Below are 121,896 nucleotides of genomic sequence, written 5' to 3' on the forward strand. Positions count from 1 at the left end.
GAGACCCCCAGCCCTACCACTTGTTATCTATATAATCTCAGGGAAGTCACTAAATATCTAAATATTTCCTCTTCTGTAAAGTTTGGGGATTGAACCACGGGACCTCTAAGTTCCCTGACAGCCTTAATTCTATGACCCCATGCATAAATGAACCCTGACTCAGCCATTGGTTACTTAAATGACCTTGGGCAAATTGCCTAGCTCATTTGAGGCACCATTTCCTCTCCTATAAAATGAGGGGAATTACACTAGATGACCTTGAAGATCACTGTAAGCTCTAAGTCTATGAGTGATCAGGCAGTTCTAGAAAGATGGGAATTTTCCCTTTAAAAAAGTAACACAAATACAGTTTTATAATTCATCCTCAATTAAAGTTGTCCTCCTTCGATTGTGGAAGTCAGCATGGATTCTCAAAAGTTCTGGCAGGTTCTGCCAAGTCAGGGAGACTCTGAATAAAGGCCAGGAAGATAAACTGGATGGCTGCCATCTAAGGACCAGCCAGTGAAGTTTCTAGAGGCTCATCAGCAGAGGGTTGGCCACTAGGTAATGATTTGGCTTGTTTTTTTTTTTCAGTCATAAAAACACAGAAGGCGATCCAGCAAGTCTGGATCTGAATGGACAAAGACAACACCCATATCAATAAAAACCAGACATTAAAGAGATGTACAAAAACATGGAAAAGAATTCCACTCTTTCTTACTATTTTTTTTTTGTTTTGGAAAATATAGTTACTCTTAAACAATTATTTAACATGCAATGTTTTTTTTTCCTTCCCCTCTCCCTCCCAGAACATGGGTAGTGTGGAAATTTGTTTTGAATGACTTCATATTTGTAATCAGTTTTGTATTTCTTGCCTTCTCAAGGGGTGACAGAGGGGATGGAAGGAGGGAGGGAATTTGGAACGGAAAGTAAAATGAAATGGAATTTTAAAATATTTGAAAATAACGTACAAGATGGGTTTATTATTGTTATTTTAAATGAATTACTTAGTATTCATTATTATCCCAGAAGTATTGAGATATTGTAATTCATTTGTTAGGGTAAGAGTCACCCCAAGTCCAGTTCACAGAGCCCATCTAAAGGATACATAATGGTCTGATACACTGTTTCTGCCTAGAAATTTGTTTAAATTCCACATGAACACAAGATAGCTTCAGAATACTCTCAGCACATGTCTGTAGGGCCTCTTCCACCTCCTTTCAGAGACTAATAGCAATAACAGTAACAAAAATTGGTATTTATGGGGCACCTTAATATCTGCAAAGCATTTAACATGCTCATCTCATTTGATCCTCATTTGAGCTCAGTGTTCAGGGGTCTTTCAGGTATGCCTGACTCTTCATGGCCCCATGTGGGGTTTTCTTGGCAAACATCCTGGAGTGGTTTGCCATTTCTTTCTCCAGCACGTTTTACAGATGAGGAAACTGAGGCAAACAGGGTTAAGTGACTTGCCCAGGGTCACACAGCTAGTAAGGGTCTGAGGTCACATTTGAACTCAGGAAGATGAGTCTTCCTTATTTCAGGCCCGGTGCTCTGTGCACTATGGCGCCACCTAACTGCCCCTGTGAGCTCAGTACAACAGGTGTCAATTATCTTCATTTTATAGGTGGCTACCATCTCTGAGGCTGAAAGAGCTTAAATGACTAGTTAGGATGACTCAGCTAATGTCTAATATCAATGAATTAAATGATTGAGTATTTATTAATCACCTGCTATGGGCCAGGCACCATGCTTTGGACAGTATTTGTATCCCCGGCACCTAGCACAGCACCTCACACATAGTAGGTGCTTAATAAATGCTTGTAAAGTAATTGTTTTGCTAGGCACTGAGATAGAAGTCAAACCTAGGTATTCTTAACTCCAGTGTTTTATCCATCATACCTTGCTGTACACACTGTGGCCTCCTTGCTGTTTCTGAACATGGTACACTATCTCTCCACTCCAGGCATTTTCACTGGCTGCTCCCAATGCCTAGAATGCCCCCTTTCCCCATCTGCCCCTTCTGCCTTCCCTGGTTTCCTTCCTTCAAGTCTAAGCTAAAGCTTTACCTTCCACACGAAGCCTTTTCTATCTAACGCTTGCCCTCTGGGGTTACCCCCCCAACTGATCCAGCATATATCTTTATTATGTAGCATTTCTACTCTATGTATCATATATGTCTAATATATCATTTTTAGTCTATGTAGCATATATGCCTTAGATACCATGTATATTATATGTAGCATGTATCTCAGATATTTATATTCTATGTATCATACATAGCTATCATTTATATTCTATGTCATTTATATTATATGTAGTATATATCTTAGATATTTACATTCTAGGTATCATGTATATCTAGCATTTATATTCTATGTAGTATAGATATCTTATGTCATTTATATTCTATATAGCAATCTTAGATGTCTAGATTACATATGTTACCTAGAACATAAATATATATATATATATATATATATATATATATATATATATCTTAGATATTTACATTCTATGCATCACATATGTCTGGAGGCAGATAGGTGCTTAATGGATAGAGCACTGGGCCTGGAGTCAGGAAGACTGGAGTTCAAATTCAGCCACAGACACCTACTAGTTGTGTGACCTGGATAAGTCACTTAATCTTTGCTTGCTTTAATCTACCAGAGAAGGAAATGATAAACTGCTCTAGTATCTTTGCCAAGAAAGCCCCATATGAAGGGGTCACGAAGAGTCAGATACAACTGAACTAAACAATAACATCATATGTGTCTGATATGTCATTTATATTATGTGTAGCATGTATCTTAGATACACTTATATAACATATAATATTATATCTCTTATGTATCACACACATTATGTGCATCGTATATATCTCACATATACGTAGCTGCTTGTATGTTGTCTCCTCCATTAGACCGTGAGCTCCTTCAGAGCAGAAACTTTGTTTTGTTTTAATTTTTGTCTTTATTTGTGTCCCTAGCACATAGCTGTTTCCCTCAGTTTCCTCAGCTGTAAAAGGGGAATAATAACAGCACCTGCCTGTGCTGTTACAAGGAAGCGTTCAATCTGGGGGAACGAAGGAAATAACTGCAAAGACAAAGGCATCAAGAAATGATTTGTTGTTGCTGCTGCTGCTGTTGTTGTTAATGAATGTGAAGGGTAAAAAGGCAACAAAACTAGACTAAGAAAGGTGGAACCTCATTCTCTTCCACGTATAGGTTGGAGAAGTAGGGCTTCAGAACTGGAGGTAGACCCCAAACTAAGTCTGGGAAGTCTCAAATCCCTGTGCAATCCAGGAGTTGGATGAGAGCATCAGACCAGGTCCTCTAGAGTTTAGCCTCAGATACTTACTAGCTGGGTGACTCTGGATAAGTGTAATGTGCAAAGTGGGACTTTTTGCTGTCTTTTTTTCTTTTGGAGTTAAGTTTCTGTAACAATTAAGTGCTTAATGTAAGGTTAATTTAATTAATTAACCATTAATCCAATTAAGTGCTGACCTCCAAGCTTCTCAGCACTAAGGCAATCAAGTACCTTTGATTGAGTCTTGCCTTTGACTGAACCAAGAGCCTTTGATTGGCAACAGTATACATTGCATTGCTTGGAGGGAGAGTAAAGAGAGAGGGAAGCAGAGCTGAGAGAAAGAAGAAAGCGTGAGTGGTCTAGAGGAACTTGCTGGTGGGAAGGCCTAACAGAAAGAATGTTTGTTATGCCGGCACTCTATGGATCTGTGTTAATTTCTCAGACAGAAGGCCTGTCTGTTGGTCTGTGTTAATTTCTCGGACAGAAGCCCTGTCTGTTGGTCTGTGTTAATTTCTCAGACAGTATGCATGAATTGAGATGATGGTGCTAGTAATGTAGCCCTGTTAAGCTTTGTTCTCCTAGAAACAGAAGCTTGGGGCAGGAGCCCCTGGAGCCTGCTGTCAGGCAAGAGCAAGAAGAGATTGGAGTGGAGCACTCCCCATGAGCTGAGACAAGGAGCAGGAGCAGAGAGCTGCCTGTGTGTGAACCCAGGCAAGAGCTGGGAGCAGTCAGCCCATGGAGGAAGGAAGTCATGGATTTGGAAGTCAATCTTGAGTCAAGATGAAAGAGGACTTTACTTGGACACTCTGTATTTATTGAGGAGATTGTAACTTACTGTGACCTAGGGGTGGATGGTGTTTGCATTTTCTGCTACAGCTTAAGGATGTGTTGGTGCTAGGGAAGACCCTGGCCTGGGACCTCCTGCTTGTGTGAACAAGTATTTTGGGGATGCAATGATATATGCTGTGTGACTATTCTGAGGAATTCTATAAGATACATTGAATGACATGTTTTGTTTAAGACTATGTGGCTACTACCTTAGTAAAAAGTTATGTTATGTTGTTGTGAATGTTATACTTTAGTTTCCTGAATAAGGTTTAGTTCTCAATAGAGTTCATTATACTCTGTGACTAGACACTTAAAGCTATTCACAGCAGCAGTCCTCAAGTGTGCTGCCATGATTGGCATTACAATAAGTCACTCCATCCTGTTTATCTCAGTTTCCTCATCTGTAAAATGAGCTGGAGAGGAAAGTGGCAAACCATTCTAGTATCTTTGCCAAGAACACTCCAGATGGGGTCATGGAGAGTTATATACAACTGAAATGACTGAACAAATCAAATCTCAAAGTTGTAAGGGACCTTTGAGGTCATCTGGCCTTCTCTGACTCTACTCCCCTTCCTGAACCTAAACCAGTTCCACCTTCTACGGCTAAGTAGAATCATTCTTGTCCCTCTTGTATAAGAGAGTTCAATCCTCTTCTGATATGGTTCTAGTCCCCTCACAATACTCATTGTACTTCTCTGAATGTACCCTTTCCCTTGACTATTTTAATAGCTTCTTAACCTTATTCTCCATCTAATACATCCACAAGGTGGGGGCAGTAGGGAGAGAAACAAGGGGAAGGGAATAAGCATTTATTAAGCACCTGCTATGTGCCAGACCTGTGCTAAGTGCTATACAAATATTATTTCATTTGATCCTCACAACAACCCTGGGAGGTACGTGCATTTATTAAGCACCAACTATATGTGCTAGGTAACCATCCAATAACATAATGTCAGATTAATCCTCCAAAACCTAAAATTAGATCATCTCACCTCAAAAATGTCAATGATTAACAAATAAAATTCAAATTACTGAGCTTGGAATAGGTAGCTATTGGGCAGCCAGGATTGTCTGCCATCTTGTAGACTGCCCAGCCTAGCTTGCTTTGGAAGGATCTAAGTTTGAACCATGTCTTGTGGTATGGAATGGCCAAGGATGGATAGCATCATAGATATAGAGTTAGAAGGGACCTCAAAAACCACCTAATCCAATCCCTTCACTTTACAGGTGAGGAAACTGAAGCTCATAGAGACAGAGATTTGCCCAAGGTCACACAGCTAGCATGGCAAATGTATTGTCAGATGGCTGGCCAGTAGAGATCCAGAGTTCTGTCTGTGGCCTTATATGGATTATTCATGCCACGGTATAAAAGGGGAAAGCCATCTTGTCTAGGTGGGTCATTGTGAGGCTGAAGCACAGTACCTGAAAGTAATTTGTGCTCTCCCTGGCCAGGGTACCCCCATCAGAGTGGGGCTCTGAAGAGCGACTGCACTATCATCATCCAAGTCCAACACTACCCAGAATGGGCAACCAATTGTAGTCCAAGTGGGCAGTGCCATTTCCCCCTCTCTCGGTGGGGAGGAAGAGAGGGATGGCGAGACATTGGAAAGGAAAGATTTTGCTTGGCAATTTCAGCAGCCATGTGATGGTGGGCTGTAGACTAGCAAAGAAAGAGAAAGATGCTTCATCAGGCCCTTTGGATGGCCACTACAGCTGGGATATTGAGGAAGCTTGAGCTCTCTCCCAACTCACTGTCTCTGACTCTTCCAACCCCTGAGCTGGTATATGTTTGGAATAGACTTATGAAGTGTTTATTCCTCCCATTCTTTGCCCCCTCCACTCTGCAGTCATTTACTATAATAAGAATTCTACCCTTTTGGTTATTCCTAATTTCTGATTTCTCATATTGCCTTAGAAACACTTTCCTCTTTCTTTGCCATGAAATTATAACCAGTGTAACTTTTTTGTGATTTTGTGTTTGTCCTTAATTATAAACAGTAGGAGTTTCAAGGGAGCAGGCTAGTGAATGGGCAAGATTAGCACAGAGAAAAAGATAGAAGTCCAACCTCCTTTGTCTAAAATAGCTAGGGTCTGTGTGTGTGTGTGTGTGTGTGTGTGTGTTCCATCCTAGCTTGGAGGCTCTAAGCTATGATAGATAATTGTGTTATTTTGATTATTAATAACTTTTGACAAATTCTCCAAATAGCAGAATTTAAACCTAACCTGGGGTTTTCCTTTTTCTTTTCAGGTTAAAATTGTGAGGCTAGGTGATTTGGTAAAGGAGACGAGTGCCCATGAGCCATGTTGCTTTTCCTTGAGCATGCTCAGCAGAGTAAGGACAGTGACTAAGGAGTAACTGGCCGCAGTGGGAGGAGGAAGGTAGAGTGTAGTACCATGCCCCAAAATTCCAAGGGTGGGGGCTAGAAGAGAGAGGAAGCACCTTTTGATTTTGCCTGCTTCTTCAAACTTCCAAACCTTGCCAGGCAGCGCCACCAAACAGTTACATGTAGAATGATGCAGTTGGACTAAATGCCCTCTAAGTTCTTGCCAGCTCTAGCATTCATCTTATTAAGAGATCTTCTTCTGAGCCTCCACAGAATTCCATTTATATCTTTGATGGCACTTTTACATGACTCATAATACAGATTCACCTGTGCACAGACCTTTACAATTTACAACATTGTCTTCAAGACAGCCCCGTAAGGTACTAGCTATCTCCAGCATCGCATTAGCCATTCCCTAGGGCCTGAAATGTACTCGCACTTTCATCTCTTTGTTGTCACTTTACCTGATCTGTAATCCGCTACCACCCCATTGTTAATATATTCTCCCCCCTTAAATTGGCCATTAGGTGGCATAGTGGATGGAGCATTGAACTTGGAGCCAGGAAGACCTAAGTTCAAATCCTGCCTCAGATACTACTAGCTGGGTGACCCTGGGCAAGTCACTTAACCTTTCTTAATCTGTATGGTGAAGATAAAAATAGCACCCACCTCTCAGAGTTGCTATGAGGACCAACCAAGAAAATATATGCGAAACTTGAAAGACTATGTAAAAATTAGCTTTTATTATTACCAAATTATTTTGTACATAATTATCTGCAAGTATGTTGTCTCTTTCCAGTCCAATGTTTCTGAAGGGCAGGACTATTCCTTTTCTTTCTTATTTCTTTTTGTCTTCGTATCTCTAATATTCAGCGAAGTACTCAACATACAGGCAGTGTTTAAGAATGTTAGCTGAATTGAATCTTCCTCCCTAAAGCTCAATTTTTCTATCAATAAATGGGGATAACAATACTAGCACTACCAACTTCCTAGGGTCGTTGTGAACAGAAGTACTTTGTGAATTCTAAGACTCTATACGCATGTGAAATTATTATTATTTTCACCAATAACCGTAATTTTTTTAGGGTAGATGATTGTGAAAATGGAATGTCAATGAACGAATAGGCATTTATTAAGTGCATGTCATGCATTAGACATTGTGCTAACCAAGCACTGAGGATACACATGCAAAAGGAAAATAGGCCCTGCCCTCAAGAAGCTTACATCCTGGTAGGGGCAGATAGCACACATCAGGGACTGGTGGCCAGGAAGGAATGTTTTGGTCTAAGAAGTCACAGGAAGGTTGAATGGGACCATAGGGCATTTGATTGGCATTAATTAATTGGTAGTATATCATAATTAGTTATATATAATATCTAATAAATGATATAATAAAATAATTTAATTAAATATTTGTATATTAGAAAAATAAATAAAAATAAAATAATAATAAATAATAAACCAGTTAATTAATTAATTAATGCATTAATTGGTGCTTGTGAACTGGTCAGAGTTGATGCTGTTCTGTATTTCATTGGGCTTGTGTAATTTTTAAACAAAAATGGAGGAATCTTTCATTTTCTTATAGCATAAGGGATAGATGTCACTTTTAAGGCATGTGAAATACTGCTAATTTAAAATTAAGCAAATGCAAAACTCTTCCATTACATTTTATTACTATTTTCCTATTATATGGTATAGCCATTATATCTTTTAATGTCTATAGTTAATATCCCTGATGGAATTGGGCATGAAGAAAGTACCTACTCAAAGTTCTCCTTATGAAAATCACTTATGGTTTGATAGATGGACACAGGTGTGACAACTGGTATAGACATGGCTTTGTGGTGCTGCCAAAGCGCTCATCCACCCCTGGCTTGTTCCCTGACTTTCTGCAATCTACATAGGAGCAGGCTGTCAATTAATTAGTTAGTTAATGCATTACCAACTAGAGAAGGTAGTATATACTCCGGCCACCAGATAGTGCTACCTCCAGGCTACCAACCCAATGGCTGTCAAAGGTGACCCCAAGGGTCCCACATGTGCACTTTTAGGATTTCCTACTCCTCACTAGGGGGCACACATGAGTAACACTCTCCCCTCTCCAACTGTCCAGAACTCTCTTAAGCTTGCAGGCAGCATGGTTGACTCCAAATTCTATGCAGATTTAGGAGTGTGACTTAACACATACTCAAAAATGACCAAAGTAGGAAATCTCTTCTTTAAGCCCCCATCCCATCATTTGGCATCTCCCTTCCTCATTCACAACTGAGCAAATTCACTTATAAGACTTAGATACTTTACTTTTTAATGGCAGTGTGATTTATTGAAATACAATAAAGTGGGGCAGCTAAGTGGCTCAGTGGATAGAGCACTAGCCCTGAAGTCAGGAGGACCTGAGTTCAAATCTAGCCTCAGACACTTATCAGTTGTGTGACCCTGGGCAAATCACTTAACCTCAATTGCCTCAAAAAAAAAAAAAGAAAGAAAGAAACACAATAAAGTAAATGAGTTCTAGATTGCCTTCTGATATTCCCCTCCTTTATCTTCCGTCTGCCTGGAATCAGGAAGAGAAGAATCAGGGAAGGGATCATGAGTTTGAGGCTCACTGAAACCGGCTGGGCAAGCTCTTGAAGAAACAGGGGAAAGTACCAGAGGTTGGCGCTACCCTCTAACTGTTTTCCTCACTGCTCAAGTCTTGTCTACCTCCTCTGATCTGGTCCCAGCTCCATTCCACCTGTCATTGCTTTTGCACACCTGCCATGGCCACCACTAATCTCTAGGATTTGTCTCAGTTCTTCCTTCATTCCACCCCCCTTAGGTAACAGTAGCAGCAGCACAATGGGAGTGAGGGGGTGGGATTTGCAGGGACACCTTGCCGGGTAAGGGCTCCCAGTCTCTCAGAATCTTCCCCTACCCCAGTCCCGTTGAAGGAAAAGCAACAAATGACCAAATCGGGCAGATGAAACAGAAGGGTTAGTCTCATGGAAGAAGCTTGCATCAAATTGTAGATACTTTCAAGTGAAGCCCATGAATAATTTGAGGGGCTTGTGCTCCCCAAAGCAAAATCTTCCCCTATCTTCTCTAAAGCCTCATGCTTGCCTGAAACTAATAGTAAGACAAAGGGAAATTCACCTTGTTGTACAGGTACTATTAGCTAACTCCACAAAGCAAGGTTGGAAATACATAATAGATTTAGGGGTAGATGGGGCATTGGAGGCCAATGAGTCCAACTGCCCTCCCTTTTACAGATGGGGAAATCAAGTCACAGAAAGATTAAGTGACTTGCCACTCACACAGAGAGTGAAGAGCATGATGTTCTTAAAGTCAGAAATCTTGAGCTCAAATTCCAGTTTTGCCACCTGCCAGCTAAATGACCTTGAACAAGCTATTTAACTTCTCTGGCCCTCCATTTCCTTAACTATCAAATGAGGATAATAATCCTAGTCTCCTATCTACTTTGCAGGGTTGTTGTGAGCAAAGTGAAACCACATGGAAGTGAGACTTAATACTGTTATGTGAGACTTTATATGTACCAAGTCCACTACACCCCAAGGCTCAGGGTCCTCTCACAAGGGTCTCTGGGCTCATTCAGATCCAAGATCATCCTTGAAGGTCCTGACCCCAGCAGGGTCAGATTCTTCCTCTGGCTTTGCCCCTATCCAAGTGTAAAATGTCAGAGAAATCTTACAGGATTAGGTTTCCTCAGATGTGAATACAGGGGTTCCTCTCACAAAGGTCCTCTATGTACAATATAGATAATAGGTATGGAACAACTTTTTATTTGTTCCTTCACCAAAAAGGCATAAGATACAAAGGACTCATAGACATGAATGAACAAATATAGGCCACATAAAACACTCAAATGGCCCATTATACTCATTATTCTCCCCAGAAGGTAATGATTCTTTGTGGAACTGCTGAATGGATATTTTGAATTCACCCTGAACCTGCACTGTCTGAGCAATTCACAGTAATTATGGGGGAGAATTTGGCAAAGTCCAGATCTCCTGTTGTCCTCCAGTTGCTGGTCATGCTGGTGACCTTATCCTCTCCTCCTTCGCAAAGTATGCTGCTGAGAAAATTATCTCCATCTGTGCAGGTAGCACCTGACTCAGAATCTAAGGAATTCTTAAAACTAAGGAACATCCATGGAGTAATTGGCAAGACCATAAATATAGATTTCTTAGGATTGCTAGTCACTGACCTATACTCAGGAAAAGAAACAAGATGGAAAATGGTAGCCAGAAATTATAGATTCAAAAAGCTCCAGTCTCAGACTGTCCCGGATAAGTACATAGATCCCAATACCGAGTGCTTCTGCTGCATTATCCTCCCACTGGTAGGTAAGTTTTGTGTAAGATTTCCTTGGTATTTTATACTTGGCAAGGGGCAAAGCCAGAGAAAGAATCTGACCCTGCTGGGGTCAAGACCTTCAAGATTGATCTTGGGTCTGAATGAGCCCAGAGGCCCTTGTGAGGGGACCCTGAGCCTCAAGAGATAGTAGACTTGGTGCATACAAAGTCTTACATAACAACATTAGCATATTGGCATAGAGTTTCTAAGTGAATACACAACCTGCTGGGATCCTTATAGATATTAGATGCTGTTGAGCAAGAGTGAAGCAAGGATGCCCATCATCACCACTATTATTCAATGTTGTATTAGAAAATGCTAGCTATAACAATAAGAGAAGTAAAAGAAATAGAAGGAATTAGAATAGGCAATGAGGAAACAAAATTGTCACTCTTAGATGATATGATGGTATACTTGGAGAATCCTAGAGAATCAACTAAAAAATTCATTGAGTTAATTAACAACTTTAGCAAAGTTGCATGATAGAAAATAAACCTGCATAAATCATCAGCATTTCTGTATAATACCAATGAAGTCCAGCAGCAAGAGGTAAAAGGAGAAATTCCATTTAAATAATTGTAGACAATATAAAATACTTGAGAGTCCACCTCCCAAGACAAACCGAGAAACTATAGAAACACAACTACAAAACACTTTTCACACAAGTCAGATCTAAACAACTGGAGAAATATTAATTGCTCATGGGTTGGCCAAGCCAATATAATAAAAATGAAAATTCTACTTAAATTAATTAATTTACTTATTCAGTGTCATACTAATTGAATTACCAAAAAATTTATTTTGCAGAGGTAGAAAAATGATAGTAAAAATTCACCTGGAAGAACAAAAGGTCAAGAATATCAATGGAATCAATGAAAAAAAAATGTGAAAGGTGGCCTAGCTGTACCATACCTCAAACTGTATAATAAAGTGGTAATCAACAAAACAGTCTGGTACTGACTGCAAAATAGAATGGTAGATCAATGGACTAGATTGAGTATATAATACACAGTAGTAAATGACCATAGTAATCTAGTATTTGATAAACCCAAAGGCTCAAGCTTTTGGGACAAGAACTCATTATTTGACAGAAATTCCTGGGAAAAATTGGAAAGCAATTTGATAGAAACTAGGTATAAACTGACATTTCACACTGTACACCAAGATAAGGTCAAAATAGGTACATGATTTAGACATAAAGCAAATTAGAGGAGCATGGAACAGTTTACCTGTCAGATCTATGGAAAAGGGAAGAATTTAGGACCAAATAAGAGAAAAAGAGCCTTATGGGATAGAAAATGGATAGTCTTGATTACATTAAATTTAAAAATGTTTTGCACAAACAAAGCCAATGCAGCCAAGATTAGGAGGAAAGCAGAAAACTGGGGGAAAATTTCTTTTTACAGCACAATATCTCTAATAAAGACCTTATTTCTCAAATATAAAGAGAACTAAGTCAAATTTATAAGAATACACCATTCTTCAATTGATAAGTGGTCAAAGAATAGTTTTCAGACAAAGAAATCAAAGCTACCTATGGTAACATGAAAAAATGCTCTAAATCACTATTGATTAGAGAAATGCAAACTAAAACAACTCTGAGGTATCACCTTATACCTATCAGATTGGCTAATATGCCAGAAAATGAAAATGACAAAACTTGGAGGGGATGTGGAAGAACAGAGATACTAATGCATTGTTGGTGGAGTCGTTAACTGATCCAGCCGTTCTGGAGAGCAATTTGAATTATGCCCAAAGGGCTATAAAACTACACATACCCTTTGACCCAACAGTACCACTACTAGGTCTGTATCCCAAAGAAATTTTTAAAAAATAGGAAAAGGACCTCTATGTACAAAAATATTTATAGCAGCTTTTTTCGTGGTGGCAAGGAATTGGAAATTGAGGGAATGCCCATCGATCGGGGAATGGCTGAACAAGTTGTGGCATATGATTGTGATGGAATACTATGCTATAAGAAATGAGGAACAGGATGCTTTCAGAAAAGCCTGGAAAGACTTACATGAAGTGATGCAAGAAAGAAGTGAGCAGAACTACAAGAACATTGTACACAGTAACAGCAATATTGTATGATGATTAACTGTGAATGACTCAGCTATTCTCAGCAATACCATGATCTAAGACAATTGCAAAGGACTTATATGAAAAATGAGATCCATATCCAGAGAAAGAACTGATGGTGTCTGGATACAGACTGAAGAATACTTTCTTTTTAACTTTCTTTATTTTTCTTGGGTTGTTTTTTTTTCTTTTTTTTTTTTTGGTCTGTGTTTTCTTTCGCAACATGACTAACATGGAAATATATTTTGCATGACTGCACATGTATAACCTATAACAAACTGCTTGCTTACTCATTGGGAGGGGGGAGGGAGAGAGGGAGGAAGAGAATTTGGGATTCAAAAATTTTTTAAATGAATGTTTAAAATTGTTTTTACATGTAATTGGAAAATAAAATATTTGAAAATAAAAAAGAAGCCACTGAGTCCACCCTTCCTCCATTTTACAGATGGAGAAACCGAGGCACAGAGAGTTGAAGTAACTTGCCCTCTGGGTTCAGACCCTGGCTAGGACACCTAAGAGTTGCATGATTCTGGGCAATTTGCTTATCTTCCCTATGCTCTTCACCTATAAATGAGGGGGCTGGAGTTGATTGCCCATAAAATCTCTTCTAGCTCAATCTATGACCCTTTGGTCTTATGATCTCAAAAATCTCCTCAAAAAAAAAAAACAACCCTGAAATTTTCCATTGAGAGATGTTTTTTCCCCCCTGTTGTTCAGTAGTGCCCAGGCCCGGCATTCTATCCACTGCCACACCTACCTGCCCATAAAAACAAACAAAACTATTCTAATCAGTGCAATGTTGTTATTCAGTTGTTTTCAGTCACGTCTGACTCTCCATGACCTCATTTGGGGTTTTCTTGGCAGAGATACTGGAGTGGTTTGCCATTTCCTTCTCCAGCTCATTTTACAGATGAGGATATCGAGGCAACCAGGGTTAAGTGACTTGACCAGGAAGCTAGGAAGTGTCTGAGGCTAGATTTGAACTCAGGAAAATGAGTCTTCCTGACTCCAGGCCTGGCACTCTATCCACTGTGCCACCTAGCTGCCTGAGTTAATAGCTAAAAAACAAAATATTGCATTGCAATCTGTGATCTTGTCAATGTGGGTGTTCCCTCAGAAAATACAGACAGAAGTTCATCTATGCTTGCTCATCTATCCCATGAAACTCTTGTCCATGGTCCTCCATAAGTCCGGGACAAGGATTCCTTCCCTGCTTCCTCTGGCATAACAGTGGAGCAAACACAGGCTACCTCTAGGTTATCTACCCCTCACTCTTGGTGTGTGACTAGCTCATCTTCTTTCTTCAGTCCAACATTTCATTGATGACATCCTTTTTTCCAGTTCTTCCTAATTCCTTGCTTGTAATGCACACCCACCATGCACCTCTATTACCCTCTGGGTGATGATCATTTTCAGTTCATGACATCTTGCCGTCACGCAACAATCTATGAATGGCTTGGACAGCTTAAGACAGTGGTAAGCTGGTAAATGTTTTAACAACCAGCTCTCTGGAATGGCACAGACTTGTTAAGTTTACTTGGCAATGCTAACATTTTCTCCATCACTCTCACATCTCAGCTTAATAACTTAGTGTATTCATTCATTGAATGAATGAAGGATCTAACATGGACAAGGAACTGTGTGAGGCACCAGAGGCGGAGTGGGGAATATAAAGATTTATAAGATAGAGAACTTGCTCTTGCAGAGCTTCTACAAACACAAAGTCAGGGAAGGATTCTTGCAAAAGATGAAACTTGGACTAAGACCCGGAAGAAGCCAGAGAAGCCAGAGGTGGAAGCGAGCAGAGAGAAAATTCCAGATACGGAGGACAGCCAGTCCAAAGGCATCCAGGAGGGAGATGGGGTGTCCTATTCAAGGAATAACGAGGATGGTCAGCCTTGTCGGATCGTTGAGCACTTGGAAGGGAGGAAAGTGTAGGAAGAATGGAAAGGTAGGAAGGGACAAGATTGTTATGGGCTTTGAATACCAAATAGAGGATTTTATATATCTATATGTGGATGGGGGGAGGGGGCGCCCATGTAGGTTATGTGTGTCCACATGGAACTGTCCAGATGTGGTTCAAAGACAGGCATGAATAGATATCTCAAGGATATCCTCTGTCCACCCTTCTCCAAGGCAGACTTTGAAATCTGTAGATGTACAGATATAGAGATATGCATACACACACATAGATGTGTATATACATATTATTGTTAGTCTACGGAAATAATTTTTATATTCAAGCTATGCTCCTGATCACTATCCCTTAACAGAGATCCAAGCTATATATCCAAGGCTTGACACATTTCCCACAAAATGCCAGTTCCACAAAGACCATATATAGAAAATAGTAAAAAAGCCAGTTTATCCAGGCTCATAGCAAATAGGAATCAAAGTACACAGATGAGAATATGCCAGAAAATACACAGGATGAATGAGTTCTTGTGCTGGGAAAGACAGAGAGAGATAGAGAGAGAGGGAGGGAGGGAGGGAAGAAGGAAGGAAGGAATAAAGAAAGAAGGAAGGAAGGAAAGAAAGAAGTAAAGAAGCAAAGAAGGAAAGAAACAAAGAAACAAAGAAAGAAACAAAGAAACAAAGAAAGGAAGGAAGGAAGGAAGGAAGGAAGAAAGAAAGAAAGAAAGAAAGAAAGAAAGGAAGGAAGGAAGGAAGGAAGGAAGGAAGAAGGGAGGGAGGGAGGGAGGAAGGAAGGAATAAAGAAAGAAAGAAGGAAGGAAAGAAAGAAGTAAAGAAGCAAAGAAAGAAGTAAAAAAAGAAAGAAAGAAAGAAAGAAAGAAAGAAAGAAAGAAAGAAAGGAGAGAAGGAAGGAAGAAAGGAAGGAGGGAAGGAAGAAAGAAAAAAGAAAGGAGGGAAGGGAAAGGAAGGGAAGGGAAGGGAAGGGAAGGGAAGGGAAGGGAAGGGAAGGGAAGGGAAGGGAAGGGAAGGGAAGGGAAGGGAAGGGAAGGGAAGGGAAGGGAAGGGAAGGAAAAAAGAATTGCAGACATCAGCAAAGGGGAAATTCTCCCAAGTCTCTAGGTGTAGTGATCTGGGTATGGGTACAATGACTTATTAAGGGATCAGTTCCTCTACATCAGAGCTGTCAAATTACCAGATAACAGGAATAGAACCAGATTAAATTATAACTTGGAAATATTTAACAAAATAAATACAAATAGAACAAAACATAAGTAATGTTAAGTTGTGATTTTTCCTGGCATTTGACACCACTGCTCTATACATTGACTTCTTCCTAGAGCCTCTTTCCCTTCAGAGACTGAAGAGAAGCTGGTACCACATGTCTTCTGTCTTGAAGTTGGAAGTCAGAACACTAGGCACTCTCTTCTTCCAATGACTTCACCATCCATGAGGAGCACAAAAGAAAGCAGTCTCTACCAACAAATTGTAGGAAACCACTGGAGTTTATTGAAATGGGGATAAAGGGTGGTGGCGACATGGTCAGACCAATACTCAAAAATTAATTTGGCAGCTGAGTGGATGATAAACTGGGGAAGAGAGAGACGAGGCAGGGAGACCAACCAAAAGAATATTAATATAGCCAAGGCATGAAGTGATGACAGCTTGTACCAGGGTAGTTTTTGTGAGTGGAGAAAAGAGGATGTATAAGAGAAATGTTGTCAAGATAAAAAAAAAAACATATTGTGATCAGATCCAATGGGTAGAAAGGAATGGAGGGGGAAAGGAAGAAGGAGTGATGTGCCTTTTGCAGTAGCCCCAGTAATTGAACACCCACATTGTTCTCTTTTTCTCTTTGCTGAAAAAGCAAAAAGCTACAGATGTAAAAAGCTGGTGACAAGAGAATATGTAAGGGGTATGTATGTGTTGCCTGTGTGGGTTAAATGTGTCCTCATGGATCTATCTAGATTGGTCTAGAAAGGAGGCATGAATAGATAATGCTAGAGTCTCCTCCACCCACCCTTCTCCAAGAGAGACTTTGATTTCTGCCAGGAGGCAGAAGCTGGAGGTTGAGACCAGAGACTGGCTACTCTGTTCTCTTCAGAGAAAAGTACCAGGCTAGAATAATATCTATCTTCCTCCCTAAACATTGTTAGTCTAGGAGAGATAATTTTTAGATTCAAGCTGTACTTCGGATCTCAATCCCTTAACAGAGGAGTGACCCAAGCTTATATCTAAGGCTTGACCCCCTTCCCACCAAATGTCAGTTCCCCAATGACATCCATAGAAAGTAGCAAATAAACCCTTAGCCAAGCGGATAGCAAATCAAAATCAGAGAAGGTACACAGATGAGAATATACCAGAAAATACATAGAGTAAATGAACTCTTGCACTGGGAGTAAGATAATTCAGCTCAACCATTACATTGAGTCTCTCGACTCACTCAAAGGGAAATTCCTCAAAGTCTCACAAGCTGAGGATAGGGACATGATCAAGGCTTCAACCCTTCTACCTTACAGATTCTTCCCAGAGTCCTTTTCTCTCTTTAGGGACCTGAAAAAAAATCCAGAACTTGATGCCTTCTCTCTTGAAGCTGGAAGCCAGATGACCAGTATCTCTCTTCTGAGCAAGCTTTCCTAAGTCCACCCTTCATACATTGAGCCACTGAGTAATCAGTCTCCACCTGGGTGGACAGTCTTATGCAAATGAGCTTGGAGCCTCCAACTACAGAAATAAGAAATGCCTTCCTAGATTAGACCCAGGTGGTCCATTCTTCTCAGTATTCTGTCTGTAATGCTGGTACTTAAGGGTCATATTTGGAAAGGAAATATTCATCCTTTCTGACATCAGCTTTAAAAAAAAAATTGTTGGGGATTTTCTTCCCCTCCCCTCAGATTCCTCCCAAACATCCCAGTTTCCCTTATGACAACTAATTTTTTTATGCTGACCCTAAATTATGTTTATAATATGCAGAAAAGCCTTCCCTATAATCTGGAAATAATGATTATTAAATAGTCTAATGAAACTCTCCTGGAGACAAATGAGAATGTGGTGCCAGAAAATCTGCAACACTTATGGTGCATGTTTAATAGATTTCCATGGGGTGGGGAAGGAAAAGGCACATGGTTATTCCCAAAATGTATTTAATGACATAAATCATCAAAATTGGTGCTTCTGAAATTCAGTATTAGTAGATAAACCTGTGTATATCTCATCATTTTTAACTTCTGTGGTTAGCATATGATAATTTAAAATTGTAAGCTGTTGGCTAGAATTTTGCAAAATGGATGGAGGAAAATGATTAAGAAGAAGGAATTATTTAGTATGATGGAACCAAACAAGTACTGTGTGAAAGAAGGAGGAATTACCTAGTGTGATGGAACCATACAAGTACTGTTTGAAGGAAGAAGGAATTACTTAGTGTGATGGAACCATACAAGTATACTGGTGGTACAGTGGAGCTAGAGTTTTTGAATCAGAGGATGTGGGTTGAAATCCTGGCTTTGCTATTTCCTACCTATGTGACCTTGGACAAATGCCTTTACCTCTCAGGCCTCAAGTTTTTAATCTGAAAAATGAGGGGATGAAGTGACCTCTTAGGTCCTTTCCAGCTCTAAACCTAAAACAAAGGTCTATTATATTCCACAGAACTGTACCTAGGGCATCTTTCATCTATTAGGACCTTTTTTGTGTCATGCCTTTGGCAGTCTGATGAAGTCTATGAACCTCTTCTCAGAATAATGTTTCAAAATGCATGAAATAAACTACACAAGATTACAAAGGAAGCCAATTATATTGTAATATAGTTATCAAAATATTTTTAAAAACAAAACCCTAACCTAGAGTAAAAACAGTAATAGAGGAGCATGATGAAAGACATCATGACTACATGTATCACCATCATAGTAAATAATTATGATCACCATGGGGGAAAAGAGCATCTTCCCTAATATTAATGCCCTGGGTCAAAGCCCGATTCACCTCTTACTAATTTCATATGAAAGACACATACACATACATACACATGTAACAAGGGGCTATATTGGATTATGGGATTGTTTTGTACCATTTAAACCTGTAGATCTTATCACTGTTAAGTCATTACAATGATTTATGACTTTAGTTACCCAATGCCAGAAGGAACAAAGAAAACCATAATTCAGATCTGTTACATAAGACTGAATTTGACCTGACAGATTTCATTACAGTACACCCTATCCTGGCACTTGCTACATATGTGGGGCAATGGTAAGGAGCCAGATCACAGCCCTACCCCTAATACTGTTACTACTGTGACTCCATCTGCTCTCATTCGAACACTGGGGCTCCTAAGCTCTCTACTTGTCCTAGTACACACTAACTCATTCTCTCTAGTACCGAATATGACTACAGAAACCACCTTCACTTTAAACTCATTCCTTAAACACACTCTTGCTATTTAATCTCACTGCAATGAGCAATCCAGCTAACCAAAGATTCTTCTTCCAAACTACCAGGCTCATCATTCCCAGTCTCAACTCTGAAGGAAAACACTCACACCAGACTTGAGGCTACTTCCTTATGCTCCTGTGGAATTGGAGGCACCTGCTAGAGTATACCTGTTTCTCCTTTTTGCCCTGTACTACCCCAGGCTCCTAACACAGGCTTTCCTCTAGCACATTTTCATTTCAGTTGATTTTTGCGGTTTGGTGAGATCACATCACTTACCATCTTGCTTCTGTGAGCCTTCTCTGTAATATTTTACAGAATGAGCTATAATTCATAGCAGGTATTAAAGCAGAGAGTTTGGTCCTGGGCACAATGAGGCCAGACCATCCTGAAAGCATATGTAATCCTAATTCTCAAAGCTCACTGGTATGGGACTCTCTTCCTTGGTGGAGATGAACACCCTTTCTCTGCATTGTTGAGAGCAGGAGAGCTCCAGTCTCTTCAGTCTTGAGTCCCCAAGTCTCTTTGGATTTCAGATGCTTCTAGCTTCCAATTTTAAGAATGAAAATGTAAGAGGCCAACTTCAACTCAGATTGCTGAAGGAAAAGACTGGGGAAAAGCTGACATGAAAGGAACTAGTAGTCACCATCATGTCCCTATTCCCAGCTTGCTACATTAGGGACTTTGGGGAGTATCTCCTTGGATGAGATCCAGAATTCTCTCTACTGGTAGAGTGAGCTGTTACCTCACTAGCAATGGGAGAGCTCCTTCACTCTATATTGTCTGGTATATATTCTCATATGCATATTTTCTATGATTTTTGTTTTGCTATGATTTGGATAAATGGGTTCTGGGCTATTTTCATTATGTGTATTCATTGTAGAAATGTATTCAGTACAAAAGGGGTCAAAAAAGCTTGGGGTCCTGCTCTTCCCAATAGTGAACAATTACCAGAAGTTAGTTTGAGTCTGAAAATCATATCCCCTAGACTAATATTTAAGAGAGCAAATAGATATTCTAGACCAGTACTCCCTTTCTTTGAGGAGGGCAGAGAAGCCAAACAATCTGGCCCCAACTTCCTGCTTCCCTTTTTGGCAGGAATTAAAGTCTCCCTTGGAGAAGTAGGGAGAGGGAAGAGAAGAGGCTAGAGATGTTTCTTCTGCCTCCTTTTTTGAGCCACACAACACCCCCATGCTACATGTGTTAGGATATCCTCATAACGTGTGAGGCCTCACCACACATAGGAAGATGAAAGAGGACGGAAAAATATATATATAGATGTGAAATGGTACAGATCTGCTGGCCTTTCTGTGGCAATTTATTCTCGTCAGCATCCATAGGAGAACAACATTTGGTGTGCTATCAGAAGTAGTAATAGTATTTTAGAAGATGAAAACTGGAGTGCCTGAATCTGAACGCACATGTAAAAAAGAAGCAGAAGAAATCAAGGCCAGGAGTGACATAATTTTAAAGTGTCTCTTTTTTTATAGCTACATCATTTGATGTACTGGTTATTAACTCCAGGGCTTATCATTGACTCAGCTCTGTGATTTTACTAGGAAGGCCTTGTCCCTACATCTTGTATTTTCTTTTATAGCTTTGGGCTGTTTCTGCTTCAGTAGAGTCTTGAGCTCGGTCACTTGAGGAAGAATGTCTGGATGGGGGTGTGGGTAAGTACAGTCGAGGAAAGACACTAAAATGTCTAATTCTAATAAGAAGCTCTCACTCCCTTACCTGGATCTTGTGTAAAACAAAATTTCCCTTCAACAATCTCATTGACACTTGGCAGAGCTGCCATGTTCTGATCTATAGTTTAGAATACAAAAATGGCAACATAAACCAGAAATTATGTTCTGAATGTGCCAATATTTCTTTCAGAACAGAAATTTAAAATGACCATGGCAAAGTCATAGAAAGGCTCTTCCCATCTTTCCAGTCTTCCTACACTTTACTCCCCTCCTCCTACTCTGTGATCCAGAGACAATGGCCTTGCTGTTGTTACTTAAACTCAATGCTCAATCTCTCAACATTTTCACTGGCTACCCCCACACTCCCTTCTCATCTTTGCTCCCTGGTTGCCTTCAAGTCTCAGCTAAAGTCTCGCCTTCTGCAAAAAGTCTTTCCCATTACTCCTTAATTTTAGTGCCTTTCCTCTGAAACTATCCCCAATTTATTTTTTTAATAATTAGTTTAACATTCATTTAAAATTTTTTTGAGTTCCCAATTCTCTCCCTTCTTCCTGCCCTCCCCCCACCCATTGAGAAGGCAAGCAATATATCAGTTATACAGGCAAAGTCATGTAAAACTTATTTCCATATTATCCATGTTAAAAAAAAAAAAGAAAAGCAAGAAAAATAAAGAAAGCAAAAAAAGTATGTTTTAATCTGCACTCAGAGTTCATTGGTTCTCTCTCTAGATATATAGGGCATTTTTCTTAGGGAATCCTTTGGAATTGTCTGGGATCATTTTATTGATCAGAATAGCTAAGTCTTTCGTAGTTGATCATTGTTACAATGTTGTTATTGTATACAACGTTCTTCTCATTCTGTTTACTTTACTTTGCATCAGTTCATAAAAGTCTTTCCAAGTTTTTCTGAAAGCATCCTGCTCACTAGTTCTTATAGCACAATAATATTCCATTACAAATCATATACCAACATTTGTTCAGTCATTCCCCAATTGATGGGCATCCCCTTGACTTCCAATTCTTTGCTACCACAAAAAGAGCTGCTATAAATATTTTCATACAAATAGATCCTTTCCCTTTTACTTTAATCTTTTTGGCATACATAACTATTAGTGGTATTGCTGGGCCAAAGGGTATGTATAGTTTTATGCCCTTTGGGCATAGTTCCAAATTGTTCTCCACAATACTACTCCCCACCCTTTTTTCTGGATATATCTTATTTGTACATAGTTGTTTGCATGCTGTCTTCCTATTGGACTGTGAGCTCCTTGAGAGCTCTGTTTCCTGCAAAAGTTAATGCCATATTGTGAGTAGACGCAGGTCAGAACGGACTAGGATGCCAGGTCAATGAGGTGAAACTGTTATTAAGTCCTGAATTCAAAGCTGGTGTTAAACCAAAGAGAACAAAGACAAGGTTCACAGGTAACCCAGTCTAGTTAGGATAAAAGAAATGGACTGGGAATCAAGAGACTGAGTTCAAGTCCCAGCTCTGGCAGTATCTTATGCATATCAAGTCCTCCCTTTCCTCATCTGTAAAACAGACAATTTTCAAGGTCTTGGCCAACTCTAATAACCTATAAATCTATCAACAATCTATAAACCCAAGTTGATGGATCAGTCACTGTCCAGCTCAGTTGTTGTTTTGGACCTTCTTTTTCAAAGAGGACTAATGATATTACAGGTGATGTCTTGACTTGTTCCTGAATTGAATTTAAGTGAGACAGAGTTGAAGGGTTATAGACAGAAGTCTGCTCTGGGGTGTAAAGATAAAAGTATGGTATTCAAGCCAGGCATGAGAAATCATTGAATCTCCTAGTTGGAAGAAACCCCAGAAGTTATCTGTTTAAACACGAACCTAAAGATGAATCTTCTCTAGACATTACAACCAATCAGCAACCATTTATTAAATATCTACTATATGTCAAATGGGTAGCTAGATGGTGCAATGCCACCTAGGATAGAAGACCGGACCTGAAGTCAGGAAGACTCATCTTCCTGATTTCATATCGGGCCTCAGATACTTCCAACCTGTGAGACCTTGGGCAAGTCACTTAACCCTGTCTGCCTCAGTTTCCTCATCTGTAAAATGAGCTGGAGAAGGAAATGGCAAACCGCTCCAGTATCTTTGCCAAGAAAGCCCCAAATGGGGTCACAAAGAGTCAGACATGATTGAAATGACTGAACAACAAAAATGTGCAAAGCACTGGGGATGCAAATAAAAATGTAAGATGATCCCTGCCCTCAAGGAGTTTATATTCTAAATGGGGGAGACACCAAATATAGAAGGTTTCAGATGCAAGTCTGAAAGGTGAACAGGTCCCATGGTCATTAGGGGGAAACGACAAAGCAAAGAGGCCCTGCCTCTTCTTGAATGTCACTTCCACTGATAAAAGTTCTATTAGTTTCTTGGTATTTGACAGTGCCAAGGATTTTGGGGACAAGAATTTTCTTTTCTAGCTTCAATAGCTACGGCTTTACTGCCTACAGGAGCAGTTGCCAGGCTGCATCTCCACAAAGATTGCTTCCCAAGATGATGGTGGAAGGAACTGGGCACTTGTTATTCCCTGGGCTCTTGGGTTCAGGATCCAGACTATGTCCACCAGAGACTAAGGGGAGATGGCCATCCAGGGGAGGGTGGTAGGGAGTCTGACTTGCATGACGCCTCCCATCTTCCCCTTTGGGCATCATGCTCCTTCATCTAGGCTGGCTTTGGGAAGAGCTGTTGTTTGGCATTTGATGGGAAGGCCAGGCCCTCCTCCACAGGAGTTGCCTCCCCAGGTGATGGCTGTGAGACCTGGGCTGAAAGCAGGATCCATGGTCTGAGAGCTACTGTCAATTACAGGACTGGGTGCCTGACTATTGATAGAAGTTGTTACAAGTGGAGATGAGGAAGGTGAACTCCCTTCCAAATTGATTTCCTCATCTATGGAATACAGGAGTTGGACCAGATGACCTCTGGGGTCCACTCTGGTTCTAGATCTATGATGTAATGATCCTACTAAAGGTGCAGAGAACTTGTGCTCAGTAGGAGTGAAAGGAGCATTTGCCCAGTTAAAAGCCCATGTGCTTGAAATAGGGCTGTTGCTGCTGTTGTCCAGTTGTGTCTGACTCTTCATAACCTCATTTGGAATTTTCTTGGCAGATACTGGAGTGGTTTGTCATTTGAGTGGCTTGCCATTTCCTTCCCCAGCTCATTTACAGATGAGGAAACTGAGGCAAACAGGGTTCAGTGACTTGACCAGGGTCATACAGGTGTCTGAGTCTAGATTTGAACTCAGGAAGATGAGTCTTCCTGACTCCAGGCCTGGTGCTCTATCTGCTATACTACCTAGCTGACCAGAAATAGGGCAGATCTGGCTACTATACTCAAGTATTGAGGCCAACTGTTCACAATGTTATCTTTTGAAAAAATTAAAATTAAGAATGCTCACCACAGGAATAAACTTGAGGAATATGGAAAAGCATGGGAAGCTTATATGAATTGATGCCAAATGAAATAAGGACTTGAGGGAAAATAGATAAGACTACAATAATTCAAATGATACAATCCACCAATTAAAAACAAACAAACAAACAGAACTGAACACTCTGATATGACAACAAATAATCAAGCCTCGCTCCAAACAAGGGATGTGAGGTTGCTCCATGCTTGTTGGCAGAGGTGAGGAGGCTACTGGGGTGCAGCACTACGCATACCAGGAACGGAGAGCCCACAGCCTCGAGGCCACACGTGACCCTCTAGTTCCTCAAGTGTGGCCCTTTCACTGAATCCAAACTTCACAGAACACATCCCCTTAATACAAGGATTTGTTCTGTAAAACTTGGATTCAGTCAAAAGACCACACCCAAAGACTTAGAAGGCCATATGTGGCCTCGAGGCCACAGGTTCCCCACCCCTGGTGTATACCATCACTTAATTGACAAGTTAGTTAATTTTATGAAATTTCTTTTCTCTTTCCTTTTTTTTTTCTTCTTTGTTAAAAAGAAAGTTTCTCCGGGTGAGGGGCACATAGTATTTTGAGAGACAAAAGCGATGTGAAAACAAAAGATATCAAACAGAATTTTTTTTAAAGTATGCCAAAGGAATTTATTTCTTACAGTTTAAAAGATGAATTAATTTACATAAACTACTCAATACAATAGGTCTGATGTATAATCTTTTTAATCCTATTTTGATAGATTTTTTAAAAACTGTATTTAAATAACCTGATTTTGGCCAATGTGAAGAAAGTGACCAGTCAGGGATGCTCAAAAGTGAAATAGACCTACTTGTCTATTGCCAGGTCTTCAGGGTTTTCTTGACAAAGGTATTGGAGTAGTTTGGTCATTTCCTTCTCCAGCTCATTTTACAGATGAGGAAACTGAGGCAAACAAGGTTGAGTAACCTGCCCAGTGTCACACAGCTAGCAAATGTCTGAGGCCAGATTTGAACTAATGAAGATGAGTCTTCCTGATTCCGTGCTCAGGGCTCTATCCAAAGCACCACCTAACTGCCCCTTTGCACATAATAAATTCTCTTCATTCATTAAGGAAATTCAGCCCCAGACAGAAAGAGTGATTTACCTAAGGTCGCACTGGTAGTAGAAGTCAAGTCATGGGGCAGCTAGTTGGTGCAGTGAGTAGAGCACTGGCCCTGGAGTAAAGAGAACCTGAGTTCAAATCTGGCCTCAGACACTTGACACGCTTACTAGCTGTGTGACCTTGGGCAAGTCAATTAACCCCAATTGCCCTGCCGTCTCCACCCCCCGAAAAAAATAAAAATAAATAAAATCTTAAAAAAAAGTTGAGTCAGAATTTGCACTCATCTTCTGACTTTAATGATTCTGTCCATAAAAGCCATGACCTAGTGGCTGAGCCTTTGGTGATCGAGCTTCTTTATTTGTTGGGGCCTTAAATGACAGATCCACAGATCTACTGCCTGACTCCTAATTAGGCAGCTTTAGATTGATAACATCTTGTCAGGCCTTGCCCTCCACTGGTATAACTTTCAAGGATACAGGGTCACTTCTATACCATGAGGAGGTGTCAGAGGAGGATCCTTATTATAATGCAAAGAACTTCTTTTAGCTAAAGTTGGCACCCACCAGGCTGACAAATTGGTAAGACTAGTAAATACTGAGGCAGCTGTACAAAAACTTAATTAAACTTAATTAATCTGTGTAGACTCGTGCAAAAGTTTGCCACTACTAGCTCTGAACCACTTTCAGCTAATAACATTTTTTAAAAAGCATTAAAGTATACCATTTGTACCATTTCCTTCCTCTTCCTTGATAAGGCAGGGAGTAAATACTCAGAACCAGAAGCTCTAGAAAGGAACTCTTTCACCTGGGGGCAAAAATAATATTAGGGCTGGGAGGAGAATGGTGGCAGAGACCCAAAAGACTGGCCACTGGAGTATGAGGGAAAATGGTGGGGCAAGGATAAACCAAACTTGGGTACCGTTACCCTGGGGAAAGGGGTAGCTCATTGCCCAGAGAATCTGACCCTCACTCTCACAAAGATTAGTGGGGGGAGGCGGGGTCTGGGAGAGGGGCACCTTGACTAAGGGACTCTGGGACAGAAGCAGAAGACAGGGGGAGAAGAGCTCCTGAGGCAAAGCCTAATGGGCTTCTTAGGATAAATCAAGCTTCAAGCATTTATTAAGCACCTATTATACACCAGGTATTGGGGTAACAAATAAAAAAATGAAATAGTCCCTGCCCTCAAAGAGCTTCCATTTTATCAGGGGAGAAAATAGAGAGGGAGAATAGGCAGAGAAAGATAAAGAGAGATACATACACACTCACACACAGAATATATATATATGTATATACAAGAATAGATACAAAGTAATTGAATACAAGGTTCTTAGGGAGAGGAGGAGCACCCACTCACCCCATTGTTTAATGAACAAAGTCCAAATCCAGTAGTTTTAATGACCTAGGAAATACTTTCACATCTGTTCACTTTTCTTCATTCTTACTCCCATTTAGATCCCCGTTACCTTCTGTTTGAACTGTTAAAAATAGGCTTCTTAACCTAACTCTGCCCCTCCCTCAAGTCTCTCCTAAAACCTGATCAAAAATCTTCCATGGCTCCCTATAGTTTGCCAAATCAAATCTCAATTCTTTGGCCTTCCTTTTAAGGCTCCCCTAAATTTATTTCCTAATTATCTTTCTAACCTTCTCTTTATTTATCCTCACTGTGTTCCAGCCAAACTAGGCTGGTAGTTGTTGTTCAGTCATGTCCAACTCTTCACCACCCCAAAGCCCATTGTATGCTAGGCCCTTCTATCCTCCACTATCTCTCAGAGTCTCTCCAGCTTCATGTTCTTTGCTTCCATGACACTATCTATCTATCTCATTCTCTGCAGAACCCTTTTCCTTTTGCCTTCAATCTTTCGTAACATCATGGCCTTTTCCAATGAGTCCCATCTTCTCATTATGTAGCCAAAGTATTTAAACTTCAGCTTCAGTATTTGATCTTCCAATGAATATTCTGAATTAATTTCTTGAAGTACTGACTTATTTGACCTCCTTGCTGCTTAAAGGACTCTCAAGTCTTCTCCAGAGCCACAATTTTTGAAAGTGTTGATTCTGCAGTGCTCAGCTTTCCTCGTAGTCCAACTCTCAGAGCCATACATTGCTATTGGAAAAACCATAGGTTTGACTATATGGATCTATGTTGGCAAGCTTTTTGGTATGTTGTCCAGATTTGCCACTGCTTTCCTTCTAAGGAGCAAGTGTCTTTTAATTTCATGACTGTAGTGGCCATCTGCAGTGATCTTGGAGCCCAAGAATATAAAATCTGACACTGCTTGTTTCTTCTCCTTCTATTTGCCAGGAAGTGATGGGACCAATGGCCAAATATCTTATTTTCTTGGATGTTAAGCTTCAAGTCAGCTTTTATACTCTCCTCTTTCACCCTCATCAAGAGACTTCTTAATTCCTCTTCACTTTCTGCCATCAGAGTGTGTTGACATTTCTCCTGGCTTTTGGTTCATCCAGCCTGGCATTTCACATAATGTACTCCACGTATAAGTTAAAAAAATAAGGTGATAATATACAGCCTAATCATATTCCTTTCCCAATCTTAAACTAATCAGTTATTCCATGTTTGGTTCCATGGCTTTTTGGCCTGCATACAGGTTCCTCAGGAGACAAGTAAGATGATCTGATACTCTGTTCTCTTTGAGGACTTGCCACATTTTGTTGTGATCCACACAACGGCTTTAGTGTAGGCAATGAAACAGAAGTAGATGTTTGGAACTCCCTTGCTTTCTCCATAGTCCACTGAATGTTGGCAATTTGGTCTCGAGTTCTTTTGCCTCTATGAAAACCAACCTGCTCTTCTGGTAATTCTGAGTTCACATATTGCAGAAGCCTAGTTTTCATAACCTTGCTGGCATGTGAAATGAGCACAGTCGTTGGGTAATTTGAACATGCTTTGGCATTGCCCTTCTTTAGGACTGGGACATAGACTGATCTCTACCAATCCAGTGGCCATTGTTGAGTTTTCCAAATTTGCTGGCATAGTGAGCACAGCACTTTAACAGCATCATCTTTTAGGGTTTTAAATAGCTCCGCTGGAATTCTATCACCTCTGTTAACCTTACTATTAGCAGTGCTTTCTAAGGCCCACTTAACTTAATCTCCAGGATGTCTGGTTCTCAATCAGTAACCACACCATTGTGGTTATCAGTGATGTTAAGATGTTTTTTGTATAGTTCTTTGGGCTACTTTTGCCACTTCTTACTCTCTTTGGCTTCTTTTAAATTCCTACCATTTTTGTCTTTTATCATGCCCATATTTGCATGAAAGTTTTCCTTGATATCTCTAATTTTCTTGACAAGATTTCTTGTCTCTCCCAAATGGCTGCTAGTCAGTTATTGAACTCTTCCTGCCTTCTGCTCCTGTGCCTTGGCTCAACCTGTTCCCCATGAGGGAGTGCATTCTCCATCTGTCAATCAATCACGCTATAGGCATTTATTAAGTACCTACTATGTGCTTGTTGACTATCAGGATACTATCCATACTTCAAGGTCTAGATCAAATAATACGTCCTCCATCAAGCTTTCATCCAGAATCCATCTCTGTCGTCCTTTTAATTCCCATAACTTTTTATTCAATAGGAATATAGTTCCAAAAGGATCTTAGAGGGCATCTAGTCCAAACTGAGGCCCATAGATATTATGTGACTTGTTCAAGGCCATATAGGTAGTAAGTAGCATAGGTGGGACTTGAACCCAGGACTTCTGACTCTGTTCTTCCCACTGTACCCAGTCTCCTCTTCTCTATGACTTTGTAGTTTATTTGTGTACTTATGCTTCCCAGAGGTAGCTAGGTGGCTCGGTGAACAGAACACTAGACTTAGAGCCAATACTACCTGAGTTCAAATACTGCCTGTGACACTAGCTGTGTGAACCTGGCCATGTCATTTAACCCCATCTACCTCAGTTTCCCCAACTGTAAAACGGAGATTAATAATAGCATCTACCTTGAAGAGTTGTTGTGGGAATCAAATTGGATAATAATGGTAGAAGTACATAGCACATAGTAGGTGCTTCCCTTCCCTAATTAGAATGTAAGTACCCTTACAACAGGGTTTCATTCTTTGTATTTGTGTCCCCAGGAGCAAGAACAGTGACCGGCACATTATCAGTCACTTAATAAAATGATTATGGATTTACTTGACATTCCCTACTAGACAGCAAACTCCATGAGGGCATATATAATGACCTATTTTTCTCTTTCAGCTATTTGTTGCAGTGCCTTGTACATCGAAGGGATTCAATAACCATGGAACTGAATTTTCAAAGGGTCTTCCTTAACTTTCCTTTTTATTTTATTTTTGTTAACTTTCCTTTTTAAAAAAAAAAAAATCTCTGGACCTTTGGAAGGGTGAGACCAAGGTATCACTTAATGTAGGTAGAGAGTCAAAATAAAGATGCAAAGGATTAAGCCTGGTCTTGGAATTTTTATCAAGAGCTAAATACTAGGGTGTTTTTTTTTTAATCCACTTCTTAAATTGAAGACGTGGAAAGTAACATGATCTTTTCGTGCTGACTCAGTTATTACTGCTTTACAGTGACGCTTCAGGCTATTGAGTGGGAGCGCCAATGGTTCCACATCAATGGGCTGTGGAGTTGAGAAGTCCAGCTTTGAGAATTGGCGTCAGTTTCCACAGCCATCCACCCCGCCCACTTCTACTCAAGTGTTTGTTGTAACCTTAGGACACTCAACTAGATTCACTGTAATTTTATGTACAATTCAGAGACAGTAGGCTCGGGTCTAAAGGTGGAGTTAGGATCCTGGGAATCCCTTTCCTAAATGCTCAGTGGGGTAGTGGGGTGGTGGTGGTGGTGGTGGTGGGTGTGTGTGTGTGTGTGTGTGTGTGTGTGTGTGTGTGTGTATTTCTTTTTGCCACTTTCACTTTCTTGGCTGGGTTCCAGATGGTGGAAGACTGACCTGTGAGAGAAAAGTCATTATTCTCAGTCTTTCAGGCTAAAAGCATTTCAGAGTGTGAAATTGTTTCTGAGTAACTCATGTTTCTTTATATTGCCTTTAAAAAAAAAAAGTTGTTTAATGCTTTTAAATATTCAGATGGCAAAAGGGACTGATCCCTTCCGGAAGCAATAGATTTGCCATGAGGGAAGGAGAGAGGTGAAAATTGGGGAGACTAGTGGGTAAGGAACCCAGAGCATTTGTTAAAGAAAGCTAAAGGTTTATTGAGGTAAATGCAATTCTTAGATACTGGCTTCAAAGGATTGGAAGCTGGAAACAAAGGTCGGGTAGAAAACAATCTCAGGCTAGAGTCAGGAGGCCAATTTGGAGCACAAAAACTCACATTAAACCTTAAAAACACAAATGCCCCCAGGTACGCCTTTAATTTACTGGTGGGACCTATGGCCAGAAATCAGTCCAAGCTTCCTTTCCATAGAAGGTAACTTAGGGCTTAGCTCGGAGCCCCTTCTTCCTTGTTTGCACCTAAAAATAGCTTCCCTTAAGCGTCTAGGACTGAGGTTCCAAACCTTTTTGGCATCATGGACCCTTCTGGTAGTCTGATGAAGCCTATAGACCCTTCTCTAAGTAATGTTTTTAAATGTATAAAATTCATGGGATTACAAAAGAAAGCAATTCTATTTGAAATACTTATTTTAAAAACTTTTTTCAAAAATTCAAGGACTGCCCCCCCACCCAGGTTAAGAACCTCTATTCTCCAACCTACTGACTACTCTCAAAAAGGAGAACCCCAAACCTTAATCATAAAGGCAGGTCCCCTTTTGAAATGCTAATTGACTGCCTAGCTTTCCCCATTACCTGTAAGTCACACTTCCTAAACTAAGGTCAGAGGAACTTTTGCATATTTCCTGTGACTTATTCTAAACAAAGAGGACAATCTGAGATCCTGGCGTATTCCAACTTGTAAAAATGCACTGATTTCTGAAAGTGAAGAAATCACTGTACCCCCAAAACTAAGACTGAGAATTCTACTGATTAAAAAAAAAAGGAAGTCTCTTGTATACTTGTGCAAACTGTGCATGGGATCTCAGAGGCCACCAAGCCTAACCTATTTTCCTGATGAGAAAACTGAATTTATGAAAAGATTTGCCCAAGGCACCTACAAGAGGTAGGGGGAGGAGTCCTGTGCAGTTGAACACTATTGCTTATCCAAATCAATGAAGAAATTCACCCAGCTACTTTGGGGCAGAGCCTGGACTAGAATCCAGCTCTTCCTAGTCCAGTCTTTGTCCCACTTGACCATGAAAAGGGTGGGAAGTACAATGCAGCCATAGGCTAGGGAAGAATACCCATGCTTGGCCCCGAAATGACTGGATAAAGTTTACTTGTGGAAGCCGTGTGGCATAATGGACAGAGAGCTAACTCTGGAGGCAGGAAGATGATAGCTCCAGTCCTGTCTCTGATATAGTGACCATGGGTAAATTATTTTAACCCCAGTGCCCTTGGGTAACTCCCTCTGATTCTATAATACAGTTTAGTTGCGTTCGGTGCAGGGGGATTATCTATACCGAGAGTTCCTTGTACAGATGAAAACACATCTGCTTTCCTGAAAATTGTTTTTTTTTTCTTTTTCTAGTCATTATACAGTTATTTTTTATATCTATTATAAAGTTTTCCCAAAGCTTTTGGTTTTAGGACATTCACTAATCACCAAATCCTACAGTATTGAAGTTGGAAGAGACCTGGGAGATCATATAGTCCAACTCTCTATTATAGGTGAGTCAGTTAAGACCAGAAAAGGGAAAGGACATGTTAGTCAACTGTTTCTTTACCAACTGTTTGGTAAAGAAACCAATCTTTTGTTTCCTTATAAATACAAAGCTTTAAGTAATTCATCCCTCTGAGTATAATGGTTAATTACTTCTCATGTTCATTCAAGTAAATAGTTTATGTCTGTTCACCTATATATATATATATATTTAAGAACATATATGTACTTATCTGTTTACATGTTTTCCCTTAATAGAATTTTTGTTTTGTCTTTGTGCTCCCAGTACCCAGACTAGTGCCTACTATATAGTAGGTGTTTAATAAATCCATGTTGCATTGGATTCGATTGATAAAGATGGGCCTCTCTACCATGGGATGAAGAGCCAATCTTCTCGCCCATTCTTGGCACCCTTCAAGTCCTTGGTGGTCCAGTGGTTTCATGATGCCCTGTGCAATTCAGCATCCTACCCAGGGCCTACGATCTCTAATGTACTCGTCACTATTTTCATCCCATGCTCACATGAAAAGACACCTATTGTGTGGCTCATTCCTGAATGGATCTGGTCTTAGCTATGTGGCACTTTGAAAATAATCTGAAAACTAATTTACACTAGGATTTCAATGATTAAGATTATACTTTAAGTTGAAAATTTTATATCTTCATTTTAATAAGGAATAATGCTTTAGTCGGAAGAAATAAGTTTCAGTAGTAGAACTGCAAATATTTTTATTGTCATTCTCTGCTTCTCTTGGGTCAAAGAATGAATGAAAAACATACTTATGAAATGCTTACCATGTGCCAAGTGCACGAATTTGGGCGTATACTGCCCCCCCCCCCGCCCCCACAGAGCCCCATACCAGGCACCTAGGTGGCACAGTAGATAGGTCTGTAATCAGAAAGACCTGAGTTCAAATCCAGCCTCAGACACTTACTAGCTGTGTGACCCTGGAAAAGTCATTTAACCTGTGACTGCCTCAGTTTCTTCAGCTGTAAAAGGGGGATGATAGCAGGACCTCCCTTGCAGAGTTGTGAGGGATTTGTAAAAGTGCTTGGCACAGTGCCTAGCACATAGTAGGCCATTTATATAAGTGCTTATATTCTTATAAGTTGTTTTCTCCTTTCTCCTTCCTTCTTAAATATCTGTCAAAGCATTTTTACAACATGCTCCCAAAATCTAATTCCTGACAGTAATCTTCCTTCCTTTTCCCACTTTTTTGCTTTTCTACCTTTACTTTCAGCACTCCGGCTTCACTGCAGTATTCGAGAGGAGACCAGGTGAATGACTTCTAGCAGTGAAAATCAATGGTGACAATGGCTTTGGAGTTAAAGGACCTGTCTGTCATTACATGTACAATTTTGGGTTGATTAGACTTTTTGGTCCCCAGTTCCCTCATCTGTAAAATGAAGGGGCTGGGCTAGACGGCTTCTAAGGGGCCTTTCCCATCCAAATCTATGCACCTACGAATCTTGTTGACATAGCGCTTTAAGCTTTGTAAAGCTACAGAGAGATGTACACATATAGACATACATATATGTACGTGTGCGTGTGTGTGTGGGTGTATGTGTGTGTAAAATCTCACTCTTACTTCCTAACTCTGTCAGGTAGTGACTATGAGTATTCTCATTATTCCGTTTACAGATGAGGAAAAACAGACTCTCAGGGAAGCCTAGGCTCTTGCCCACCGTCACAGGGCTAGCAAACACCTGAGGCAGACAATCAATCTCCTTGGATCCAAGCCCTCCTAGACCAAAGGTGTCCCAACACACGGCCTGGCCTCAAGCAGCCCACAACAGTGGGCCCTAAAACAGAGTAACATGCCATTGAGAAACATTTAACAAAATAAATAAAAATAAAACACAGATAGCATTCCACTTTAAAATTAAGTCAATATGAAACCTCTGTGGCAGGGACTCTTATGTATGGTATAGTGACCCTGTTTCTGAGTCTAATATCAAAGGAGGAGACCACACTGCTTACTGAAAAATAAGTATACAACTCTTAACACCTGAGAATCCCCAGAGCTTTGATCTTGGAGGGGATGAGCCAAGGTCCCTGGGTTAGGTTCAGGCAGGACTGCCGATCGTTTCCCCCAGGGTCTTCCATCCAAACCAACACAGGGAACCTACCTATCTTGCTGGCTGGGAAAAATCAGAAAACAAGAACTAGCATTGAAAAACAAAAACAAAACCACCCTGGAGTGTCTTATCCCGGATCTTATTTTCTCCCTGTTTTGCCTCGATGCCCCCCTCAAGTCCACTCTCTGACACTGCTTTTGTTCAAGTACACACCATTCCTTGCCCAGGCTCGACAAACTTGCTGAGTCATCATTCTTCCTTCCTCTCTGAACCCACTCGGTTCGGCTTTTAAAGAACCGTGCGGCTGCTCTCCACATTTTCCTTCCTGCCACTGCAGCTCCAAGGCAAAACCCTCTTATCCACTCTATCCATAATCATTCTGTCTTACCTAGGAAAGCCTCCCAGCACTCCCTGTGAGCTTTCTCTAAGATATAACATCTAGCTGGTCAAAGAATACATTTTTTCTACCAAAAGTTTTGTTTTGGGGAAAAGGAACATTATGGTACACCATAGACTGTGTAAACTGGTTTCCTGAGCATATTATATATATTATATATAATATAATATAATATATATATATATAAACATTAGGGGCACTGATGGGTCAGAGAATCATAGATTTCAAGTTGGAGGTGACCTAGATAGCCTCCAAGCCCTACTAATCCCTTTTAGGGCAGCTAGCGGAATATAAGAAAAAAACGATTTTGGACCATTTCTTCGCATAAGATTGTTCCCATTTCCAACTGAACAATTCAGTAGACCTTTAAACTAAATTCTTAGAACCCAAAGATAAGGGAAAAGATATCAATACTTAAATAGTAAACCATTAATATAGGGTGGAGCTGTGCTAGTGAACACTTTTAATTGAGAAATTATTTCAAGGCCTGACCGCTTGTGAAAATATTTCCAATATAACCAAATTTCAGTGAACGATATCACCAGAGACCATGTTCTTGACTCTCTTTTTCTCTCTCTTACATATCTATGCAATCACTGTTCTCAAGGAGGGCAGCATTTCAAGGGAAATTGCTAAATACAATACGAATTTCCCATCAGTGGGAAAGAAGCATTATGGAATATGCATTACCTACAGAGAGAACAACATTATGCTTCAGCTGGCAAGAAGTCAGATAATTAGGGGCTCTGCAGCAAGACTTTGATAATCAATCTGTAAAGTGTTTCAAATCATGCTGAATAAAAGATACTATAAATTCAACATCTTCAAATTATTTAAATGAGAAATCTGTGATGATCAAATTGAGAACAGCAGATCAAAGATGCTGGCGAGCTCATTTTTTAACTAAAATGAGGGGCAGGTGAAAGGTACTAGAGAGACAGAAATGAGACTCAAATGCACATTGGGCTGGTCACAAATGACAGGTTAACCAGAATGTTTTAGGCCTTTCATACTTCAAACTGTACCTTGTCACAAAGCGTGTCATTTCTAAAGACCATTTTTGGTCAATGTGACTGCATCGTTTATCATTCTAGATAATATGACTGGACCGAAAAGTTTTATTTCTGCTAATAATGGAGGAGGAGGTTAGGAAGCAGGTAGTGAAATTGACTAGGAGTCTAGGTCACTGCGCCAGATTTTAATGCCACCCAGAGTGGACCTTGCCAAAAAGATAAGCACTCTGTAGCCAACCTCTCCTCCTACTTAGCCCCTCCTCACTGAGCTAGGCCAGCCTTACAAAACAGGCTCAGAGTACCCTCGCTAGGCCTTTACAGCTTTAGAACTAGTCAGGGCTCACCCTCTCTTGGTCTAGCCTTTGATAACCCTGAGTTACTTTCATGCCAGCATGAGGCAATCAGGCACAGCTTCAGGGAAGGAACTAATTCCTTTAAACCAGAGGTTTTTACCTTCAAGTCTATAGGCAGATTTCAGGGGGTCCATGTACTTTTATGGGGAAAAGATTACATCTTTATTTTCAATAACCTCTAACTGCAATTTAGCATTTCTTTCAATTATTTAAAAACATTATTCTGAGAAGAGTTCCAGAGGCTTTACCTGACCACTAAAAGGGTCCACAGAACACCTGCTTTAAAGCCTGACCTACTCCTGGCACTCCTCCAAGAAGTTTTTAGGATTCCTGATCCCAACTTGGCAATGACCTTCCCCCTTTAACCTCCCATAGTGTCTTGTTTTATATAACTGATCTCTTTAATGAACTCTTCCTGTGTTATAGGGTATTAGTTTTAGTAGTTAGCTCTGGCTCATCACCCCAGAGCCAGGCAGGGTACATATGGACTTTAGGGTTTTAGGGTACCTTGATGCTGAGGGATTGGGGTGTCTCTTTTCTTTTGCCACTGGCTTGAGCCCCATTGGTTGTTTTTATTAAAAAATAAAGTTTTTTTTAATCTACCAAAAAGTCCAATAAAGGCAGCGCTCAGTGGCACAGTAGATAGAACCTGAAACTTGGAATAGGAAAGAGTTGAGTTCAAATCCAGCCTTAGACACTTTATTAGCTGTATGACCTTGGGCAAGTCACTTAACCTCTACTGTAAAGTAGGGGATAAGACCTATCACTCAGGGTTGCTATGAGGACCAAGTGAGAGAATATTTATAAAGTGCCTAGCATATAGCAGGCTCTCAATAAAGGCTCGTTTCCTCTTTGCAACTCCACGGAACCACAGCTCACCCTGCCTTTGTATCCTCCATTCTCTCTCAGAGTCTGCCCAAGTTCATGTTCAGTTTCCATGATACTATCTATTCGTCTCATCTTCTGCTGGCCCCCTTGCCTTTTGCCTTCAACTTTTCTCAACATCAGGGAAAGACTAGTGTTGTATCTCAATTCTGACGGCTGCTGGACTTAGAGCAAACCACCTGACTCCTTTGAGATTTGGTTTCCTTATTTCACTGAGTCGTTGGAAAAAACGTTTGCAAACAATACAGAATTATATAAATGTGAGCTATGATTATCCTAATTTGGTGGGATAGGAAGGCTAATACCGAAGTAATCATGGGGCTATGGTAGATAAAAAACTAAGAAAAATTATGGCAAGTATTCTAAATATATTTCATGTGTTATTTATAAAACTGTAGTATCATAGGATCCTGGAAAGGACCTCAGAAGCCATCTAGCTCAATCACACTTTACAGAGGCTCCGGAGGTTAAGTGACTTGTCCAAGGTCAAGTAGGTATCACAGGTTAGATCTGAACTCTTGCTTCTTGGATTTATACTTCCTTTATGTTCTAGTCTGAATCTTCGTTGTGGGGGGAGGCTATTTTGGATTCTCAAAGAACACAAGCTCTCAAACTAGAAAGGTTCCAAGTATGGACCAGACTGTACACAGACTGTAAGCGTGTGCTAGCTGAGAACTAGATGGGGTTAGTTTAAAGAAGCTCGTTACCAGCATGTTGGCCATAGGATGACTGATTTTTTTTTTTTGGCCGTAGCAGTTCAAGATAATATTGTGGTTGTGATTTACATCAACGGAGGGCACATGCATAATGGTGAACAGTACCTAAATATGAAAGCAGACATCTTGGCCCTTCTGCCACCAATGGGAAGAAATGGAGATCACCACAAAGGAGTGGCCAGCAGTCAGCCTTCCAAACAGTAAGGTCTTTCACACAGCTAGTATATCAAGTGTCTGAGGCCACATTTGAACTCAGGTCCTCCTGAGTCCAGGGCCAGCAAGCAGTACGGTCTTTACTTATCTTAGTTTAACTTTACTAAAGTGCCTTGCTTGTACTTCACCTGTCATTAGGAGCTTTTCTTTGGCTTGTTAACCAGAACTAGAAGGGTCAGGGGTTGATTAATCTACTAGTTAAGGCAGAAAGAAATGGAGAAGTGAATGGAAAAGGTAGCATAGGAAAGGCTGAGAGACAATGATTCAATTAAATTAATATTTCCTGATCATCAGCAAAGTAGTTTTAGGTACTGAAAGTAGTAAAGATAAAGACAGTCCTTACTATTCAAATTTGACATAATAGGAAAAATGAGATACGCACCATGAACAGAAATTAAAATTGAAACTAAAAAGCCAAATGCTTAGTAACTTCTGGTATGGAACAGGATAAGTCTTTGTGAAGTAGATAGACAGACATAGCCCTATCAATAAACATTAAACGTCTACCATGTGCCAGGCACCGTCCTATGTTCTGCTAGTTTTTTTCTCCTCGAAGCTTGATCAAGGATTAATAATGCAGCGTAGGATGAATTGGACTTTAGAGGCCACCTGGAGAAGGGTCCCAGATCTCCGACGGCCCCCTGACTAAAAAAACCCTCAAGTGACTTTTTATCTTCCTTAGGTTAAGTACTGATGAAAAGTGTGGAGCAATAAAGACTTCTGCTTTTTTCTCTTTGAGCATACCACCCCAGTTCTGGTCCCCTCCCTCTCACACCTAGATTATTACAATAGCCTCTTTACTCGTCTTCCCTCCCACAATCTCTAATTCATTTTCCAGACTGCCATTGGAATCTTTTAAGTCTTCATCACCTCACAATCTGTTAAAAAATGTTGCTTAATGGTCCTATTTCCTATAAAATAAGGATGAAAATCCACAAGACCTGGCCAGCCTTCCAAGTACTCGGCAATTCCTCTCTCATCTGGAAAATGAAGAGGATGTACTAGGTGATCTCTAACAAGAGCTGACACTTCTCTGGCATATTACGTTTTACAGAACACTTTTCATCCCTTATCTCATTTGATCCTGGCAACGATCCTATGAAGTATGTGCTATTCTCACCCCCCACTTTACAGATGACCAAACTGAGGTTCAGAGCCGGTAAGTGACCTATCCAAGGTCACACGTCTCCCTATCTTCTCGATTCCAGGTTCAAGGTGATATTTCACCAGGCTGCCTCACACTTATTAAATGCACAATTCATCCATGAAACCTTTGGGGGTAACTGGTTACACACCCCGATTTTTACACGAATTAATTTTTTCCCTTTTCTTTCTCATGCTGATAATGCCTTATTCCTGGCCCTTAGGATCTCTCACTTGGATTCTTACACGATCTTACTAACGGGGTGATCCTGCTTTTTTAGTCTCTCTCCAACCCATCCAACCACGGCTGTCAAAATCATCTTCCGGAAGCCTCTGCCCGACGAGGACACTACCTGCTCCAAAGTCCACTGTGGCTCTCAGTGGACCAAAGACAAGAGGGGTTCCCTAGCTTGGCGCCCCCAGACACCGCCACCTCCCCCTCGGGAGCATCCCGGACCGGGGCTCGGGCCGCGGTGCACGTGGCCCTGCTTGTCTGCACCTCTCAGGGTCAGGCTCGCCCGCTCTTCCTCCTCCAATTCTCCTGAATCGTGCTTAGTTCTAGACCCGGTGCCTTCCTCATCCTGTACTCGAAGCCCTTGCGCATGGGGCTGTCTTTATCCCCCCAGCGTCTACAAGGACCTGTGTCCGTAACCTCTGCGGAGGAGTGATTCCAGGAGCGTGATCACCGGGTTCTCTCTTTAGACCGCAATCGAGATTATAGGCTCATCTGTACCGTGCAAACCAACCATGGCCGTGATGGGTGCACGGGTTGTCCGAGCTTTTGCACAGGCCCCGGGCCCCCTCACTGCGGGTCAGCTACAAGACCGGCTTGAACCCGAGGCCTGGCATTATCCCTCAGGCCCAGAGCAAGCCCGCCCCCGGCTAATTCTGTCTTCATTTAGAGGTGGCTACATGGCTTCCCTCATGGAATACAAGGCCTTCTAGGGAAGCACAGCAGCTAGCACACAGTAGACGCTTCGTACTTGCTCACTTCCCACTTTGCATACTCTTGGTATCCGGTCATTGCTGCCCCTTAGGAAGAAGGCCACCGGAACAAGTCCCGAGCCTCGCTGCCCCGGCGGGTCGGTGTTTTCTGAGCCCTGCTAGGCACGCTTCATCTCCCATCTCCTACAGGCCTGGGGCGTAGGTGGGGAGGAGACGGCGGGAGGGGGGAGGGGGAGCGCCGCTAGCCCCCGCTCCGCAGCCCCGCCCCTCCATATAAGGGATGTGCCCAGGCTTTCCCCCCGTCCCCCCCCCCCCCCCCCGACCGCTAGACGCCTATTGTCCCTGGCCAGGCAGCTGCCTAGTTCGCCTGAAGGACCCGCGGCGGCCCGAAGGGCCGGATCGGCGCCGCCCGCTCCGCCGCCGCTGGCGGGGACCTCGCCGGGCTGAGGGCGCGGCGACGAAGCGGCGCGGGCCCGCGGGCCCGGGGCGGCGGCCGGGCGGGCACGCAGGCAGGCAGGCGTTCGCGGCGGGCAGGCCGCGGCGCCGCGCAGGCCCCCGGCTCGCTCCGCTCGTCGGCGCCCTCCCCTCCCTCCTGCCTCCCTCCCCTCCCCTCGCCGGGCTCCCCTCCCCCCGGGCTGGCTAAGTCCCTCCCGCTCGCCTCCCTCTGCCTCACTAGCGGCAGCTCTCGGTGCAGCAGCAGGGACGGGGCAGAGCGGCGCGGCGCGGCCTGAGCCCACCGGCAGACAGTACAATACAGCCCGGCACACAGCGCCACCCTCCCCCCCGTTCGGCCGCCCCACTCCGGATCCTTAGCGGCCTCCGCGCACGCACGGTGAGCCCGGCCCCGGCGCGGCGGCAGGGCCCGCGGCCTCGGCCTGGGGAGGGGGCGGCCTCCGGTCCACCCCCCCACCTCGGTCCGCCGGTCGCGTCCCCGCTCAGGAGGCGGTGGCGGAGGGCCGCCCCACCCCCCCTCCCCCCGCCCGGCGGGGACCGTTGCTCGGCGGCCGTTGGCGGCGGGCGCTGCGAGGCCCCGCCCCCGGCGCTAGCCGCGGGCCCCGGGGCGGCCAAGGCCGGGGGAAGAGGCTCGCGTGGGGGTGGGGGGGGCAGGGTCCGGCGAGCGGGCCCGGCGCGCGCCTCCCTCCCGGCCTGCGCGCGCGCGCTCGGCCTCCCTTAGGCGGCCTCGTGCTCGCTCCCTCGCGCGCGCGTCCGGCCCCGCATTTCCCTCCCCCAGTCCCGACCCCCGAGCGTCGTGCGCGCGCCCCCAGTAGGGCGGGCTCGGCGGCCCGCCCGGTGCGTCGCGTTTTGTCCCGCGCCTGCCCCCGTCCGCCCTCCGGTCGCTAGCTCTCTCGCTCTCCCTCCTAACCCGGCCCTCTTGTCTTCTCGCCCCTGTCGGTGTCCAAGATGCCCTCGGCCACCAACACCACCAGCAGCGGCAAAGCGTCCGGGCCACCGCCGGGCTCCTCCTCCTCCGGAGCTGAGGCGGCCGGCAGCGCCTCGGGGCCCGCGGGCGCGGCGGCGGCGGGGTCGCAGCAGCAGCAGGCCGCGAGCGGCGGCGGCACCAGCTCGGTGCAGACTGAGGCCATGAAGCAGATCCTGGGCGTGATCGACAAGAAGCTCCGCAACCTGGAGAAGAAAAAGGTGCCCGGAGGGGGGGGCGGGAAGGGGGAGGGGGCCCAACCGGCCGCGCCGCCCCTGTCCGGAGCCGGCCCCCAACTGCTGGGGCCCGCGGGCCGCCCCGCTCACCCCCACCCCCCCGGGCCTTTTGTCTGGGCCCCGCGACCCCCGGGCCGGCGTGGGGGCGCGGGGCGGGGGGGAGGGGCTGGCAGGGCACATGGAGGAGGAGGCGAACATGGCGGCTGCGGCCGGGAGGAAGGGAAGCGCTTCGGGGCCGCCGCATTGTGAGCACAAAGCGAAAGTGGGCCCGGAGGCCGGGGTGGGGGGGCCGGAGGGGGGGCGCACAGCCTCACCCGCCGAGGGGACCGGGGTCCTCGGCTCGGCCCTTTGTTTTCCGTTCGCCTTCGGTCCGAGCCCGGGGTGCAGCTGCGGGGAGGGGGCCCCCGGCCGGTGTGCCCCCCTAAGCTATGGACTGGAGGACTAGTCGGTGCAGCTGCTGTCAAGAGGCTCCGTGCTGAACGCTGTACTGTTATTATCTCGATCGAGTCTCACAACCACCTGGCAGGTAGGGCTATTATCATCCCCATTTTACAGGCGAGCCCACTGAGGCAGAACGGAAGTGACTTGCCCAGGGTCACACGACTAGCGGGGAGGGGGGTGGGGGGGGTCTTCCAGACTCCTCTCTACCCAGCACACTGAACCTAGGCAATTTAAATTTTTTATTTACTGATAGTTCCTTGAAAAACATTCACCTGGACAGTTGTTAACACCTTCAGAGAATTGCACTAAAAAAACCTCTTACACCGTGGGTCATTGGACAGTGACCATTTTATTAGGGCGTTCATAAGTACGGTAGCACAGATTCATGGAAATTCAGGCCTATTCCATCTCCTATGTTGAATTTATAGCAGTAAGCCCTTGTTTAGATTTTATTTTGGAGTGTTGTATCAAGATGGAAGTGTTCTGTAGTCAGAAGAGTACCCTTGGTTACACCTTGAGCAAGTCAGAGCCTCTGGGCTTCCTTTTCTTCATCTGTAACTGAACTGTGTTGAACAGGGTTGATCTCAAATGTCCCTTTTGTTGCTAAGGTTCTATACCCGCAAATACTTTAGATGAGTAGAATGCACGATTTTTATGTTTTGGTTGGGGTAGCGGAAAAAATTGACAATCCTTTTAATTCTCTTTTGGGCAAGGAAACCAACAGTTATTTTGGTACATCTTAATATTATAGTTGACATCTCTTAATTCAAGGAATAGCTGAACTTACCTGCGGTAACTATTGATGTACATGCATTGAAAAAAGCCACTGGGAATTAAGTGTATCTTTTGTGTTATCTGGTGAATTAAATTCCATCTTTCATCTTATAAAGTATCTTGAAATATTTTAAGGTCTAATTAAAAATCCAGTTATGCCATTATAACTGGTAAAGGGAAGTGTACAAAATAAAATTTATACAAGTAGTGGAAATTGATTAGCAAGCTAATGGTAGATTCTGATAATCCTTCCAATCTCTTAACTGCTTTCCCCTTAATAATTTACAGACTGTATGATTAGATCGTTTTTTGTTTAGAATTTGTTTGTAGTACACAGAGATTTGTATTCCCAACCTAGGGCTTGAGAAGCTGGGAGGTAAGGGGAAGAGGAACATCTGTCTGGGAAAAATCTAAACAGAAAACAAACACCTTTGATATACATTGGGTGTATTTGTTATTGGACCTATGAACCGTGTTTAGTGGCATTTCTGTACTAGTAAAGGTAGATATTTCCTTTCTATACAGGAATATTCCACTTAAAAGAAAAACTGATTAGAACCTGAAACAAACTCACAGTTTAAGTTAGGGTATGATTATTCTACATAGAATTGGCTCTGAAATTCCCTTAAAATTAGTGAGCACCACTCAGTTTGCACTCCAGTTTTTAGGAACATGTCCATTGTATCAAATGATACATATACCTTGATAATTTGCTATTGCTGTTGCAGTTTTTTTTTTCTGAAGTTTACTTGATATCCAAATGCTTGAGAACTCCATTGAATTATACCACTCATTGAACTTCTTGAGTGATATATTGTTTTTGTGTGTGGATTATATAATAAAAGTAACGTAGTGATACAAATTACACTGGAAAAAATGGCTAGTTGAAAATACTGTATCACTTTTAAATAAGTCATTGAAGATTGAGATGATGTATACAATAAGCTATTTAAAATAAAACAAGAATTAAGGTTATTAAAGTTAAAATTTTAATGATTTTAGTTGTGAGCAAAGCATTTGTTCTAACTTTTTGATCATTAAATGAATAGCATATTATGGAATGTTTTGAGACCATTAATAACTCAACAACTAGGTAAGCATTGTGCACAAATGACTCTATAATTTGAGTAAATGGAACATAAAACTCATTTTTTTTCCCCCTAAATTATCTGGCTGCAGTTAAAAATTCTTACTGGTTAACTTTCTCAGCTATCAGTTTGCTAGTGTGGGATTAGGAAAATTAATGAAATAAAGTTAGATGACTAGATGGAAATGTTGATGATTTTGATGTAAAATAAAGAACGAAAACATCTTTCTTGTAATTAAAACAATCAAACATTTTTACCATATTTAGATTCTTTTACTTTCACTATTAAACTCTGTGTAAAGGACTCTTCCACATGGAGGCCTAAGAACTTTTCCCTACATTTTGGTCAGACTCTTTGTTCCTGTGTAACTAGTTCCCATGGTGAACTTTTTTTAAGAGATCCTCTAGTTTCAGTCTTAGGAAAATTAAGAGTTTATTCAATAAAAGTTTCACCTGGTTGGATGAAAGAATTTTTTCCCTCTACATTGTTTATTTCTTAGGTATGACATAATTAAAGTTTGGCCTTAAAAAGACCTCTTTGTAAAAGAAAAATTTAAAAGTGAAAACTGAAACTGGAAGTTTTATTATTTTAAAGTTCTGACAGGCTCAGAGGTGAGGAGAAATAGAGCAAGTAACATTTTAAAATGTTTTGATGTTGAATTTGGGGGTACCACACACCAGTGTAACTTAGGGAGACTTGGCAGTGACTGTAGTAGGTAAAACATTAACCATTGTTACCTTTCTGGAATAGCAGAAACTGACAGCTTTGTAATGAAGATGAAGTCCTTTCTGAAAGTATAATTGGTGAGAATTTCATATTATGTTAAATATTTGTTATTGATGTCTTTTATAGTTAGCACTAATCGGGGGAAAGGTGGTCTAGTTGTAAGGTAGGCCCTTATGCCAGAATGTGATGGGGTGTTGCTAAGCACTATTCTTGCTGCATTTTTTTCTGGTGGAGCTCTCTGTCTGTTAGATGACACAAAATAAAATCGTGAATGTGCTTTTCTTTTTCCTTGTAGCCATATCATAGGATAATCGATTCTTGGGGCCAAGAGATGAAATTGTTTGCCCTTTTAAATCTCTGATTTCTCAACAGGTGCATTTAGTTAGTATAGCTTTTTCACTGCATTGCAGAGGACAAGGTGGCTTCATGCTTTGCATTCACCTTGGCAAAGAGGAAAGAATCTTTAATTCTGATTTTTTAAAGAAGTAGCCAAAGTTGTTCTTTATGAAATTGTTGACAGTGATGATGAGTTTTTAGTGTGGGAAATGATGCTTTTACATATTTGACCAAGGATTAAGATTATCTTTTAGTGATTCCTATCAACTTTATCATGGAAATAAATAATTAATGGCATTTATATTGGGCTTTAAGCTTTGCAAAGTGTACATTTTCATTGGTCCTCACAATCACCCTGTGAGGTAGATAGAAAGTAGAGGAAGCCACACCAAAGTGGTTAAAGACACTAAAGATCAGAGAGAGTGTTTGAATCCATCAGGTCATTTGGACTCCCAAGCCCATTCTTCTTTTCAGTATACCACACTATCTAATTAGAATACAATTTAAAACCACAGATGATGTATCTACTTTTTTTGCTTATTTAAACTATTCAAAAAGAATTTTAAAACTTGGTACACAAATTAATTATACCTGAAGCAAAGGATTGCCCTCGTATTTGGATCTACCAAGTGAGAGAGACAATAGGGAAAATAGAAAGGATATAGAAATTGTATTTTTGTACACGACTTCCTGGATCCCCCCCCCCAACCCCCCCGCCCCGCCTCCCTTCCCTTCTGTGAATGACTGTCAGTTGAGAAGGTTGGAGCTTGGAAACTGATTTTTTCCCAAAAGGCTATCCTGAAATGGAAAGTCTGACTTAATTTCAAGCCTTGGGATGTTTGAATCCTTCCCTGAATTATCAACAAGTAGCTAGTACCCTTTCTTTGGAAGGGAGTGGGCGTGGGAGTGATAGCAGCTCCCAGAGACTTGGGTTGGTAGAAGTATTTCTTTAGTCGTGGCAGCTGTCCTGGTTTTTCTCATGACAGTGACTCTTACATATAGCCCAGGACTCTAGACTCCAAATCCAGTTTTATGCAACACTGCTTGTGGCTAGTTTTATAATAGTCTTGAAGTTTGTAACTTTTAAAAGATATGATCAGAGTATGATGGATTTCTAAAATTTTAGAAATGGTGTGCCATCTGGTCTTAATGTTTTCTTTTTTCTGCTCAAGGATGGATTCTAAGCATCCATCTAGGCCTAAATTAAAGTTCCAGGATCTTTGGAGCTAATTCACTTCATTATGGAATGCAGGTACAGTGACATTACTGTCTACTGGCATGATGAATACACCACATAAAATCATATAGAAGTTGGAGAGTGCGGTAATCTGTTAGATTAAGGTGCATTGTTTGAAGTCAAATGTGGGGAACAAGGAGAGAAATTGTCCCATCTTCTTCAGAATCTTAGTGTGGAAGAGACCTCTAGAGGTCATCTTGCCCAAACCCCATGTGCAGAAGCCCATTTGCAGCCCCTTTGACAAGTGATGTACAGGGAAGGGAAACTCAGCTACCCTCCAGGGCAGCTCATTCCACTTGGAGATTGTTCCCTTTGCAATTTCCACTCCTTGCTCCACAGTTTTGCTTATCAGGGCTAAGCAGAAAGAGTCAGTGTCTTTTACATGTCTTCCCCAAGCCTTCCTTAAGCCAAACATCCCCAGTCACTTTGACTAATCCCCATATGGCGTGAATTATATAGGCCTTTGATTTTGCTTGCTCTCCTGAATTCCCTAGCTTACATCCTTCCTAATATGTGACTATTGATGATACCCCATATGTCTGGCCAGGGAGAGTACAGCAGTTTTCTAGCATCCTGAAACTGGAATACTCCACTTTGATGTGTTTTAAGATTATGATAGCTTATGGTTGCTGTATTTTGTTGATTCTTAAAAAATTATTCCAAATTTGTGAAACACAAACCTTTCTATACATAAAGAATAAAAAGGATTATGTATGAAAGTGAACAACTAAGTTTTTAAAGGGCATATTAAATTTTAATAATAGTAGCAACTGCTCCATTTGTGTGCCTTCTGAACTTGAAAATGTCTCTTGTGTATATTTAAAAGTTTTGCTGGGTTTTTTTTTTTTGATGTCGCTATCACCATTCTCCTTCCTCCTTCCTCACTATGTCTGAAAATCTAGGACTCATTTTGCACCTCTCCATCTTTTTCCTGAGGTCATAATTGGTCATTGCATTGTCAGAGTTGTTAAGTCTTTAAAAGTTTCTTTTAAAGTGTTGGAGGTAGTGTATTAATAATTCTCCTGGCTGTACTCACTTTGTATCGGTTCTTTCAGGTCTTCTTAAGGTTTCTGTGCTTCTGTCCTTCTGTGTCATTTCTTAGAGTGCAATAATCCATTGCATTCATATTTTGTCATTGTTTATCCATTTTCCAGTTTATGGTTGTTCACTTTGTTTCTGGTTACTTGTTACAACAAGAAAAAAAGATTTTACTTTTTAATCTACTTACAAGAACTTTTCTTTTGGTGTTACTGATCTCTTTGGGTTTTGTGCATAGTAGTATCACTGGGTCAAAGGGTATGCAGTTTAGTTAACTTTTTGGTACAGTTCCAAATTGCTTTCCAGAATGATTTCACCAATTCACAGCCCCATTAACATTACAGTAAGGTGCCTGTCTTCCCACAGTTCACTAAGCTTGCAGATCACTAAGACACCTATGTTTTTTTTTTTGAGAGGGGGGTGAGCTATCTAGACATGTCTCCCTCATGTGTACTTGTTTTCTGTATTTTGAAGCTAAGTGTAAGATTCACTTTACATTTCATTTTATATTTTGTCCATTGTTTTAGCATCTTGAGATATTTTTTGAGTCCTGATTCTGTCATCTAATTTGATAGCATGCCATCTGTACCTGTATCTAAGTTTAATTTAAAAAAAATGTTTTAAACAGTACTGGGCCAAGCATAGTTTCTTAGAGAACTTGACTAGAGTGCTCACTAGCAAAAAGTTCTTTGCATCTGGCCATTTAGCCAGTTCAGAATATACTTTATCTGTTTGTCAAGTTCCTATCTTTAATTCTGGCCCACAGGAATAGTATGAGAGACTTCACTAAAATCTAGGTAAACTATCTGTAGCATTACTCTTATTGAGCCAATCAAGCATCTCTTAAAAAAGGAAATAATGGCTAGTCTGCTTAGAGTTATTTTCAGTGAAATCATGTTGGCTGGCTGTTATCACTGTTTCCTTTTCTAAATATGCACTAACCATCCCTTTAATAATATGTTCTAAAAATTTGAAAAGAATCAAAGTCAAACAAACTTGGCCTATAATTTGCAGAATACTTTGTCTTCAAATTTGTTATTTTGTTAGGTTTACCAGAGAAAACTTCCAGAGTATAAGAATGCAGATAAAAGTTCATTGTTATAGCTATTTTTATAAAGAAAGGGATCTATAATGGAGGTTTTAAATCTTGATGATGATTTTATAACAGCTCAGTAAAATATCAGTGTCTTGTAATGAAATTGTTAGGAATGACAACTTTTTAAAGCTTTAAGTGGAAGCTTTCTTAGCACTGGGGCGGGCCTCAATAAATTATTTTTACATACTGGTATACAAGTGACAGAAAAGTGGGGGAAAGCATTGTGAGTTGGAGAGTATGGCGTGTGTGAATTTTCTCACCCCCTCAGCTTTGGATCTCTTGATTCATATTCTATTTTGGGAATTGTTTGGACTTTTTATATTTGCAGTGAATGGAGTATTTAAAGGGTTAAGGAGGCTGTTTGGTACAGCATTATAATGGTTCATCTCTTGCCTTTTAATTAAAAAAAAATTCCTCATTCCACTGTTTTTCTAAGTGTATTAGCTCAGGAAGAGGAAAAACACTTGCTTCCTTAGGTTTTCCAGGACTAATCTCTTCCCTGAGAAAGATTAAGCTTTTCATCCCACTATCTCAACTAGAATGATCTTCCCTTCTTTTACTTCTGTAGCAGTTCTACAACTCAGTTTAATACTTAGGCTAAGGATACAAAATAATGATTTCTTGCTGTGTTCTTCCCAAGTTTGTAATGTTTAGGTTAGGACAAGGGACCCTATCTCTGTATCCCCTACAGTGCCTTGCACATAGTAGTATTGAATAAATTGATTCATTGTGAAATTTCATTTTGATAATTGGATCAAGAAAGGATGTGGACTACTTCTGGGACAGCAGTGCTCTGTTGCAAGGAGCTGCTCCTCGTGGTATTTACTAGGATAGATTTAAATGTAATGGGTTTTTCTGTTGCAGTTTTTAGATTTGATTAGTAGTCCAATGGATCTTAAGAGTATAATAGTGTAATTTAAAGGTTAGCAGCAGAAAGGAATGAATAAGCTTTTATTTAGCACCTATTTGCCAGACACTGTGCCAAAGCTTCACAAATATTATCCCATTTGATCCTGGGAGATAGGTAGGTGCTGTTGTTATCCACATTTTATCATTGAAGAAACTGAGGCAAAACAGGTTAAGTGAATTGTCCCAGGGTCACACAATTAGTAAATATATTAGTTTAGATTTAGCTTCTGGTCTTCCTGACTCCAAAATTACCAGGGCTTACTACATGGGATCATGTGGAATTCTTACTGACATAAAAAGCATCTTAAATTGTTCTTAGAAACATTTTGGAAATTACATTCTGTGTTACTATTAAGGAAATGAATGGATCCAAATTTTGAAGCTGATTCAAGCTTTGCTAATTCTGAATTCAAGATTACCCTTTGTAAGATGCTTGGTCTCCATTTTTAATTATAGATCAAACCTTTTGATTTTCAAAAGGGCTGGTTAGATCCCTTTGATTTTCCTGGAATTTTATTGTAATGAACATTTCTCTACGAAAATACCCAAATAATTCAGAAGATATATTTATTCAGGTTATCTACCACAGTTGTACCTTTAAAAATGTAGAAAATGTTAACAGCTATTTCAGGACAGTAATCATTGTTAACTAAAGGGATTCAACATAATTTTTTATAATACCGTATCGGTTTCTTGCCAGAATCAGCTAGTTCCATTATTTTCAGTTGTTATCTAGTGCCAAGACAATGATACCTTTGCTGGAGTAGCTGGTGTTCTGTTTTACTTTCTAGGCTCACTGTGCCTCCATGGATGCATGTTTGAATTTTTCATTAACCTCATAAAGGAATCAATAAAGGATTTTTTTTTGTATGGGCAATAATCACCTGGGAATGCAAACTTTTATGTGTCTATGGAGCTGGAGACAAATCTCTGAATGCTTCTAGGCTCACTATCTAAAAACAGACTTTTATTGTTGCACAGCTCTAATGGCTCTAAATTTATTTCCTCACCTAAAATTTCCAAATTGACACCACTAATCTCTGGTTTAGAAAAGGGAAACAAGATAGACCTTGAATTTTTAGGTCTTTGTTCATTCTAGATTTCATTTCTTCTGACACTATTGTACATTTATATTATTATTCTGTAGCCACCCATACTTTCCTGCTTATTTTAGTTTTTGTTAATTAATGCACTTTTAAAATTAGACTCACTGGCAGATTTTGTGCTGCCATATTTTTTTCCCTTTCCTTTGAGATTCTTTTCTCTTTAAAATGGTTTATTGCTTGAATAACACATAATAATTTTATTAAGTAGTTACTATAAACAAGATGCAGGAAATTAAAAAAAATAATTCCTACCATCAAGGAGTGCACATTCTATTGAAGGGATACAATATTTGCACAATTCAGTAAAAAGATAATATAATGATAATATTACTAGTGTTTTAATAATTAGTGTTTAATTTTCTTTCAGCTTCAGGATTATGTTCAATTGTAGTCAGAAATAAAGGTTTATTTTTTTACTATCAATATTCTACCAGTATGTGGCTTTGTGATTCTTAGAATGGAAGATTTAAAAATAATTATCATTCAAAGGGGTATGAGCAAGGCAGACAACACATCAAATAAGGACAGAACTAGGAAGAAGAATTAGAGGAAAAAAATCTCATCAAACTTGTGAAAAAAGTGATCTGGTCACATGGGTAGAGTGAGGGAGAACTGTTGGACAGACAACGTCCTACACGTAATTCCGTGGTGGAAGATGTAGAGAAGGCCACGTAGCCTGGGCAGGGCAGGTAGGGTGGCTTGGAATCTGCCCTTGAAAGGAGTGTCCGGTCCATCAACAAGCGTTTAGGAACATAAAAGCAAAGCAAGTTGTGCCTTCAGGGAACTTAAATTTTTTTTTTTTTTTTTGGAACTTAAATTTTAACGGGGGGTACATGTGCATAAGAGCAGATGAAGGCATTAGCAAGTGGAGAGGGGATGGCAGAGGAAGAGATGGGACCAGGTGGACCAGAAAAGGCCTCCTCCCCTGGAGTTGAGTCTTCAAGGACAGAAGCTAGGGGTTTTAAGAGGTGGACATGAGGAGGGAGCATTCCAAGTGTGGGGGATAACAGTTGCAAAGTCATGGAGATGGAGTGTCCTCCTTGAGGAGCAAGAAGTATACTAATGTGGCTAGACCACAGACTGCACAAGTAGATGAAAGAAACAAAATCTGGCAATAGGTTGAATAGATTGGATGACAATGAGGTTGTGAACCTGGGTAACAGTGAGGATGGTAATGCTCTTGGCACTAATTGGGATGTTTGAAAGATGGATAGGATGGGGGGAAAGATAATGAGTTTCCTTTTGGACATACTGAGCTTGAGATGCCTGAGACACATCCAGTTTGAAGTATCCAACAGACAGTTGGTGATGTGGGATTGGATCTGGGAATCATCTGCATAGAAATTATAATTGAACCTGTGGGAGTTGATGAGAAAACCAAGTGAGAGTAGGACACAGGACAGAGCCTTGTGTAGCCTTCGCAGTTTGCCCGTGGTGATGTGGAGGAAGATCTTGCAGAAGAGCTGGGAGAAGAAATGAGAGAACAGTTAGGAAAACTCAGAAGAGCCAGAGTGAAGAAGGTGGTCAGCAATGTTAAACACCATGGAGATGTCAAGAAACATGAGGATTGATAAAAAGGCCATTAGATTTGCCAGTTTAGAGATCATTGGTAATATCTGCTGAAAATGTTTTATTTGATTTTCAATTCCAAATATACTTCCCCCTTTCTTCTCCCTCTCCGCCACCCGTTGAGAAGGCAAGAAAAATGAAACCCATTACAGATTGTATAATGAGCAAAACAAACTCTTGCATTAGCCATGTATAAAAAAAGAAGGAAGAAAATATGGTTTCGTCTTGTACTCTTGAGTCTCTTTGGAGGTGGATCACATGTTTGATTGTGAATCCTTTAGAATTGTGGTGGTCATTGTGTTGATCAGAGAGAGTTAACTTGTCTTTAAAAGTTGATTATCTATAATATTGCTGTTATTGTGTGAACTGTTCTCCTGGCTCAGCTTACTTCACTTTGCATTAGTTTATATTTTTCTGAAACCATCCCTTTCATCATTTCTTAGAGCGCAATACTATTCCATTACATCAAATATCATGAGTTATTCAGCCATTCTCCAAATGATGGGCATCCCCTATCCCCTCAGTTTTCCATTCTTTGCCACCACAAAAAGAGCTGCTGTAGTTATTTTTGTCCATATGGATCCTTTTCTTCCTTTGATCTCTTTGGGCTACAGAACCTAGTAGTAGTGTTGCTAGGGCAAAGGGTATACACACTTTAATAGCTTTTTGGACATAGTTCCAATCAGAATGATTGGATTCGTTCACAGCTCCACCAACAGTGCATTAATGTCCCTTTTTTCCCAAAGCCCCTCCAGCATTTGTCATTGGTCACTAGAGAGAGCGGTTTCCATTGAATGAAGAAGATGGAGACCAGATTGCATGGGGTTTAGGAGAGAGTGAGGGGAGAAGTGGAGATACTGCTTTTTTCAAAGAATTGAGCTGAGGAGAGGAAAGATAATAGTAAAGAAGTCATGTGAGGGGTTTTTTTAAGGTGGGAGGGTTGGGCATGTTTGGAGGCAAACAGGGAAGAGACTAGTGGGTAGAAAGAGATTGAACATTATCAGGAGAGGACATGACAGTGAGGGTGGGGGGATGACAGGCTTGGAGAAGACGAGGATGGAGCTGATTGCAAAGGGAACAAAGAAGAGATGACCCAGAAATTACGAGCCTCAGTGACTTGGGAAAATGGAGGTGGCAAAAACAGTTAGAAACTGGGAGGAGGAGCAGGCCTGGGGAGAGGGAGCAGGGGAAGTGTTGAGTTTCTATTTTGAGGTGCCAGAAGGATTTCCAGGTCCTCATCTTCACTGAAGACATTGAAACCATCCCCCAAGAGTTCCCTTCTTATCTCACCTTCTTCATTTTATTCTCTGATAAGACCCTTCTTCTTGCTAAGACATTTCAGCCTTGACATGCTTTTAGGAGCAAGGGGAGAAACCTCACAAGTCACACATTTCTCCCCTTCCCCCCCATGATGTAATACAATTAATGATACTCTAGATCAGGGGTTCTTTAATGTAGGCGTTTGAACTTGTTTTTTAAATACTCTGATAACTAACTGTTTCAATATATTTGGTTTCCTTGGCAATCTTAAGGCATTTTATTCATTTAAAAACCTTTTGAGAGAGGTTCTTAGGTATATTACCAGTCTGCCAGAGAGGAGAGAGAAGGGTCCATGACAAAAAAGGTCACAAACAATGTTTTAGTTAGACCTTTATTTATCATCTCTTCTTTGAGATTTTGATATTGTAATAGTCTCCTAACTTGTCTTCCTGTTTCCCTTCCCTTCCTTTCCAGTAGTTGTTAAAATAATCTGCCCATGTGTGACTGTGTCCTTACCTTGTTCAAGAACCTTCAATGGCTCCCTTCTGAGTCTGGTATAGAATCTGATTCCCACTTCCCTTTTCTACCCTCATTTCACACTACTAAGATTCTCACACAGATAATTTACTATTCCCAAAATACAATCTGTTTCAGTTTATGGTGTACTCTCTCATCTAAATTTATTCCATTTACCTATTAAAATTATCTAGTCCTAGCACATATGTCATTCCCAGCTAAAAGAGCTCTCTTTTACAACCTTATCATATTCATCCTTATTTATATAATTATAGGTTTTTCAGGGCAAGGCTTAATTTTTAATCTTTGTATCTCCATTTCCTTTCACCTAGGCATTTATTCAAGAGAATAAAAGGTAGAAATACAGTTGTATTGAGTCATGATTATTAAGGCATTTAAGGAGCTTTCTGCTACTTGTGAAGGTTTCTGAGCTTTAGCAAATGTGAGAAAACTAAGCGTGTAGATGTGGAATAGGTTGATTTATGAGATACAGAGAGTTCCTGCTTTGGAAATCTTAGAGGTAAGGGGGACTTTTGGGGGCTGTTGTAGAGAGGGTTTACAGATGAAGTAACAGGCCCAGCCTTGCTAAGTAACTTGCCCAAGGGTCATAGTTTCTAAATCTATCAAATGAAGGAATTAGACTTTGTAATCTCTTAAGGACAGTGATAGAAACACTGGTGCTAGCCTAACTCTAAAGCTACCGATCATTTTCTCTTCATCACCCAGCCTAGAAGTAGAAACACTCACCTTACCTTTCTTAACATATACCCCCTTTCTTCCTTGACAAAATAATTTCTCCTGTGTTGTGGTGGGAAGAGTTATATACCTTTATAACTTTGATTATATACTTTTTTTTGGTATATACCTATCCTTTTAAACATTTATTAGCATCACTAAAAATATCAACATCTCTTCCCAATTAGGCCATCCTCCTGTAACTCATCAATTTTCCTTTACATTGGTATGTTGTTTTCTTGGTTCTTATTTTGAGCTAGTTTGAATAAGTCTTCCCAAGTTTCTCTTCATGCCTTGTTAGTTATGGTGTGGTAATGTTAGTTCATATTCCACAATTTGTACAGTGATTCCTTAGCATATCAATGCTCACTTTGTAGTTTTTGCCATCACAAAATACTGGTTTTAGGGGGTGGTGTGATGTGTGTTTATATATGAAGATATTTCCCCTCTCACATTGGAGGCATGTATGCCCAGTAGGGATTGCTAGGTCAAAGGGTATAAACCACCTACATATTACCCCTTCATCCCATGTATCTTAATTATTTACAAACCTTCTATATTTCAGTCTTAAAGAGTTGCTTGAAGTTCAGAGAGGTTGTAATTTTTCTAGAATTTCATGCAGCTGGTTGTCAGAGGTGCGGGATTTGAACCCATTTCTTCCTGCATTCTGTTCCACTATGCCAAACTCTTTCTTTCCCAGCTGCACAGTGGCAGAGTTGGAATGAAAAATCAAGTCAGCTAGCATCTATTAAGCACCTACTGCATGTGCTGTATTTGGTGCTAGGAATATAGGCTAATGGGAAATCACTATATGCAAACAACTATGTAGCAAAAACATATTGGGGAAGGCCCTACGATGGAGGAGGATTGGGAAAAGTTTCTTGTAGAAGGTGGGACATTAGCTGATACTTAGTGACAGCCAGGAGGTCAGGATGAGGGGGAGGAGAAGTGTGCCATGCTAGTGTCCCTGTATCATAGAATATATGAAGAGGAGCAAGGTGTGAAAAGAATGGAAAAGTAGAAAGGGCTTTGGAAGGGCAGTGAAAGCCGAGTAGAGGGTTTTGTATTTGATCCCGGAGGTGATAATAGGGAGCTTTAGGAGTTGTTGCATGGAGGATGAAATGGTCAGACCATTGATTCAAATTCCAGCACCGTAAATCTAACTGTGCCATTCTACTTGATAGCATTAGGGACAGGGATGAAATTGTCAGGTTCTCAGGTCCTTTTCAGCTCCATTTTAGTGACTTAGAGGTCTCTTACAGGTTAAATGACTGTGGCTTGGTCCTATCTCACCTGGACAGCTAGGTGGCACGGTGTATAGAGTGCTGGGCCTGAACTCAGGAACTCTTTGTGAGTTCAGATCTGGCCTCAGACACTTATTAGCAAGTCACTTCACTCTGTTTGCCTCAGTTTCTTCATCTGTAAAATGAGAAGGAAATGGCAAACCACTTCAGTATCTTTTCTAAGAAAACCCCAAATGGGGTCACAAAGAGTCAGACAAGACTGAAAGAACTGAAAAACAACAACAGCCTATCTCACCTTGACTACTGTGGTCACCCTGGGCAAATATGAAAGTTGAACACTACAAGATACTTAGATTTTGTTTGCCGTTTTGTGTTGTGCCATATGTTGTATTTAGAGAGAACGTTGGTGACCACAGTGAATTCCTTTTGCATCCCATTTACAAGGTAATGAGCTACTATGGAAACAACTATAAGAAACTCTTTCAAACCTAATCTGTCACTTAGAATTGTGGTTGAAGAAACAAGGCCTGTGTGAATCTTCTAGTAGTATCTAAGAGATGAGAATTCTCTAGTTATTTGTACCAGATAAATATAATATCTTGTTAATATATGTGAAATATGTATATTGCTTAAATCTTTTTTTAAAAGTGTTTGGCCCAACCTATTACTTGTCTTTACTTTTAATTCTTATTTATTTGGTTTATTTCCCCTCTTACATGTAAACAAAAATTTTAAAGTTCGAATTCTCTTTCCCTCCATCCTTCCCTCCCCTCACTCCTCCTTGAGAAGGCAAACAATTTGCTATAGATCAGGGCTGTCCAACCTTAGGTTTTTATTGAAACAACAGATAATTATTTTGATTTGCCATTTTAGTGAGAGCTCTGTGGTAGCTCGGCTTAGTTTACTAAAGCATTTATTTAAATTTCTATGCTTGTAGGCCCTGCTGGCCACATTTTGGACAGTCCTGGTATGGATTATCCATGTGCAATTATGCAAACCATTTCTTTATTAGCCATGTTGCAAAAGAAAATGCAGACCAAAAACCCCAAGAATAATAAAGAAAATTTTCAAAAGTATAATTCAGTCTGCATTCAGACTCCATTGGTTCTTTCTCTGAAGTGAATAGCACTTTTCATCAGAAGTCCTTTGGAATTGTCTTGGATCATTGTATTGCTGAGAATCACCAAGTCATTTGCTATTACCCTGAAAGTGTTCTCCTGGTTCTGTTTATTTCGCTTTGCATCAGTTCTAGTAAGTCTTTCCAGGTTCTTCTGAAATCATCCTGCTCATCGCTTCTTTTACAACACAGTAGTATTTCATTATAATCACATACCATAACTTATTCAGCTATTCCCCAGTTCACGGGCATCCCTTCAGTTTCCATTTCTTTTGCCATCACAAAAATAGCTGCTATAAATATTTTTATATAGAATGATCCTTTTCCCTTTTTTGTTAATCTCATTGGAGTACAGACTTAGTAGTGGTAGGCTGATCAAAGGGTATGCACAGTTTAGGCATAGTTCCAAATTGCTCTCTAGAATGGTTGGATTAGTTCATAATTCCATCAACAGTGCTTTGGTGTCCCAATTTTCCCACATCCCCTTTAGGAGAATTTTTGTGGGTGAAAGTATCTAAATACTGTAGGTTATTTCATAGGTGACAAGGTAGCTGGGTGGCACAGTTCTGAGCCTGAAGTTAGGAAGACTTATCTTCCTGACTTCAAAGCTGGCCTTAGATACTTAGAAGCTATGTGACCCTGGGCAATCACTTTAACCCTGTTTGCCTCAGTTGCTCATCTGTAAAATGAGCTGGAGAAGAAAATGGTAAACTACTCCAGTATCTTTGCCAAGAACACACTAAATGAGGTCAGAAAGAGTTAGACATGACTGAAGTGATTCAACAACAAAAACAATTCCATAGGTGGTGAGAAGGAGCTGCTCTTACTTTTTCCAGTTATAGAGCTTCACTTTGGACCTGTTGCACAGTACAAATCTGAATGTAGTGTTAGCCTCTTAAATGCAGAGTACTGTGCTGGGAGAAAGAAAAGCCTAGGTAAGACCTGGATGCTTGATTGCTCACAGTGTGTGGAGTAGGAGCATAGAACTATATTTTATGGTTATGTGCCTCTACCAGACCTGCATACCATCTACTCAAGAGAACTGATGAACTCTTGAGTAAAGATTGAAGCATATTGTTTTTCAACATCATCTAGTTATATGTTTCGGATGACTTCATGTATAATGGGTATCATTGTTTGCCTTCTCAGTGGATGGGGGAGAAGGGAGAGAATTTGGAACTCAGAATTTTAAAAACTGAAATGTTTGACGGTCGGCACATAACGATGCCAGTAATTCTCACATGGAATAATAGATGTGGAAGAGATACAAGCAATATCAGTAAGGTGTAGAGATTAGTAAGAATTGGAGGGATGTTCTCTGGGCTTTACAGATAAGAATAGTATTTGAATTGGCCTCAAGAAATAATTCGGGCCATGGTTGAGGTGCTCCATGTGTTTTTTTTTTTTTTGTGTGTGTGTGTGTATTCATTTTTCTGGGCATATTTTTGAATAGTGGCATAGAGATGAGTTCAGTCTGGTACCTAAGTCATAATCGATCATTATACCAACAACCTTGTGATTTTGAATTTTGAGGCTTTTTCCTTACATTATTTGGTTATAGTTCCTAAATGAATATATTCTTACCGTGAAGTGATGAATTTTAAAATGTCAAACTCTAAATTAGGACTACCTTCAGATTTCTTGTTCTTTATTCATCTCCAGGGGTGGGAGGAACCTAAAACCAGAAGTGACTGGTCTTTCTGGGCCACCTAAGCAGTGAGGTTAGTCTGGAAGGGAGGGCCATGTTGTGTCTCTTGAGAACGACCTGAGTGACATCCTTCTCCATTCTTTGGGTCCCAGGAAAGGCCAATTGAGTGTTACACAGATGAGAATAAATATGAATGTATGGCTTATATAGGTTATTTCATCTTTGCCAATTCAAATTTCAGTGCAGATCCCACCTCCACAAAATCTAGTCTGAGCATACCAGCCCATAGTAAATGTCTTAAATTGCTTTTATACTTATTGTCTCTGTATGACACAGTCAGTCCATTGGCCTATTCTCTAATGATTTATACCATATAATTTTGCACTTTGATTTTTTTTGCCTCTGCAAGTTACTTTTTAAAAATACTCACTTTTAAGCCACAGCAAAACAAATATACATTTACAATTATTCTCACATTAAATGAAACTACTTTCAAGTATCTATAGCAGCTTATTAGTGAATTTCTTTTTATTTCCCTTTTTTTCCAGTCACTACTTTTTTTTTTTTCCAGTCACTACTTTATTTGAATTTAGCCCTTTATGTCAGTACAGTGAGCTATTTATCATACAGGGGACTCCTTTTATAGGTTGTCCTGGTTTTTGTTGTTTTACAAGACATTGTTATTATATTAGACCCAAACCACGCAAGAATGTTCCAAAACTTGGGTCGATAGTCCAATTATAGCACTTTACCAGAGTGTTCTTGTGGAACTTATCACCCCATCCTGTTTCATCTTGCTGGGTGTTTTGACTGATTAGGCGGGGAGCATTCCTTATGGATTGTAACCTTGTTAGTTGTTTCAGGTACCTGTAACTTGTCTTTTTGTTTTGGCATTTGAAAATTGTGTTTTCTGTGCTTTTGTATCTTTTTCCTAGCTCCTAGGATTTAAAAAAAAATTGCTTGAAGCGGTGTTATGTTTTTATTTAAGGCAAAAGTAAACTTATGAGTGTGTTCATTTAATTTTATATTATGATAGTTGCCATTGTGTCTTTTTGGAGTATTCTAATATACTAATTGGGAACCTTGCTATTTTTGGTTTGGCAAACTCGTAGTTACAGTTAAGACTGGCACAAATCTAAATTATATGAATCAGAATGGAAACTTAATACTCTAGGTTAGTTTTGTAGCTTTGTCATGTTTTAACATACTTAATTTAACTTTGTCCCAAAATATTGAACTTAAACTTTTTTTTTTTTAACCTAGGGCAAGCTTGATGATTACCAGGATCGAATGAACAAGGGAGAAAGACTCAATCAAGATCAACTGGTAAAGATCTTAAATTTGTTTAAAACTTATATTTTTACTACTATAAATAAGAAAATAATTAGTTCTGTATATTTCCAATAAAGACAAACTCTTGTCTTTGTAGGATGCAGTGTCTAAGTACCAGGAAGTCACAAATAACTTGGAGTTTGCAAAAGAGCTGCAACGGAGTTTCATGGCCCTGAGCCAAGATGTAAGTAGATAGTGGATGACTGGTGGCAGTACACGTGTGCTTTTACATCAAGCATTTGGGATTAAAACAAAATTGACTGTTTGTCCACATTCTAGTCCTGGTTCTCCCACTTGCTAATGGAGTGACAAATTAATTCTTGAGGTAATTGAGAAGAGTAAATTTTAAAATGTTACAATAAATGTTCTTTAAATTCTCATCTGCCTTTAAAATTCTGTAATCTAGATACAGTGAAATATGAAAAAGTTTTAGATATATTCAAAAGGGTACATCTGCAGCTTTTAAATGTCAGTGATATTTAATTTAGTCACTATGTACATGCTCTGCTAACATAGATCACATCTAGTCTATCCTTAGTAGGTAGTCATTAAGAATTGTTGTGGCTAAAAAGTTTGTCACCTGCATCCATCTTGAATGGAAGTAATGAACTTCTCTAAACAAAGGTAGGCAGGACAGCAGACAACCCACTCTTTCATTGAGCCTGTATTTGAATCCTTTCCACCTTGGTTTAGGACTTGCCAGAGCTGGCAGAGCTTCTTGAGCCCTTTGTGCCATAATGACAATTGAAATAGGGCTTTGAAGGTTAGTGTTAAAGGTGATAAAAATGCATAAAATCCAACATTCATTTACAGGTCACTTGACATATATATAGGTTAAGTAGTACCGTTTCCAGGAAGACCTCATTAGTTAACCTATGTCTTTAAGCTTTACAGTCATCCGTCTCAGCACTTTTGGCACTGTTTTACCATAGGAATGTCCTTTTTGGGTTTTAGGTAATGTGATGTAGAGCAGAAGTGTCAGAACTCAAGACCCAGCTTGAGTTCATCCTTTTTTTTCCTGTTTGAGTCTGACACTGCTGGTGCAGAGAAAAGAACATTAGATTTGATAAGGAAGCTTGGCTTCACATCCTGACTTGGACATTTTAATTGTACAACCATAAGCAAGTGATCTAAATCTTTGAGCCTCTAGTTCTTCATCTGTAAAATGGAGGTAACACTGCTTGATAGTAACTACAGGATTATTATGAGAAGGAAAAGGGATTTATAGAGCTCAAGGACGGGATGCTTTTGAGTTTTTAAGTCCATAAGCAAAGAAAATAGAGGATGAAATTTTTATTTCAAAGTGAAATTATAGTATAAAATTGTGATTTTTGTGGCAATTGATGCTCCCAGTCTTCCTTATGTTAAAGACAATTAAGAGTGATATAGTGACTTTGAGAACCAAGACCTTGAATGAACGGTTAAGTTAGGCATATGTTACATGTATTTTAGGACAACTTAACGATTTAAAATAGACCGTGGAGTTGAATGTGAGGCATATTACTATTGATTATTTAAAATGTTTCCTTTGGTAGATTCAGAAAACAATAAAAAAGACAGCCCGGCGAGAACAGCTCATGCGAGAGGAAGCAGAACAGAAGCGTCTGAAGACTGTGCTGGAGCTGCAGTTTGTTCTGGACAAGTTAGGGGATGATGACGTCCGTAGTGACCTGAAGCAGGGTGTCAATGGTGTGCCCATCCTGAGTGAAAATGAAATGTCAGTTCTGGACGACTTCTACAAGCTAGTCCAACCTGAACGGGACATGAGCATGAGGTGTGCTGGTGATGGGGTTGGGAAAATGCAATTTTTTTAAGAGTCATCGTTTTGGCCTTACTAAAAGACACTAATGAGGCAGTACTCTCCTCCTTCCCTCTTTTCTTTTTTAAAAGGCTGAATGAACAGTATGAACAGGCATCCATTCATCTGTGGGACTTGTTGGAGGGAAAGGAAAAACCAGTGTGTGGAACAACCTGTAAGTAGCTCAGGCTTCAGCAGTAGGGGTTTGTTTGTTGTAAGGAAGAATTCTTCAGATGCGAATCTGAGAATCTCTGAAAGGTTCGTGAATGATCACCAGATAGACTCTTCTTCAGAAGTGGGTTGGTATGAGTACTTAGGGATACATTGATTAGCACAGCTGAAAAATGAAGACCAACTAAACACAGGCAGGCTTGTGACTGCCAAGGCACTGGCCCAGCCATCCTCCTGTACAGCACTCCTTTTCTACTTTGCGGTCCTTAGTCTGTTGTGGATATTGCTTAGTCTTTTATTTTGTTCTATTTAGCAAATAGAATTAGGTCAGCCTCGTAAACAGACCACTTAAACACAAGTGAGGATTTATGCTGAGTTATAGGAAATAATTCTGTGCGTCCTACAAGAAAAGTCAAAGAAGGTAGTGGCCCAAGTCAAGTCTTAGAAGGCTGCTGAATCACACTGAGCATGTGGTAAAACATTAAGTTTATTAGCTGTGCAATAAATTACATTTTAAAAAACATTCTAACTGATGTCTGCATTAGAAGACTGCTTTAAAAACATCACCAATTACTTCTGGCTTTTTTGAACTCATTTATTTCAGTTTCTTCATCCCCCAAATAAGGTGTTTTTCTATCCTGGCTTTTCAGAGCCTTACCTGACAATATTTCAGAAATATGCTTGGACTGGTATTACTGGCTTATGTGCTATGAAATTGATTGCTTAAAAGTGAACTTTTAGATTCTGTTTGAAAGAATTTAAATTTGATCCTCCTTTTCGTGAGATGCCCAAAATGATGTGGGAAAAGAGTAAAAGAGTAAATTGGCTTGAAATGTACTTTGTACATTTTGTATAGTGTTTGGGATTTTCTTGCCAACCCAGTAAATATGTAGTGTTTTGATAAAGTGTAAATTTTGTCTTTCTTTACATGAGAACTAAACAAAACCTTTGTCTAATAATAGAAGATAAAACATGAGAATTAGAAGGCCTAGGATTCCTGTCCTGCTTCTGATACTCAGTAGTTGTATCATCTTAGGCAAGTCCTTCCCCCTTATACCTCAATTTTCTCATCTACAAAATGTAGGTACTAATACTTGTAATGTTTCCCTAATGGACTTAAGTTAAAAGATAAAATGATACAGAAAACTTTGCCATGCAAGACACCTTTGAGCTATTAGTCGATTCATTCTAAGACATGGCTATAAAGTAATGAATGATTTCCTAGGGCATTCATTAAAATTGTATACTACTTCTGAGGTTGATTCTTGTATATTGAAATATTTTCTGAAAAGTTGTGTGATCTTAAAACAAGATTGATAGGCAGTGTGACATCTGACGATTGTGTTTTGAAAGGACTACAGCTAGGGGGTCAATGTAGCTTGATGATGTTTAATATATACTGTAGGAATGCACACGCTGGCACATTTTACTAATGGTTAAATAATAAGATGCCAACCGTAGCATTTCACTTGCCATTCATCTTTCACAAATAATTGAATTGTATTCAGAAGTAAAAGTTCAGTGCCAATTAAGTTTGACCTAAGGAAGAAGCAAAAAAGGGAAGAAAATTGGCAGGGCTTGGAACCAGTTGAGACCCACCCTGGGAAGGGTATTGCCTTTTACTTGCTCGCTTTGTAACCTTGGGCAAGTCAATCATGAGTCTCAGTTTCTCTCTAAAATTAGGGATATCACCTGTGGTGTCTTCCCTCACCTGACTACTGTGACTATCAAATAAAAATGTATCTACAATGTTTTGTAAATCTGAAAGCACCAGGTAGATGTTAAACTATTAATATTAAGATAGTCTTTAGCAGAATGTCAGGAGGACTTACTGAAATGAAAGGATTTTATTGGGATTTATTCTTGCTCCATGTCTCTCTTAGACAAAGTCCTAAAGGAGCTGGTTGAACGCATTTTTCAGACCAGTTACTTTGATAGCACCCACAACCACCAGAATGGCTTGTGTGAGGAAGAAGAGACAGCTGCACTTCCAGCAGGGGAAGACCAGGCAGCAGAAGCTGGTAAGTACACAGGAGTTGGTTTATTTTCATTATAGTTGAAAAGCTTATTTCAGTTTATGTCTCAATGTTGGTTGTTTAAGTCTATGCACTTGGTTATGCATTTGTATGATGCCTTTTATTTTTTAAAAAGGGCCTTTTAAGTACTAGTATAATATAAATTTACCACTTTTTGAGTCAGATAGATAAAACACTTACTGAGGGGTTACTGTGTGTTAGGCCCTGCTGAATGCTGGAATACAAATATAAGCAAGTAATAAGACAGTCCCTGCTCTCAAGGAGCTTCCATTCTAATGGAGAAAGACAACACCTGCATAGAACTGGAAGAGGGAGTAAGAGGAAAGGTCACCAATCAGAATGGGACCTCAAGGCAGAGGTTTCTCAGCTGTTGCTCAAGGAGGTGATGATTTTGATATTAATACTTTTTTACTCCCTTTACTTTTGCTTTGTCTTATTCCTAGTATCCCAAGCTCTAGAAGTTTATTTCTTTTTTCTTTTAGTTTAACCCTTCCCTTTCCTAGCTTAGAAAAAAGTGAGGTATCTAATCTCTGCCTTCTCCATCCTTTCTTCTGTTTCACTGATATGAATGCTTCTTTCCAAGAAATGTTTTTAGAATTCTTTGGATTTCATTCCCCAGAATACTGATTATTGATGAAGACAGCAGGGTTCAATAAAAAGCGATTCCATAATCCTACTTTGGGAGTCCAACCATATTCTTTTGTCTCTTTGGATCTAAACTTGGTCATTCTAATTATGCAGCATTCAGTTTTGATTTTTATTTTTTGGAGGACTTTCATGTGTACATTATCATCGTGCATGTTTTCCTTGTTGCGCTTACTTCACTCTTGCGTAATCTGCTTACATATGTTTTCCTATTCCACAGTTCTTCATATTTGTAATCTCTTCTGGCACATTGTTCCTTTATTAATATATCACAATTTGTTTAGTCATTTCCAATTTTTGAGCATCTTTGTTTCAAATTATTTTGCTACCCTCAAAAAGTGCTATCATGAATATATTAGTTCATAGGGGACCCTTATGTCTTTGACCTTTTGGAATATATGCATAGCAGTTAGATAGGGTATAAAATATTCTTGTAACTTTTTAAAAGCATAATTTCAAATTGCTTCTCAGAAGATGTGGAACAATTAAAAGCAAAGAGTTTTTACTCAGTATAACTAACCTGTCTTGAGGAATATAGTGCTAGATAGGTAGAGACGGTCACCTTCCTACAATGTCAGCATAATCCTAATGTTGAAAATAGTAATTATAATTCTGTATGGCATTGGTCCAAACCAGTGATGTTTGGTAAAATTTAAAATAATAGCTTTTCAAGAATTGGAAGTGAACTCAAAGGCGATCTAATCCAACTTTGTACCCTTTAATTCTAAAAAAATTTAAATACTGTATTTTTGAGTGAATTCTCTTCATCTCTTCTTCCTCCATTAAAACAAAAAAAGAAAAGAAAAACCCTTGTAATAAACAATGCATTGTTGAGATAAATTCCCACATTGGCTATGTCCCAAAAGTATATGTCTTATTTTACAATCTCACTCCATCGCTTCTCTAACAGTGGGGTATCCATGATCCAGGACTGGTCCTCTGGAGTTGTGTTTGGATATTGCACTGATCTGAGTTCTTAAGTCTTTGTTCTTTGTCAACTTCCACCCATTGTTCTAGCTCTACCTTTTTGAGTCAAACAGAATGAAGTCCTAATCATTTGTCTTTGGTAAAGACCAGTAACATTTTGTTCTCCCACCGTGCTCCACCCCCCCGCCCCCCACCTGTCTTATCTTCTACAGGCTAAATGACATCTATGTTTTTCTCCCCCTTCCTCCTTTTCTTTGAATTGCTTGATGGTTGTTGTCTTCTTGGGCATGCCCAAGGTTTATGTCCTCTGTGGAGTGTCAAGCTCGAATTGAGGGTCTATTGAAGGCATAATGCAGTGGAAGTCCTTGTAGCTTTCCTTGTCCTGGACACAACTGTGGCCTACAGTCATTTTGGGGGTTGAGGGCTGCCAGATTATTCTGTCTCATGGAGCTTTCAGTTTACTCAAACAGTGGTCTGGTCACATCCCTTCTTTTCTCAACTTGTCACTGCTTTCTCTTTATGAAATTGGTTTTTTGAGCATAAATTATAAAATTAGGAAACTGCTAATGATGGTGGATGAAAGGTGGTGTGGGAAAGAGGGTGTGGTATAAGGAGAATTGGTTTTGTGCACATCTGTCTTGCTTCTGATAGGTACCTTGAGCTGGCAGACCTGGGGCAAGTTATTTCCCTTCTCTGGATCTTAATTTTCTAAGCTTTGTCTTTAAAGTGAGGGGCCTGGGCCAGATGATCTCTTAAAACTCCAAATCTCCAGGAAGCCAGCTCTGCTTTTTCAGCCGTCATCTTCCTGTGTCAGATAGCTGTATTTTTCTCCCATATTGTGCTCTTCCCTGTTTCTTCTGCCCAATTCTGAATTTATAATAATAGTATTAACTGCCTCTCTACTGTTGTTTAATTGAAAATAGTATTTTTATATAATATGAAGTGAGAAGAACCATGTGTTCTCGTTGAAGATTGTTCCTTTTCGCATTATAGTTTACCAGAGATTCTGGCTCTAACTTAATTGAATTGATGGTAAAATTTTTATAAGATAGTAACTTCAAAATCAGATAAGTATAATTCTTTTTTAATGTGTAGTCTTTAAAGAATATAATAATGAAAACTTAGATTTACAAGAATCTTAATTTTGGGAAATATGCCTAAACTATTTGATCTTTTAGTTCCTTTTTTGTACCTGAATTTATTATGTGAAGTTTTTAAACTGAAGTAAAATATACTCTTAAATGTTAACATTCTTGTTTCTCTTCTAGAAGTTGAGCCGGCAGAAGAGTATGCTGAACAAAATGAAGTTGAGTCGACAGAGGTATGGTTTTTATTTGAATGTTGTTTGCGACTTTTCTTCTTTAAAAAAATGCTCAACATGCCTTTTTTTTCCCCAGTATGTAAATAGACAGTTTATGGCAGAGACTCAGTTCAGCAACAGTGAAAAGGAACAGGTAGATGAATGGACAGTTGAAACAGTTGAGGTAAGAAAATGTCTGTGTTGGAAATTGATGTGTAAGTTTGATGGCTTTTTAATCCTCATTGATGGATAATTTAATTTTGCCCAGTAATTCTGAGTTATCCCAGAACCTGGGCTTGTAAAATTACACTTAAAAGAAAAGGAAGGGGCAACCGGATGTTCCAGGCAAGGTGTGAATCTGATCTCATGGGGAAGATGAGTATCGCTGACTTTTAGAATTATTTCAACAGTATTGTAGAGGATTGGCAACAAAGTAATTGACACAGTTAAGATCCCATTTTAATAGATGCCATTGAGAAAAGAGGTATAGGTGATAAAACGATTTCCATGTACCTGTGGATCATCCATTTTAGCACTTTTAAAAAAGTCTTTGTTTTCAGCAAATGCTTCTTTCTATTTCTAGGTCAGTCCTTGTGTGCAGAATTATTTGTGGACTGTTTCTACCAAGTAGCAGTTACTTTCCATTTTCCCTTTCCATTTAAAACAACCTTGAAAGGACCCTTTACAACTTCCAAACCATCTGTTAAAACAATGCTTAACAAAAATCTCTAAGCTTAGGAAGAGGAAGGGCATGGGCATTTGTGCTCTTGGCTCAAAGCATTTTTAAAACTTGCTAATTTAATAGTAGAGAGATGATAGGCCAGCCCTCTTTGATCTCCAGAACATTCAGTTTGGGGAAAATAGGATTTCTCTGAAAATACTTTAATATTAAAAATTATTGCTACAAATCATTCTGGGGTGTGTTAATGGGATTTATTATAGCAGATTCTTTTGGCCAGTATTATGAATTAAGATATTATTTTATTTTATTTGTATTGAATGATTGTCATGGTTGGTTGTCTCTCCCTCTCCTCCCCTCCCCCCATCCCACCAGTGTGTTGTAGAGTGGTAGATTAGTGAGGATGGAAGCCAAATAGCAGGAGGTTAAAGAAGAAATAATTGGAAATGGTAGGTATGAGACTTTTGGGCATTGATAGGAAGCAAAAAAAAAAAAAAAGCTTTAGTCTCTGAAATGACTCCAGTAACAGTTTCTGCTCTTAAAGGCTTAGCTGATAGGTGCTCTCAGTCTTTATGAGGGCCTCTTAGACAAAGAGATTAAGCCTCTCTTGTTGTCGCAGAGCTTTCTTCCTTGGATCTATGATCTCGTCAGTACAAGTGGACAGAACAAGACCTGTCCGTGCTAGGAGCTTTGATGTGTCATGGCTACTGAGGGACAATCCAGGCTCTGTGATCCCAACTTGAGTAGCTTGCTCCTTCTGGTCACGCATCTCTCTGACTCCATGTTCTTGACTTGGACTACCTTCTGCTTAATATTTGGTTGAGTCTATTACATAGAAAGAACCTAAGCTCTTTGAAGGCAGAGACAGCTTTGTTTTATAAGTCTTTGTGTCTGTGCTAAACTACAGAGAGCCCAATATTGGGAGGTGCTTATTGATTGAGAAAGTAAGGCAGTAAAGAAACCAGTGTTGTAGGAGTTCTGATGTTGATGTCTGAATGTTGTAGCTTCAGTGATTGTAGTGGAGCTCTAAAGAGCTTGTTACAGAACTCTCCATACATCTTTTTCAGTGTTCATATTTGCATAAAGATGACACTTAACCATGTTAGGAGAATAATCATAATGTAAAAGGTCCAGTCATAATTTAAGGCATCCACATATGATACTGGTGTAGATTCTATCCTTTCGGGGAAATCTTCATGATGACTAATTATGGGTATTTATTAATATTTTACCTGTAAGGAAAGGATAGATAATCAGGTAATAATTTAATCAGGGTGATTTAAGTAAGCACAGATAATCAAGCTTAGCAAGAAAGATATCTAAATGGGGTCTAAACTAAAGCTGAATAATAACTATATACTTTCTAAGTACTCTATATAGTATCCTGCCATGTGATACATGGGGTTATTGTAGTGATGACTACCTTGTTTAGGTGAAATTATAATAATTGTGTACAGGCAAATGAGTTAGATAGCCCTCTGCTATTAAATAAAACACAAAATGAAGTTTGTGCTCACCAAAGGTGTTTGCTGTGGTTTTGGAGAGAGTCTCAGTAGTACCTGACATGCTCTAGGAGCATAGGAAAAAAGGAGTGAAGCATGTCTGTTTCCTAGACTAGGCTGCATAGGTGGATGATGGCTCCACAGACAGAGCTTATAGCATATTTCTTGGACAGACGTTGGCTACGCTGGACAATGAACTGGGTCCAAAACTGAACAGAAGTGGATCAATATTGAGCAATTGTGTGGAAGTTTCTATGTGAAACAAAGGCCCATGTTCTTAAATTGTAATATTCTTCTGGTGATTTTCCTGGTTTTGAGTCCTAGAATTCCATATTCTACACAAAAAAAAAATAGGAGTCACCCAGAAACAATGGAGGTCCATGGGCATAAATAGATGGCAGCGTGTTAATAACATGTAATATCGTACAAACAAAGGGAACATAAGAGTGATCAGAGTGATACTTGACCAGAAAGAGCTAGAAGGGTCATGTTATGAGATCAAGGCATAACTAATGGATGGTCCTCATTCTCCTTGGTTTCTGCACAATGTCAGATGATTTAGAGGAAGGCTTCCATACCACTGTGTGAACTCTGTGGAGTATTAATGGGAAGACGTAGAAGGCAGCTCCACTAGGGTCAGCCCCAGGAAGAGGAGATGGAAATGAGTTTTGATCTTACTGAAGATCATAATCATCTCTGACGCCAACATCAGATCTCATGGAAGCCGTGGAAACATTAAAATAACATTTGAATAGTATCCACATTAAAGCCTAGTGATTTATGGCACTAAATTATTACCTAATTTCTAGCTGCTTTGTAGTTACCTGTATAACAACTTTATTACCCCTTACCCTCCTCACTTTTTCCCTAAGGTGGTGAACTCACTTCAGCAGCAGCCGCAAGCCGCATCCCCCTCTGTGCCAGAGGCCCACTCCTTGGCTCCAGTGGCTCAGGCCGATCCTCTTGTGAGAAGACAAAGAGTGCAGGACCTTATGGCACAAATGCAGGGGCCATACAATTTCATACAGGTGGGTAAATAGACACAACTGGTTTTTAAATTAGGATAATTACTTCTTGTTGAATTATGATTTCAAAGACTTTGGAAACTCCCCCAAACTCCCTTCTCATTTCTCAACATCTCTACCTCCCATTCCTCAAAACATGATTTCTGGTTCCCACCTGATCATGGCTGCCATCTTCTGGATGGAGAGTACAATAGGACACTGATTTCTCTGGTTCCAGACAGGATTTTGGGGTTTGGATTGGTGATCTTACCAGTCAGTAACTGGTATGGAAACCGCATTGGCTTGTAGTGGCCTGGGAGTTGTTTCAGGCCTTGAGTGGGTCACCCAGGCAGAATCTAAACACCCCACCCCCCACTACCAGAGCTGTGAAGCCCTGTGGCTTCCCATGGTGACCACTGTTGCTCTTTTCGTTTGGGTTTATCTTGCTGTAGGATTCCATGCTGGACTTTGAGAGTCAGACACTTGATCCTGCGATTGTGTCTGCACAGCCTATGAATCCATCCCAGAACATGGACATGCCTCAGCTCGTCTGCCCTCCAGGTGAGTGACAGCAGCATGCTTTGGGCATCTCTTTAATGTCAAATATATGAGATGGTGGGGAGGGAGAGAACTGAGCCCCTCCCAACCTTGATTTTCTCATCCGTAAAATTGGGATGATGATAGCACATATTGTCCAGGGTTGTTAGAATCAAATAAGATAATATTTATAAAGCTCTTTGAAAACATCACATTGATATAGAAGTGCTACCCATTAATACCATCATCATCAGTATTATTAGTTGCCTGAGCAGCCTAGAGGCTAAGTGAATTATGGAAGGTTGCCTAGTCAGTGGCAGAGTTGATATCTGAACCACTCAAGGCTTCCTGATTCCGAGCCTAGTACCTTCTCCATTTTATGAGACTTTAGGATTTGGGGAGAGGTGGTGTTAGTTCAGAATGCCCTGCAGCAGCGGAGATGTTAGCTGCTGAATGAAGCAATTTCCTCTTTAGGGGGCCTTGATGTCCGTGGAATTATTGGGATGAGAGGGGAAGGGACATTGGAAAGAAGCTTATAGATCTGCATAGAAATACATTTGAAAGAGCTGTGACATTACCAATAATTTTGGTTCAGTGCTTAACAAGCTTACTATATCGTAAAAAGCCAGACACATTAGATCTTTAGAAACTGTAAAGGAAATAAAAACCCATAAAAAGTCAACATTTTATAGTTCTTTTATCCATCTACCCCATACTTAGGGTTGAATCTGTTAGAAAGTATCCAAGACAGTGTTTTTCATCCTCAGAATTCTATTTGAAAAAGCATTTCTGTATGACTTTCTCATTAAGTTTGTTAAAATAATTACGAGCAGCAGTGATGTATCCCTAGTGTTGCTTTTGAGCTACTTAGAAGGACCATAGATGTATGGTTGGAAGGAGCTTTCTAGGTCAGGGGTGGAGAACCTGCGGCCTTGAGGGGCAGGTGGCAGGTTCCCTACCCCTGTCCTAGGTCATCTCTCCCAGCTCGCTCATTTTTCAAAGGAAGAAGTAGGCCCAGAGGTGTGAAGTGACCATGATAGGGAACAAGTGACACAGCTAGAATTTGGACTGTGGTCCTCTGACCCAAAGGCCAGGGCTCTTCTACAATATCACACTGTCTACTTTCAGAGCCAGAGAGTACCCCACAAAAGTGTATCTGCTTTTGTCGGAGGGAATGAAGATCTTTTGAATCGATTAGCTGTAATTATATGTTATGTAATTTATAATGTAGTTTATACATATAGTAAAGTTAGTGTTTATGTATGTATGTGTATATATACATACATACATATGTATATATATGTATAAATGCATTTGGGGAAAAATTATTTTCAGACATTTCTGCTGGTTATAAAGAAATTGTGAGGAAAATGACTACAGACTCCTCAGCCTTTGGTTCAAGCCATAGGCTGAAGTGGCACTTGGGTAGTTGCTTCTCTCTCTTTTAATGGAATTTTTTATTCTAAACTTCAGTAAAAAAAAAAACAAAAAAAAAACACCGCAGAAATATAAACCTAAACTATTTCACTTCCAATTCCAAAAAAGTGTGTATTATCTTTAGCAATGATATCCAAAAAAAACCTTACTGATTTTTGTGTTCAGTCACAGAAACACATGGTTTTTGGTATTAAGTTTTGACTACAGTTTTTAGTATCAATATTTGTTATATCTTTTGGTATAATAATACATTTTAACATTTTTAAAATGGATTACCAAAATTTAGTGTTCTCTCAATAAGATCATTTGAAATTTGTTTTATATGGCTTTGTTTGATCTTAGCTATGCTATTTCCATCATAGTACGATAATGGTTATAGAAAGGAGCTAGCCTTTCATGAAGTAGTTGAAATGTTAGCTATTTGGAATTGTCTAGAAATGAAGACATATCAATTCTCAGTTCTTTGTCAAATTGCAGTTCACACTGAATCTAGACTTGCTCAGCCTAATCCAGTTCCTGTACAGCCAGAAGCTACGCAGGTGAGGGTAACTGTCTATCCTGATCTCCCCCCGCCCCACGCCCCGATTTTATTGTGATCCTAGAAGGTCATAGCTATCGGAGACCTTGGAGGCCTTCTTACCTAGTTTAGCCCCCCTCATTTTATGGGTTGAGAGACTTAGGCTCTCACAGAAGTTACCTTACCTGGTAGAAAGTGATTTTTTCACCAGAGTGGTTAACCTGCACTTTCGTTAGAGTTTGTTCCTAGGTTTGGACACTGTTAACCTTTCATTTCAAATCAGTGTTAATTTGTTTTTTAGAAAACCTTTATCCCTATATCACCTGTATCTGTCTTGACTTCTCTGCTGGCTGTAGTTGAGGGATAAAAGAAAAAGATTTTCAGTCAAAGATAAGGAGAAAATTTTACCAAGTAAATTTCACAAAGACCAATTTCTTAATTTTAGGCTTTGTATAGCAGAGAGATTACATTAACTTTAAAGAAATAATTGTGACTCCAGAGTACAAATTTACCCAAACTTGAGTTAATGCAGCTAAAGAACTTCTTTACACACACGCACACACGCGCGCACAGACACACACACACACACACACACGCACACAAAATATAAATGTATATGTATATATACACGTATACTTTATACATATACTTTTGTTATCTAGCCTTCAGTTCTTTATCTTCAAATTAACTGTAAGATTAATGCTTAGCATAAACACAAGTGCTACTTTGATGAATTTTTTTTTTAAGGTACAATATTCCATACCTTTATTCTCCATGTTAGAAAGAACAGATGTGCATCTTCTCAACTTTTAGTTCCTATCTTTTGACCAGTTTTGACTTGGGCATGATCAGTTCTTTCTTAATAAAGCACTTATTAAGCATTTACTCTGTGTACAGTCCTAGGGATACAGATGGAAAGCTCTTGAAGAAATCTCACTCTGATGAGGGAGGCTATACCCCTGGGAGGCTTCAGCTTCGAGGCAGAGGGGCAGGGCCTCTTCTTAGATGTATTGTGGTCATTTGCCAAAAAAGATTTTTCTGCTCCTTGATAAGGAGATTAAATCCTCCCAGTTAAGGAAAGTGGATTTTTTTTTTTCCTGCTCCATTTGGCAAATCTGAGCGGCCTCAAATGAAATTTCTACCCTTTCTCTTCTAGGTACCTTTGGTTTCTTCAACTAGTGAGGGGTACACAACATCCCAGCCCATGTACCAGCCTTCTCATGCTGGAGAGCAGCGACCTCAGAAGGAACCCATTGACCAGATTCAGGTAGGCTTGATGGTTGCAAAGTGATTGTCTACATGAAGATCATTAGACAGAAGACATTACTGTTTACAGTAGAAAAACCACACTTGAACAAGTGAGTTGTGTTGTTCTGGATTAGTCTTAACCGTATAAAAGGTACATATAAAAAAATAACCCATTGTCGTGCTCTAGTCACTTGAGCACAGGACTCTGCTGACCAGTGTTTTGTGCGCTTCTTTAGGCCGCAATATCGCTAACTGCAGACCAGGCCCCGGCGTCCTCACCCCTTCCTGCTGCCTCTCAGCCCCAGGTATTCCCAGCTGGATCAAGCAAACCTCTACACAGCAGCGGCATTAACGTCAATGCAGCTCCATTCCAGTCCATGCAGACGGTAGGCAAGGGAGCGAAGTCTGGATGTTCGTGACTTTACAGGATTTACAAGTTTCTAAAACTTGTGTTACATGTAATTTAAAAATAAGGCTTGGGATTGGGAAATTGGCTGTCACATGGTATATTAATAACTTTATCTTCTTATAGGTATTCAATATGAATGCCCCTGTTCCTCCTGTTAATGAGCCAGAAACTTTAAAGCAGCAGAATCAGTACCAGGCTAGTTACAACCAGAGCTTCTCCAATCAGCCTCACCAAGTGGAGCAAACAGAACTTCAGCAAGAGCAGCTTCAGGCTGGTAGGTAAACATATTTCAATTAAATAAATAACTCTTTCTTAGGTAGTTTCTTGGTAATAAGGTTGTTTATGGACAGAGTGAAGTACTCATAGTTCATAAGGGGGTTTTGTGACTAGGTACTGCACTGGCTATAGAAATCAGTTATCTTTTGCTTACGATACATTGAGTAGCTTCTTGTATCTGAAAATATTGAGAATTTAAAAGTCAGGTACTGAAATCCATAGTGTTTACATATTTAAATGAAATAATATCCTGGAAAGTCTGTAGTTATGAAAATCATGGGAAACATACTGGCATTTAGACTCTTAGTTGGTCTGGCCCTAGATGTATCTGCCATATTACCTAAATCTTTTTAGAGCTAGATCAGTTTACTTAATCCTAGCTCTTAAACTTGGCCATATTAAAGCAATGATCCAAATTATTTATGGAGTAGAGATTTAGGGTAAAGATGATAAATGGATTATAAATGTTAAGTCCTAGAACAGTCTCTATAACAATTCTTCCCAGTCCCTCTAATCCACGCAGAGGTTGGACTCTGCTCAGTTAGAGTCTGTGTTCATGTGGCAATAATCAAATGCTTTAAAAAAAAACTGAAAGCATTCTGGGAGATTCATCTTTCAAAACTGTGCTGTGTCCAGCTACAGAATTTTAAGGACTGTTTCAAGCATTCTGTGATTTTTACAACTCGATTCCATCCCTGTGGATTCACAAGTCTTTTCTTAAGCAGGCACTAACCTACTTTAGCTGGATCTTCACATAAAACATGCTGTCTTAACAGGCTGACCATTTTGGATGTGAAATTTTGTAGGTGGTATAAAATAATGTTAAATATTCTATTTGGTCATAACCATTCTTCTAAACTTAGTCTTTTTCATGGTAATCTATTTCCAGATGGTGCCTGTTGGCCATGATCAGTCTATCAGTATAGTGTTATATTCATGGTAGTAACTAACTGTGCATGTCCCTAGGCCAGTATGTTTACCTCTTGTGTTCACTGGAATCCTCAATATGTAAAATAAGAGAATTACTCAAGGACACTATCTCTACAGTCCCTTTCTTGCTCTAATACTCTATGAATCCTGAGATTCTTTTGGTTGGATTTGTCCTATTTTGGAATTTCTGAACTGATCGTTTTCCACATTACATCTTAATATTACGTACTTAGCAGTTAGCTGTAATCATACTAAAGAAAAGGGCCTGCTATAGTCTTGAATGTAACTGTTATTGTTCACTTGCAGAATTCAGGGTTAAAAGTGACTTTGAGCGAAAATTAAAATGGTAGTGACCTATTGGTCACATTTTATTCATGTTAAAAATTTAGTTCTACAATGATCTGTTTAAAAGCTCTGACTTCTGTTTTAAACTCCAAAACTTATTTTTAGAAGATTCCTTATCTTCCCATTACTCTCTTGAGTGTTACAACAGCAAGAATCTTTGGCCAGAGGTAGTAAAATTCTGTCCTGAAGGGGTGATTACAGTCAAGTTCTGTATATCTTTAAATAGTTGTGTGATCTTTTTTATAATCCAGATCTGTCTGGCAAATAATTTTTTCAAGTGGTTGACTTCAGAGAGGCCATCAGAAATATAATTTTGAGTCTTAGTTATAATGTAGAAAGGTCATGTATTAAAGTTTATCAAAGAAAGGGAATCAGGGTGGGAGATTTCTGGGATGTAGTGAATAGCAGCAGTAATTCATTCCCGTACTGTTTGTGACCTATCAGAAAAGAAGCTCAAAGTATTGTACCAGCTCAAAAAGGCCATTGAAAAATTAATTCTTGTCTGTGGCATTTTTTTTCATCATTGTAGAGTGGGCTGTTAGTGTATTAGCATTTAGCATAGCCTTGGAAAGCACTTGTGGCCATTCAGGAACGTTTCTAGGCTGACTAAATAATTATAGAGATTTCCTGGCAATTTTGAGCTTACTTAGAATGTGAGAATAGATTGTGTGATTGATGGGAGTAGTAAGCTTCTAGTAACCCCTCATCTGCCACCCCTCTCCCCCAGCACCTTCCAGTGGCCACTCTTTGATCATCAAGTTGAGGATTGGCAACAGAATTGTTCAGCACCAGCTCAAAGACCCAAGCCTGGTTTCCTTAGGATGGAGGTTGGGAGAGGAGAGATGACTACTAGAATGGGTGACATAGGCCCTTTGGTACTGAAAATAAGAAGTATAGGACTTATGGGCATTTTAAGTACCCAGAGGATTCAGGATAATGTGATTGAGTTTACCTGATATAACTCCAAGGGCCTCTTATCCTTGTTGATTTATCTTGTTTAGTAAATATTCTTTACTATTCCATAAGGCACTATGCAAAGTGCTAAGGAGCAACATGAAAAAAGTAAATTCTTGCCCTTAGAAACAAGTATGAAAAGGTAACAGGTTTTATTAATGAGTAGTGCTAAGATAGGAGACATGTCATTGGGCTATTTTTGCTGTCTTTTAATCTCCCTGGTATAGAGTTTTATAGCCATTTATATCTAGTCTTTGAAATCATGAAATTTGTATTGTAATATGGAAGCATTATATAGATGTATTCTGTTTACGAAAGTTGTTGAGTTAATTTTAAATGCTGAGGTTCTCTTTCTTAGCAGATTAAAGTATAGAAATGGGTATTTTGAGTAAAAGGTAAATCATGTTCCACTAGGTTCTATCCTCATATCTGTCCTGCTAGATATGAAAAATCATTTTCAAGTAACTTGATGTAGGAAAAAAGTGATTATGCATGCTCGTTTTATGTCAATTGAATTACCCTAGAACCAGGCTTCTTAACTTGGGGTCTAAGGACCCCCAATGTTTTCTGTAGATAAATTTTGGACTTGGATAGGAAAAAAAATCAAATTTTTGTTTCAATATTACTGGTTTCCTTCGTAATCTTGTGCATTTTATTTTATGCATTTAAAAACATTTATTTTGAGAAGGGTTCCATAGGCATCACCAGACTACCAAGGAGCGGGTGTCTATGGGGTCTGTGACAGAAAAGAAAGGAAAAAAGTTGTGAACTCTTGGTCTAGAACAAGGTTAGTAATGAGTTATTTGCACTTTGTATTGTGCTTCATCGACCTTCTCTAGTACTGGTCTGATCATGTCTAGCTTATCATGATGGCACACCTTGAAAAAGATACTGTCAAACTGTACCAAGTACAATGTTGAAACCATGTCACGAGGAACAGTTAAAGGAACTTGGTATGGTTTGGCTTAGGGACTTAAATTAATAATCATCATTTTCAAAGTCATTAATGATTAGATTTATTTTTGTTGCTGCAGAGGGACAGACCTAGTCAATGAGTAGAAACCACATGGAATTTGTATTTTGACTTGTTCTGAGGAAAAAATTTCAATGTGACAACCTTGTGGTAGTAGGGTGGGCTCATCCTAATGGAAGTATTCAAATGTGGGATAGATGATCCTCAGTAAAGGAAGCCATAACATGAATTTCTACTTGGTGGTACGTATTGGACCAGATTTTTTCCAACTCTTAAACTCTTAATATTATCTTTTATGTCTTTCATAATGATGTGCAAGATATTTTATAGGATTTAGCATTCTAACTAAATTGTACTCTTGTATTTAACCATGCCCTTATATTTGTGTGTATATAAGTAAATGGATATACTATATAGTCATGGGCTGTGTGTGTGTGTGTGTGTGTGTGTGTGTGTGTGTGTGTGTATGTGTGTATGTGTTATATTTCAGTGGTTGGTACCTACCATGGTTCCCAGGACCAGTCGCACCAGGTGGCAGGTAACCACCAGCAGCCTCCACAGCAGAACACTGGATTTCCACGTAGTAGTCAGCCCTATTACAACAGCCGAGGAGTGTCACGTGGAGGGTCTCGGGGCACTAGAGGCTTGATGAATGGATATAGGGGCCCTGCCAATGGATTTAGAGGTAAAGGAGGAGTTCAATGAATATCTGTTATTTACTGTACTTTCCTTTAGTAAGTTTTTCCATTAGCTTTTTATACTACTTGAACACTTTTTAAAAACTTTTCACTTCAGTATTAAATTGTGTTTCCAAGAGATTTCATTGGTTTCAGAAGGTAGTTCACTCAGTCAAATAAACAAGAATTTATAAAGCACACCTATACCGTCTGTAGTCGCTAGGGTATAGAGACCAAAGGAAGTAGTCCCTTCCCTTAGGGTGCTTGCACTCTATCTTTATGCACCAGATTTTGTCACTTATTTTCCAGTGGCTCTTTGTTACCTAATAAATTAAGTGAAACTCTCTACCTGACAGTAGCATCATTTCCCTCGCCATTGCAATAACCTGATTGGTCTCATTGACTCTGATCTTTCCCCTATCCGTTCTCTGGTTCGTAGATACCAAAGTGATACAGCATGTGCCTGGCATGTTGCTTCCTGGTAGCTATAGCATTAAACACAAATTCTACTGTTGGTATTTAAAGCCTTTCATAGTCTGCCTGCAACATACATTTTTCAGTCTCTGACCATGTGTCTAGGTTGTGCCATCTGGCTAAAATGTGCCTCTCTTCGCCTCTGCCTTTTAGAATCCCTATTTCCTTCAAATCTTAGCTCAGGCTCCTTCTCCCCTATAAGGCCTTGCCTTGGGCCTTCCCACTAAAATCACTTTGTATATGTCATCTTCTTTGATAGAAGCTAAGCTTCTTGAGGGCGAGGATTGTTTGATGTTTGTTTTATCTCATCTATTCCAGTGTCTGGCGCATAGACCTGGAATATATGATTGTTAAAGCATCCCAAACCTTTCAAATTTTGGCATCACGCTACTAACCTATACAGTTTTATCTCAGACAACTTTCCCCTCTCAAATATACCATCAATTTCCTATTTCCATAATTTGTCCATGCCACTTTGCTGTCTTCCTTTCTTAGGCTTTGCCTTTCCTTTGCTTTCTCCAACCGTAATTCTCACTCCCAATCTCTTCTTTTAAAGTTGATCAACAAACATTTATGAAGTACTTAGTATGGGCCAGGCACTATGCTGAGTGCCACATCTTATCTCTCCTTCACCCCCCACCGTACGTGCAGTCTTTTTGGAAAAGATCCCTCCTCTGATTTTGACTGGTAGCTGCCTACATTTATTTTGCACTGTAGCAGTTGCATCGTTACTTTATAACATTATGTATTTGTCCTGTCTTTCTAGGCTGTAGATTCTGTTAGAGGAATAATCTTATTTATCATTCTGCCTCCCTCTAGTGATTATCATGATGTTTGCACATAATACCGGTCACTTAATGAATGAATGATTGCTGTTTGGGAGATATTTGAAAACTAAATACATCAAAACAACAGTAGGTTTCTATGCACACATAGAAACAGAAGACCAGGAATATTAGAAAATTGAAAAATATCGTTTCCTTTTCTGATAAAGAGTTTGGGGGGGAATTGTCTTATCAGTAATCTTTACCTTACCCTGCCTTCCTCGTACCCTGTCTCCATACCTCATTTTCTGATACAAATCTTTGGACAAATATTTAAAATCTCTTGAGTATAAATATTTTTCTTTTATCTTTTTAGGAGGCTATGATGGCTACCGCTCTTCATTTTCTAACACTCCAAATAGTGGTTACACGCAATCCCAGTTCAATGCTCCACGAGACTACTCCAATTACCAGCGGGTGAGTAAACATGTTTTACTATGCTAAAAACTAAATTAATTACAATAATGACAGGATAGATAATTACATAGGGAAGACTACAGAGCTAAATATTTCTCTGCTTTTGTTATTTAGAGAGACAAATTGTATATATTTTTTTAAATGCAAAGAAACAATTCCAGGCAAGAGAGTTTATTTTTTTGGGGGGGGGGAGAAATAGCATATTTTATTAACATGAAAAAGCATCTCCTGATGGAAACCTCTTTTTGTAAATTCAAATTTTTATATATCAAGCATTCTTAAAATGGGGCACATCAGCAGGTGCAAATTTCCATGACATTGACATTCATTGAAAACATTAAGCAAAGTAACTAATATAAAAAAGTACACAGAATTCTTCCCTGTTCCTGCTCCCTTTCCCAACAATGGGTCTCAGCATCTACTGAACCAGAAAAAGGATCACATTCAGCCTAGCAAATAACCCTTGGGCCTGGCCTTTACCATTCTATGTCCAGTTTCCTACAGCTGCTCTTTGTCCTTTGCTTTCCTCTCCTGCTCCCTTCTCTGCTTCCCAACTCCCCACACCCTTTGACTTCTGCCTGCATGCCCTCTTCCTGAGAGCTTATAACATTTGGAGAATATTCTCTCTTTCAAAGTCCTTGAAAGAACTTTTTGAGCTCAAGGGAAGATGAATACGTAAAGTTCAATTAATAAATAAGTAAACAGATGTCAAGGCTACCAGCTGTCCTAGTAACAAGACTTTATGCTTTCCTGGTTCATGCTATTTTCAAGACATGAGAGCACCTAATGAGTTAGTCTTGCTCACAGCCCTTCTCAAAAAAAAAAAAAATGCCATGCAAGGGCAGTCTTAGCAATAAGGCAATGGCTTTGTGTGTGGCCACTTGCCACGAGTCCCCTACACTTCCCTTCCAGGAGCCAGGCTGTCTGACATTGGAGGGGTCCTCCTTTCCTCCATCCTTCCTACTCCCATGTGAGGAAAATGGGCAGGAGGAGGGAGATCCCATGAGAATTCCTCGTCTCCAGTTGTAACAAGTAGATGACATTGTCTCTATCAGTTTGAAGATGTCCTTTGAAATACCACACAATAGGATTATTAGATCACAAATCTAGAGAATGAAGAGACCTTGGGGGCCATCCCATCCTAATCCCTCATTCTACAGAGGGATAACTGAGGCCTATCTTGCCCAGAACTTCTGACTCCAGAATCAATGCACTTTCCACCGTATCAAGCCAAGAGCCCTTAGAATCATAACCAGGGAGTTCTGTCCATTGCTTTCTTGTCTCCACAATCAATAAAAATAAATCAAGCCCTGATTTGTAGCATTTGATGGTTTTTGAGATGCAGATATTCACACTGAAAACTTAAATGGCTCTCTATGTATGACACACTTTCAGTTTGTATCATTAATATTTTCTCCATCACTTTCTTGGTCTTGACAATCAACAAAACAATAAATGTAGCATTCAATCATTTCTGAGCTGTCATTGCTCATACTGAACAATTTGATCATCAGCTTTCCAGCATACCTCTGATCACAGCTAACCTTACTATATAGCACTTCACACAAACCATATCATTTGAACCCTGTAAAAACCTAGAAAGAGCACTGTAACTATTTACTATTCCCATCTTTCAGATAAGTAAACTGAGGCTGAGAGGTTATGTGACTTCCTCATTTGCTTAGTAAGTGGGACAGGTAGGTGGCACAGTAAAGAGAACTGCATCTGGAGACAGGAAAAACTGAGTTTGAATCCTGCCTAAGGCAAGACATTTAACCTCTCAGCTTCCTTATCTTTTTTTTTTTTTAAATTTACTATTTATTTTTAATGTTCTTTTCTTTTTTTTTTTTAGATTTCTTTATTTTTAGTTTACCACACAAGGAGAGTTTATTTTAACACATAATGTTTCTATGTAACATTACACCAGCAGTTGTTGAAGCTACTATTTGAAGAACCAATTTCTGAATCTATTTAGGATACTTGGTCTCTTCAGTGAATTTCTAAAAAATCATAAGATTAAAGTAGAAAGTAATCTTAAAGATAATGTGTTTGAATGTATGCTTTCTCTTAGTGTAAGACCTTTGTAAAAAGACCATTTTCAGCTATTTTTTTGGGGGGGGGTAGTACACAAAGGGGTTGAGGGCAATGAATCTTGAAAAAAATAAGGAAAAATGTGTTTGCTTTCTTCTTAAACTTCAAAGGTAATTTTAGGAAAATGACTTGTTGTATTTATGTGTTTGATTTTGCCCAACATTTTGAGTGTGTTATTGTTTTGTTTTGGTTTTTTGTCATTTAGGATGGATATCAGCAAAACTTCAAGAGAGGATCTGGGCAGAGTGGACCACGGGGAGCCCCTCGAGGTAATGTAGAGGAATGGACATGTAACAGTTTTCCACTAGAGTGCCTTGACTGTTCCTTATCTGCAGTTAAATTTGTTTTCAGAATAAAATCCATCCTCACCAGATATAGGATTATGTTATTTTAAAAAAGGTTGAGGGTTTATTACTTTGAGTTAGAAGTGACATTCAAGATTTAAACTAACCTGGTCATTGTGAAGATAAGGAAACTGGTGCCCAGAGAGCCCCATGTTTAGTGCCATAGATTTCAGTCCCATAGATTAGTTGCTAGGGAGTATATTGTAAGCAAAAAGCACAATTATGTGCATGCTTATTTATCAAATCAATTTAACATTATATAATATTTGAATTGTTTTAGCAAGATGTTTTCATTTAGTCCATTTCTTTTAAAAAATAGTATTAAGCAAGGAAAGTTGGAATATTACTGATCTGTAAAATGAGGCTTTATAGTGGGCTAGATAAACTTGACATTTTATAAAAGGATTCACCAGAGGATCTCTTTAAATAGCTACAGAAGTACATTATAATAGGTGTAAGGTTTGCTTTATTTTAAAGATGATTTTTATATGCAGACTTTTTAGCAACAGACCTATTAATAGCTACAAGGTTGACTTTGGAATCCAGGGGCATTGGATGAAATTTGGGGAAGCATGTTTAGGCCTGATTCCAGAAGAGAAATGAAAAAACAATTAGAATTCTCTCAAAATGGTATGGGGAAGTTAAGTAGTGAGCTCCTCCTCTTTTCGGGACCATTCAATGCAAATGCTGTAGATTATCGTTCTAGATGGGCTCTTGATATTTTATAACTCAGATTCTCTGACAAGCTCCATATGTAGGATACTGGGTAAGGGCTCCCAGGATAATGGGGTCCTAAAGACAGGTTGAAGAAACTAGTGTTGTTTGGCCTAGTGGAAAGACCCTAAGTAATCTCTTTGAGGGCAGGGACTGTCTTTTGCCTTTCTTGGTATACCTAGCATTCAGCACAGTGTAGTGTAGTACCTAGTCGTCACTTAACATATGTTTATCCATGTATTCTTTCCATGTATTTGGAAAGGAGGTACTGCTTAATCATAGTAAAGTGACTTAACTTGGCCTACTTGGACAAGAACTAGGATATCGTAGTGGACCTGAGTTGCTGAGTGCTTATTACTCTGGTCTTTGTCCCTTCCCTGGCCCAGATTTCCTTGCTGCTTGACAATATACCCTGCGAGAACTAAAATGTGGAAAGGTGAGGCCTGCCTAAAACTGGAACAATGCAGAAGAGTTATGTCCCCTTCCTAGGGAAAAAGTGGTAGATTCCTCTTTTATACAAGGCTGGATGACCACATGCTTGTTGTTTTCTCCATTGGTTTATGCCCACTGCTGAGCCCAACCTCTATCTTAAAAATTCTAGGACTTAAGGATCCAAATCTTGAACATTCTCTCTTCCAATCAGTTTTTTTACTCATGATGCTTTCATGTTGGTTTATAATGGCATTTTTTGTGCTTGCAGTACATGATCATATAAACTCCTGTCAAGGTCATTAAATAACATTTTTATATGAAATTATGTATTTGTGAACAGAACCTCCCTTTTATTTGTACATTAATTCTATAAAAATTCTGAGAATCATTTGGGGTAGCTTTTTTTATATAAGGAACTCAATTTTGAAGGCTGCTCGTGATACAAACCTGAAACGTAGTTACTCTTGATTCTTTAAGGGTAGATTCTCATACAAAACATGCTGTTTTAGAGAGGTTTTTTTGGTGATATATAGAGAATTTTAGTTCCCTTTTTGAAAGCCGGGAGAATTTGTTCCTTGTTTTGTAGATTATCTATTTTGTTAACAGTCCTACTGATTTTGAAGACCCTAACATGCCATTCTTGGTTTTGGGGAAGGGCGTCATCTGATCACTAAGATGAAGCAGTGTGGTACAGTGGTAAGCACTGGTTCTAGGGTTAGAGGACCTGGATTCAAATCCCACTGGTGATACTTGCCACTCGTGTGATGTAGGGCGGGCCATTTAACCCCTGCACTGCCGCTCGTAGGGGCGCCCTCCCTTGCCTCCTTCATTTGTAAGTACAAAGGTTGGACTTTGATGCTCAGAGATTCCTTTCCCTTGGTAGAGAGATGGGTGATGGGCGATAGTAGTCATCTTCATTTAACAAGTACCCACTGCATATAATCCGCTGGTTACAAAAATAGTACAAGCAAGCTCATAGTGGTTTAAGCTTAACGAATAATTTTCCTCACATCCTCACTGTGAGGGATAGGCAGTGCAGGGCCATTTTTCCTTTCTTTTAGAGACCCAGGGGGTTAAATGTCTTGCCCATAGTAACACAGCTATTGAGAAGCACGGTGGTCCTGTTGAGTGGTCTTGTAATGAGGAGGACCTGATGTGGAACGCTGGGTCCTGTCACTCTAGTAGCTCGATGATTGTGGGCTGGTCCCTTAATACCTCAGTTTTCTTAGCTTTAAAATTAAAGGAATGCCCGCCATACATGTTGGCATTATTATGAACTTAAAATGAGAGGTCTGCCAAGCACTGGGCAAACCTTAGCAAATCTGACATAAATATCAGGCTTTACTATTATGTGACAAAGTGAAGATTTGAACTTTGGGCTTGTGCTTTAAAAGTCTGCCCTTCTTTCTGATAGACCTTCTCAAAGGGAGTTTACAGATGAGTGGGTGATGAGGACCATGTCTCAGGATCACTTTCCAGCTTGGTGGTAGGGGCTCAATGGTTCTGGAAGGCTTCAGAGAACAGAACTGGTTGCATTTAGTCTTTGGGGGATTGGTCTGGTGAGCTCCAGAATGAGTTGAGAGCAAGAGCCTCAAGGCAGAAAAGATGAACATGGTCCACTTTGATTGACATGTGTCCCGTATGTTCGGAAGAATAATATAGTCATTGGTGAAAATGGTTTAGTTCTATTGTAAAACATGTTTTGGAAAGAAGAGATAAGTTGAAAATTACTGGGGTAGCCATGCCCGGTGGGTAAGTATGCCACAAGGGTATTTATACTTGCAAATGGATTATTTTCTTTTCCTCTAACTTGGGGTGTTCAATAACTAGGACCTAGTTAGCTAAACGAATTAAAAGAACTTGAATTAAACAATCCTGGTCCTGATTGTAATAGCACAGAACTTAGGTTTGCAGTCTTGTTGCACCACAATGCAGTGACTGTATTTTCTTCTTAAAAGGTAATATCTTTCCTTTTTGGTGTTTATATTTGGAAAGTATTTATTTGCTTTGTTTTTATTTTTTTGGTGAAATGAACTTAATATCAGTGATCAGTTGAGCTGAAGAGCCTTGAGTAAACATGTGCAGGGCAATCTATAAAAGAGGAATCTTCAATACATGGAGAAGGGCTTGAGGTATGGGCTTCTAGCCCTAGGCCTGGCATTTCATGCCTGTGTCTGTCTTTTGGAATTTTGTCTTGAAGAAATTGAAATACAAGTATGGGGGAGAGACCTCAAAGCCCATTTTGTTTTGTTTTACAGGTCGTGGAGGGCCCCCAAGACCCAACCGAGGGATGCCACCAATGAACACTCAGCAAGTGAATTAAACTGGTTCACAGGATTATGTTTAAAACGCCAAAAACACACTGGCCAGTGTCCCATAACATGTTACCAGAAGAGTTATTATCTATTTGTTCTCCCTTTCAGGAAACTCATTGGTAAAGGGACTGTTTTCACCCCATAAAGACAGGACTAGAGTTGTCAGCTTTATGTTACCTGGATATGGAAGGAAACGATCTTTACTCTGCATGTTCTGTCCTAAGCGTCATCTTGAGCCTTGCACATGATACTCAGATTCCTCACCCTTGCTTAGGAGCAAAGCAAAACACATACACTTTCGGGGTGATCAGATCTCCATGGTTATTTGATTGAAGTGGCTTGGAAAAAGCAAGATTGACTCATTTTTCACATTGGATAAAATCGGCAAATCAGCCCTAGTTGTTGTTTCGATGGTAATTGACAAAAACTAAAATATTTCCCATGAAAGGAAGATGGAAAGAGTGAAGTGTGGTTTGGCAGAGCAACTGCATTTCACAGCTTTTTCTGGTTTAAATTGGAGCAATGAACGTTTAGATGCATACTAAAAGATGCATGGGTCCCTAATTACACAAATAAGGCTGACTACTTTTGATACAGCACCATTCATCACCAGGCCAAACTACTGTGGTTAAAAATATATACACATAAATTGCTTTGTAACAGCTGATATTGTACAAGACAAAGCCAAAATGCAAAATTAGGCTTTGATTGGCACTTTAAAAAAATCTGCAACAAATATGGGATGTAATCTGGATGGCCGCTTCTGTATTTAATGTGAAGTATTTAGATACCTTTTGGAACACATTTAACAGTTTCTTTGATAGCAATGACTTTTGTAAGGATTGGTACTATATGTTTATCATTCCTTATGACATGCACATTGTCTGTCACTAATACTTGACCTTGCTGTATTGTCATCTAAATAATTGGTACAGGTACTGATGGAAATCTCTAATGGAGAATCATAACACTTTTGGTCACATGTCTCTCTGCAGCCTGAAGGTTTTTAAAAGAAAAAGATATCAAATGCCTGCCGCTGCCGCCCTTTTAATTGCTATCTTTTGAAAAGCACCAGTATGTGTTTGGATCGATTTCCCCTTTTAAGGGAAATGACAGCCAGCAGTTTCAGTTCAAATGGTATAATTAAAACAAATAAAACGTGTTTATAAAAATTGTATCCTGGAACACTGGTGTTGAGCAGCTGACATACCCGGTTGAGATCCTATAGTTGTGCATTTTCTCTTTGAAGTTTCAGTTATCTTCTATTCCACTGAGGTTTTCCTACAGCTTTTGTTGTGTACCTGCATTTACTGCTTTCTCTTGAATGATCCACATCAATGGAGTTCAGTTCTTTCTTCCTCAAGACATTGGTCTTGCCCACAATAGTGATCTCTTCCGTTACATGAGGAATCCCCCAGGCTTCCTGGAGGAGCCCAGGGCGGTGGTGACTTAGCTTTTCTCATGCCATCTTGGTGCATCTCCTGTGCGCAGTTGGAGTGCTAGCTGTACTTCGACGTGCCTGTGGACTTCTCTGCTGCTTGCTGTTGCATCCCACTTTGGCTTCCTGTTGAATTAATCCCATGTATTAAGCAAAGGCTGCTAAGTTAATGATACTTGTAGTCCAGAAACTGGATTTTATTTTCAGCCTTCAGCTCAGTAATTGGACGAGTAGGTTTTCAGTTACTTTAATTTTTGAAACTATTCTTAAAACACTCATTGTTAGAAAACTGGACTTTTGCTGACCTTGTAATCTACTAAAGTGATAGGCTATTGAAGGACTCTTGAGAACATTCCACATTCAGAAGTTTTGTAAAGGGGCTGGGGTTGAAAGGGCGGGGGGTGTCTTCAATGTTTATTTTAAAATAAAATAAGTTCCTGTCTTTTCTCATTTTTGGTTGTGGTACATCTTATTGGAAGGGTTATCTGTTTACTTTCATAAGCAAGAAAGGCTTCTTGGCCAGTTTTCTCCCCTAATTAAATCATATCTGGCAAGGATGTACCACAACCATATATAAGTGCTGATAAACAGAGTGGATTTTATTAGGCAATCCATATGTAACGTAATACCTAACATTATTCCCATGGAGAACAACTTGCTGCCTGTATGAGAAGGTGCCTTCACAGGGTTTGTTTTTGAATAAGATTGAGGGCACATACCATGATGAAATAGTGCTTTCTGTCTTCCCTCAGGGATCCAGAACCCCAGTTGATCAGCTAGAAGAGAATGAGAATGTGAGATGGTATTAGAATTCCGATGTCTGTCAGATACACGTGCACAGTGTGCATGTATACAGCTTTTCTGTTTAGGTTGGAGGAAGTGGGCGGTAGGGACACGGGACAGACACCTTTTGCACTTTTTTTTTTGCACAGATTTTTTTCATTCATGTACCAATTCTTATCATTAGAGATTTTTAAGCTTCATTCATCAAGGGATAGATTGACAGCAATGCTATTTTTATATTGCATGCTGTTTTATGTAGATACCTCATCGTGGCATGGTGGTAGCCCTGTGTTTTTGGTCTATACCAATTTTGAGGTCTGGCAAATTCTATCAAACCAGAAAGGACTGGGTTCAACAGGCATGTGAGAAGACTATTTTGCCTAAGAAAATGCTTTGTTAGACCCATTTTGGTTGTCAGGGCCTCTGAACCCAAAAACTTTAGGAAGATCATTCTTGAAGTATAGTTTGCACATTAATAATTGGAAAAATTGTCTAGTTAGTGGGAATTGGTTTCTATTTTTACATGTTGTGGTCACATTGCCCTGACAAATCTGTCCAATTTTTTACTCATCAGTATGCATCTACTTGGGTCTGCCCTCTTCAGCTGTAACCCATTCACCAATAACAATGGAAAAAAGACATCTTAGCTAACTAAATTTTTACAGCAGGAGAATGTCTTATTAAAAGTGAGTGATTTCCTAATGAATCAGATATTGGTATATAGGCTGTAGATGGGCACTATCAAGCCCTTTAACTGGATCGTGGAGCATTTGGTTTATTTACTTGATTGAAAAATGTGGTAGACATGCATTGGTCAGGACTGGGCTTTTTCCTGGGATCCTGATTTTTTTTTCCCCTTCAAGGAATATGGAGAATTCAACTATAGTAACTTGTGGTTAAATGTCCTCCAACCAGTTTAGTAATAACTTAGGAAACCTGTTTATGTCCCTGTTGTGCATACTACAGTGTTGCTGAGAGACTTTAACATTTAACCAGGTAATGAGATTTTGAAGTTGAGTCTCTGGAGCTCATTAACAGAAATGTCACCTGAAAACTGCTGAGGAAATGCGGAAAGCAGTAAGTATATGGGGGAACCCCTGATGGACCTTTCTGAGGAAAGAAGATAGATGTTTTCCAGCAACCAGAGACTTTGTAAGAAAGGAAGACAGGGATGAGTAAGAAGCGATAAATATACCCTTGTAAATGCAGTGTCTTATTAAAACCTTGTGAGGCCATGGCCAGTAAAATAGCTGCCTCTCTTTGAGCTCTGAGTTGCTATTTAAAGCCACCCAACATGTAGTGTTAGCATTCAAGCAGCGGTACTACAGGCCTTAGACGTCCGGTCTGGATAGACTGGGGGTCTTAAAGGAATTGAGGTCGGGTGATTTGGGTCCCAGTGTTCAAGGAATCTGGTGTTTGGAACCCACTTCGCTTTAAAAAAAAAATTTGCCGGGTTAACTTTAATTCCGGACTCTGGCGGCAAGGGTGGGTGTGGCCTGATGGGGGGAGGGAGGGATGAGGAACATCTCGAACTTGTCCTGGGCAGTCGCTCGCAGGGTGCCGTGTAGTATTTGTGAGATTTGCAGCCTTCAAGGACTTGGAGCCCCACTAAACAGCAGAATTAGGGCAAATGGCCTAGTAATCGGTCACGTGCCTTTCTCCAGGCTGGAACCTCCGCATCAAAAGCCCGAGGGCGTTTTAGAAGGGCTGATCGTGCGGGGGTCGGATGCCCCCGGGCCGGGCCGCCCAGGCTTAAGCGCGCCAGGGTACGAATCCGGCTTCGTCTGTGCAGTCAAAAAGGGTCGTGCTCGGGAGCCGGGGTCGCTGCCCACTGGACGTCCAGCTGCCCGAGAGTCTGTCAGTGACGAGGGGGCAGTCATTAGGGACCCACCCAGTCCTGCTGGGGGACCCAGGGACTGGTGTAAAGGCCACACGGGCTGCGATGAAGCCCTCCTCGCTATTCCTCTGCGGGACCCCCAGGAGCATGGCAGCGGCTCCTCGGATGGGACCTCAGGGATCGCGAGTGCAAAGGTCGGGAGGTGGGAGAAAGTCCAATGTCCCTGTTTGATTAAATTAAAGCAGGGCAGAGAAGAAAGTGGAAATACGGGCGGAGTTCTTTGAGTGAGAAACTGAGCAGAAACAAAGGGGAGCGGCGGAGATAAGGCAAATATCGGAGGCGGGACAGGAGAAAACTTTCCCCGCGCCGGGCTCTGCGCAGCCTCAGTAAGGAAGAATTCTTGTCGGGGCCCCGCCTCTACTGGAGAAGTGCGTGACGTCACTGGAGGGCGACGCTATCTTGCTAGGTCCCCATCGGCCCGCGAGTGTTACCTGCGCGCGTCTGCTCACGAGGGCAGAGGAGGAGGCGCGGTCTGCGCGTTGTTGCTTTAGGCCGCCTCCGTGTTCACCTCTGCGGAGGGCTCGGGGTCTTCTTTCTCGTAGCGCCTGCGCACGTGCGGCTTGCTCCACGTGCTTCCTGTTCGTCTGCCCCAAGCGGAGTTCGCAGGGCTGGGCTGTATTCGCCCGGAGAGGTAACTAGGCCAGGGGCTGCGTGGGGTCGGGCAGGACGCGGGGTGCCTCCCTGTGGGGGTGGGGGGTGGGGGCCCGGAGCGTCCAGGGACGGGGGCCTGGCCCTGCGCTAGGTGCTCGGGCTGCAGGAAGAGGCACCGGACCGTTTGTCACACGGATCGCGGTGTCCGCGGGATGACCAGGGAGGGCCGAGCTTGTAAAGCTGTGACACCCCCTCTCATGCGTCAGGTTCCTCCCCTGTAAAGTAAGGGAGTCGGACTCGGTCTTCCTGCTCCAGCCCCCTGCTCCAGTTAGGTAGGGGGAGGGGAGTCGGAGCTGTCTAACGCCCATTAACCTCCGCCATCCTGCCGCTGACCCCTTGTGGATCCCACAGATGGGGGGCGCTTCATTAACCCCCCTGGAGGAACTGGCCCCATCCTGAGCCTCCCCCCAAGCAGTGACGTGGGCAGTGCCGAGCGGGGGACTCTTTTCTTGTCATCTCTTGCTCCTGGAAGCCCGTGGAGACCCACGCGTGTGGGTGACACTCGTGACCGTGTGTGCGTGCCCCCACGCACGTTCCACTGTGTTCAACTCAGACCTCCCTAAAGCTTGACCCATGCTTCTACTTGTGCATTCCAGTACTTGCCAGCCCCTCCCCCTGACTCAGTTTCCCCATCTGCAAAGCGGGGATAACCGGACCTAGAGACCTCGTCATTTCTCTGAGCCCCGTCCAGTCCCGGGCACCGCACACGGGAGACAGATTGCAAAGACTCCTGGGCTTGGCTGTAGCTGGGGCCCTTGGGGCTTAATTTGGGGGGAGCCTCCCAGTTTACGGAGCTAGAGGTGAAATGATCCCCTGCACACCTTAGTTTGGTTTTAAAACACCAGACCCCAGGGTGGCAGAGCCAGGAGGTCCGGCCCTAGGGAACCAGACGTGTGCTGGTCCGTATTCCCGCTCTGCGTAGTCCTGGTTTTGTTAGAGGCCGACTCAGAGTCTCCTTTGTGCTTGTTTTCTCCTCAGTGCCCCCCTTCACCATGCAGAGGAAGAAGGTGGACAACCGCATCCGAGTCCTCATTGAGAATGGCGTGGCAGAGCGGCAGAGGTCCCTCTTTGTCCTGGTGGGGGACCGTGGGAAGGACCAGGTGAGACCCCAAGCGCCCTTTGTGCTCTTCCTCCAGCCAGCGCATCATTGGGAGAGCTGTCCAAGGTCCCTTGTGGAGAGGAGGAAGGATCCAGGACTGTAGGGAGCATCTGCCTCCTCTTCCTCCTCCTGCAGAATCTTAGACAAGCCCTTCCTGGGTGTGATGGGAGATTTCTGGATGGCAAAATGTACTTTCTGCCCCGAGCAAGTGAATAGTCTTTGGATCTGGAGAGAATCGGATGGGGCACAGGGGGAATCCAGTTTCTAGTGCTTTTTCTGCAGCTGCATAGCTGGGTGGCTCTTGAAAAATGCCTCAGTTCCCATTGGTTCTGTAAGGCTTACAGGCTGTAGAGCCGGAAGGAGCCTTAGAGATCATTGTATAGATGAGAAAGAGAGGAAGTGACTTGATTCCTATGTCTCAGGTTTGCATTAGACATAAATAACAAGGACTTGGCTAATCCTTATCCCAGCCTAGTTAGGCTCCATAAACTTCATGTGGAAGATGGAACCATAGAATAAAGAAGCGCAAGGAAGGCTTTGCCCCGTGGTGTAAAGCTCATGGGATCAGTGGCTTTGGGGTCCATTTAGGCTTATGACTGAATTACAAGGGGTTGGTGGAAGCCTTCCCTCTGAAAAGGGCATTAAGTCCTAAGGTCTAATCAGTCACTCAACCTTTGTTAAGGGCCTACTCACCAGGGAGGCAGAAAGGATAACAGTCTCTGCTTTCTAGGATATTCTGTCGGGGAGATATAAATACAGAATAACTTAGGGAGGGGGAGAGCACTAGAACCAGGCAAGTCCTACAAGAAGGTGAGGAGGGAGAACAGATTTCTCTCTTCTGTCATTAGATTGTAAGCTCCTTGGGGGCAGGAACTATCTTTTGCCTCTTTTTGTATCTCTGCCCAGTAGCCCAGTGCCTGGCACATAGTAGGTGCTTAGTAAATGTTTATTAGTTGATTGGTTGATCGAGTGTTGCTTTTTTAGGATTTCAGAGATGTCATTCTTCCCCCCCCCCCCCCCCCAATGACTTAGATGGTCTTCTTTCATCGTTTCCTATCCTAACGATCTGCTGTCTCTTCCTTTTGGCAGGTGGTCATACTCCACCACATGTTGTCTAAAGCAGCTGTGAGGGCCAGGCCATCTGTGTTATGGTGTTATAAAAAGGAACTAGGTTTCAGCAGGTAAGCTTGGCCCCATCTTTTCTCTAATCCTTGTAATTTTGTAATTGTTTCACAGGCCTGGAGCCTCCTAGATTTCCTGGTGTTTGACCTTCAGATAACAGGGATGGAGAACCTGTGACCTTGAGGCTGCATGTGGCCCTCTAGATCCTCAGGTGCAGCCCTTTGACAGAATCCAATCCAGACTTCACAGAACAAATCCCCTTCATAAAAGGATTTGTTTTGTAAAACTTGGACTCAGTCAAAAGGCTGCACCTGAGGATCTAAAAGGCCGCATGCAGCGTCGAGGCTGTAGCTTCCCTACTCCTAACTGTTAGAAGAACAACAGTAGCTAGTGCTTATAGGGTGCTCTAAGGTTTGCCAAATGCTTCACGAATAACATACCTCATTTGAGTCACCATGGCCCTCGGGAGGTAGGTTCTGTTGTTAACCCCTCTTTACAGTTGGGGAAGCTAAGGCAAGCAGAGGTCTGTGTTCAAATCCTGCTCAGTAGGTGGTGACCTGGGCAGCTCCCGCCCTCACTTCCAGACCTGTTTCTTCTGTAAAATGGAGGTGATTGGGGCCGTCAAAAGCGTCAGGCTGGAGGCTGTGATGCCCTCTGCACGCTCCCAAAAGCTGGCTTCTCTTCGCAGTCACCGCAAGAAGAGGATGCGGCAATTACAGAAGAAGATAAAGAGCGGAACGCTGAACATCAAGCAGGACGACCCCTTTGAGCTCTTTGTCGCGGCCACCAACATCCGCTACTGCTACTACAACGAGACCCACAAGATCCTGGGCAATACCTTCGGCATGTGCGTCCTGCAGGTAACTGCCCAGCAGCCCTTTGGAGATGGGTCCTGTGCTAAGGACTTAGCCTAGGCCCGAGGGGAGGAGGGTGTGGCCTCTTCTGAGAGCGTGGGCTCTCTTGTCCTGCAGTGGTTGTCCAAAGGGCGGCAGCAGTAGCCTCTATTTGCAAAGTGTTTATGATAGCATACGTAATATACGTTCTTTAGCAGAAACATTTGTATGTATACACATATATGTATGCATATGGAGCAGCTAGATGGTACCATAGGGCGTAGAATTCTGGGCCTGGAGTCAGGAAGACTTGAGTTCAAATCCAGCCTCAGACACTTACTAGCTTTGTGACCCTTGGCAAGCCATTTAACCCTGCTTGCCTCAGTTTCCTCATCTTTAAAATGAACTGGAGAAGGAAATGGCAAACCACTCCAGCAGAGGTTCCCAAACTTATTTGGCCTGCCACCCCTTTTTTTAAAAAAAATGTACTCAATATGCTCCTGGAAATCTGTTTTCTTTAACTTTTTTTTAAATTTGTGTCATTTTAAAAAATATGTAGATTTTTTTAAAATGACACATCTTTAATAATTTATTGTAAATTTGTGGTTTTTCCCTTGCATTGAAAATTTGGTGATGCAATGTTGCCCCGCATAACTGTATAGTATTGTATTGTAAACAAGTCATTGCACATACATGTTCCTGCCAGTGCATGCTGGACTTCATAATACTGTGTGACAACTTGCCTGCCAACACTTGCTTGTTAAGACCTGTCAGCAGACTTGACCAGTGATCAGTTGTAACTTGCGTTTTGTGTGTTTATTTGGAAAATGATGTCATCGTTACAACTTGACCTCTGTTACACAACAGATGAAATGTGTGAGTGGTTTTTCAAATTTTTCTTCTTATGCTTCCACTGCTCCCTTAGTTTTATTCGATGCCCCCCAGTTGTACCTGAGGCTGCTACTATCCCTCTGTATTGTTCCAGCGCCCCTCGGGGTGATATTGCCCACTTTGGGAACTTATGCACTCCAGTGTCTTTGCCAAGAAAATCCCTAATGGGGTCATGCAGAGTCAGACATGAGTGCGATGACGGAACACCAACAAGAAGCATGCTCATACGGGTATACATGTAGGTAGATATGTCTATGTAGATATGTACCTATGCATATATAATGTGATACATATCTACATCATTACAGTTAGATGCAGAGAGAGCTAGCACTTCTATAGATCTGGAGGGTTTGCAAAGTGCTTTACAAATGTTTTATCTTCACAGTGACACTGGAAGGTAGATACTATCCTTATCCCCTATTTTACAGTTGAAGAAACTGAGACAAACATTAAGTGACTTGCCCAGGGTCACACAGCCAGTAAACATCTGAGGCTGGATTTGAGCTCATGTCTTCCTGATTCCAGGTCCAGCTCTCTATGCACTGAGCCCCCTAGCTCATGAGTTTAATGTAATATTTTCCTCTTGACTCCCTGGGAGGGTGGGGGCTTGGTAGTATCTTGTTGTGGTGAGTCCTGAAGAGAGGCCATCGCTGGCTTCATCCCACCATGGAGGGGTGGTCTCTAGTGGAGTGCCCCAGAGATTGTCACTGACCCTAGCCGTTGGCGTCATCCTTGTGTGTGTCCTGACCCGAGGCTGAGTCACCACTTTGGATGAAGAGGTCTCAAACCGCAGCCTGAAGCGAATAAGATGCTCTTTAATGTGGACTGTTGGTTGCTTCCTACCTTATTGAAACACGTTTATTGGTGGGGAAACATGCTGACCATGCAGTTAAATTGAGTTCAGTGTGGAGCTTTGTGTTCCACTCCCTCCCTCTGTGCTGGGCTGCCCCTGGGCTCTTGCAGGCTGCTGGCAGGGCCTGAGCTGTGCCTGGTGCACAGAGCCTTTCCAGGCCCTGTGACGGGGGGCTGTGGCTAGAGATGGGGCTGCCCTGGGCTCTTGCTGCAGTCTTCAGGCAGTGGGGTTTTGGATGAGCAGTGTTTGTGTGTCTGATCCTCTTCTTAGGATTTTGAAGCCCTCACCCCAAACCTGCTGGCAAGGACGGTGGAAACAGTGGAAGGGGGCGGTATCATTGTGATCCTTCTGCGGACCATGAATTCCCTCAAACAGCTGTACACCATGACCATGGTGAGCCTGTGGTGTTGGCGCAGGCCTTGTGGTCAGTGCTCCAATGGGGAGTGAGGGAGCCCCGTGCTGAGCCATTTCTGGCTCCCACGGGCCTGGGATGCCCTCCCTCTGCTCAGGCACTCATACCGTGATGAGGCCTGATGACTTCACCTTTTAAAAATGGGTGGATGAGGCCCTGGGTGGGGGGAGCATTTGCCAGGCAGCTCAGCCCAGACTCGGGCTCCAGCCCTGCGTCCTCCTGACTCTCCTCCAGCCTGTCTGGCCACCTCTTCTTCATCTCCTTTCCTTATCATCCCTGTCACTGGGGACATCCCCAGGCCTGTCCTGGGCTCTCTTCTGTCTCCAGACTCCCTTGTCCTGTGACCTCCTCAGCAGTTACTCCTTAATCACCACCTCCCTGCAGACGACTCCCAAACCCCAGAGCCGGCCCCAAGCTCTCCGAGCTTCCTTCCTCCGTCACCTCCTGTCTGTTGGATGTTTTGAAGTGGGTGCTCCAGAGGCATCTCACATTCAGCATCTTCAGAACAGACCTTGTCCCATCTCCCCTCCAAAGTCTCCCTCTTGCAGACTTGCTTCTGTCAAGTACCGGCATCCTCCCAGGCCCCGCCCGTCTGGGGGCCTCTCCACACTCACTCTCCCGCAGCCCACACTGTCAGTCACTTACCAGGTTTTGTCCCCTCTGTCCCAAGGCCTTCCTTTCCTCCTGCCTGGTCTCTTTGCCTCCTGTCCCTTCCTTCTCTGATCCATCCTGGGACTACTCTAAGAGCACAGATCTGACCATGTTCCTCCCCTGCTCAGCAAGCCTCCATGGCTCCCTATTACCTTGAGGATCAAAGAAAAACTCCTCCTTCACAACCTGGCTTCAGCCTGCCTGTCCAGGTGTTTTTTACAAGGTGACTCTCCTTCACCCACTCCACTGTCCAGCTAAATTAGCATTGTCGACATTCCCCTCACCTCCCCCCACCCCCAGCTGCTAGGGTCTCCCCATGAAAATTAAGGTCCCTTGAACCTACTCTTCTGTGTCTCCTGGAGTATTAGGCCCTTCATAAATGCCTGGGAGTTGATTGATTGAGTAGATGCTTAGGAGACAGGATTTTCTTCTCCTCCATCAGCGTAACCACCATGCTGGGCACGCAGCTCAGTGAGGGGTTGGGGCATTCAGCCTGGACACAGGCCCTGCCCCTCAGGCCCGGTGGGGAGAGAAGATGCAGACGCAGATAATGAGAATAAGCATCATTTGTTGCACGCTCTGCCTGTTAGGGAGTTAGTTACCTAACAAAGGACTGCGTGAGCTTGGAAGAAGAACGCCGTTCCTGATCTCCTGGGCTTTAGGGATATTCTAGAGGAGTTAGTATTGGAGCTGGAATGTCAGAGACCTCCTTTGGAGAGGGATGGCATCCTGGGCACAGGGGCTTGCACAGGCAAATGCATGTGGTGGGAAAGCCCAGGCTGTGTTGGGAGCATGAGAGGAGGTGTAGAGAGGATAATAGGAGATGAGGCTGGAAAGGTAGAGTTACCTTAGAATGTAGAGGACCTCGAGTGCCAGGGACAAAGCGTGGTCTTGCTTCAGTAGGGAGCCACTGAGGGTGTTTGAGGAGGAGGGTGATGTAATGCTGGCATCTGTCTCTGCACAAGGGCATTGATCAAGCAGTTGTCTACTGGATGGAGGGAGGGAGGAGGACAGGGCTGGTGCCAGTGAGAACAGAGAGAGGGGAAAGCTCAAAGCCCCATGGCCCTGGAAGGCTCTCTCTGTACCCACTGACAGATGTCTCCTTGTCCTTCCAGGATGTGCATTCCCGCTACCGGACGGAGGCGCATCAGGATGTGGTGGGTCGGTTTAATGAGAGGTGAGACTTTGGGCCACGCCACTTGGCAGACTCGTGGGGGCAAGGGGTCCATCCAGAAGCTTTGACCTGGTTTGAGGAGAGGCACAGGGGGAATCAAGGTGATTATCCTTTAAAAAGATAAGAGAGTGTTACCAGATTAATGGGGGCAGCGTAGACAGTGGAAGGGGTCTGGCTTGGGGAGTTGAGACCTGGGCTGTTGTCTTGGCTCTGACTGAATTAGGGAATGGAACATCAGGATTCAAATCTGGGCCCTCTGAAGACAGATTCATCTGTTCTTTTTCCCCACTGTACACCGATGCCTCCCTATTAAATATAAATTAACAAGGGAGAGTTTAGACCAGAAACTAAGAGGGGGCATTTGAACTGAGGCTTCGAAGGGAGCTGGGAATACCAAGAGGCCAAGGCAGAGAGAGCATTTCATGCCTGGAGGACGGACGGATGGACAGGTGGACAGCCTGTGTGTGCTAAGGGAGACAGGCATTCAGGGAGTGTCCCTCTGGGCCTCTGTGACCTTGACTTACGCTAATCTCTGGTTCCCTCCAGCACTCACATTCTGTGACTTTCTTTGACTTAGTATAACTTGGTCACCACTGAACAATCTCGTTTATTGGTGGTTTGGGTGAAAGCGCCCGTGGGAACCTTATTAGATACACAGGTGAAATGGGCAGCTCTCAAGGCTGCTGGGGAGCCTCAAATGAGGCAAAATGTGAAAGTCAGAGATGTTGGGGCATCGTAGCTAGGCAGGAAGATCTGGGTTCGAGCCCCACGCCTGACACACAGAGCTTATGTAACCGTGGGCACAGTCCCCAGACCCCTCAGTGCCCCAGACAGCTCAGCTCTCTGTGGTCCTGGGCTGCCCGACGGGGCTTAAAGTGACCAAACCTGTGTCCAAGGTCTCATCTGATCCTCTAAATAATCTTGTGTCATAAACAGACATACATCCCGCATTTTGGCAGCTAGGGATACAGTGGATAATGCTAGAGGTCAGGGAGACCCAAGTTTGAATCCCCCTTTAGACATGTAGTTATGTGATCCTGGATAAGCCTCTTCACTTCTGCCTGCCGTAGTTTCCTCCTCTGTAAAGTGGGGATGATAATAGCCTCTAACTCCCAGGGTCGTTGTGAGGATTGAGTGATGTAGCGTTGGTAAAGCACTTCATAAACCCTGGAGCCTTCTAGAAATGCTGGCTGCTGCTGTCCTCGTCGTAGACAAGGACACTGAGGCAGAGGGTAGTTGAGCTGTCTGGTCAGTGGCAGAGCCAGGCCTGGGGCCGGTGCAGCTCCGGCATCCCCTCAGCTTCCCTTTGGTGCGGCTCCCTCTGCCGGAGGACATGGAGGCTGAGGGAAGCGGCCAGCTGGGTGGGGCCTGAGGCGCTTCTTTCTCCTCCTGGCCAGGTTCATCCTGTCCTTGGCCTCGTGTAAGAATTGCATCGTCATCGATGACCAGCTCAACATCCTACCCATTTCCAGCCACATAGCCAACATCCAGGCCCTGCCTCCAAAGACGCAGGTGAGCGGGAGCCTCTGCGGCTGGGGCGGGCTGGGGCTGCGTCATGGGCGTGCATCACCGGCCTCTCTCCTGCAGGACGATGACCTTTCCCCCTCAGACCTGGAGCTGAAGGAACTGAAGGAAAGCCTGCAGGACACCCAGCCCGTGGGCGTGTTGGTGGACTGCTGCAAGACGCTGGACCAGGTGAGCCCAGCGTGAGGCTTCCCGGGCCTGGGGAGGGAGGCCAAGGCCCCCGAGTGCCCAGCGGGTCCCTTTGTACAGTGCCCCCTTCACACAGTCTGCCAGTGCCCTCTTGGGTTTCCATGGCGCCTCATCCCAGGCGCTGCAGATGTTTCTCTAGCATTCAAAGGATCCAAAGCACCTTCCTGGCACATTCATTCGGTCCTCACAACAGCTTCTTTTACAGGTAAAGAAACTGAGGCTGGGGTTCCTTGACTTGGCCATGGTCCCACGGCTAATGAGACTCAGAGTCAGGATTCACACCCATGTCTGTGTGATACGATAGTGAGAGCCTGCTCAGTCAGGCCCAAGTCCTGTGGAGGCGTGGCCATGGAGAAGCTGCGTGACCTTGGGGATGGCCTGGGGGTCCCTGCACCTCTGTTTCCTCATTTGTGAAGTGGGCAGGCCCTGCCTGCCTCAGAGGGCTGTGGAAGGCGCTTTGTAGCTGCCACATTCTGTCCTTCAGAAGACCTGAGTTCAGATCCAGCCTCAGATACTGGCGAGTTGTGTGTCTCTGGGCAAGTCACTTCACTCTGCCTCAGTTTCTTCATCTGTAAAATGGAGACAGTCATAGCACCTGCTTCCCGGCACTGTTGTGCAAGCTTTGCCAGTGTTAAAGCTGTGTAAATGCAGCTGTCATCATCGTTGTTAGAACGGAAGCTCCTTGAGGGCAGGGACCAGGCCGCTCTTTTTCCTCTTTATGTCCCCAGCGCTTAGCCCAGGGCCTGGCACACAGTAGGTGCTCTATCAGTTTATTGATCCATCAATCATTATTATTATTAACAATCATCTTGTCTCTGAGCCCTGTTGAAGGCACATTCCCCAGATGAAGCCATTCACTCTTTCTGTCCCTGCCTTTTCCTTTCCTTGGGGGGCAGGAAAGTCCCCAAGCCCCTGTCACCAGGCCCAGGAGGTGGGCTCTTCTCCCTGGTGTTGCCCCGGGCCTGGGCTCTGGGTGTAAGTTATGGTCTCTGCTCATCCACTGGCTGGTTTCCTGTTCCGTAGGCCAAGGCTGTCCTGAAGTTCATCGAGGGCATCTCGGAGAAGACCCTGCGCAGCACGGTGGCGCTCACAGCTGCTCGAGGGCGAGGGAAGTCAGCCGCCCTGGGATTGGCCATTGCTGGGGCAGTGGCTTTTGGGTGAGTGGAAAGGATGACCTGGAGCGTCGTCCTCCTTTGGTCTTCAGGGTACAGCGTGGCCTCTCCCTGCTCTTTACTCCTCTGTGAGATGGGACCGATGCTGGCTGTGTGAGCCGTCATGACGGAAATGGAGAAAGTCGGGAGAGACCCACGCCTGGAGCACTCTGCTGGCATTCCAGAGGCACACAAACCCTGGCCCCTTCCAGGGCTTTGTCTTGGCCCAGGAGAAGGGTGATGAGCTGTTCATACAGCCAGGAAGGCTGTTTGTACTTGGGGCCTTTAGTGTAGCACAAGCTTCAGGCGCCTGGGGAAGACTTAGACTGGGTGTCCTGCCCAGCAGGCCTCTAGAGACAGAGCCCAGAAGCCCTGCCTTTGGCACTCCCCTGCCTGTGGGATCTTGGGCCTGTCTGTTTACTTCCCTGGTCCTGGTTGGACAAGATGCTTTCTGATTGCCTTCCCATCCTGAGAGACACAATCCCTAGGTCCTCTAATCATAAAGGGAGCTGCTGCGTTTATTTTTACTGATCGGGAAACTGAGTCTCAGAGGGGTCATTCACACAGCTAATTAGGGGCAGGACTGTAATTAGGACTCTGCTCATGTTTCCGTGGTAGGCTTTATTGTTGTTATTTTTTAAGATTGCTGTCATCCCAGTAACTCCTCAGTATCCTCGCATATAAAAAGGATATGCAGCTCAGGAAAAACAAATCAGCCTGTTGGCTCACATCTCACAGGACTGTCTGACCTCTGTGGTTGTGAGTGGTTACTGCCATGGCCAGAATTCTGAACCCGTCCCAAACTCATATCATTGTACCTCCATAATCTCTTGGTTCCGCGGCCTTCCCTCAGACCATGGCCCCACATTTACCATTTCCTTAGGGCATTAATGTTCTCTCACGTTCATAGGCCTCCGTTTCTCATCCTTCAGTTGACTGGCGCTGACTGTGGGAGGGTGAGTGGGGCAGGCCCTTTCTGGAGGCACCTCGTCCTTCTGACCTCTTGTCAGGAGACTGACCCTGTGCTTTTGGCCTCAGGACCCGGCTCTGGCCGTAGATCTCACAGTCCCACGCTCAGCATAGCCATGAAAATTTGGGGGTCGGGCATGATCAGAGACGTGGGGGTGGGGGAGCTCTGCAGACCTCTGGACAGTGCAGGGGGTTGTCTTTGTCACCTCCCCAGAGGGGACTGTGTTTGAGAGAAACGCCAGGAAATCTCCATGAAGTTACTGTCTTTCTCCTGACACAGAATGTGGGGGAGGAAGGCTCGGCTGGAGATGGGAGGCCTGACTAGGAGTCCCAGCCCTGCCCCTGGCTGGCTGTGGGACATGGGACAAGTCAGAGAATAGTGGGCTGAGAAGGTCATCAGTTCTCCCTTCCTGAGCCTCCCTCCCCTTCTGTCTCTCCATCTTTAAAGTGCCGGGGCTGACCCAGAGGGACCCTGATGGTCACTTAGCGCAAAATCCCAGCAGCTCCTTTGTCTTTCATCTCCTTGGGCTCCTTCTGTGCCTCTGCCCAAGTCACACCCTTGTCTGCCCCGCTGCCCCCCCCCCTCCTAGGGCTTGGTCGGACACCAACACCCTCCCCACCCCGATCTTCCTGGATGCTGGTGCCTCGTGCCCTGTCCATCTGTTTACTTGTGGGCATGTGTCATTTCCCCAAAAGCTGCCTGAGAGCAGGGTCTGTTTTATTTCTGTCCAGTTCCCCATTTTACGGATGAGGACGTAGAGGCACTGGTTGAGCTAAAGTGACTTACCCAGGGTCATACGGCTACAGGTGGGCTTGACCCTAGGAGTTCCTGACTCCAGGCCCGGTGCTCTAGCCACTGCCCTACCCTGCCTGGCACACTCTGGGCACTGGATAAATGTTGGTTGCTGGACTGGTTATTCCCTTCCCCATTGCAGATCAAAAGCCCCTTCTTCTCTCTCCCCTAAAAGTGTTCAGACCGAGGCTGGATGACCGTGTGTCATCTTCACTGTTTTAGCTGGGGGTCGTGGTCTGCTAGAGGTTGGATGAGCCGGCCATTCAGGTCCCTTTCCGTCTCATGACTCTGTGGCCCTTCCAGGTCCCAGCTTCTATCTCTCCTTCCCTACGTCCCCCATGCAGCTATGGGTGAGGATCTGGTGACGGAATGAATCCACGTCTCCTTGACAGCCTGCCTGATGGGAGTTGCAAAAGGGGCGGACGGTGGCCCCCTCTGTCCTTCACCCCACCTGGAGGCCTTTACCAGGCCTCTCGCCATTCCTGCCCCTTCAGCCTACTCAGGCCCGTTTTGGTGTCTGACTTAACAGGGAACGTTTGTCGTCCTTTCTGTGGAGGGCAGTGGGAGAAGAAGCACTTGTTTAAGAAACAGCCAACTGTGCTTTTCTCTTGTCTCTAGTTACTCCAACATCTTTGTCACGTCCCCCAGCCCGGATAACCTGCACACCCTGTTTGAGTTCATCTTTAAAGGCTTCGACGCCCTTCAGTACCAGGTGAGTGACGCGAGCAGGGAAGGTGTGGGTGCGAGCCCTGGAGGCCCTGCCTTTGCCTGTGATTGGAGGGAGAGGGGCCTGGAGCCAGGGCTCCTGACTCAGCGCTGTCCTTTGTGGACGCAGACCAGTGCCTTTTCTGCCACGTCCTCCTTGTCATCCTTGTTAGTGATAGGTACCATTTACGTAAGGCTACACACAGTCTTTACACATATTGTCTCGTCCAACCCTCGCAAACAACCCTGGGCAGTCAGTGCTAATACCATCCTGTTTTACAGAGGAGGAGATTGGGGCAGGCAGATGTGAAGTGCCTTTCGCAGGGTCCCACAGCTGGGAGGTCTCAGAAGTGAGACTTGATCCCAGGCCTTTGGGGTTTGAAGGCCGGCTGTTTAGGTGTGAGGAGAGTGCTTGAGGGCTGGCTGCTCTGTCTCCGTTTGCTATGGACCTTTCTCGTCTACTGTCCATTGCCTTCATTCTCCCTCTGGCTTTGCATTTCAGGAGCATTTAGACTATGAGATCATCCAGTCGCTGAATCCCGAGTTTAACAAGGCGGTGATCCGGGTGAACGTGTTCCGGGAGCACCGGCAGACCATACAGGTAACACTTCGGCTGTTCCCTCCACGGCACAGACAGCTTCCTCAATACCGCTCCTGTGGCATCTCCTCCTAGTGTCAGACACTCCCCGAGTAACTGAGTGCGTGTCACAGAGTATTGTTTTAAGATAAACCTGTCCCAGATTTTTGGCCTCCTCCAAGGGAAAATATTTACGTTTAATGAGCGTGCCTTAGTCATCTTGAAAAGCTGTGGTCTTGTCCTGCTTTTAAATTGAATTAGTGGGTTTGTGAGATCCTGACCAGCTTAAAGTAAATAGGCCCTTTGTTCCTCTGTTGGACTGACATCAGGGTATGAGGTGGCCCCTCTGTAACTGGCTCAGTAACATTGCCTGGAAAGCCTTTGAAAAACATGTGTTTCCAACAAATATCTCCTTCTTTTCCATTTTAAACAACTCTTTCCCAAAAGCCCTATAAATCCTGGGGAGCTCCCGCTGCCTGGACGCTTGCCCTCTGCTCAGCCAGGAAAGAGGCCCCTCGGGTGGGTGTCTTGAGGCAGGCCTGGCAAGGGGCATCCCCCTGTGAGCTGCCTTGAGCAGTTGTCAGCAGGGTACTCATGCAGACCAGAGAGGATGAGCGCCCCAGAGGATTCGGGCCTGGTCCTTCCTTTTTCCTCTTTAGATGAATTGGTAAAAATGTCCTTTTTTATAGTGGTATTTTTTCTTTTTTTTTTTCCTTTGCCCACCTGGAATTTATGCAGTGAGGAAAGCAGCTTTTTCTATGAGACCCTGTTTCTTCCCCTTCCTGGCTCTTTCTTTCTTGTCCATAGCTGTGGGGAAGAAAAGAAATGCATAAACTATAGCGAATAGGGTTGGGACGGGGATAGGTGGTTTTCACTGGGTGAGATGCTGTCCCAGATGGACAGACTTCCTCCACCAGGTCAGTCAGTAGACCGGGTCATACGGCTGCATAGAAGGAGAGTAAACACAGAGGAGAAAGGAGGGGGGTATTGGGAAGGGGGGGACCCATGTCACTCAGCGGCCTGCAGGCTCCCCGGGGTCACATCTCCTCTCCTTTGTCCTCTTCACAGTATATACACCCTGGAGATGCAGTGAAGCTGGGACAGGCCGAGCTCGTTGTGATTGATGAAGCTGCCGCCATCCCCCTGCCCTTGGTGAAAAGCCTGCTTGGACCCTACCTCGTGTTCATGGCTTCCACCATCAACGGGTAGGAGTGAGGGATGGGCCATCTGGGACCAGGGGGTAGATGGACCACTTATCCACCTCCTGAAGCTGGGGGTGGAAGGGATACCTGGGACCAGGAATGGATAGACCCTTTAGGGCCAGGGGTGGGTGGACCACCTATGCACCCTCTGGGGCCAAGGGCGGCAGGTTGCCTGGCGCCAGATGTGGATGTTATAACCCGGGGGGGGTGGGGGGCCCAGGTGGTCCAGCCGGTCCAGCCACACTGCGTCTTAAGGTTAAATAGTAAAAGAAGAGGTTCTCTTCTTCACCCTGGCAGGTGGGGATGTGTGTGCGTGGTCAGGGGCCATGTCTTTCAGCTGTTTCTGCTGTCTTTGGTCTAGCTATGAGGGAACTGGCCGCTCGCTGTCCCTCAAGCTGATCCAGCAGCTGCGGCAACAGAGTGCGCAGAGCCAGCTGAGCACCACGGCAGAGAACAAGGCCACCACCACTGCCCGGCTGGCCTCAGGTACCGTCCCCAAAGGGGCAGAGCAGACATCAGGGGGATGCCATCTTCTCCCTGCCTGGGGGCCAGGCCAGTGTGGGAGGAGGAACGGGACTCCAGGGCACAGGCACCCTGGCAGCTGGGAGGGGATGGGGGGGCCATGACACTGAATGCCCTCCTGAGGCTGATGGGCGGTGAGCTGTCCTGGCTTTGAGAAGCCCCTTGAGCATAGTGCCTGTGCCCGGTCACTGCAGGACGAGGGTGGAGCCACTCCGGGTGAAGCAGCGTGGGCATCTTGCATCCAGGAGTGCCTTTAACTCTTTTTCCTCACTGGGGGCAGCTCGAACGCTGCACGAAGTTTCCCTCCAGGAATCGATCCGCTACGCACCTGGAGACCCTGTGGAGAAGTGGCTGAATGACCTGCTATGTCTTGACTGCCTGCACATAACCAGGATTGTCTCGGGCTGCCCGCTCCCTGAGGCCTGCGAGCTCTACTACGTGAACCGAGACACCCTCTTCTGTTACCACAAGGCCTCCGAAGCCTTCCTCCAGAGACTGATGGCGCTCTATGTGGCTTCTCACTACAAGGTGACGTCCAGCACCAGCCTGGACACTGACTGCTTAGGCACTTGCCCTTCTCCTGATGCCATGGAGGACTGCCTTTAACATATAGGAAGCAGGCACCTGCCTGTGCGCAGGATTTATAGGAAAGACCCCAATGCTTCCCTGCTCTCTGAGGGCTTATGGTCTGGGAAAATAGGTCCATAGAGAACCATCGTCCTGGTCTGGGAGTCAGGGTCCCAGCTGTGACACTCAAGAGACGTGTCCATGGGAGAGCCACTGGGCTGCCATGCGTTCAGGCTTGGACTAGGAGATTCATAAAGTCCCCTCCCAGTCTGAAATTCTCTGAGTATTTATAAGCACTGTCAGAGGAGGCTCTGAACCAAGTGTTTGCCATAGTTATCTGATCCATCCTGGCTGTGTGACCTCAAGGAAGTCACTTAACCTCTCTGTGCCCCAGGCAGCTCTCCAAGATCTTAAGCTGCAGAGCAGGTGCCTGTTGGCACTGGTCAAGAGAGTTTCCTCACTGGGAGATGCCTTTGCCAATAAAATCACAGGTCCAGATTTTAAAAAATGTTTTTAAAGAAAAACAGGTGATGGGGGTGATGATAAGGCCAGTTCTGCGTGGATTTATTATGGAGCAGAGAGTTTGAGGCTTTAGGGGACGTGAGCCTTGAAATCAAACGGCCATTTGAAATGGATCTGTCACGACTTCCAGGCCTTAGCTGGTGTTTCTGAGCTGGGCACAAATCCCAGGGGAGAGATGGGAACTGGGGTTCTGTGTTGGTGATGGGCCAAGGCAGCTCGGCCTGCTGTAGCCACGACTTAGGAAGGAGAGGGTCAGTTCTAGGCCACTAATGCCCTGAGTCAGAAGCTGTGTGCTCCATTCAGCAGCCTCAGCTCTGGGGGAGCTTTTTAATGGTTACCTGGGACGGAGTTCCCCTGGAGCAGCTGGGAAGAATGCTCACTTTTGCTGCGTGCCAGCAGGTGCCTTTGTGGGTGAGCCCCCCTGGTTCTTGGTTGGGGAGGGTCAGGGCGCTAGCTCTGGGGTCAGGAGAACTGGTTCAGATCCTCTCTTTGCCTCTAAGGGTCTTTTCCAGATCCTCTCTGCCATCCTTGCTGAGCTCCACCTGCAGCCCCTCGCTAGCTGAGAAGTGATTCTTGTGAGTATTTCTGATCCTCCCCTTCCCCCACAGAATTCTCCCAATGACCTTCAGATGCTCTCCGATGCCCCAGCTCACCATCTCTTCTGTCTCCTGCCACCGGTCCCTCCTACCCAGAATTCCTTGCCAGAAGTACTAGCTGTTGTCCAGGTATAAAAGGCCCAACCTGTGGTTTGGGGAGTCACTTGGGCTTCTTGTGTGAGGGTGAATCAGGGACCTTGGGGGATCCAGGGAAACTTCAGAGAGCTTGTGTCTGTTGGGATGGCTGATGGGGGCCACTGGAGCATGCTTTCCCAGAAGTGGCTGAGTGCCTGGGTGCCAGGGGAGGAGGTACTCTAGCCTAGGCCATTCAAGAATTGCAGCCCCCTAACCTGGGTCTGAGGCCCTGCAGCGTGGCTCTGACCCAACCCTGCATGCCTTTGTGACTCTTCCCCCACATCCCCCTCTCCTTCCCTGCCTGGTTAGGTCTGCCTTGAGGGGGAGATCTCTCGACAGTCCATCCTGAACAGCTTGTCTCGAGGGAAGAAGGCGTATGGAGATCTGATTCCCTGGACCGTCTCTGAGCAGGTGATGCAGTGCTGCGCAGTAGTATCCTTGGGTGTAGTTAGCAGCTGAGAAAAGGTTTTTGGTGTAGTTTTTAAAACCCACAAAGTTTGATTGGTTTTTGTTTTTTATATTACTGTCACCAATGACTCGAAGCCTTCTCCCACCTTGGGAGAATCCTCTCTTGTGATGAATAAGTGTGGTCCAAGAAAATAAATCATCACACTGACCTGTGACTAAAAATGCATGCCTCCTTCTGCCCCTGTGGTCCACCATGTCTGTCAAAAAGCTGCTTCAGAACTCTGTGGTCACAATTGGTCACATGCATTTTTCAAGAATTCTGAAGGAGCACCCGAATGCTGTTACATTACTGTAGTCACCGTGTAAGTTGTCCCCGTGGTTCTGCCTGTTTCTAAGCCTCTGCTTTGGGTCTCCCACACAGTTCCAAGACCCTGACTTTGGCAGCCTCTCTGGTGGAAGGATCGTCCGCATTGCCGTGCACCCAGATTACCAAGGGGTAACGCATTCTCGGGTCCCTTCTTTGGCTGTAGCTATGTGGCTGTGACTGTGGGGTCCTTGTAGTGAGAGAGGCTGGGTCAACCTTACCACTGACGCCCCCTTTGTTAATCCCTCCAGGGTGCTCACTCTCACCTTAGGAAAATGAGTGCCCTGTACTAGGCTCGATTCCAGTGCCTGCCTCATGTCCCTGGGAGGTCCTACCCCAGTGACTTCGAGCTAGTGTTGGTCATGGGATAAGGGGCCTTGCCTTGGGCATCTCAGAACAGGGAACAGAACACAGAGGGAGGCCGTGCTTGTCCTTGAGTTGCCTTTAGCCTGGTCTCTTAGCAGCCTTAAGTGGTGCTGGGACCCTGGGGAGGGGTTTCCCAAGTGTCATCCGGGACGGGGTTCCACGGGCACCGTCTCATCCTCCTGTTGGTGTGTCTTTGCCGTGAAGATGGGCTACGGCAGCCGGGCCCTGCAGCTGCTTCAGATGTACTACGAGGGCCAGTTCCCCTGCTTGGAGGAGAAGGTCGTCCAGAAGTCGCAAGAAATCAACACCGTGAGCAGCGAGGTGAGCGACCTGGGCCGGCCTGCCCCTGGGGAGCCTCGTTTGGTGAGACCACATGAGCTGGTCAGTGGCGATTGATTTGTAAATGTCAGTGCTAGTGTCAGCACGCCTCTGTTGATAATCCTGACACGGCCACCGTGGGAAGGCCCTCTGGACCTGGCCTGTCAGTGTATCTGGGCCCTCTGACGAGGGCTGCCACGCTCACCGTGCCCCTGTCTGCACATGCTTAACACTGTCCATCTTCATTGGGCTAACGCCAAACTCATGTCCACCCGTCTTCCTCCCTTCCCTTACCCGTGAGTCCTCCCGTGTAGCCAAGATATGTTTTTAGAGAATTTTTTTATACAAATTCAGAAAACTACCCAATACCAATTTATACTACCCAAACTACCAATTTATAGATGATACTGAGGATCTAAAAGTAGGGTGAGCCACCCAAGGTCCCGTGGTACATATGTGGTGGCTCCCGTTCAGGGCTCGGGCTCAGTGCAGCATCTGGCACGCAGTAGGTGCTTCGTAATGCTCGGCTGCCTTAAGTCTGCTCTGTCCCTGGATGGACCACACGCTCTGCCCAGGAGCAGCGCCCCACTGGCCCCACCAGGGCAGAGTAAATGGTCAGTGTGACTCGTAGTCCGAGCGTGCAGGGAGGAGTGAGTGACTCCCCCTTCCCTGACTTCTCCCCGAGGCTGTCAGCTTGTTGGAAGAGGCTGTGACGCCCCGGAAGGACCTGCCGCCATTGCTCCTAAAGCTCAGCGAGAGGCCTGCAGAAAGCCTAGATTACTTGGGCGTCTCCTACGGCTTGACACCGAAATTGCTTAAGTAGGTCACCTGCCCCTCTGGCTCTGGGGGGTTGGGTTTGGGAGCTGTCAGGGGCCCTCCCAGACAGTGCCCTCCTTGGTTCTTCCTGCTCCCCACCTCCAGCTTGGCCACTCAGCACAAATGCACAATGTCTGCTGTTCCCCCAGGTTCTGGAAACGCGCTGGATTTGTTCCTGTGTATCTGAGACAGACCCCGGTGAGTGCAAGAGTGTGTGTGTGTTTGCACGCATGTGTTCCATTGTCCCTTAAGGGAAGCTCAGCATCCTATGAACGTGTGATACCTGTTACATTGGTATTTATAGCTCCTTGAGGGCAGGGACAGCCTGGCCAGATTGAGCCACAAGAACCCTAGAATTGGAATAAAGTGATGGAGGCTATGGAGGGGGCAGACACTGGCCACTGGGGACTCGGGGACCGCTCTGTGCCCAGCGCTGCCCTGGGTGGACACCCAGCATCTTTATACCTGGGCCTCATATGACACCGTGGCTTTGAAAGGGCTGCCTGTCCTGCTAATTCCCAAGAGGCTGTTGGGGGCCTTGGCCGCTGCCTAGAGGCCCCAAGGGAGGCTTGGGGGGCAGCTTGGTTCGGAGGCAGGGGACAATCTGCCTGCTTCCCAGGTAGCCGAGTCTGTCTCACCCTGCCGTGTGTGTGTCCGGTGCTTGGGCACGCGTAAGCACTTAATGATTGCTTTCCTGGTCATTTATTCATTCTTTGGCCTGAAGGAGAAAGGCCGTCACAGAGGCGCCAGGACCCCTGCTTCTGTGGGGTTCGCTGCATTGCATTTGTGTGGGGCTGAGGATCGTAACTCAACAGAGGTCCACGGGGCTCACGCTTGGGGTGTCTGTTTCTCAGAATGACCTGACGGGCGAGCACTCTTGTATCATGCTTAAGACTCTAAGCGAAGAGGAAGATTCGGAGCAGGAGCCCTGGCTCCCAGCCTTTTGGAAAGGTACGGACCGGGGGGGCTCGTGGGAGGCCAGGGTGATGGGGGCCCGGAGGATGCTGAGCCTCCAGGGCACCAACTTGCCCCGCTCTGTGCCCCAGATTTCCGGAGGCGCTTCCTGTCCTTGCTGGCCTACCAGTTCAGCTCTTTCTCACCTGCCCTGGCTCTGAACATCCTACAGAATAAAAACATTGGGGAGAAGTCCCAGGCGGGTGAGTGAGCGCTCGGGTTTGAGGGGGGATGGGCTGGACACCCACCCCCGCTAGCTGCGCGCTCTTGGGCCGTCAACAATAGCCATAGGAACAGCTAGAGTACGTTTACTGCTTTAAGTTTGAAAAACTCTGTCCATCATCTGTCCTCCAAGCCTCAGGGCGCCCATGTGAGAGGTGGACGGTGTTCCCATTTTACAGAAGAGTAAAACTGAGCCCGAGGGCCGTGAGGAGCCTTGCCCAGGGCTGCAGTGAGTGTCCGAGGCAGGATCCGACTCCCAAGTTCAGTCCTCTGTTGAGCCGCCTTTCTAACCAGTCACTTTCCTTATTTGTCACATGGGGACAACAGTACCTGTTCCTCTGCCCTCACTGGGTTATTGCGAAAACTCAGACGAGGTCGTGTGCGTGGATGCGTCTTAAAGGGATGTGTTGGAACGGGAAGGATTCCCAGGGCTCCCCTCTGGTTTCGAGATGGCGCCCTGCTGCTGGCGGCCGTAGTTTACTCTCAGTCCTATCCGGGAATCTGGGCAAGGGGACATGATGCCCCTCTAGAAGGAATGGTGAAGGGGAGTCTGGGAAATTAGTCTTCCTCCCCTTTAAAAAAAAAAGCCACCCGATGCTGGCTCAGAGGGAGGGAAGACACGGCGGCAGATGGAGGCTTGGTGGGGACAGGTTTTCCCTCACCTGGGGGAGAGAACGAAGTCCACCATGGGCTCTGTGTTCCCAGAACTGAGCCGAGGAGAGCTGGAGGCCGCCTTCCTTCCTTACGACCTGAAGAGGCTGGAGATGTATTCCCGGAACATGGTGGATTATCACCTGATCATGGACTTGATCCCAGCCATCTCCAGGATGCACTTCCTGAACCAGCTAGGGCAGCTGCCCCTGTCGGTGGCGCAGTCGGTACGTCCGGTATCCCTGGCCCTGGAGTTCAGGCAGATCCACTGGTCTGTGTGGCTCGTCCTCTTCTGAGCCTCAGTGACCTCCTCTGAGGCGACTGGACTGAGGACTGCTAAGCTGACCATCGGTCACTAGTGTTTATTAAACACCTGCTGTGTGCCAGGCATTCCTAGAAATAGAATGAAAGACAAAAGATGGTCCTGGCTCTCAGGGAGCTCACAGTCTGACCAAGGAGACAACATACAACCCACCACCTGCTAGCGAGATGTAGATAGGACTAATTGGAGAATTAAAGGGAATTGTCTGTGGCTCCATAAACCTAGGATACTGTTAATGAATGAGAGTGACTCAGATTTTCATCAATCCCGTGGTCCTTTAATCCTGTAGAGAGTGGGGTGGGGGAGCGGTGGGGTCTCCCCTCACTCAGAGTCTTCCAGCCTACCAGTGTTCATCAGTACCAAATGAGGATGGGCACCAGGCAGCTTATCAGAAAATCAGTGGTTTGTGTCCTCATGTTGGAGGCTGACCAGGCCGGGCCTTTGCTGTGACACTTTCTCGTCCCCAGGCTCTGCTGCTGGGAGTCGGTCTCCAGCACAAGACTATGGACCAGCTGGAAAAGGAGATTGAGCTGCCCTGCAGCCAGCTGATGGGGCTTTTCAACCGGATCATCCGCAAAGTGGTGCAGGTACCAGGCCTTCCCTTCAAAGAGAAGTCTGCATCGAGGTCTTTTGTTTTCATTTCACCCTCATTTCCCTTGGCATCCCTCCTTTTCCTTCTCCCAGATAGCCATCCTTAGAAGAAAGAGGGAGAAAATACACAATTCAGCAAAACTAACCCACTTAACGAGAGTCTGATGTAGGCAGTGTGCCCCCCCCCACCTCTGCTAGAGACGGTAGCTGGCCACTCAGGGTCCCCTGTCCACCCCCATCCTTTGTTTCCTTCCTCAGCTGTTCAACGTGATCCAGGAGAAGGCCATTGAGGAGCAGATGGTGGCAGCGAAAGACGTGGTTATGGAGCCCACCATTAAATCCCTGAACGAAGACCTGGTACGTCAGCCCCTCTCCCCAGAGCTTCTGTCCCTCAGGCTCTCCCAGCTCCTGGGGTACCGGCATTGCCTTCGCAGCCCTAGTCTCCCTCCTGAGATTCTCTGTCCTTCATCAGCAAACGCTAATTATTGCTACGGGGACAAAGTCTGTCTTTGCTCTGTGTCTGAGGCAGCCAGGTGATGCGGAGAGAAAGAAAGAAGAAAGAGAGGGAGGGAAGGAAGAAAGGGATGGAGGAAGGGAGGAAAGGAAGAAGACACTTCACAGGCATTTATGTGTTTACTCTGTGCCAGGCACTGGGCTGGGTGCTGGGAATGCCAGTGCAAGCACAAAGGCAGCCAGTCCCTGCCTTCAAGGAGCTTACATTCTAATGGGGAGTGACAGGACATTAAAGAGAAGACGGAAAGGTGGGCTGGAGAGAGGCATGGCTTGAAGTCAGGGCCAGGGCCAGGAAGGGAATGAGGGCTGGCCGGCCTGAACCACTGCAGAAGACACGAATCAGGAAGACCCAAGTTCAAATCCTACCGCAAGACACTTGTTAGCTGTGTGTCGCTGAGTGAGTCTCTCAGCCTCAGCTTTTCTCATCTACAAAATGGGGGATTTTGAGGAGCCCAAGACCTCCCTAAGGGCCAACATGTTTTGCCAATGGTTAAATCTTCCCAACTCATGCATGATTCTTTTTCTCTGTGCCTTGTGTGCAAAGCCAAGCTCTGTCTGATTCTTAGTAAGGGAAGGGAGGCTTACTCCTTCTACTGGGAGTTCCTTTGCTCCCCACCCCCAAACACAGATTTAGACTTGTCTCTGGGATGTCTGTGTGTGGAAATATTTTTTTCTTCACTGAGAGAATGATAGCTGCCCCCTAAGTAGATTTTGGAAAGGCGTGCTTCCAGGCTTGTGTGGGATGGCAGAGAAAGGAAATTCTTTTTTCTCTCTCTTTCACTTACTTTGTTATAGCTAAGTGTCAAATTCTGACTTGCCCTTGCTGTTGGTTTTATAAATTCAGGATGAAGCCGCGAAAGAATTCCAGGAAAAACACCAGAAAGATGTGGGGAAACTCAAGAACATGGACCTCTCACAGTAAGGACCTACTCGCAGCCTCTTGGAGCCCCTGCCCTGTCCTCTGCCACCTCAGAGTTCTGCATTTAGTTCTTCCTTCACGGAATGAGGGTGGGGTGTGCGGCAGGAAGGGCGTTAGCAGAAATTGGGAATCTGGCTTTATTTCATTCTTCAGACGGTTCCGTCTTTGATTTTGCAGGAAGGTTCCTCTCTCTGTGGGGGGGGTAGCTGCTATTTTTAGGGTTTGAGGCCCAGTGTTGGGCTGGCATCCCCCTCCCCCCAATTTTAGCTGATAGTTTTTGGGATGTTTCTTACTTTGCTGTTTCATCTCAGTAAATATTTATTAAGCACCTCTCTGTGGTGTTCAGGAGTGTCTGGGAGTTGAGGTATGTCACTGATGCAAAAGAGTTTATTATGAAGCTTCCAAAGTAGAGGGTTCCATTTAGTGTGGGGCACTTGGCCCCATGTACTTCAGCAGCTCTGGGGGGTATCACTGTGATTAGAAAAAAGGCATTGATGCTGGGATCCTTGGCAGAAATCCAAAGTGAGAAGGTCACCCAGAGGTGGGAAACTGTGGCCTTGAGGCCAAACGTGGCCCTCTAGGTCCTTAAGTACGGACCTTTGACTGAATCCAAACTTCACAGAACAAATCCCCTTGATAAAAGGATTTGTCCTGTAAAACTTGGACTCAGTCAAAAGGCAGCACCCAAGGACCTGAAAGGCCACATGGCCTTGAGACCGCAGGTTCCCCACTCCTGTGCTGGACCCATTCCTTTGACTCCAAATCAGTTTACTGAATCACCAAAGAAAGCTTAAATTGGTATCTCTCTCTCTCTCTCTCTCTCTCTCTCTCTCTCTCTCTCTCTCTCTCTCTCTCTCTCTCTCTCTCTCTCTCTCTCTCACACACACACACACACACACATTTTTTTTCGAGAAGCAAGGGAATGTGCTTGTAATGTTTGCCTCTGGGGGACTCAGGAGTTCTGAGATATGGTAGGGCTAAAGCTGATCTGAGTCCTCAGTAAGTTCAGCACCTGTGTAAGGAGCCATGGGGGTGGGGACCACTGGGCCGCCTCCAGCAGAGCAGGTCAGTGTCTGGGCCAGTCAGGATGAAAGTGAGGCCCCACACATCCCTCAGTGGTTTCTCTGGTTCTTGTGGTCCATGGCACTGGGTCCATCCCCCAGTGGTGTTCATTAACCTCCTGGGCCTTTTCTTGCTGCTGTGTATGCAAGACTGGGGAAAGGGCTAGGACATCCTTACACCTTGGAAAAGGTCTCGCTGTCCTTATGGTGTCAGCCAGGCGTTCGGGAAGTCAAAAACCTCAGCTGTCTTTGCCATGTGGCCCATCGATGCCTCCTTTCTGAGGGGAGAATGGATGGTTCTCAGAGATACCCCGCCCCCGCAGCCTTCTTTCTGCGCTAGAATCAGTTCACTGGCCGCAGTGCCTGGCACTCTCTGGCTTGGGAGCGTCTTTGTTTTTTCTGTTAAGCTGAAAGATGGACCCCAGCCCCCTGAGGCTCCCCCCATCACTCCTTTCTCCTTATCTGACCCTGTTAATAGGACTCCCCAGCCTCACAGGTACGTCCCAGCTTTCACACTGACCCTCACAAGGTTCAGTGACTGTCTCCTCCTTGGTGGGAGTGAAGCTCCAAGAAGAGTGGTCATCTCCCCCCAGAGGTGACATTGTCGAGCTCCTGCTCTGCAGGTGAAGAAACTGAGGCCCAGACAGTGGCCCCCGACATGCCCCAGGCCTCCCAGGTGGCTCTTTCTACCTCAGCCCACCCCACCCCATGGCACCCAGACAAACCAGTGTCTCTGTAAAGACTTCCAGGGCAGCCTAGCCCGTTCACTGTTAGGAAATCTTTCCTTTTATCAAGACTCCGTTGGTCTCTCCAGCTTCCTGTGCGATGCTCCTCTTTTGTCCTTGGGGGCCAAACAGGATAACTGGAATCCCTCCTCCCTGTGTGTAACAACAGTGTTACCTGCAGCTGTTGTGGGGGTGTAAGGCCAATAACACCAGCACACAGAAGGGCTGCTAGCACAGGTTCTTTGATCTGCTTTTCTAAAGGAAAGCAACTTTAAAGGGGTCAACAATCTTACTTTAATCAAATATATCTATATATCTCTATCTATTTATCTATCTAGCTACATATGTATATATATCATTCACTTAGTTCAGGGGAAAAGTCAGCACCCTGAAATTCAGAGAAAATAGAAACAGAAATTACAAGCAGAAATTATATAAACAGAGCAAATACAAACAGCAAAGACCAACAGACAGGGCTTCCAACTATCTGACCAAAAGCAATACATACATAGTTACCAGAGAGAGAAGCACCAACATCTGGGTTTTTCAAAGCTGGGGGGCGAGGGGAGGGCCTCCTTAACAGCTACCCGGAGTCTCGTCTGGCTAAATCACACGAATGCCCTTCCCATGAGTGAGCCCCAAAGCAAAATGCTAACCTCAGAGTATGTATACTATTCTTCAGGGCCAGAGGGCATCACAACCCCTGTGACCCAGGCTCATGGGACTCAGGTTCAAAGCAGGCCACATAGGCTTGTTAAGGGTTGGGGAAGATCTTCAAATTGTATTAACACTACACCGTGATAACCATGCAGATGCTTGGAGGAGACTGTCTTGTACCGTTCCCTTCCCTTCTTCCCATCCTCTCCTTCAGACTCAGCATCCCCGAGCACCTTGTAGGAGCTTCCAAGGCAGCATCCCTGTCAAGTCATTTTGTGTCCCACAGGCCCCACACACATCATGTTCATGGTTCCAGGTTCTATGGTGTTAGGGGTCCTTTCGAGAACCCTGGGAGGTAGATAGGGGATAAGTGTTCACTGTTTATCCCTGATTTGGGGAAGGTCTGCTGAAGTCAGATGACTTATCTGGGACAAGATTCATAAGTTCTTGGCTCCCAGACTCGAAGGGACCAGCTGTCACATTTTACAGATGAGACTGGCTCATTTGCCTTGGTTCTCTGACTAATACAGAGCAGAGGTGGGATTTGAACCCAGGTCTTTTCTGACTGGTCCTGCAGAGCTCTGCAGGGTACCGCACCTCTGTTTTGAGTGTGGAAAGAACACGGGATAAGGGAGTGGACTAGAATGTGTCCCAGCCTAGAATGGTTGTGATTCTCAGAAGCGGCCTCCTCTCCTGCACGGCACGCTTTTTCACCTGGTCCTGTGCTCTCTGTAGATACATCATCCGAGGTGATGATGAAGAATGGAATGAGGTCCTGAACAAAGCCGGTCAGAACGCCTCCATCGTCAGCTTGAAAAGGTGAGGCCCGGATTCCCCTTTACCCCCTGTGGAAGTGCTTGCCAATCTGGTTTCCAGACTGGCTTCCAGGGTCAAGCCCCAGGAGGAATGTCTGAGGCCAAGAGTCCAAGACATGTCCCCATAGCAGCCAGCAGCAGGCTCATGCCGTGTCTGCCTGGGCTTTTTGGGGGTGTGTATGTGGTGACTGTCTCCACCCTTATCTCCTCCTCCTTTTGTATTTTCTCAGCGACAAGAAGAGGAAACCTGAAGCTGAAAAGGATCCGAAACAGAACAAGAAGTTGAAGAAGGGCCGAGATATGAAGAACAGGAAAGACGGCAAACAGAAAAGGAGGAAATAGTTGTGACTGCCGCCTCGGGCATTGGAAGACCCAAGAGCCCTTGGCCGGCCGGAAAGGGTGTTCACCATCGCCTCGCCAGGACTTCGGCCTGTCCCCGAGTGCCGAGGCCAGATCTGTTGTTCCGGATGCCCTGAGTGTCTTCGCTGCCTGGCGCTTTCCCTTTCACATCTGGACTTGCCATAAAGTTCTCCCTCCCACCCACACCCCCTTCCACGTTTCTTTTCCATTTGCTTCCTGACCCAATTTTCCAGACTTGTTCTCATGCACCCTGGAGAACCGGAGGGGCCAAAGTCATGCACAGGACACATCACAGCCATCTTCAGAAGGCAGCCCCAGGGCTTTTCCTACAACGAGCTGAGGGAAGGGGATGCCAGGATAGGTGCCCACTCAGGTCTGGGATTGTCTGCATCCTTTGGCAGTCTTGATCCCTGCCAGTGTTTCAGGACCAAAAGCCTGGAGCTGACAATAGGCAGGATCTTCAGACTGATCCTGCTTCTAGCTGGTTGCCATTCTGTTTTAGGCAGAGTTGCACATTGATGCTGGAAGCTGCCACCCTTAGGCAGCCCGGGGGAGGGGGAGGGGAGGTGAGGTTTTTTTTAACACTTTGAATCGCAGGAGGACTATTTGCTGGTTGGGTATTAAATACCTTGGTACATATAAGCTGTTCCATGCCAATTATTGTCTGAGCGATGAGTTGGAGAAGAGATAGAATGTGGCAACAGTGAATAAGGGCCAGGAAGAAAGACCTAATGCCTACCGGCAGTCATCCTGTGGGCAGATCATTTCAGCACCCCCAGGAGAACCATAAGCTACAGATGAACTACTCATGAGCCTTGGTGGAGAGAATTTCACCGCTGGGAGTTCCATTTATACCAGTGAACTCCCAGGTCCAGACCAACAGATGTTGAGAACACAGGAGAAATCTGGTCACTTCTTGGTCCATAGATATCTTCAGGGTTTAGAAATGGCCTGATGTGTATGTCTTCAGTGGGTTATGGGCATAGGGGTTGGTGACTTGATTACAGCGTCAGAGGCAGGCAGACAGGAGAGTTCGGAGGCAAAATCTTGTTCCAGGTAATAGCATCTGAAAGACCGGGAAGGGAGGCTGTCGTGGAGTGGAACCCAGAAGCTAATTAACTGCATTGAAAGGAGCACTAGACCTGGGGCCCAGGAGGTCTGTCTAAATTAGCATGGGCCCTTAGGCAGGCCCCCAGCCCCACCAAAGCTCCGTGCCTCCCTCCAGTTCTTCGTTGGGAGAGGAGGGCTGAGTAACATGAACATTCCCTTCTGCTATGATTCATCCTGCCCTCCCTCTGTCGCCCGCTGTTGCTGCCGTATTTGTTTCGTGATGCCTTTGTCAGTGACTACGACATTCAGGCCGGTGCCCGTGGATTTGGCTTACGTAGAGTTACCTCACCGGCAGCAGACCTTGTTGGAGGCTTCGTCCGTGCCTACGCTTAATGATTTTCCCCCAGTTGTCTCAGGGAGGAATGTTATTTTCAGATCAATGAATCTTCATAAGGAAAGTATGATTTCTAAGGCAACTACGTCACTTATTTCATGAAATTCACCTTGGATGAGTCACTTTGTGTCTTAACTGGCTCCTCATTAGCAAAGTGGAAGCGCCAGCCCTCAAATGGGCCAGGGAAAGTAACTGAGAGGACTGGGCTTCAAATCCCAGCTCTGTTACGAGCCATCCACATGCCCTGGCCATGGGCCTTCATCTGTAAAATGACTGCCAAGGGCCCTCTCCTCCCTCCCCCCATCTAAAGTCCTGTGCTCTTGAACCATTTAAAATACTTTAAAACCGAGAACTTGAGATGTAATTGGTTCTCCTTGTAATCCTATGCATTTAAATTTATCCATTTAAAAGCAGTATTCTGAAAAGGGGTCAGTCCTCAGACTGCCGGCTCAAGGACTCCACCACACAAAAAGAGGTTAAGGATGCTTTAGAAACTGTATCCATAGAGATGCCATTTCCACAATGTTCTCACTTATTTCTCTTTGTGTTTTGATCTGTGGAATGAATGTGGTCATGTCAGATACTGAAGTTTATTTCCATAGCTTGCTTTCAATCTCTGGGATTATAATAAACATCCCTTTTCTATGGGATCTGATGTACAATTCAAGAAAGGTCTGATGCTCTTTGCAAAAGGGTGGTTGTATGGGGGTGGGGAGAGGAGAGGCCTCCTGGCTGAAAGGCATTTTAAAATGCAACCCCCTGGCTTGATCCCCAAAGGGAGGAGAAGAGGCATGACCATCAGGGTTAACTGCCGGGCCACCTGCTTCGTCCCAGCCTCAAAGAATAGCGCTCAGTAGAGAAGAAAACGGTTACCAGGAGATGGGAGGGCCTTTTGTCTCCTTGGCCTGCCAGTGTGGCAGTGAGAGAGACTAGACACCTTCCTGTCTCCCCTGACCCTCTGTTCACAGACAGGGGTGAGCGATGCTGCTGATTCGAAGGCCAAGGCGGCCAAGCCTTTTCCTGTGGTAGGAAAGGACCTCAGTGTCTGGTACCTTATCCTGCCAGGTGGTCTTCAGAATTCTAAAGGGAGAGCCAATATGTGAAATAAAGAGTATAATTATAAGGTCATTTCAGATGAGAAGGCCCTAGAGGGGGAGGTGAAGCTGCTTCTCATTCTCCCACCTCCCTGACCATTCCTTCTTGGTCTCCTTAGATCTTCATCCACAGCCCCTTGCTCTCTCACCCCTCCTCTCCTGCCCCAGCAGGTCCTATGGATTCAGTTATCCACACAGATTATTCTCAGGTCCATTTATCCAGCCCTAGCCTCTCTCCTCCAGTCGTGACTCCCAACTACCCTCTGGATGATTTCAATAGCCTTCTGCTTGGTCTCCTCACTTAGCCTGCGAAGAGATGTCACCTCCTTATTTAGAAAACTCCTTCAGGATCAAGTCTAAATTCCTTTGTTTGGTTTCTAAAGGCCTTCATCACTTGGTCCCTTCCTACCTTTCCAGTCTATACCTTACTCGCCTCCATGTTTTCTGAGACCCAGTGACACTGGCTTCCTGGCTGGTCCTTGCCCATCTTTCCACAATGAGTATTTTTGTTGACTCCTTGTGCCTGGAATTTTCTCCTTCCTCATCTCTGTCTCATAGTTTCCCAGACTCTTCCCCCACCTTCTGCAAGAAGCCTTTCCCAACCTCTCTTAATTTCAGTGTCTTCTGGACAGCTAGGTGGCACACTGGTTAGAGCCCTGGAGTCAGGAGAACCTGAGTTCAAATCCAGCCTCTGACACTTACTAGCTGTGTGACCCTGGGTAAGTCACTTGGATTACCTCCCAAAGGAACAAAATTTTAGTGCCTTCCTGCTGAAATTATCTCCAATTTATCATGGATATATCTTGTTTTTACATAGCTGGTTGCATATCATCTTCTCCATTCGCCTGTGAGCACCTTGAAGGCGAGGAATTTTTGTATCCCCAGAGTTTAGCACCAATGTCTGGCACAGGAGGTGCTTAATAAATGTTTATTGATCGATTGATTATGAACTCCATGAGAACAGGGACTGTGCTTTGCCTTTTGGGAGGACCTGGGTGGTACAGGTGAATAGAGTGCTGGGCCTGGAGTCGGAAAGACCTGTCCTCAGACTCTTACCAGCTGTGTGAGACCCTGGCTGGGTCACTTAACTTCTGTTTGCCTCAGTTTCCTCATCTGTAAAATGGGGGTATTAAGAGCATTTTACCTCCTAGGGTTATTGTGAGGATCGAATGAGATATTTGTAAAGCACTTGGCACAGTGCCTGGTACATAGTAGGCGCTCTATAAATGCTTATTTCCTTCTCTTCATTTCTCTGCATCCCCAGCATTTAGCACAGTGCCTGGCACATAGTAGGTGCTATATAAAAATGCTTGCTCCCTTCCCTCCCTTTCTTTGCATCCCTGTAGCTTATCAGTGCTTGTTACATAGTAGATACTTAATACATAAATGCTTGTTTACTTGACTTAACTAGAAGCTGGGGCAACTGGGAAAATCTTCTGGTAGAAGGAGGTCTTTGATCTGACTCAGGAAGAAAGCCAGGAAAGATAGGAGCCGGATGTGAGGATGGGCAAAGCGCAGGGGCACAGCCAGGACAATGGTGAGGAGGTAGGAAATGAAGACCTGCCTCTAGGAGAATCAATTTGGGGGCTGGAGTGGGGAGAGACAAAAGAAAGAGAGGTCAACCATAAAAACAATATTCTAGGCACAGGGGGGTAAGGACCTGGACTGGGGAGTGTCAGTGTCAGAGGAGAGAGGGGGATAGATGAGAGGTTTGGCAATGGATTGGCTATGGGAGGTGAGAGAGTGAGGGGTCATGGATGGCGTTTAGGCTCTGAGCCTGGGGGATTGGGAGAATGGCAGTGCCCTTGAGGAAGTCTGGAAGAAGGGAAGGTTTGGGGGACATGATAGTGCCCTCAGTTTTGGACATACCCACAGAATTGCCATCTTGAGGCCCCAGAAATAGTAATCCGGTAGCTTGGCATGTCGGGAACCTTCCTGGGGCTCAGGGCCAAATCAAGTCCCCGTATGTAACTGTTCAGCTGCAAGGATTTGCAGGGTGCAGACTTGAAACTACTTTTTGGGGAATAAGGGATGGGTTTTAAGCAAGCCTTTCTATGATAGGTGTGGCCGCCGGTGCTGTATCATTCTCCAAATCTGGGGAAAACAGGCTCCTCTCCCCAAGACCCCACCATCTGGGCCCCAGACAGAGTGAGTGACATCTGTAAGGCTGCTGCTGTCTCAGCAAATCTCCCTTGTGGAATTAATTCAGATGGGCTGGAGTAGAAATGCTGTCACCACGTTGGTCGGTGGGCTTTGAAAACAAAAGCTCATCTTCAATGGTCTGCTATCCCCCAGGCTTGGTGGGGGTGGGGGGGAGCTTAGGCTGGGCCTCCATCGCTCATCTGCCCTGGGGGGCCCAGCTGATGCCTTAGTGACCAGGGTA

General features: G+C 43.4%; 2 protein-coding genes across 3 annotated transcripts; both read left to right on the forward strand.

Annotated features, from left to right (window-relative positions):
- The first annotated feature begins 40,504 nt into the window (after positions 1-40,504).
- Positions 40,505-86,842, forward strand: CAPRIN1 (cell cycle associated protein 1). Of its 2 annotated transcripts, XM_036765649.1 has the most exons (19): positions 40,505-40,688; positions 41,258-41,494; positions 59,613-59,675; positions 59,779-59,865; positions 61,217-61,455; positions 61,572-61,654; positions 63,534-63,671; positions 66,527-66,579; positions 66,656-66,742; positions 69,612-69,767; positions 70,196-70,304; positions 72,195-72,256; positions 73,391-73,501; positions 73,719-73,868; positions 74,015-74,165; positions 77,860-78,054; positions 79,661-79,761; positions 82,058-82,121; positions 85,601-86,842. In XM_036765649.1, the coding sequence occupies exons 2-19, from the start codon at positions 41,258-41,260 to the stop codon at positions 85,663-85,665; spliced, it is 2,151 nt and encodes a 716-aa protein (XP_036621544.1). In that variant the 5' UTR covers positions 40,505-40,688; the 3' UTR covers positions 85,666-86,842. The 2 variants fall into 2 exon arrangements, with proteins under 2 accessions (XP_036621544.1, XP_036621545.1); XM_036765650.1 differs by lacking the exons at positions 40,505-40,688; positions 41,258-41,494 and adding an exon at positions 44,563-44,615.
- Positions 86,843-90,201: 3,359 nt separating this feature from the next.
- NAT10 (N-acetyltransferase 10) lies at positions 90,202-119,086 on the forward strand. Its single transcript, XM_036764397.1, has 28 exons — positions 90,202-90,406; positions 91,405-91,526; positions 92,615-92,706; positions 93,336-93,507; positions 95,495-95,617; positions 97,403-97,464; positions 98,859-98,973; positions 99,049-99,156; positions 100,198-100,331; positions 102,706-102,799; positions 103,295-103,393; positions 104,438-104,574; positions 104,933-105,057; positions 105,374-105,621; positions 106,791-106,907; positions 107,223-107,324; positions 107,743-107,817; positions 108,256-108,372; positions 109,055-109,188; positions 109,335-109,383; positions 110,040-110,136; positions 110,232-110,342; positions 111,067-111,239; positions 111,802-111,921; positions 112,184-112,282; positions 113,283-113,356; positions 116,536-116,619; positions 116,846-119,086. The coding sequence occupies exons 2-28, from the start codon at positions 91,419-91,421 to the stop codon at positions 116,955-116,957; spliced, it is 3,081 nt and encodes a 1,026-aa protein (XP_036620292.1). The 5' UTR covers positions 90,202-90,406; positions 91,405-91,418; the 3' UTR covers positions 116,958-119,086.
- Positions 119,087-121,896: the final 2,810 nt, after the last annotated feature.

Source organism: Trichosurus vulpecula, chromosome 6 (genome assembly GCF_011100635.1).
Source record: "Trichosurus vulpecula isolate mTriVul1 chromosome 6, mTriVul1.pri, whole genome shotgun sequence".
Lineage (NCBI taxonomy): Eukaryota > Metazoa > Chordata > Mammalia > Diprotodontia > Phalangeridae > Trichosurus > Trichosurus vulpecula.

Coding starts and splice junctions, on each gene's coding strand:
- CAPRIN1 (XM_036765649.1), top strand. CDS start 41,258: ATGCCCTCGGCCACCAACACCACCAGCAGCGGCAAAGCGTCCGGGCCA. Junction 41,495..59,612: donor GCAACCTGGAGAAGAAAAAG/GTGCCCGGAGGG, acceptor TTTTTAACCTAG/GGCAAGCTTGATGATTACCA. Junction 73,502..73,718: donor AACCCATTGACCAGATTCAG/GTAGGCTTGATG, acceptor GCGCTTCTTTAG/GCCGCAATATCGCTAACTGC.
- NAT10 (XM_036764397.1), top strand. CDS start 91,419: ATGCAGAGGAAGAAGGTGGACAACCGCATCCGAGTCCTCATTGAGAAT. Junction 97,465..98,858: donor GTGGGTCGGTTTAATGAGAG/GTGAGACTTTGG, acceptor CCTCCTGGCCAG/GTTCATCCTGTCCTTGGCCT. Junction 105,622..106,790: donor ATGTGGCTTCTCACTACAAG/GTGACGTCCAGC, acceptor CTTCCCCCACAG/AATTCTCCCAATGACCTTCA.